The 138,231-nt window shown below is 55.6% G+C and overlaps 2 protein-coding genes across 6 annotated transcripts; both read left to right on the forward strand.

Annotated features, from left to right (window-relative positions):
- Positions 1-2,995: 2,995 nt before the first annotated feature.
- Positions 2,996-63,944, forward strand: MBNL1 (muscleblind like splicing regulator 1). 5 transcript variants are annotated; one of them, XM_054166301.1, is made up of 10 exons: positions 2,996-3,290; positions 35,862-36,032; positions 38,272-38,469; positions 46,917-47,174; positions 48,890-48,943; positions 49,874-50,027; positions 56,728-56,763; positions 57,609-57,703; positions 61,144-61,218; positions 63,646-63,944. In XM_054166301.1, exons 1-9 carry the CDS (start codon positions 3,117-3,119, stop codon positions 61,198-61,200), a joined length of 1,197 nt encoding a protein of 398 aa, XP_054022276.1. In that variant the 5' UTR covers positions 2,996-3,116; the 3' UTR covers positions 61,201-61,218; positions 63,646-63,944. The 5 variants fall into 5 exon arrangements, with proteins under 5 accessions (XP_054022276.1, XP_054022277.1, XP_054022278.1 ...); XM_054166302.1 differs by lacking the exon at positions 56,728-56,763; XM_054166303.1 differs by lacking the exon at positions 48,890-48,943.
- Positions 63,945-107,569: 43,625 nt separating this feature from the next.
- On the forward strand, positions 107,570-111,919 carry P2RY1 (purinergic receptor P2Y1). Its single transcript, XM_054166873.1, has 2 exons — positions 107,570-107,773; positions 108,725-111,919. The coding sequence occupies exon 2, from the start codon at positions 108,793-108,795 to the stop codon at positions 109,882-109,884; it is 1,092 nt and encodes a 363-aa protein (XP_054022848.1). The 5' UTR covers positions 107,570-107,773; positions 108,725-108,792; the 3' UTR covers positions 109,885-111,919.
- Positions 111,920-138,231: the final 26,312 nt, after the last annotated feature.

Below are 138,231 nucleotides of genomic sequence, written 5' to 3' on the forward strand. Positions count from 1 at the left end.
AAAGCATGGTTCTGTGAGTTTTACCAGGAAGGTTGCTCCTGCCTCTACCTGTCAGCACAAAAGACAGCTCTGCCTGGTTTCATTTTGTGTGTTGTCTTGGTGCTCTCTCTTCCTTTTCTCCTTAGGGATGACTACTCAAGCTGTGAGAGTGAAATGGCATGTCTTGCTTCGGAAGCATGTCCTATAACTTGCCTTGCCTGTGGCATGTAGAGTATACCAACTGCTGCTCCAGCCCTTCTAGGGGTTTGGAAAAATCAGTGCTTGGGATGGGTTGTGTTTGTTAGCAAATGATGACCAGATGGTTTGTGTACCAAATGATGAGCAGGATTAAAATCCCAGCTTAGAGCTCTTCCATGGCTTCCAGGGAGAGCTATGCCTGCACCAGCATCACGCTTTCCTGAGGGTCTCACAGGGAACAGAAACCCAGAACAAAATCTCTTCCAAAGTGACTGTTTTGTGGTGTTCAAGGGTGATAGTGGGAGGAAGCAGGTACATCTGTTACCTGTGTCTGTGCAGGACAAGGAGGAGTTGCTGTACACCTCAGCTGGGGTCTGGGTGATGTATTTTGAGGCTGACAGCTCTCTGATGTGGAAAGCAGTCCAGCATAAGGGAACTGGGGGTGCCTGGAGCTTGCCCTGCCAGGGCACCCGCCTGGGCTTGCTGGCATGTGGCATCCTGAGCTCCCAGCTCGTGGTTTTGCACTTCTGGGTCTTGGTACTAACCCTGCACAGCTGGGTAGCATGGCACAGGGCAAGAACCAAACTTGTTTGCTTGAGCACTCATGGAATGAGTTTTTGAGACTCAAGTCTTTGCTGTAGGCCCAGCTGCTGTCTGGGATGAATCCAGCTTCTGAGTTTCAGGCAGCTGAAGCAGATGCATATCTGTGCTCACCAAGAAGACACTTTGCTATTTACTTGTGCTTGAAAGCAATTACACAAAGTTCTCTGCTGCTAGCAGGGATTAAAATGTGGGTATGATTAGAGGGCAAGGAAACCACTGTTGTAATCTCACTACCTGTAGTAGTTGTGCTTTGCTTCTGTAGTTTGTTGTCCTAATTACTTAGTCCATGGTAAAAAAAAAAAAGACAAAGACTCCTTGTAGATTTTTCCCTGTCTCTTGGTTTGCATGCATCCTGAGTAGCACCACTTCCCAAAACGTGTTGCTGGTGGCAGTGTTGGTGATGCTGCTTTGGGTGCAGTGGGAGACAGGCCTGCTCTGGAGCAGTGTCCGTGTAACGACAGGGATGGGGACAGCCCCCCCTCTCACCGCGGGTGAGATGCTGCTGGCAGAAGTGCCGCTGGTGGTGTTGCCTGTGGGCTCTGGTGGGCATTGCCATGGGTGCCTCTCTGCTTTGGGCTGCTCTTTGGAGATCTCCAGGTGGGACGAGAGTTGTATTTGTCATTGTTACTCTATTGGCACGGTGCAGCAGCATGCTGTGGCAAAGCCAGGCACCTGAAACTCCTCTCGGGAAAACACCCGTCCCACCTCGGTCCCAGGAGGGAAGGTTTCCTGGCTGTGGGGCGCCTGGGTGCAGTGCTGCCGCTTTGGGATCAGAAGCGCGCAGCTCAGCCGCGGCTTGGGCTGGGAGGGAGCAGTGCTGGGCGCCCATCCCCATCCTGCGCAGGGGCAGCCCCGCACCAGCCGGCACTGTGCCCGAGCTCCTGGGTGAATCCAGGGCCTGGCACTTCGGCAGTACGTAGCGGGCGGCTTCGCTTAGCTACCAGTGCAGCCCGCAAGCAGCCCTCCGCGGCACCGGGCCGGCCCCGTCCTGGGAATAACCGGCGTTCCCGGGCTGTCATTAGGAGCGGAGGGGCCGAGTCGGTTACCCAGCCGCTAACCACCGCCAGGGCTGGAGGCGCGGGCAGCTCGCTTCCCTGCGGGGCTGCGGGCCGGTAGCTGCGGGCCGGCGGCGGCGGCGGGAGGGGGCCGTGCGGGGCGGAGCGGCGGCGGCGCGCAGGCGGAGGGCGGGGGCCGCGGACGGAACCACTGTCAGCGGCGATGGTGCGGCCCCCTCGCTGCATGCCGGGTAGCGCCCGGGCCCACACGCGTCCTGCGGCGCCCGGCGAGCCCCGGCGGGCGGGCGGGCGCTCGGGGCAGCCTCTGACAGGCGCGACCTTTCATAAGACGGCCCCCGCCATTGGCTCCCCGCCCGGAATATCGCTGCAAGGCTCCCCGCGATTGGCTGGCTGCGCAGCATGCCCGGCGCGGCGCGGGGCAGCGGCCCCTCTCCCGGCTGGCGTGAGTGCGGCCGGGCGGCGGCTGGCGGGAGCCGGGGAGCCGCGGAGCCGCCACTGTAACCTGTCTCTTCTCTCTGCAGGTTGGTACTAAGAAGTGCCTTTCCTGACGTCTCCGCTGCTAGAGCAGCCGCTGCTTTTGCCTTGCTTGCTGCCAGCTAGACCGCGAGGACAGCGCATCGCCGCCACCGGGCCGGGCCCCGCCGAGGGAAGGGCGCTGGCCTTGCCGCAGGCTGCTTTACTGTACAATAAAAGTTTGCCGCCAAGGTCAGATCTCTGCTGCCCGCAAGCCGAGGAGAGGAGAGAAAACAAACCAACCAACCAACCAACCAAATCAAACCGCCCCCACCCCCCGACAGCCCCCATCTCGGTCGCTGCTCTAAACTGCTGCATCTGTCTATGCCAAACTAATCGATCCCGGTTGCACCACAGATTTTCTCCCCCCGCCCGCTGCCTGGAGACCCCCTGCCAGCCCCCTCCCTGCCAGCAGCTCGGACAACCCCCCCGCTCCCGGGTCCATGCTTGCCTTGTGGGCTCCGCTGGGCTCCCAGGATGGGCTGCTGAGCCCCGGCCACACCTTTTAACCTTCACCTCTGCTGGCAGCGCCCGGCCTTGCTGCGAGCGCGGAGGCTGCGCCGGGTAGCGGTGGCACCGCTGTGAGCTCCCGCTGGCACCGCTGCCCCGTGGGAGCCCCGGCCACCCCCTTGTGCACGTACTGTGAAATATAGGGAGCGGGGCAGGGGGGGTGGGGGGGGGAAAGAAAGAAAGAGGAAAAGAAGCGTTCTGGAGGTGGCACTTTCATCATTTCCAGTTCGATCGGTTCAGCGGCTCGTTGGTCCGTTTACCGTTGGAGATTGTAACTACCTGTAAAAGGCTAAAAAGATGGCTGTTAGTGTCACGCCGATTCGGGACACAAAATGGCTAACGCTGGAGGTGTGTAGGGAGTTCCAAAGGGGGACTTGCTCACGACCAGACACGGAATGTAAATTTGCACACCCATCGAAAAGCTGCCAAGTCGAAAACGGACGTGTAATCGCCTGCTTTGATTCATTGAAAGTGAGTAAATGTTCCCTTCTTTCCGAGGCTATACGGTTAATGAGGAGGCAGTTGTGGCAGGAGGAACCCTGCAGCCCGAAAGGGAGCGATTTGCTGGCTGCCGGCGCTGGGCTGTTGTCGCTGCCGTGATGTTGCTGATGCTTGTCGATTTGTTGGTGTGTCGTTTGGTTGGGTTTGGTGGTTTTTGGTTTGGGTGGTTGTTTTTTGCTGCTTTCCTCAGGGGAAAAGGAAGGATCGGAGGAGGGGGTGGGGAATGAAGGGAAAATAACGCCTGGCAGGGCTGAAATGCTCCGGTGTGGCTTACAGCAGCTCCAAATGACTCTCTGCCTGTAGCTGGAATAAAGGGCACTTCATGTAGAAACAGCAAAGTCACTGTGAGGACTCTTTGTTTTTAATAGCACAAACCACGTAAGCAAGATGAGGATTTGTTTTCCATCTCGTAACTCCCAGCGGGTTGTTGTTGGTGTCTCTGGACAGCTGATGGTGAATCTTAGAAGAGTGTTTTCCTCCCTGGGTTATTTGGGTGTCTGTGAGCACCCTGCTTGTATTTCCGTGGCTGGGAGTGCTGTGTTGATCCTGGTCTCCTTTACAAGTGCTCTCCCTTCAGGGAAGGACGCTGCTTAGCAGAGAGCAGGGTGCCTCTGGGCGTGCGAGCAGAGAGGCTGCAGCCTCGGGGGAATTTTAGGAGGCCTGTCTGAGTTTGGGCTGTGCATGCACAGCTGCTGTTTTACCTTGGCTGTTGTTTCAGCAATAGGTGCTAAATGTCTGGATCCCAGCCCCTTTCCCTTCTTTTTTTTTTTCCCCCCAAATGAAGTGATCTTAACATTTCAAATGCTCACAAACAGTACAAAATGAATTCAGTAGTGTCCTAAAATATCAGAAGCTGGGAAAGAAAAACATGCCTGTCAGGTTTGATAAAGTGTTGTTTTCTTCTTCTTGGAACCAAATCCCAGGAAGCAGAGCAGAGGCTGAGTGTGTGGAGCTGGCTCCTGGCAGGGCCATGCCTCCCTCTGGGGACGGAGTTGTATCTGTCACCAGTGGCTGCAGGTTGCTGATGCAGCCGGGCCCCATGCAGCGGCAGCTGGGCAGGCAGTGGGGTGACAAGGGTTTGATATCAGTCCTGCAAGCTTCCTGACTTCAGAAGTGTGTCAGGGTGGAGGGGGAACCTCTAAAATGCTCTTGGGGTTGAAAATGCCCAGCCCCACCACCCCATGCCATGCTTTCACTTACAGAGACTGAAAGGGTTTTGCTTGTGTTCAAATTGATTTCAAGATTACACTAATTCTGATTCATGGGGGGAAGAAAAACTCATTTTAAAGCAAGGAATTAAAATGTTTCCATGCATGAAGGAAGTGTTGGCACCAGGAATGGTGCCAGGGCTGTCAGTGCTGCTGGGAATCCTGGCCCTGAGACATCGCCCTTGGTGGAGGAGTGGCCACCACACCGAGCGGCAAGGGACCCACCTGGCCTCAGAGACCTAAACCAGCCTCTGGTGAGGGGGTGTGGGAGTGAAGATGGATTTACTGGGACAGTAATACCTGCAGCATTCCCTGGGCTAATTCCCACTGCACTGCTGTTGGGTTGCAGCAGCCTTACCCCGCTGGCCTTGCACTTTTCCGAGCCAGCATCCAGAGGAAAAGGTTGAAACAAGACTCCAAGAGTTACTTGGAGGTGAATCTGCTCTGCTGTGGGAGGTGGCATCACCTGAGTTTGCTGTGTGCCAGGGTCCTGCTCTCAGGTTCCTGACGACTGCGATTGCTGTCAGTGCCTCCACATCTCGGTGCTGGAAGAGGAGGCTGGCGGTGACGGAGCTGCAGCAGCAGCCTGGGCTTGTGTCTGGCTGAGGGACGCACACCAGGGCCCAGCCAGTCTTGCCTGTCCCCGTGGCATGGCTGGCTCTTCTGTGGCTGTCAGCAGGGCTCTTCTTTTCCTTTTTTAATGAGGGAGATAATTGCCACCGTTGTGAAGGGCTGCCAGGTCCGTGGGTAACAACTGAAGGTGACATTAGAGCCTTACTGCACTGCTTCAGAGTGTGGAGAGCAGGCTTCTGCTGCCCACACAAAGGCAGCACAGGGGCTAGGCTGTAAACTGGGAAGGAATCTGCTATTTTTTGTAGTGAAGTAGCTTGGATAATGTGGGAGAATAGCTAATAAACAACCTGGAATAGATCCCTTCAGTGAAGCCCTGTCCAATCCAGGCAGCAGAGAAGCAGCTGCCCAGGTTTGGGTTTGTTTCAGATCTTCCTCGGCTCGTGTGTGTAAGCTGAACAGGCGCTTTGGAACCTTTGCTGCAGTACCACAAACCTGAGAGGTTTTGCAGAAGCAGTTTTGGGGAATGGATCAGATTGGTCTGGAACCTGTCAGCTCAGTTATTAGGACATTCAGTAGGAATTTGTGCTGTTTCAGCAGTTCGGTGTTGGATGTGATGTCCTTGCTCTACTAAAATAGCAGTGCCACAAAAAACGGACCTCAATATTGAAGTTTCCTACCTGTGGGCAATGTTAATATTCTCTGAGGAGCTGTTCTTGTGTTGTCTCTTGGACACCACAGAGGTGGTGGTTTTTTTTCTTTGCAAGCTATGACTGCATCTTCCCCCCCTGGTGCTCCCCAAAATCAGTTTGTCTTGCAGAAGATGCCTGCTGTGTGCCGAGGGCAGGCAGGTGTGTGAGTGCTGCAGAGAGCTGCAGCCCAGCAGGAGCTGGCCGGGCAGCTCTGCTATCTTTAGAACGCAAACAAGCAGAGCAGACACTTTGAGGAGCCCCTGTGAAATGGCAGCACCCTCCTGCTCTGCCTGCCCAGGCCTTGGCCTTGGTCCCAGGTGTCCTCCAGGAGCTGCCAGCCCGGAGCAAACACGGCTCACCTGCTCTGCCCCCAGGAGGCAAAAATAGACCTCAGGAGGGGGACTTTCAGCCTCTTTTATGTCCTCCCTGTGAAATGAAAGCAAAGCCTGTCTGTGTATAGGTCTGGAGCAAAAAGAGTGGGGTGTCTGCTCTCCAGATCTCCATGTTGAGGTACCACCTTCTGTACCTTCATGAGGACCACAGAGATGATCAGAGGGCTAAAGCACCTCTCCTACCAGGACATACTGAGAGAATTGGGGCTGCTCAGCCTGGAGAAGAGAAGGGAGACCTAAGAGCTGCATTTCAATATCTGAAAGGGACCTACAGGAAGGCTGAGGAAGGGCTGTTTAGAAGGGCCTGTGGGGATAAGATGAGGGGCAGTGGTCTGAAACTGGAGCAGGGCAGAGTTAGGTTGGACATGGGGAGGAAGTTCTGCACGGTGAGGGTGGTGAAACGCTGGAACAGGTTGCCCAGGGATGTGGTGGAGGCCCCATCCCTGGACCACATGCATTGTCAGGCTTGGTGTGACCCTGAGCAACCTGATCTAGTTGGGGGTGTCCCTTCTGACTGCAGGGGGCTTGTACAGGATGACCTTTGAGGGTCCCTGCCGACCCGATGTGCTCTGCGGATCCGTGCCGGCAGGGGCGGCTTGCGGAGCTGCGGCGCTGCAGCCGGGACCTCTGGGCACGTGTCGCTTGTTGGGACACATGTCCTTGTGTGTGCCCCTTGTGGTCCCCTCTCAGTGCTGAGAGGTGGTTGTTCCATCTTAATTAGGAGAAAAAGGGAGGCAGGAGCAAGGCTGTGACCTCAGCGAGTAGAGCAAGGAGGAGGTCAGGGCCCCGTCAATCAGGGCAAGATTTTTATCATGCCGCCGTTGAATACCCTGCTCCCTAATTAGCCCTAATGAAATCTGCCAGGCTGTCCTTAGGGTAGTGCATTAATCAAGATGAAGGCATGTGGGGCTCAGCCAGCCCTCAGAGAGCAGAGGAGGATTTGAGCCCAGCCTGGATTCAAATTGTGCGCCCAGCCGCTGAGTAAGCTCCAGCCTGGCCTCTGCCTCCTTCCAGCGCCACAGGAATTTTGTCCTAAATTTGGATGCCTGCTCCACTGGCTGCAGCAAAAAAAAAAAGCAAGCCCTCAGCTTCCTAAATCAGGAAGCCCTTCTGCCACAGAAATCTGATTATTTTGTGAGGAGAATTTTAGAACATTTCGGTTGGTTTGGGGTTTTTTTTCCCCTTTCCTTTCGCTTTCTTTCTCTTTCTTGGGAAAACGTTGCCCGAGGAGAAGTCGTTTCTTGAGATGACGTTAGCCCCAGCAGATGCTCCAGAGATGACTCATCTGATGGCTCCTGCAGGATCAAAATGTCTTCATGCAGGGGAGAGGGATGTCAAATGCAGCCCCTGCAGGAGCTGCAGCTGCCCTGGGGATGCCCCCCCGGCCTGCCGTGGCTCCTCCGCTCTGCCGCCTCCCCAGCCGCCACACCACCTTCCCCAGCCGTGGAAAGGATGAAAACAGCCAAGAGGAAAGAGAGGAGAGGGTGAGGAGGACTCAGCATGGTTGTGGTGCTGTTCCAGCAGTGGGCTTTCTGGGCACTCTGACTCAAAATGTGGCAGCTCCACTGATGCAGGCTTCACTTGGCATCAGTGGATGCGGTCAGCACCGCAGGGTTTGATCACAACTTACCCCCTTGGAGCTGGAGCCACTGCCACTTCCAAGGAGATTTTTGCTCTCCTGAGTTACACTGCTGCCTTTGGGCTTGTCATCCCCCTTTGGGTGACACTTCCCTATGGGTGCAGAGTGAGGACTTTATTTCCTTTAACCCCAAGCAAAGCCAATCATGGTGAGCAAATTCCTCCCCAGCGTGGCAGATTGTTGGCTCTGTCTCCTCTTTAGGGAGAGTTAAAACTCCAGGCACACAATGGCAGGTGCCACTTGAGCAGGTGACTCTGTAGTGCTGTTAGCTTTGTGGCATCACTCAGGTGTGAGCTACAGCCTCTGGGGTGCAGAGATTCAGCTCATGGTGGGGGGCAGGTGGACACAGGGCTCATCCCAAGGGAACTTGTGAGGCAGGAATCCCTGGGAAAACAAAACCATGTCAGCAATGTTGAGATTCCTGAGCTGTGTTTTGCTGTTTTAATCCTCTCCCTCTGCTTCCCATCCTGGAGCTCAGCCTTCCTGGCAGAGGCAGGGGCTGGAAAGTGGCAGATCTGTTGGGAAAATGATGCAGTTGTTAGGCTGCCTGGCAAATAATCCATTACAAACCCCAAACCATCAAAGCCATGCATGCTCCTCAGTGGGAACAGAAAGAGCATCCTGAAACCATACCAGATTCCCAGAGAAAGGAGTTAGGGCTCACTGCAGTGTTCAGAATTCATGTTACAGTCTCAGCTCGACATCTGCAGGAAGAAATTAAAGCAGAAGCAAACCTTTACCTTGCAGCTTTTGCACTGTGGTGGTTCAGAGGCTGTGCAAACCCAGAAACCAGCCTCAGTCTCTGCTGCCTGTGGTCAGGAGCTCTGCTGGGTAACTCCAAACCAGAAACATTTTGGGAGTGCTGGTGGGCAGTGAGCAGCCCATGAGCCAGCAATGTGCCCCTGTGGCCCAGAGGACTGATGGCATCCTGGGGTGCATCAAGAAAAGTGTGGCCAGCAGGTCAAGGGAGGCTTTTCTGTCCCTCTGCTCTGCCCTGATGAAGCCACATCTGGAGTATTGTGTCTGGTTCTGGGCTCCCCCAGTTCAGGAAGGCCAGGGACTGGCTGGGGAGGGTACAGCAAAGGGCTGCAAAGATGCTGAGGGACAGGAACATCTCTCTTGTGAGGAAAGGCTGAGAGAATTGGGACTGTTCAGTCTGGAAAAGAGCAGCCTGAGGGGGATCTCATCAGTGTTGATAATACTTCAAGGGTGAGTGGCAGGAGGGTGGGACCAGGCTATTTTTCCCCTGGGCACAGTGCAGGCGAAGGGCACAGGGTAACAGGCACAAGCCGGAATGGAAGAAGTTCCATCTAAACATGAGGAGGAGCTTCTTTAAGGGTGCTGGAGCCCTGGTGCAGGCTGCCCAGAGAGGTGGTGGTGGAGTCTCCATCTCTGGAGACATTCCAAACCCACCTGGATGTGTTCCTGTGTGAGCTTCTCTCAGTGACCCTGCTTTGGCAGGGGGGGTTGGACTCGATGACCTCCAGAGGTGCCTTCCAAGCCCTACCATTCTGTGACTCTGAATTAATTTAAAGAGGAGGGACAATTTAAAGAGGCATAAAATAGGCAAACCTCTTGTTGAGAGCATTCAGCCATTTGTCCTGGCTCCTGGGGGCAGTGGTGAGGAGCAGGCAGTGGTGAGGAGCAGCCCGTGGGGGCTCTCCCCTGCCCGGGGTGACCCTGTGTCACTGTTGCTCTGCATTCTGAGTACGGAGGCTTCATTGCCAAGGCTGGCTCCAAACGCTGCTGGAAGCAGCAAATGACATCCAGGATGGAATGCTCACATCTGGTTTTTGCCTTTGCAGAGGCATGAGTGCCAGATGCAGCAAAACCTGCTAAGAGGAAAGCCAGCCCTGGCTGGGAGGGGGTAGGAGTGGGCAGGTGTCTGAGCCTCGCTCCGTTTTCTTGTGCCTCCTTCCTTGCTGTGTTGTTCTTCCCCATGGATTGGTGATGGATGTGGGAGACTGGGCTGGTGGACAGCCATGTGCCTGCTCTGCCTGTTCCCAGCAGCACTGCTCACCCTGGGAACCAGCCCTCAGCACTGTCCCAGGGCTGGCTGGGGTCTGGACTTGGGGGTAGGATGGTGGTACAGCAGTGCCCTGAGTTCGAGCACAGACTTGGAGTAAGGAAAGCTTTGGTGAGGAGCAATTGAAATGATTCCTGGTGTGTGCCCTGTCCTTGCCCTGCTCTGTGGTGCTTTCAGAGGGAGCAAGCAGAGTCTGGCTGGATGTGTCACAGGAGGAGCACTGCTGCCTGCAGCACCAGGCCAGCTCTGCTGTTTGAGGCCCAGGGTCCCAGCCAGCACTGTGCCAGTGACACTAACTCCCTGGGTTTGTCCACTGCCTCCCTTGCTGTGTCCACCCAGGTGGTGTCACTCTGCCTGGGGGGCATTAAGGGCTGAGCTTCCTGGTCTTTAAAGGGTGTGAAGCCACCTCAGAGTGTCTCTGGGTGGCTGTGCTTATGGCTGTGTGTGCTGGCAGCCTTGATGGGCACAGGCTGGACCCGTGCAGGTGGAGCTGCCCTGGGGCAGCTGCTCCTGCTCCCCTGGCTGTGCCAGCCCCATGCCCTGGCTGGGGGACCCAGGCTTGGAGGTTCTTCCTGCAGAAATGAGTTAATGAGCTTAAATGAGTCCTTGTATAAACTAACAAGAGATGCTTTTATCCTTGCCCCAGAGTTCTGCCTTTCTCCTTCAGGAGGAGGATTACTGCTATTGAAATAAGATTTAGCAGCGAGCTGCCAGGTGCTGAAGCACAGGATTATGCAAATGGAAAACCTATTTGGGGCTTGTGTTTGAGTTTATGGAAATCCTCAGGACTTAGCCCCTTCATTAGGGAACATCTAATTATTGAAGTGATGCAGAACACCCCTTGAGGTGGTTGGAAGCAGAGGCCAATGTTAACACCTGATGAAGCAGATCTTGCAGGAGCAGAAGGAACGCAGCTGCAGGGCGTAGCGAAGCTGCGAGTGCTGCACCCCGGCAGGGGCAAGCTGGGAGCTGCAGCAGCTTCAGGAGCTCCTGCTCAGGGGCTGGCAGTGACAGAGGAGAGCTTGAAGGACCTTTGGTGACTCAGCAGAAGCTGTCCTGGAAGCTGGTTGCTCCCTGGAGAGGTGGTGTCCCAGCTTCAGCCTGAGCAGAGGCATTTCTGGCTGCAGCAGGTCTAGGGGTGTGAGAACCAGGATCTGTTTCCTCAGGGTGCATTCTTTCAATGCAGAGATGTGATTGGGGCCTCATCCCTGGAGACATTGATATGGCCCTGGGCAGCCTGATCTAGCTGGAGGTGTCTCTGCTGACTACAGGGATGTTGAGCAAGATGACCTTTGAGGGTTCCTTCCAGCCTGATGTAGTCTGCGAGTCTGTACCGCCCCAGTCACCGCATGAGCCTCTGAGAGCCAAACCCAGCAGCCTGGTGTATCCCAGTGCACTTCAGCTGCCAGCTCTCAGCCCTGGAGGTCCTGACAAGCTCTCTTGCCTTTCCAAGGTGCACCAGTGCTGCTCTGATGGGAAGTGCTGCTCCCTGAGAAGCTTGCTGAGGAGGAGCAGTGGGGCTTCAGCAGGAGCGTGGAAGGGGCCAGCTGGGGTAGCAGGCTTGGAACGAGCTGCCTCTCCAGAGCACTTAAAGCCCTGTCAGGTTCCTGGAACGACTCTTCTCAGCTCCAGCTTCCTCTGGACCATTCCTAACTTGGCAAAACAGCACAGAGAGCCAGCAGCAGAGGAGAGGAGGCTTTGAGGAGAGGAACATTTCCTCAGGAAGCAGGGTGGTTTGCTTTCTGTCGGCGTGGTTTCAGTGAGCCGGAGTGGGAGCCTTTCCAGGCCTAACCATGAGCATAAGGGACTGAGAGAGTGGGACTGGGAGCTGGGAAAGAGGGCTTGCAAAGCATGGAAGTTGTCCTGCCTGCCGTGCCAGCTGCAGGGGATGGCATGTGTCCTGTGTGCCCAAGAATCAGCTGGCATAAAGAGGGGGCCAGAGGGACGTGGGTGGCTCTGGGGCCACCTTCACTGGGGCATGTGCCTGTGGGACCAGTGGGAACAAGCGCCCTGTTGAAGCTGTGATGGAGCCTGGCAGCTCCTGGCTGGGGCGGGCCGTGGGCCAGGGTTGGCTCAGTTACAAGGGGGTCTGCAGTGTCTCTGGGCAGCAGGGTCGTTGTTGGTGGACACACGGAAATAGACCAGTCCAGGAGCCGTGCAAAGCCAGGGCAGCTGCAGGTGCAGCTGGTGACCACCACTGCTAAGGAAGGGAAAGGCTGTTGCTTTCTGTTCCTCTGAAGTGTCTCCTATCTCCTGGCCTTAGATTGAGTTGCTGTCCAAGGGAGCTACCCACCTGCTGAGCCTCAGGAGCAGCAGAGGGCAGGTGGCTCTCAGAGCAGTAATGCTTCTGTTTCCAGCTCAGGCCTCACTGTGAAACCCCACAGGCAAAGCAGATTCTTGGAGAGGAAGACCCCAAACACGGCAGAGTTGGTGGTGCTCTTGGAGCAGAAGCCAGCCATCAGCCTGCAGCGCTGGATAGTGGAGCCAGGCTGGGCTGGAGCTGGGCAGGCTGCTGGCTCCTCTCTCACTTCCCATTTGCTGCAGTGGAGCTGGGCTGGAGAGCCAGCTTTTGCTGCTAAATTGTGCCTGTAAGTGAGCATTCTGGTGCTGGGGCATGTTCTGCAGGGCATTCACATCAACATACCCTTGCCTGTCCAGCAGCCTGGTGAAGCCTTCCTGCAGGCAGCTGAGTTCGGAGGCACTGAGGTTTGGGCGGCGTTTGGAGCTGAAGGAGAACACAGGGGAGGAAGGAAAGCCTTGCCTGGGCAGCCTGAACGAGCCAGGAGCTCCCCCCGAGCCCGGTGCCCCTCGGGGCAAACAGCAGAGTCCTTTGTTTTGATTGTGGTGGTGTTGATTCCTGTCGGTCCTGAGCGCCGTGCCTGGCCTGGCGTCCTGCGGAGCAGAGCACAAGGCTGCAGAGCAAACACCAGCTGCTCATAACCATCACCAGATTAAGATTCTAGGAGGTCCCCCAGCGGCTCCTGCTAGCTTGCCCTCCCCAGCTCCATTCCAGGGGAGCAGGACCTTGCAGCCCTCTGCTCCAGGCTGGGTGGGAGGGTTCAGGCTTTGGGGATGCTCTAAGCTGCTGTGGCTGGAGAGAGGTCCTGTCAGAGCTGGCAGTTGCCTTTATCTCCAGCTGGTACCACCGCAGGGCATTCATTGCAGTGGCTGTAAAGGGGTAAGGCTTTTGTGTGCCTGCTCCCTTTGGGTAGAGATGGGCACTCCAGAGTGCATGATGGTCTTGATGATCTCCAGAGGTCCCTCCCAACCCCTACCTTCCTGTGGTCCTCTGTTCAAGGACAGGGACTCGCTGGAGAGGAGCAGCAAAGGGCTACAAAGAGCTGAGGGGAGTTGGAACAGCTCTGTGATGAGGAAAGGCTGAGAGAATTGAGGCTGAATAGTCTGGAAACGAGGAGCCTGAGGGGGGATCTCATCAGTACTGATCAATACTTAAAGGGTGGATGTCAGGAGAATGGGAGGCTGTGTTCAGAGGAGCCCAGTGACAGGACAAGGGGCAGTGGGCACAGACTGGAACATCAGAAGTTCTGTCTAAACATGAGGAAGAACTTCTCTAAGGGTGCCAGAGCCCTGGAGCAGGCTGCCCAGAGAGGTGGTGGTGGAGTCTCCATCTCTGGAGACATTCCAAACCCTTCTGGATGTGTTCTTGTATGACCTTCTCTAAGTACTTTGGTCCAGGGGGGTTGGACGCAGCAATCTCCAGAGGTCCCTTCCACCCCCTGCCTTTCTGTGAGTGTGTGCAGGGTTGCTCCTTTGACTTTCAGAGCTAAGTTTTGGCTCATGCAGTTAAGGCCAGGTCTGTTCTCCAGCTTACAGAAATGGAATGTGCAGGGAGGTGATAAAATCCCACAATGATAGAACTGTCAGGGTTGGAAGGGACCCCAAGGCTCAGCCAGTTCCAACCCCCCTGCCATGGGCAGGGACACCTCACACCACAGCAGGTTGCTCACAGCCACCTCCAGCCTGGCTGCAAACACCTCCAGGGATGAGGCTTCCACCACCTCCCTGGGCAACCTGTGCCAGTCTCTCACCACCCTCCTGGGGAATAACTTCTTCCTCACATCCAATCTGAATCTACTCATTTCTGGTTTTGCTCCATCCCTCCCAGCCCTATCCCTCCCTGACACCCTCCAAGTCCCTCCCCTGCCCCATTTTCCCCCTTGTTCCCCTCAAACCCACAGCACCTGGGCTCTGTTGGAGTCTCCTCCCACCCCAGGTGTGGTCACTTTGCCTTCCCCACCCACTCCCCTATTTAATCCCCAGCAGGAAGGGCAGCAGCCCCAAGCTGAGCCCATCTGGGCTGGAGGATCCTCCTCTCATCTCTGGTGAGTGCCCCTGGTGCTCACTGGGTGCTGGTGGTGGTGACTACAAAGGCCGGGGGGCCTGGTGGCCCCCCGGTCGTTAGGGCAATCCTTGATGACTGCTTCAATGTCACCCAGGGGTGCTGGCTGGGCCTCCTTGCTGGGGCTGAGCTCCCCTGGGTGGTATCTTGGCTGGTGGGGGTCTTGCCCCCCAGCTCTGGGATGGGTGCACAAATGGTGGTGGTGGAGCAGGAGCTGTTTAGTGAGATGATATGATGCTAATTACCCCAGCCCCCCATACCACAGCAGGTTGCTCACAGCCACCTCCAGCCTGGCTGCAAACACCTCCCTGGGCAACCTGTGCCAGGCTCTTACCACCCTCATGGGGAACAACTTCTTCCTCACAGCCAATCTCAATTTCCCCATTTCTGGTTTTGCTCCATCCCCCCCAGTCCTATCCCTCCCTGACACCCTCAAAAGTCCCTCCTCAACCCCAACTCCCTCAGTCTGTCCTCACAGCAGAGCAGCTCCAGCCCTCTGCTCATCCTCGTGGCCCTTCTCTGGACACCTTCCAGCCCCTCCAGATCCCTCCTGGCACAGAGGCTCCAGAACTGGCCCCAGAGCTCCAGCTGTGGTCTCAGCAGAGTGGAGCAGAGGGGCAGAATCCCCTCCCTGGCCCTGCTGGCCACACTTCTCTTGCTGCAGCCCAGGCTCTGCTTGGCTCTCTGGGCTGCCAGTGCTCACTGCTGGCTCCTGTTGAGCTTCTCCTCCCCCAGCACCCCCAGGTCCTTTTCTTCAGGGCTGCTCTCCAGCCAGTCCCTGCCCAGCCTGTATCAGTGCCTGGGATTGCCCCAACCCAGCTGCAGGACCTTGCCCTTGGTCTTGTTGAAGCTCATGAGGTTGAGGAAGAAAGAAATGATGAGAGAAGACAGAAGAAAGACAGGAACTTGAAGGAAGTCAGATGCTGCTACACCACCTGAAACACAGCCAAGGAGGAAGGACTTGGTTTGAAAAGTGTGAGCAGACAGAAGGGGAGGAGAAGGAAAGTGTAAGGCAGGAGAGGTGCTGAGCAGTGCAGGGGTTGGATGCAGCAGGCAGAAGGGCTCTGAAATGCCTTGAGAAAATGCAGAGTGCATTTGCTGTGGCTCTGGCAGCTCTGTGCCTCCTTCCAGCCGTGGCTCCTGGTGGGGTTTGGGAGCTGCCTGCTGACAAAGCTGATGCTTGGTGCTGGAGCTGTTGGGATCCAGAGGGAAGCCACCCTGAGTTTGCCTTGCTGGGGGCTTGTAAGGCGATGGCTGGAGGAAGGAGTGAGGCCCTGGGGCTGCCCCCGGGGGTCTCGGGCTGTTAGCTGCTGCTCTTGGGGTTGCCTGCAAGCCTGGGGAGGATTTCTGCACAGTGTTTGCCCCCAGGTGTTGCATGTGTGAGTGCCCAAGTGGTCAGGCACTAGCAGTGTGGAAGGTGGGAGCTGTGAAGCTGAGTGCTTTGCTCCCTGCTGTGCCTTGGGTGCACACACACACGGGGTGCCCTCTGTCCACACTCTGGCCTTACACAAACCCCTCAGCTTAATGACAGAGGATGGCACAAAGCAAGGGGCACTGCAGTCAGGTGAGGAGCAGGAGGGGGAAGAGTTCAGAGCTGTCTTGCTTGGAGGTTGACCATGAGCTGTGGGCAGGCCCTGTGCCAGTGGGAGCAGCTTTCAGGAGAGGCTCAGCTCTCCTCTGGCCAAGGCAGCTGTGTGTGCCCTGGGGCTTCCAGTGCCAGCTGTGCCACGGGGCTGAGCTTCCTGCCTTGCTTACAGCACAGCTCTGGTAGTATGTGTGCAGACCCCTCCTGCAGGCAGGCTGCTTCATCTGAGGGGCCTGGAAGGGTCGTGGGGGTCGAGCAGCTCTGTTGTCAGAGTTGCTGTGAGGTTCCAGCAGTGGCTTTGGACTCTGGCAGCGTCTGGCAGCAGGCACTCAGGAGCTGGCTGCCAGCAGACAGGCTGGCAGTGCTTGGGCATGTGTGTGGGCACCTCAGCAGGGCCAGAGGAGCTCCAGCTGTTAGCTGAGCCCTGCACAGGGCTTTCTCTGCCTTCCTGGGATCACAGAGAGAACCATTTGGGTGGAAAGGGACCCTCCAAGGCCACCCAGTGCAGCTCCCTTGCAGCTGGAGCAGGCTGCCCAGAGCCCCTCTGTCTGTCTGTGTCAGGTACAGGTGTTCTGGTGGGGCTGGGTCTAAAACCTCTCTGCTGCTTGCTTGCTTGCTTTTTGCTGTCATTTGAGCAGTGTGCAGGAAACCAGCAGAGACCTCCCCCGAGGCCGGGGGGTGAAGGCAGGGGAGGTGCTCTGGTGGTGCTCAGCAGGAGCAGGGCTTTGGGCAAGGACAGTTTTGTTCCCTTCAAAGACAGGAGAGAAGCACCAAGTGGCCTGAGCAGGACTAGATAACTGCTGGCTTGGTTTTTATTGCCACTTGAAGACTTGGTAAAGTGCAGGGGATGAGACTGCTGAGCTCTTCATTTAGGTCTTTAACCTCAACTCTCTTCACTTGACCTCTAGGTTGGCAAAAATCTGTGAAGAAAACTGGCAGTGAAGTGTTTGAAGCATAAAAAAAAGGCATCTGGGGAGAGAGTAGAATAGAATTAACCAGGTTGGAAAAGACCTTGGAGATCACCAAGTCCAAGCTATCACCCAACACCATCTGAGCAACTAAACCTTGGCACCAAGTGCCTCATCCAGGCTCTTCCTAAACACCTCCAGGGATGGGGACTTCACCACCTCCCTGGGCAGCACATCCCAGTGGCCAGTCTCTCTTGCTGGGAAGAACTTTCTCCTCACCTCCAGCCTAAACCTCCCCTGGCACAGCTTGAGACTGTGTCCTCTTGTTCTGGTGCTGCTTGCCTGGGAGAAGAGACCAACCCCCACCCTGGCTACAACCTCCCTTCAGGGAGTTGGAGAGAGCAAGGTGGTCTCCCCTGAGCCTCCTCTTCTGCAGGCTAAGCAACCCCAGCTCCCTCAGCCTCTCCTCCCAGGGCTGTGCTCCAGACCCCTCCCCAGCTTTGCTGCCCTTGAACCTTCACCCAAGCTAAGGCTCCTTCAGGGCTGTCCTTCCACACCCCAGTACAAGGCTCCCCCTCCTGCCTTGAGCTGGGGCTGGGGCAGTGTCTGCATCGGGCTGGGGCTGGGCTTGCTGAGCTTGGCTGGTTGGCAGCTCCATGGGCACTGCAGGCCCTGGCAGCCAGCACCTTTGGCCAGCTCAGCAGGGGCTCATTCCTGTCTCTGCTGCCTTTGCTGGTGGGAAGCTCTGATGCAGTGAGCCTGCAGGGCTCCAGGTACATGGGGCTGTGCTCACACCAGCTCCTTGGGCCCTGCTGCTGGGCCAGGCTTTCCTTGCCCTCTGTCTCTAGTGTCTGCTGTTCTTCCAAGGGGAAACCCACCCTGAGAGGCTGCCTTTGAGTCCTGTCTCTGCTCTGCTCCCTTGTTGGCTGTGCTGGCTTGAAAACAGCTGAGTTGGGCATTAGTCTGTTTGATTTTGATAGATCTGATGCAGAGCAACTGAAGGAGCTGGGGATGGTGAGTGTGAAACAGGAGGCTGAGGGGAGACCTCATTGCTGTCTACAGCTACCTGAAAGGACCTTGTGGAGAGGCTGCTGCTGGTCTCTTCTCACAGCTGATTAGTGACAGAACAAGAGGCAATGGCCTCAAGCTGCCACTGGGTAGCTTCAGGCTGGGCAGTAGGAAGAATTTTTCCCCCTCAAGACTGGTCAGGGACTGGAAAGTGCTGCCCAGGGAGGTGGTGGAGTCCCCAAGCCTGGCTGTGTTTCAAGGTGGTTTGGCTGTGGTGCTTGGGGCTGTGGTTTAGGGGTGAGCCTTGCAGAGCAGGGTCCTGGGTTTGACTTGGTGCTCCTGAGGGTCTGCTCCAAGCTGAATGTTTCTGTGGGTCCGTGACTCCCTGTGGCATTTCTTAGCAGCTGAGCTCTACCATGCAGGTGCTGCTGTCAGAGTGACTGCCTCCCTTCCACCTTGCCCTGCTGCTGCTTCCAGAAGGGCTCTGGAGCTGCAGGGTCCCTCTCTGAGTCTCTTCTGTCCCTGTGTGCCCTGGTAGAGCTGGGGGTGGCTGTGGTGGCTTTCCCTGGTGGGCAGAGGAGGGCAGGTCTGGCAGCTGCATCTCTTTTTGCCATGCCCTGTCCTTCACCACCGTGCTTGGAGGTGCCAGGCTGGGCTGGGGGCTGTCCCTCCTCTGCCTTTGCTGTGCTGGGACTCCACCTGGTCTCAGAAACAGAAGTGTGGGGGAGAAGAGGGCACTGCAAGGGAGCTTTAGTCTCCTCCTCGTGCTGAGAGCTGAGCTGTTGGAGATGGCCCAGAGCAGAGCTGAGGCTGCGCGAGCAGCCCCCGGTGTGCCTCGGCTGCCCCAGCCCAGCCCCGAGGCCGCTGCTCTCAGCCCCGGGACCGTGGCTCTGCCTCACACACGCTGAGCAGAGTCGGCGGGGCGGGAAAAGTGCTTCTCAGATGAGCTCATGGTACTCTGCTCTTCCTTCTGACTGTTGCTTTGTGTTTCATCAGCTCTGCTGGCTCCCACACATGGAACATTCTGCCTTTCCCACAGCTCCCCGTGGCGGGAAGGCTTCGAGCGCTGGAGCCGCGGGGCCTGGGCACCGCTGCCCAGCTGCTCTTGGCTCTCTCCCCCTGTGAATGGGAGAGGTGGTGGAGCTCTTCAAGTGTCTTACAGTGGGCTGGAAGTGCCATGAGTACAGTGCTGCTCCCTGCAGAGAGAGTGCTGCTGGGGAACAAACTTCTCACGGCTGCCTTTGGGGGGTTTGGACCTCCCTCCTGCGGAGAAGCCCTTGAGCAGCCCTTGGCACTACCAGGAAGACCCAGAGGGGTCTTGGGGTGAATAGAAACTTGGGCATAGAAGGGTTCACCTCAGCATGAGGAGAAACTGCTTTCACAGCGAGGGTGATGCAGCTCAGGCAGCAGGCTGCCCTGGGAGGTTGTGGGGGCTCTGCTCTGGAGCCTTCCCGGCCCTGCCTGGATGCATTCACAGAATGCCAGGGGCTGGAAGGGACCTTGGCAGCTCATCCAGTCCAACCCCCCTGCCAGAGCAGCATCACCTACACCACCTCACACAGGAACACATCCAGGTGAGTTTTGAATACTTCCAGAGAGGGAGACTCAACACAGCCTCCCTGGGCAGCCTGCTGCTGTGTGCACTACCCTAGGTGAGCCTGCTTTTGGCAGGGGGGTTGGACTCCATGGTCTCTGTGGAGGTCCCTCCCAACCTCTCATGTTCTGTGACCCCACCTTCCACCCAGAGGAAAGCTGCTGCTTCTCCCTGCACAGCTTGGTTTTGTGGCAGGAGGTCTCAGCTGTCAGCTCCTGTCTCACCACAAGCAGTGGAGGGGAGTTCTGACCCCAGAGCAGTGCCTGGCATGTCGTGGGATTGCCTTCAGGACAATGCATCCTGCCAGCTCTGCTTCCCACCACTCTGTGTCCACTGCCCTCCTCTGTTCAACAAGTTAGGATTGAATCACAGAATCAGCCAGGTTGGAAAAGACCTCAGAGGTGATCAAGTCCAACCTATTCCCTAATCCGTCCTGACAGCTAAACCATGGCTCCAAGTGCCACATCCAAGACTTTTGTGAACACCTCCAGGGATGGGGACTCCACCACCTCCCTGGGCAGCACATTCCCATGGCCAAGCTCCCTTGCTGGGAAGAACTTTCTCCTCCCCTCCAGCCTAAACCTTCACTGGCACAGCTTGAGACTGTGTCCTCTTGTTCTGGTGCTAGGTGCCTGGGAGAAGAGACCAGCCCCCAGCTGGCTTCAGGTAGTTGTAGAGGGCAATAAGTTCTATAGAATCAACCTCAGAGATCATCAAGTCCAACCTGCTACCTAATCCCTAACACCTCCTGACAGCTAAACCATGGCTCCAAGTGCCACATCCAATCCCCCCTTGAACACCTCCAGGGACTGTGCCAGGGCAGGTTGAGCTTCACCTCTGGGTTCATCCAGAGCCCTGAGAGCTGGATGATAGGTTGGACTTGATGATCTTGAAGGTCTTTTCCAACCTGGTCTGGTCTGTCCTGTCCTACCCTATCCTCTGTGAAAGAGGCTGAGCAGCAGTTTCTGCTGTTTCTTAGTACTTTCTGCTCCTCTCACACCCTTGGCACCCATCTCAGAAGCTTTTCTGAGCTATCAGTGCAGGTTTTTCTGTCCCCAGGACGTGAGTCTGCCAGGGTTCAGCTTGTCAGGGCTTCGGTCTGGCAGGCTGCTCCTGCAGCCACGTTTCTGAGCCGCACGAGCTCCTGCCTGGGCCCTCTGCAACACGTGTGTCTGCAGAGCGTGACAGGGCTCAGGCCAAGGCCAGCCAGCAGCAACCTGGGCTCGGGCCAGGGACACAGGGCTGTGCCCACAGCCCATGGGGACAGAGGGGCACTGCCCTGGCTGTGCTCGGAGCCCCCAGCCCGCTCACAGGATGTCAGGGGTGGGAAGGGACCTTCGAAGATCATCCGGTCCAAGCCCCCTGCCAGAGCAGGAGCAGAGAACCCAGCACAGGTCACACAGGAACACATCCAGGTGGGGCTGGAAGGCCTCCAGAGCAGGAGACTCCACAACCCCTCTGCTGCAGTGTGTGGTCCCTGGGACCAGCTTTGTGTGGGGCCTTGCAGAGTCCCATCTGCTTGGGTGAGAGCTGCTGGTTGTGAGGGGGCAGATCAGAGAGCCATGGGATGGTAGGGATTGGAAGGGACCTCTGGAGGTAGGAGTCCAACCCCCTTGCCAAAGCAGGGAGACCCAGGGCAGGTCACCCAGGAACACATCCAGGTGGGGTTGGAAGCTCTCCAGAGGAGACTCCCCCAGCTCTCTGGGCAGCCTGCTCCAGGGCACCCTCACAGCAAAGAGGTTTCTCAACCTCTTGCTGAGGTGGAAATTCCTGGGGTGCAGGTTGTGTCCATTGCCCCTGGTACCGTCCCAGGACCCCGCTGAGCAGAGCCTGGTCCCTTCTCCTTGGTCTGTGCAAGGCAGGGAGCTGCAGCAGGGCAGCTGGAGAGCTCCTGAGGGCAAGGGATGTTTCCTCATGGCCTGACTGCTGTTTGCCCTGCTGTGTGCAGGGGGGGCAGGGCCTGGCTTTATCTGCACCCTGCCTCACAGAGGCTCTTTTGTTCTCCCCTTTGGTTGCTCTTTAGCTTCACCTGGAGAGCCAGCAGGGCCGGACCCGCGGGGCGAGGGCAGCAGGGACCCAGCCTGGCCCCGGCAGCGCTGGTGGCAGATGGGGGCTGATCAGTGCCTGCAGCCCACATCCTGCTTTGTCTCTGGGCTGCATTGATCCCAGATACCAGTGGGAGGAGGCCTGCAGAGCACTGAGTGCAGGAAGTGATCCCAGACTGCAGCCAGCTGGGGTTGCTTAGCCTGGAGAAGAGGAGGCTCAGGGGAGACCTCCTTGCTCTCTACAACTCCCTGAAGGGAGGTTGTAGCCAGGTGGGGGTTGGTCTCTTCTCCCAGGCACCCAGCAGCAGAACAGAACAAGAGGACACAGTCTCAGGCTGTGTCAGGGGAGGTTTAGGCTGGAGGTTAGGAGGAAGTTTTACACAGAGAGAGTGATTGCCCACTGGAATGGGCTGCCTGAGGAGGTGGTGGGGTTGCCGTCACTGGGGGTGTTCAGGGCAAGGCTTGACAGGATGCTTGGTTGCATGGTTTAGTTGATTGGGTAGTGTTGGATGATAGGTTGGACATGATGATCTCGAAGGTCTCTTCCAACCTGGTCTATTCTATTCTATTCTATTCTATTCTATTCTATTCTATTCTAACAAGAGGACACAGGCTCAAGCTGTGCCAGGGGAAGTTTAGGCTGGAGGTGAGGAGAAAGTTCTTCCCAGAAAGAGATATTGGCCACTGGAATGTGCTGCCCAGGGAGGTGGTGGAGTCCCCATCCCTGGAGGTGCTCTGGGGGGGGTGGATGTGGCACTTGGAGCCATGGTTTAGTTAGTCAGGAGGTGCTGGGTGACAGCTTGGACTGGATGATCTCTGAGGTCTTTTCCAACCTTATTGATTCTATGAAAAAGCAGTCTGTGAGCAGTCCAGGGCTGCTGAGGCCAGCACTGCTGCCCCGGCAGCAGCATCCTGCCCTGCCCTTTGCTGCAGGTGGTGCAAACAGAGCTCAGAGCAAGAAACTCTGCATCTATACAGGCTGAAAGTCTCCACTGTGATGGCATTTGCATGCCCTGGGGGTGCTGGTTCTTGGATCATCCCATGGCAGTGGTGGAGCCAGGCACTGACCTGAGGGCACAGCAGCTGGACCTTGAGCTGAGCCTCTGCCTCAGGAGCTGTTTTGGGCAGGTGTGAGCCACCACAAACTGGAAATTCAACTAACCTTGACTTGTGGCCACTTCCTCCAGAGCCAGGGAGAAACAGAGCCCAGTGCCACCTGGCCCAGTGCTCAGCCAACCCCTTCATGGTGCTGTGCTGGCATCCCCCTGGCACAGGTGCTGTGCCCTCCAGCCCCCCCCACCGTGCCACACCTGTGCTGTGCACCTTTCTGAGCAGGCCATGCAGCTGAGCTGGGCATCCTGCCTCTGTGTGTAGCTGTTGCACCCCTCCAGGGTTGTGTTTGGCTCTGGTTCTAAGCCAGCAGGCTGAGTGCAGCCCAGAACGTGAGGCAGAGAGCTCTCACATGCTGCCCTGCTGCTCAGGGCCCCTGGCCCAGGCCTCCAGCCCAGGCCCAGTCGGCTTTGCCAGGGCTCTGGGTAGCCTGTGGGCACTGGGAGGTTGTTTATTTGGTCAGGAAGCTTTTATTTGCCTCAGCACACACTCAGGGGGGAGGACAAGCCTGGTGTGCCAGCCTTTGCCCACAACACTTCTCCTTTCCTACCTTGGCCTGCTTGAACTTGTCCTTTGTTACAGACTTTGGAGTGTCTCTCCCTTTTCCTCCTGCTGCAGCAACTGATTATCTTTTTGGCCACTGAGATCTGAATTGCCTTCACTGGGGAGGGGTCTGGAGCACAGCCCTGGGAGCAGAGGCTGAGGGAGCTGGGGTTGCTTAGCCTGGAGAAGAGGAGGCTTAGGGGAGACCTTGCTGTCTGTGACTCCCTGAAGGGAGGTTGTAGCCAGGTGGGGGTTGGTCCAGAGCAGAGCAAGGGCCAGGCCTGCAAACTGAGCTCTGCTCTGCAGGCCAGGCCTGCCCAGCTCAGCTCCCCTCTCCTCCCCTCCCAGCCCTCTCCCAGCTTGGCTGTTTTTGTCCAGAAGTGACTAAGCTTCCTGTTATTCCACTCTGTCAGTTTTTCCCCATTGCTGCTGTCCTGTTGAGCAATGTTTACTTGCCAGCAGCTTCCTCTGCTGCTCTCCTGCTCCCTTCGCTCCCCACCTACGTCTCCCCAGCCCTGCTTTGTTGTTAGCAGCCCCTGTTCAGTCCCTCAGAGCCCTCGTGTCCGGCACTGACCACAGAGGCATGGAATTGTCAGGGCTGGAAGGGACCCCAAGGCTCAGCCAGCTCCAAGCCCCTGCCATGGGCAGGGACACCTCACACCACAGCAGGTTGCTCACAGCCACATCCAGCCTGGCTGCAAACACCTCCAGGCAGGAGGCTTCCACCCCCTCCCTGGGCAACCTGTGCCAGGCTCTCACCACCCTCATGGGGAACAACTTCTTCCTCACAGCCAATCTGATCCAGTCTCTGGTAACTGCAGCCATGCTTCCTGAGGAGCCAGCAATGAGTTCAGCCACTCTGAATGACCAAGGCACCATCATGGAACCATCAGGCACAGACTACTGGCCCTTGCACAGCCCCCCAGGAGACAGCAGCACCCCCATCTCTCAGCTGGTGCTCTGCAGGTGCCACCCCACGCCTTTGATCCCACACAGCAGCAGCTCCTCTCTCTGGAAACGATTCCCCTCCAGAAAATCCCCTGGCTGCACCTGCAGTCCTATCACTCCCCCCAGTCCTATCACTCCCTGACACTCTCAAAAGTCCCTCCCCAGTTTTCTTGGAGCCCCCTTCAGATCCTGGAAGGCCACAATGAGGTCTCCTGGGAGCCTTCTCCTCTCCAGCCTGCACAACCCCAACTCCCTCAGTCTGTCCCCTCAGCAGAGCAGCTCCAGCCCCCTGCTCATCCTCATGGCCCTTCTCTGGACACCTTCCAGCACCTCCAGATCCTTCCTGGCACAGAGGCTCCAGAACTGGCCCCAGAGCTCCAGCTGTGGTCTCAGCAGAGTGGAGCAGAGGGGCAGAATCCCCTCCCTGGCCCTGCTGGCCACACTTCTCTTGCTGCAGCCCAGGAGAAGTGAAGCCCAGAAGAGCTTTAACTGCTCCAGGAGTGCACTGTGAGCCAGCACTTAGCCTGCAGAAGGGACAGCTGCACTTGGGTCCTTCCCCTGAGCAGCACTGTGGCTACAGCCAGGGTGGGCACCACGAGGTTGTCCTCATGGTGAGTGGTGCTGGTGTGTATGAAGGACTGCCTGGCTGGAAACCCTGAGCACTTCGTGGTTTAGAGGGGTGGTTGGAAACCAGGCATTTGAGCAGGGCAGGGAAGCTGGGAAGGGCCTGGGGAATAAATCTGATGCAGAGCAATTGAAGGAGCTGGGGATGGTTAGTTTGAAACAGAGGAGGCTGAGGGGAGACCTCATTGCTGTCTGCAACTACCTGAGAGGACCTTGTGGAGAGGCTGCTGCTGGTCTCTTCTCACAGCTGATTAGTGGCAGAACAAGAGGCAATGGCCTCAAGCTGCCACTGGGTAGGCTTAGATGGACATTAGGAAGAATTTTTCCCCATTAAGAGTGGTCAGGGACTGGAAAGTGCTGCCCAGGGAGGTGGTGGAGTCCCCAAGCCTGGCTGTGTTTGGAGGTGGTTGGGCTGTGGTTTAGGGCTGAGCCTTGTGGAGCAGAGTCCTGGGTTGGACTTGGTGCTCCTGAGGGTCTGCTCCAAGCTGAATGTTTTTGTGGGTCTGTGATCTCCAGCAGCAGCAGCTCAGGTAAAGCTTTTCTTCAAGGCAGCCTGGAGGTGGAGGCTGGAGACCCACAGAGGTGTGGTGGCTGCAGGTGCTTGTTGTAGACAGCCCTGGCACCAGGAGCTCTCCCAGCCCTCTGCAGCACCTGGGACAGCTGGGCTGGAGAGGGACAGTCCTGATCCAGCACCTTGTGCAACTCAAACCCCCTCCAGAGCTGCTGGGGTAAAAATAACACCTCAGGAGGAGCAAACAAGTTATTTTGGTGTGCTAGGGTGGCCACCAGCCACTGAGCCAGGCCAGGGCCTCGCCTTGCTGAGCCACCAAGGGCTCACTGAGGCATCCTGAGCACGCAGGCACAGCTTGAGGCCTTTCCCCTGGTGCTCAGGTGGTGGTATGGGGGCCAGTGGCCTTGGGGGGTGGCACAGCAGGCTTCAGGGGTTGTTGCTGGGCTGTTGCTGCCCCCAGGCTCGGGGCTGTGTGCTGTCTGTGCTCCTGGGTGCAGGGTTCATTAGTCCCTGCTGAGCTACTGAGTAAGGCTGGCACCATGCCCTGGCCCTTTAGAACTCGTCAGGAGTGGCAGTGCCAGGCTCCAGGGCAGCCTGGAGCTGGTGCTTCAGTGAGATGTGCTGACAGCAGCTCCCCACAGCTCCAGCCCTGCAGTACCTAGTGGTGAGATATGGGCCCCTCTGGGCTTGGCTGGGTGTGCAGAGCAGCTCTTGGCTCAGGATCCTTGCTGTGCCCATCCCAGGGCACAGTTCAGCCCCAGGCCTCTCTCCTCACGCTCTTTGTAACTGCCCCCCGGCGCTGTGCTGCTCTGGGCTCTGGCAGGCCCTGCCCACTCTGCTGGGGGGCACAAAACAAGGCTCTCACAAGTGGCTGTGGCCCAGGGCAGTGCTGCCTGCTGTCCTCTGGAGACAGGGCAGGAGGGCCCTGTGCCATGGGGGCTGTGGTGGTGCGGGAGCATGTGCTGGTCCCTGAGCTGGCACCTGTGGGTCGCCCTGCCTGGGGACTTCTTTGCCTTCAGCCCAGGAGGTCCAAGCTGACTGCAGAGGGGCTGGTGGCAGTTTCTTGAAGGTGTGTTTTGTGCCCACCAGCTGTAAGAATGCTGTTAGCTGCTGTAACACCCAGGAGAGCCTCTCCTGTGGTCCCCCTGCCGCCCTCCCCCCCTGCCGCCCTCTCCTCCTGCTCCTCCATGGCTTGCTCTGGCAGTGGGAAGTTTGGATGCTCCTGAAGCAATGTGCTTCCTCTAACGAAGTGTAGCGCACTGTGAAAGGCCTCACAGGTCAGGGTTAGGGACAGGGGAGCTGTCTGCATTCCTGAGTATCAGCTCACTCCTCCATGCCTCCTGCCAGCCACTGTGCCCTGCAGTCAGGGGGCTCCCTGCAAGTGAGGGCTGCTGGCTTTGTGTTCTCTGGTTTGCCTGAAGCTGCCTGGCAAATTGATTCCCAGCTGCACTTAGCATTTGCTGAGAACAAGGGAAAAGCCTCCAAAAGGGACATAGCAAGGTCTCCAGATGCTGTTTGCAAGGCAAGAAAGCAGAGAGCTGTGTGTAAGTGTTGTGTAAGCCACATCAGTAACCTCCCCAGCATGTTCCTCTGCTGGCATCTCCAGGTGCCATGCCAGCCTGGGTGCTGGGGGGGGCTGCAGTTCTCACCAGGGCTTGTAAATCAGCCTCTCAGCCAGCAAATAATGACAGCACTTGACCTTCAGAGAGCTGGCTGGAGGAGGAGGGAGTGTGCCTGGTGAGAAGTGCAGAGCAATTTATTGACAGGGCTTTAATTTTGGTGTTCTTCAGCAGTGACCTTAATGATGCTGAACTGGAGCAGGTTGCTCAGGGAGGTGGTGGAAGCCTCACCCCTGGAGGTTTTGAACCTGGAGTCCTGTGTCCAGTTCTGGGCCCCTCAGGTTAAGAAAGATGTTGAGATGCTGGAAGGTGTCCAGAGAAGGGACAGGAGCTGGAGCACCTCTCCTGTGAGGACAGACTGAGGGAGTTGGGGCTGTGCAGTCTGGAGAGGAGAAGGCTCCCAGGAGACCTAATTGTGGCCTTCCAGGGTCTGCAGGAGGCTCCAAGAAAGCTGGGGAGGGACTTTTGAGGGTGTCAGGGAGGGATAGGGCTGGGGGGGATGGAGCAAAACTAGAAGTGGGGAGATTGAGATTGGATGTGAGGAAGAAGTTGTTCCCCAGGAGGGTGGTGAGAGCCTGGCACAGGCTGCCCAGGGAGGTGGTGGAAGCCTCCTGCCTGGAGGTGTTTGCAGCCAGGCTGGAGGTGGCTGTGAGCAACCTGCTGTGGTGTGAGGTGTCCCTGCCCATGGCAGGGGGTTGGAACTGGCTGAGCCTTGGGGTCCCTTCCAACCCTGACAATTCTATGAAGTTTTAAAGCAGTGCTTCTCACTGCTGCCTGCATCTTCACCTACGATTTCTTAGTCCTAAACACGAAGCTGCTGTCAGTGATGCTGTGCTGCTGGCCTCCAAAGCAGGGGAGGGAAGCAAAGCTGTGGCCTGTGCACAGGGCTGGCACACCATGAGCAGGGCTGGAGGGAAAAGAGTCCTGGGCAGGTGGCACAGCATGAGCTGGAGGGAAGAGGAGTTCTGGGTCCTGGAGCTGGTGAGGCTTTGTCCAGCTCTGCCCTGTGCCCTTGGTGCTGGGTGAGGCTGTCTTGTCTGGGGTTTCTCTTCACCTTGACATAAAGTTGGTCGTTTTGCTCTTCAAGGGCTGGGTTTTACATGCTTGAGTAAGGATCAGAGGGATTACCAGAGATTGCTCTAAAGGGATTTTACGGCTTTAGGAGTCTCTGAAGCCCTGCTGGAAATGTGGCACAGCCTTAATGCTGTTGTGAGCCACCTGCAGCTCCGGGGAGGGCTTTGGGTGACCCTGGGGGGAAGCCTGGGAAACACAGCTCCCTCCTGCCCTGCAGTGCAGTGCTGCTTGGGGAGCAGCTGGGGGCTGCTTTGGGCAGGTATCAGGTGTGGCTCTGGCTCAGTCCACAGAGTTGGAGTGTCCTGGGGCTGGGGTGGTGTAAACAGCAATATTGCTGGGTTGGTGCATGTGTCCATGTGTGGATCCAGACCCAGGGGGCTGGGATGTAGTATAAGAGGGATTATATAAGGATTATAGAAGTTGTTCCCCAGGAGGGTGGTGAGAGCCTGGCACAGGCTGCCCAGGGAGGTGGTGGAAGCCTCCTGCCTGGAGGTGTTTGCAGCCAGGCTGGATGTGGCTGTGAGCAACCTGCTGTGGTGTGAGGTGTCCCTGCCCATGGCAGGGGTTTGGGACTGGCTGAGCCTTGAGCTCCCTTCCAAGCCTGCCAGTTCTGTGAGTCTGTGAGCGCTGAGCTCTCTGCCCTGCAGTCCGGCTCTGATGCTCTGCTCTGGGGCAGGGTTTTTGTTTGGTTTGGGCTCCCGGCCCCGCTCCCCGCCGGGCTCCCGGCCCCTGCACGGCTTAGCGGCGGCAGGCAGCAGGCAGCCAAACTCGGAGCGGAGCACAACAGAAGGGATCCTGCACCTCCCTGCACCTCCCCCTGCCCAGCTGCCGCTCAAGGGCTGGAAACGTTTGTGTTGCCATCAGCTGCTGATGCCTTTGCCTGGGGCTGTTAGGAGACATGCCATGCAGAGGGTGGCAGCCCCGGCTGGACTGATGGGCCTGCAGGTTTGTGCCTCAGCCCAGGGCAGTCAGTCCTGTAGCTCCTGTTAAGTTGCAGGTGCCCCAGAACGCTTTGCTGGCTGGGCAGCTGCTGCAGCAGGGGGGGTGTGCAAACAGTTGGTGTTTGCAGAGCAGCCCCCAGCTTACGTGCAGGGAATGTTCTCCTGTCAGCACACCGCAGGGGCAGCGATAGTTTGCCCATTTACAGGCAGCCTCGGGGTTTCCACTGCAGACATCTTCCTGCCTGGGCTGGAACGTGCTGAGCCTTCTGCTCTGGGAGAGAATTTCTGCTCCCTGGCAGAGGGAGGAGTTTGGTGTTTGGTTTGGATCAGAACCACTGCGTTATCTGACAGCCATCCAGCGCTGGCTGGCGTGGGTGTGAGAGGGGGATGGATGCTTCCTTGCTGGGAACAGGCAGAGCCCCAGGTGAGGGGAGGCAGCAGCAGAGCATCCTCAGCTCTGGCCACAGCCATCTGGTGTTAGAGAACCATAGCATCAGCCAGGTTGGAAAAGACCTCAGAGATCATCCAGTCCAACCTATCACCCAACACCATCTGATCAACTCAACCATGGCACCAAGGGCCTCAGCCAGGCTCTTCTTAAACACCTCTAGGGATGGTGACTCCACCACCTCCCAGCACATTCCAATGGCCAGTCTCTCTATCTGGAAAGAATTTCTTCCTAACATCCAACCTAAACCTCCTCTGGCACAGCTTGAGACTGTGTCCTCTTGTTCTGGTGCTGGGTGCCTGGGAGAAGAGACCAACCCCCACCTGGCTACAACCTCCCTTCAGGGAGTTGGAGAGAGCAAGAAGGTCTCCCCTGAGCCTCCTCTTCTGCAGGCTAAGCAACCCCAGCTCCCTCAGCCTCTCCTCACAGGGCTGTGCTCCAGACCCCTCCCCAGCCTTGTTGCCCTTGTCAGGACACCCTCTAGCATCTCAATGTCCTTCTTAAACTGAGGAGCCCAGAGCTGGATTTATGGCCCAGCTGGAAGTGCCAGAAGTGGTTGGATTAATTAATGGCAGTCGTTAATCCTGGTGACAGAGCAGTGGAGGGGTGGTAAATCCTTGCAGAGTGCAGGTGAGATGTGCAGCTCCTGCAGGAGCAGCTGCTGGTGACCTGTTAAAGAGTGGTGCTGGGTGACATGCCTGAGGGCTGGGATCCATCCAGAGGGTCCTGGACAAGCTCAAGAGCTGGGCCCCTGTGAACCTCATGAGGCCCAACAAAGCCAGGTACAAGGCCCTGCATGTGGATTGGGCCAAACCTTTGGTATCAACACAGGCAGAACAGAGCCAACCCTGTCCTGGGTTGATCGACAGGGATGCTGGGGGGAGAACCAGGGTTTGTTCCAGGGATGCTGGGGGGAGAACCAGGGTTTGTTCCAGGCACGCTTGGGGGCAGAGGGAGTGGTTCATTTCTGGGATACTGGGACAAGAACCAGGGTTTGTTCCAGGGATACTGGGGGGGGGAAGAGCCAGAGTTTGTTTCAAGGACCTCAAGGTAAGAGCTGTGGTCGACGCCAGTAACACCTCCACACGTGGTGAGCTGCATGGTGGTGCTCTGGGTTCTCCTCGGGTTCTGTCTCCGGGCAGGGTGGTGGTGGAGTGATGAAAGCAAGCAGCTCGTCCCCGGCTTGGGGAGCAGTAGCTCTTGTGTAAACAGAGGCAGAGCGGAGCGGCAAGTGCTGGGCAGCTCCCGCAGTGCTGGGAGAGCAGCACAAACAAACGGCCCCGGCAGGGCTCCCGGCGAGGCGCTCCGGGCAGGGCTGCAGCCCAGCTGAACTTCCCCAGGCCACCACCTGCCTTTGGGCCGCTCGTCCCTGCCGGTGTGGTCGCAGTTACCCGACTCCAGCAGCCCAGACTGAAGCCGTCGAGCCGGGCAGGCTGTGCTGGCTGGAGCAGGGGCTGTCCGCGCCGGGTGCCCCCCCCGCCCCGCCGGCTGTGTCTGTGCGGTGCCGCCGCCGCTGCTGCGGGAGGTTGAGCTCGGCCGGCAGCGGCGGGCTGCTGGCGCTCAGCCTGCGCTCCCAGGCCGGCAGCGAGGGAGAGCTTTGCTTGGAGCCTGGCCACGCAGGAGGCCTCTGGGTGGCTGCCGCCTTGTGCCCCACCTGGTGGCTGCCGGGCAGCTCTTCAGCACGGGAGGTTCTCTGTGCAACCTCAGCCGTCCCAGGCTGTGGGTCTGCCCCATCGAGGGCCAAGCGTGGCTGCAAAGGGGGATGCAGGCAGATGGCAGTCGCAGGTTTGGGTGCTGGTACGGGCCAGAACCTGTCCAGCTGACACCAGTTACGCATCACAGAAGAGAATGAATCAGAGAATGGTCCAGGCTGGAAGGGAGCTCCAAAGCTCATCCAGTCCAACCTGCTGCAGTCAGCAGGGACATCCCCAACTGGATCAGGCTGCCCAGGGCCTCGTTGAGCCTCACCTTGAATATCTCCAGGGAGGGAGCCTCAACCACCTCCCTGGGCAACCTGTTCTATCAAGGTGCTGCAGGCAGTCCTGGGCTCCTCAGTTTAAGAGGGACATTGAGACACTTGATTGTGTCCAGAGAAGGGCAAGGAGGCTGGGGAGGGGTCTGGAGCACAGCCCTGGGAGGAGAGGCTGAGGGAGCTGGGGTTGCTTAGCCTGCAGAAGAGGAGGCTCAGGGGAGACCTTCTTGCTCTCTCCAACTCCCTGAAGGGAGGTTGTAGCCAGGAAGGGGTTGGGCCATGGAGGGGGTGCTCTGCATCCCCTGCTTCTCTGCACTGCATGAGGACTCAGTGTGGAAAACCTTCCTCCTGTTCACAGAGCTTCTAAGGGAGCAGCTTGGCTTTGGTGATGGATGCCCCTGCAGGAGGCTGCTCTGGCATGCTGCAGGCCCCTCAGGCAGGCAGGTTCTGCTGGGCTGTGCCTGAGGAGCAGTGATCTGCTGAGAGCAGTTTGCTGGTCAGACCTCAGCCATTGCATCAGCAGGCTCTGCTGTCCAAGCAGAGAGGTAGGCTGGAGCCAAGGCCACCAGGGTGATGAGTTTGGTTCCTGCTCTGTGTGACAGATCAGGCAGGGTGTCTGAGGAGATGCTGGAAAGGATGACTTGGACTTTGAATTGGCTCAGCGTTTCTGGGGGGTGCTGGAAGCTGTTTGTGAGCGCTGAAGCCAGCCTGGCTGCAGCTCCTCAGAGCTGGGGGCAGATCCTGCAGAGTGTGTGTGCACTTTGGCCTGAGCATGCAGGAGGTGGGGGTTCACACTCCCCTTACCAGAGTGGAGCTGGAAACCAGCAGGCTGACAACTGGAGCTGCTGGAGCCACTGCCACACTGAGAGCTCTGCCGTGGCTGGGGGAGGGCAGCTTGGGTGCCACTAACTTGTAACCCCTGGTGTCAGCAGAGAGGGTCTCTGGGTCTCCAGCTGGTGAGGGGAGGCTCAGCCTGGCCTTTGAGGAGCCTTTGGAGAGCACAAAGGGTTTGGCCAAAGCTGTGCCAAGGCCATGGGTGAGTGTGGGGGCTACCGGGGCAGCACAGCACCGTGCCTGGGGGCTGCCAGCAGGTCACAGTTCTCTGCCAGGCAGCAGGGCAGTTGCAGAGGGCTCTGCAGCACACTGAGCTCCAATTATCTTCTTGTTAATGAGGTATTGACTTCTGCTGGTCTTCCATTAACTATCCCTCAAGGGAGAGGTGCCATTTGTTGGTGCCCATGTCCCCAGAGCTGTAACTGCAGCAGCTGCCACTCTCAGGAGTGGATCCCAAGGATATTTCTTCCTTACTGCAGGTGCAGCCAGGGGATTTTCTGGAGGGGAATCGTTTCCAGAGAGAGGAGCTGCTGCTGTGTGGGATCAAAGGCGTGGGGTGGCACCTGCAGAGCACCAGCTGAGAGATGGGGGTGCTGCTGTCTCCTGGGGGGCTGTGCAAGGGCCAGTAGTCTGTGCCTGATGGTTCCATGATGGTGCCTTGGTCATTCAGAGTGGCTGAACTCATTGCTGGCTCCTCAGGAAGCATGGCTGCAGTTACCAGAGACTGGATCAGATTGGCTGTGAGGAAGAAGTTGTTCCCCATGAGGGTGGTGAGAGCCTGGCACAGGTTGCCCAGGGAGGTGGTGGAAGCCTCCTGCCTGGAGGTGTTTGCAGCCAGGCTGGAGGTGGCTGTGAGCAACCTGCTGTGGTGTGAGGTGTCCCTGGCCATGGCAGGGGCTTGGAGCTGGCTGAGCCTTGAGGTCCCTTCCAGCCCTGACAGCTCTGTGATGGGGAAGGCCAAAGGTTGAATGCAGTGCCAGGCTCCAAAGAGAGGGGCAAACAATGGCTAATGGCAGCTCACCACCAGCTCAGGGACTGTGGGATCCTGGCATGTCCTTGGAGGTTTTAGCTCAGACAAAATGGAGCTGGCCTGGTTGTTCTTAGAGGGCTTTTCCAGGCTAAGCAGTTCTGGGATTCCATGCTTTGGAGCTGTGTTATCTGGGTGAGGTTCTTGCAGGTGACCTCAGTGGTCCTTCCTGTGCCTCAGACATACCCAGGACAGCCCCTGGCACCATTCAGTCCAAGGAGCAGGCTCCCATCTGTGCCAAGGGAAGGCAAAGGCTCCCCAGAAGCTCCCCAAGGGCTTGGGGTCCCTTCCATCTGTAGCCACCAGTGAGGATACCAGGGTCTGATGAGTTTCACTGCAGGGAGCATGCTCAGGGGATGAATGGTTGCTCAGGAGGATGGACACCCTTGGCTGTGTGTCCCAGTATGGTCTGCATGGACCTGGGGATCCCTATGGGCTTGGTGTGCAGGCAGGAGATCCACAGAGTCTCCCAGGTGGTTGTGAGGCTCAGGGCTGTCCTCTGGGCACAGCTCACCCAGCTGGCACTTGACTGGCTGTGGACAGGAGGTTTCAAGAGCTTTGCCTGACAGCTGGGGAGGGGGACAGCAGCAGAGCATTTCTCCCAGCCCTGAGGACAGGCCAAGCTCCTGGCCCAGCTGGATTGCTGGCAGATCCTATCAGGAATGGGGGTTAACTCTGGGAGCAAGATTGCAGTATGAGGTGAGACTCTATTGGATTAGTTTGCTTCCTGGTCAAACTGGTTGTGGACCTGATGGAGAGGGTCCAAAGGAGGCCATGGAAATGCTCAGGGGGTTGGAGCAGCTCTGCTATGAGCACAGGCTGAGGGAGCTGGGGGTGTTCAACTGGAGAAGAGAAGGCTCCAGGGAGACCTAATAGCAGCCTGGCAGTGCCTGAAGGGGGCTGCAAGAAGGCTGCAGAGAGACTCTTTGCAGGGGCCTGCAGGGACAGGACCAGGGGCAATGGCTTCAAGCTAGAGCAGAGCAGATTCAGACTGGATGTTAGGAACAAGTTCTGCACCACGAGGGTGGTGGAACACTGGAACAGGTTGCCCTGGGAGGTGGCTGAGGCTCCATCCCTGGAGATACTGAAGGTGAGGCTGGACAGGGCTCTGGGCAACCTGATCTAGTTGGGGATGTCCCTGCTGGCTGCAGGGGGTTGGACTGGATGAGCTTTGGAGCTCCCTTCCAGCCTGGACCATTCTATGATTTATCTCTTAACCTGAGCCTGCCTCTTGCCTTGCTCCTGCTGGCATTTATTGCAAAGATGAATGAGGAAAGGGGGCCAAAGAAAGAAGTGATGTGATGAGTCTGGCTCCATCCAGCACAGGATTCAGTTCTGCCTGGCAGCTGGGGCTTTTGTTGCCATCCTTCCAGTGCAAGTATGGACCCCAGTTGGCAGCCTGGGAAGGGCAATTAGTGTGTGAAGCTTCCACACTAATGAAAGGACAGTTCCTCAGGTCTCATGGTGGGAGACCCCAGCTTACCTGCCATGAGGAGAGAGGACTCTGCCCCAGGGGAGGAGGATTCTCTGCCCCATCAGGGGAGGGTTCTGTTCCCCAGTAAAGGGGATTCTGTTCCCCAGGGGAGGAGGCTTCTCTTCCCCAGGAGAGGGGGATTGTCTTTGCCCCCTCTCTGACTGCCCAGAGAGGTCTCTGAGCAGGGTTGTCCTGTGTGTGAGGCTGCTTTCCTTGGTGACAAGGAGAGCTGCTGTACACAGAAGTCTCTCCTCTTGTTCCTTGGTTGTCAAACTGATGAATGTTCTTTCATCCCAATAAAATCAGTGCCTGGAGTGGGTTGTTTACCCTGTCTGCATTTAATGAAAACCTCAGGAACAAATCAATCCTGAGTTGGCTGGTTTGGTTTACACAGTTGCACCAGAAATGGATCAGACCTCAGAGGTTTCCCTCCGAGGTGCTGTGCTGCAGCTCTGCTCTGCTGGTCTCTGAGCTGCCGCTCAGTGCTGCCCATGCCCCAGCACGGCAGAAACAAAGGCAACTGGAGAGCAGGCAGTGAGGCTCTGCAGGCTCAGGGCTGCAGCCACACCACCTGCCCTTGCCTGCCTTGCTGGCTTCCTGGGGGCAGGTCTGTGGGCAGGAGGAGCCCCGTGGGCACGGCTGGCCTGTGGGCACGCTGGGCTAACAAACCACCTCCAGCTCCTTTGGAAAGCAGCAGTGCTTTGTGCAGGTGGGAAGGCAAAGCCAGCAGCTGCTACCAGGATGGCCCAGGGGCTGTGGGCAGGAGGTGACAGCCTAGAGAAGCAGCTGGAGGTTTGCCTCTGAGGTCTGTGTCATGTTCTGAGTCCTGTGTCCAGTTCTGGGCCCCTCAGTTTAGGACAGATGTTGAGATGCTGGAAGGTGTCCAGAGAAGGGCAATGAGGCTGGGGAGGGGTCTGGAGCACAGCCCTGTGAGGAGAGGCTGAGGGAGCTGGGGTTGCTTAGCCTGCAGAAGAGGAGGCTCAGGGGAGACCTTACTCTCTCCAACTCCCTGCAGGGAGGTTGTAGCCAGGTGGGGGTTGGTCTCGTCTCCCAGGCAGCCAGCACCAGAACAAGAGGACACAGTCTGAAGCTGTGCCAGGGGAGGTTTAGGCTGGAGGTGAGCAGGAAGTTCTTCATAGGAGAGATTGGCCCTTGGGATGTGCTGCCCAGGGAGGTGGTGGAGTCCCCATCCCTGGAGGTGTTTAGTCAGAGCCTGGCTGAAGCCCTTGGTGCCATGGCTTAGTTGCTCAGATGGTGCTGGGTGGGAGATTGGACTCGGTGATCTCTCAGCTCTTTTCCAGCCTGGTTTGTTCTGTGTTTAGCCCTTGCCACAAGGAACAAAGGTGCTGCTCCACCTGCTAAGCCAACCATGTCCCTTCTCTTCCTCAGGGTCGCTGCTCAAGGGAAAACTGCAAATACCTTCACCCTCCCCCACACTTAAAAACCCAGCTGGAGATCAATGGCCGCAATAACCTGATCCAGCAGAAGAACATGGCCATGCTGGCCCAGCAGATGCAGCTTGCCAATGCCATGATGCCTGGTGCCCCCCTGCAGCCTGTGGTAGGTGCTCTGTCTGCCTTCCCTCGGTGGGTACAGAGGGTGGGGGCCGAGGGAAGGGTTAGCCCCAGACTCGCTGGGAAGCGGTTGGGCTCCGTGGGCTTCAAGGGCCTTTTCCAACCCAAGCTATTGCATGAGGCCACATGCTGGGCTTTGGGCTTCACAGCACTGCCAGGGAGAGCAGAAGGCTTTGCCTGAGGGATGTGTGGGGCCTGCCAGGCTGAGCTGCACCACCCCCAGCTCGGGCTTGGCTGGGAGAGGAACAGCAAATAAGCAGGTTTGCCACAAGCAGCCAAGGGAGGGGAAGGAGAGGCAGTCAGACAGCTCTCATCTGGTGACACTCAGCACTGGTTAGGCCACACCTTGAGTCCTGGGTCCAGTTCTGGGCCCCTCAGTTTAGGAAAGATGTTGAGATGCTGGAAGGTGTCCAGAGAAGGGCAACAAAGCTGGGGAGGGGTCTGGAGCACAGCCCTGGGAGGAGAGGCTGAGGGAGCTGGGGTTGCTTAGCCTGGAGAAGAGGAGACTCAGGGGAGACCTCATTGCTCTCTCCAACTTCCTGAAGGGAGGTTGCAGCCAGGTAGGGGTTGGTCTCTTCTCCTAGGCAGCCAGCACCAGAACAAGAGGCCACAGTCTCAAGCTGTGCCAGGGGAGGTTTAGGCTGGAGGTGAGGAAGGCCTCACAAGCAAGGCCTCTCCTGCTTGTGCCAAGTGGTTGGCTGGCTCCCTGCTTGGTGGGGCTGCAGAGCAGCAGGGGATATTCTGTAGCTTATTTCCCTGTGCCTCTTTGCCACTGTTGCTGCCCTGCAGAGCTTTCTGCCTGGCTGCTGCCAGGAGCAGCAGGAACTGCTCTGCCGGGATCCTCACAGGAGAAGTGCAGAGTGTGAGAAGGTAGCACCTTGTGCTTCCTGGCTCTGGGTTGCTCTTCTGGAACTCAAACTGTGTCACCCAGGCGAGGTGGAGCTGAGGCAGCAGCAGCAGCACACAGCCAGGGGGCAGTGGGAGCTTGGGGGTGCCCTGCCCCTTGCCCCCAGCCTGCAGAGCTGGGGCTGCCTGTGGGCTGCTGCTGCTGCTGCCACTGCAGGCTCTCAGATCAGAATTCAGAGCAAAGTGCAGGGTCTGTGCAGCCAGACAGCTGAGAGCAGGCTGTGCTCTACGTGCTGCAACTGCAGAGCGAGCTCAGAGGGACCTTTCAGCCTCAGGAGCTCAGACAGCCCTGTGCACAGGCCACAGCTTTGCTTCCCTCCCCTGCTTTGGAGGCCAGCAGCAGAGCATCACTGACAGCAGCTTCATGTTTAGGACTAAGAAATCCTAGGTCAAGATGCAGGCAGCAGTGAGACTGCTTAAAAACTTCATAGAATTGTCAGGGTTGGAAGGGACCTCAAGGCTCAGCCAGTTCCAACCCCCTGCCATGGGCAGGGACACCTCACACTGCAGCAGGTTGCTCACAGCCACCTCCAGCCTGGCTGCAAACACCTCCAGGCATGAGGCTTCCACCTGGGCACCTCCCTGGGCAACCTGTGCCAGGCTCTCCCCACCCTCATGGGGAACAACTTCTTCCTCACATCCAATCTGAATCTCCCCACTTCTAGTTTTGCTCCATCCCCCGCAGTCCTATCCCTCCCTGACACCCTCAGAAGTCCTTCCCCAGCTTTCTTGTAGCCCCCTTCAGATCCTGGATGGCCACAATGAGGTCTCCTGGGAGCTTTCTCCTCTCCAGTTTAAGAAGGACATTGAGATGCTGGAAGGTGTCCAGAGAAGGGCAACAAAGCTGGGGAGGGGTCTGGAGCCCAGCCCTGGGAGGAGAGGCTGAGGGAGCTGGGGTTGCTTAGCCTGCAGAAGAGGAGGCTCAGGGGAGACCTTTTTGCTCTCTCCCAACTCCCTGAAGGGAGGCTGTAGCCAGGTGGGGTTGGGCTCTTCTCCCAGCACCACAACAAGAGGACTGTGCCAGGGGAGGTTTAAGCTGGAGGTGAGAAGAAAGTTCTTCCTAGAAAGAGTAATTGCCCATTGGGATGTGCTGCCCAGGGAGGTGGTGGAGTCCCCATCCCTGGAGGTGCTCAAGGGGGGATTGGATGTGGCACTCGGAGCCATGGTTTGGTTGTCAGGAGGTGCTGGGGGCCAGGTTGGGCTGGATGATCCCTGGGGTCCCTCCCAGCCTGCCTGCCCCTGCAATCCCGACCCGCTGTGGTGCTTTGCTGCCGCGGCTGCCAGCTGTCTCAAGCCTCTCGCTCCTCCTTGCCTTGCAGCCGATGTTCTCGGTCGCTCCCAGCCTCGCCGCCACCAACGCCTCAGCCGCCTTCAACCCCTACCTGGGGCCGGTGTCCCCGGGCCTGGTGCCGGCGGAGATCCTGCCCACGGCGCCCATGCTGGTGACAGGGAACCCCGGCGTGCCCGTGCCCGCCGCCGCCGCCGCCCAGAAGCTGATGAGGACGGACCGGCTGGAGGTAGGAGCTGCTCTTGGGAGCGGATGTTGGTCAGGCAGAGGGCAGAAAGGCTCTGCAGAGGGACCTCCACCGGCTGGACTGATGGGCAGAGGCCAACAGGATGGCATTCAACAAGTCCAAGTGCCAGGGGCTGCACTTTGGCCACGGCAACCCCAGGCAGAGCTACAGGCTGGGGTCAGAGTGGCTGAGGGCTGCCAAACAGAGATGGACCTGGGGGTACTGATTGACAGCTGCCTAAACATGAGCCAGCAGTGTGCCCAGGTGGCCAAGAAGGCCAATGGCATCCTGGCCTGCATCAGGAACAGTGTGGCCAGCAGGAGCAGGGAAGTCATTGTGCCCCTGGACTCTGCATTGGTTAGACTGCACCTTCAGTCCTGTGTCCAGTTCTGGGCCCCTCAGTTTAGGAAGGACATTGAGACACTTGAAGGTGTCCAGAGAAGGGCAACAAGGCTGGGGAGGGGTCTGGAACACAGCCCTGGGAGGAGAGGCTGAGGGAGCTGGGGTTGTTTAACCTGGAGAAGAGGAGGCTCAGGGGAGACCTCATTGCTCTCTCCAACTCCCTGAAGGGAGGTTGTAGCCAGGTGGGGGTTGGTCTCTTCTCTCTAGCAACCAGCACCAGAACAAGAGGACACAGTCTCAAGCTGTGCCAGGGGAAGTTTCGGCTGGAGGTGAGGAGAAAGTTCTTCCCTGAGTCATTAGTCATTGGGATGTGCTGCCCAGGGAGGTGGTGGAGTCACCGTCCCTGGAGGTGTTGAAGAGGAGATTGGATGTGGCACTTGGTGCCATGGTCTAGTTAATGAGGTCTGTGGTGCCAGGTTGGACTCGATGATCTTTGAGGTCTCTTCCAAACTTGGTGAGACTGTGAGACTGTGATACTGCTCTCCCTCCCTTGCTCCTGCTCTGGCCTCCTTTATGTGTTTCCTGGGTACAAAATGTGGCAGCAAATGGAGCAGGTTTCACTCCAGCTGTTGATAATGTGTGGTGGTTTGAACGGTCACATAATGTCATGTTCAGGGGAGGCCTTCTGGCTCACTACAGCTCCCTCAAAGGGATTTGGAGCCAGGAGAGGGCTGGGCTCAAGTGACAGAGGGCTGGAGCACCCCTCCTGTGAGGACAGACTGAGGGAGTTGGGGCTGTTGAGTCTGGAGAAGAGAAGGCTCAGAAGAGACCTCATTGTGGCCTTCCAGGATCTGCAGGGGGCTGCAAGAAAGCTGGGGAGGGACTTTTGAGGGTGTCAGGGAGGGATAGGACTGGGGGGATGGAGCAAAAGTAGAAGTGGAGAGATTCAGATTGGATGTGAGGAAGAAGTTGTTCCCCATGAGGGTGGTGAGAGCCTGGCACAGGTTGCCCAGGGAGGTGGTGGAAGCCTCCTGCCTGGAGGTGTTTGCAGCCAGGCTGGATGTGGCTGTGAGCAACCTGCTGTGGTGTGAGGTGTCCCTGCCCATGGCAGGGGGCTTGGAACTGGCTGATCCTTGAGGTCCCTTCCAACCCTGACAATTCTATGATGCTATGATAGGACAAGAGGAAACAGCCCCAAGCTGTCCCAGGGGAGGTTCAAGTTAGACACAAGGAACAGTTCTTTCCCCAGAAGGGTTGTCCAGACCTGGCTCAGGTGGAGTCCTCATGCCTGGTGGGGGTTCAAAGCTGTGTAGGTGTGCTGTTGGGGGTCATGCTTTAGTGGTGACCTGGTCATGCTGGGTTAAGGGTTGGACTGAAATGATCTTGAAGGTCTCTTCCAGTCAAAAGATTTCTGTGATTCTGTCTTGGTGCCAGGTAAGGACAGGGCCTGACTGACCACTGACCACTCAGTGCTTGTGGTGCTGCTGCTTCCACTGTGCTGCAGAGTGGAATGGAAGCACTGAGCCCTTTTAGGAGTGACCATGGCAGCAGAAGAGCCCCTTGACAGTTAGTGTGTGCCGAGGAGGTGCTGATGTGGGGGTGCAGGCAGAGGCATCTGTAAGGGCAGAGCTTCAGCTGCCCAGGTAGAAGAGAACCTTCAGCCTCTCTCAGTTCTACTCTGGACAGGTGGTGCCAGCACTCCCCCACTGCCTCCTGCCTTATCATCCCTGCTACAGCCTGACAAGTGTTGGTGCTCTGCAGCTGCTGCTCCCCCGTGCCCTGACTCTTCCTTATCTGAAAGGCCTGACAGGGTTCTCAGCACCTTATCAGCAGTGCAGGCAGGGAGCCAGCGCCGTGCCCCGGCCGGGAGCGGGGCCCAGCGCTCGGCCCCGGCCAGCTCTGCTGCTCACCAGCTGCTGGTGGGAGAGGCTGGGTGACCCTCTGTCACCCTCTGTGCAGTGGACACAGTGTGTTGTGGCACACACACCTGCCAGAGGTCAGCCCTCCCCTCTCCGGTGCCGTGCTGCAGCCAGCAGCAGCCTTGGTGAGTGGCGGTGAGAGCTGAGCTCTGGCTCCTGCCTCAGCCCCTAGCCTGGAGCCAGTGCTCCTGCAGCGCTGGTGCAGTGACAGGGCTTGGAAGTCCCACCTGGGCAACACCTCTGCATGGGGAGGGCCTGAAGGCCTAGGGGTGTGGGAGGTGGATGTTCTCCTCTTGGGTATGGTGCCTGCAATCAAGGAGCACAGTGGAGGAGCCAGAAGGAGCTTTGTGTTCAGATGCAACCAGACATTGTACTGTTGCTGCCTCTGCTGGGACAGGGCTTCAGACAGGGGTTGGGAAACCCTGGGGGTTGGTCTCTTCTGGCAAGAAACAAGTGACAGGACAAGAGGAAACAGCCTCAAGTTGTCCCAGGGGAGGTTTAGGTTGGCCATGAGGAACAATTTCTGCCCCCAGAGGGTTGTCCAGCCCTGGCCCAGGGCAGTGGTGGAGTCTCCATCTCTGGAGGGGCTTCAAAGCTGTGGCGATGTGGTGCTGAGGGCCATGGCTTGGTGGTGAGCTGGCAGTGCTGGGGTAAGGCTTGGACTGGATTACCTCAGAGGTCTCTTCCAAGCAAGTCAAGCCCATGTTTTGAATTGATTCCTTTTCCTCAGCTGCACCTGTGCCTGGTAAGCTGCTGCTCAGAAGGCTGGGAGCAGGGGGGAGCAGGGGGCAGCGGGGAGGGCCCCCGGCAGAGAGTGCTTCCTGCTGCCGCTGTCACTATTCTCAGTGCTGACCTCACCACAGGCTCCCCTCCCGTGGCACCTCAGCATTGCCCTTTTTAGAGCTGTTTGCTCTGATCCCCAAAGCAGGCTCAGGTTACAGGAGAGCAGCTGCACCACGCCAGGAGCCGGCTCCCCGGGGGGCGCTTGGGAATCACCGAGGGAAGCTTTCCCTTGGAGGACTCTGTCGTGATGGACACCTGCCAGAGGTGGAGGAGAAGCAGAGTGTGATCAGATAAATTCCTAAATAAATCAGGCTGGAGTCAGAAATGAGCACAGAGAGGGAGGTGCTGGTGGCAGGGAGCCCTGCAGGTCACAGCACTGGCTTGGCTGCTGTGTTTGACGGAGCTTCCACCCATCCAGAGGCCACAGCACTGGACAGTGGTGCTGGGGACAGGTGAGCTCAGAAGCTTTCTGCTCATAAACAGGAGCAGAAGATGCCCAAAGCCCCAAAGCAGCAGCTCTGGCCATGGCCAGGGAAGCAGCTACATCCCAGGAAGCTCAGGAGAAGCTGCATGGGGACACCTCTTCACATGGTGCTTCTAGGCAGAGCTTGTGCTGGCCAGCAGGCTGAGACCAGAGTGCATGGGGCCCTGAGGGAATTTGGGCCTCAGCCTGCAGGATTTGGTCCTGCAGATGCTTCCTTTCTCTTTGTCATAGAATTACAGAATCACAGTATCACAGTAACTAAGGTTGGAAGAGACCCCAAGGATCATCAAGTCCAACCTGTTCCAACAGACCTCACAACTAGATCATAGCACCAAGCGCCACGTCCAATCTCCCCTTGAACACCTCCAGGGACGGCGACTCCACCACCTCCCTGGGCAGCCCATTCCAATGACGAATGACTCGCTCAGTGAAGAACTTTTTCCTCACCTCGAGTCTAAACCTCCCCTGACACAACTTGAGACTGTGTCCCCTTGTTCTGGTGCTGGTTGCCTGGGAGAAGAGACCAACCCCCACCTGGCTACAACCACCCTTCAGGTAGTTGTAGAGGGCAATGAGGTCGCCTCTGATCCTTCTCTTCTCCAGGCTAAACAATCCCAGCTCCCTCAGCCTCTCCTCATAGGGCTTGTGCTCAAGGTTTTGGCTGGAAGAGACCTTAAAATCAGTGAGTCCAGCCATGGAGCCAGCACTGCCTGGGAACCACAGGTCCCTCAGCACCACATCTCCACAGCTTCCAGCTACTTTGCACAGCTCTTCAGAGAAAAGCTGCCCTGCTGAGCCAACTCCTCTGCTCCAGAGGCAGCTGGCAGAGCGTTCCTGGTCTGGTGAAAGGTGTCTCTGCCCATGGCAGGGGTGTGGGATCTAGGTGGATCTTCAAGGTCCTTCAAGGTTCCTTCCAACCCCAACCATTCTGTGACTCTCTGAAAGGTTTTGCCTGCTCTGGTTCCTGCCTCTCCCAGAAGCCAGCGTGTGGCTACCTGCTCTCTGAGCGAGCTCCTGGCTGTGGGTATTGTCATTTATTGGAACATGATCTGAGAGCTTTGTAAGGCTTAGGTCTCTCTGCCTTGGAATGAACCATCCTGGAGAAGAATAACCTCTGTGATGTTCACATCTAACCCTGGGGTGTGATGCGTCCTGCCCTGAGTTCCCAGCGCCGCTTCCCACGAGCCATGCACCCTGCTGGATGATCATTCACTTGGCACACGGGTCCTGGGGTGCTGAATCAGGCTGTTCCACCACCAGAAGCCCACAGCACAAAGCTGCCAGGCAGGAGCCTGGGCTGCTGCACTGATAAGATAAGGTGGGGATGACTGTTAGGAGCAGCAGGACTGATTTCATCCCTCTTTGGACCATGTTCCCGGTGCAGACAGCATGCAGATGGATGAGTGTCCCCTGCCTTCAACCACTGCCACAAGGAATCTGGAGCTCAGGGTGGACATCCCATGAGTTGAGGCTTTTCCAGTAGCTTTCCTCATGCTGCCAGAGAGATCTTGGGCAAAAGTGTGGCTCTCCCAGTGAGCTAGAAGAGAAGCAAGGAGAGGGAAGCGAGAGGGAGAGGGAAGCAAGAGGGAAAGGAGTTGCCTGAGTGCTGTGTCTCCAGCAGCTGGGATTCCATCAGTTCTGTGGGAAGTGTCCAACAGATAAGAGTCATGGAAGCACAGAATTATCAGGGTTGGAAGGGACCTCAAGGCTCAGCCAGTTCCAATCCCCCTGCCATGGCCAGGGACACCTCACACTAGATCAGGTTGCTCACAGCCACATCCAGCCTGGCCTTCAAAAACTCCAGGCATGAGGCTTCCACCACCTCCCTGGGCAACCTGTGCCAGTCTCTCACCACCCTCATGGGAAAGAACTTCCTCACATCCAATCTGAATTTACCCATTCCTAGGTTTTTTGTCCATCCCCCCAGTCCTATCCCTCCCTGACACCCTAAAAATTCCCTCCCCAGCTTTCTTGTAGCCCCCTTCAGATACTGGAAGGCCACAATAAAGTCTTCTGAGAGCCTTCTCTTCTGCAGACTGACCACAGTCAGAGTGACCACAGCCAGCCTGCTGCTTCCTGTTTCATCCAGATGTGCTTTTTTAGCCAGGAAGAGGCAGCTTAGAGGCTTGGAGGCTTTCAGGTGCTTGGTAGTCAGGAGCTCTGGTGGTTGTGTTGGTTTCAATGCTCAGAATGTGGCCATCAGGATCTGCAGAGGGCTCCAAGAAAGCTGGGGAGGGACTTTTGAGGGTGTCAGGAAGGGATAGGACTGGGGGGGATGGAGCAAAAGTAGAAGTGGGGAGATTGAAATTGGCTGTGAGGAAGAAGTTGTTCCCCAGGAGGGTGGTGAGAGCCTGGCACAGGCTGCCCAGGGAGGTGGTGGAAGCCTCCTGCCTGGAGGTGTTTGCAGCCAGGCTGGATGTGGCTGTGAGCAACCTGCTGTGGTGTGAGGTGTCCCTGCCCATGGCAGAGGGGTTGGAGCTGGCTGAGCTCCCTTCCAGCCCTGACAATTCTGTGATTCTAATGTGCTGGGGAACAATCTGCCCTCTTTGGTCAGCTCTCTTCAGTGCAGAGCAGGAGACAGGAGTGGGGACTCGCTCAGGGCAGGGATCTCAGCTCTGCTGTCCATGGCCCTCCAGCCAAAGCTCTGCCCAGCCTTTGGGTGAGCAGTGTGGAACCTCTGCCTCAGCTGCAGTGAGTTGGTGTTTGTCTCCCCACTATGGTGGGCAACCAAGAATAAACTCAGCCCAAAGTCAGAAGCAGCTGAGTGAATCCCAGCAGCTCAGCATTTCTGCAAGGAGGCTGGAGATGTGCAGGTGCCTCTTTTGGTTCTGTTTCTTAACATCCTGAGTTGAAAGGGGCTGATGCTAATTACAGGGTTATTAATAAGGAGCTGAATCAAAGCTCTGCAGCTCTGCAAGGCCAGACACCACACCACGCTTCTGTGCCTCTCTGCTCTGAATCACACCCTGCTGTGTGCCCCTGCCACAAAGCTGGCACCCTTCCCAGGGCTCCCTTGGAAAGCACCAGCAACTGGAGATGCTGTGGGCTTTGCTTTGTGACCATCACAGCCACTGCTGGGCACACTGCTGGAAAGGACTGGCAGGCTTCTGGTTTGTGTCTGCCCTGCTGCAAAGCATCCTTCAGAGGCCTGTTCAGGAGAGCTGAGAGGGAGCCATTCATTGTCTTATCTCAGCTGGGGCTGACAGCTTGAGAAAAATTACTCTGGCTGTGCTAGGGGTTCTCTGGGGCTGCCCAGCTCATTCAGCTGCCTGGTCATTCTTCTTGGGGCTTTGGCTATGATAAAATCAGCTTATCTCTGTGCTCCTCAGCTTAAGAAGGACATTGAGACACTTGAATGTGTCCAGAGAAGGGCAACGAGGCTGGGGAGGGGTCTGGAGCACAGCCCTGGGAGGAGAGGCTGAGAGAGCTGGGGTTGCTTAGCCTGCAGAAGAGGAGGCTCAGGGGAGACCACCTTGCTCTCTCCAACTCCCTGAGGGGAGGTTGTAGCCAGGTGGGGGTTGGTCTCTTCTCCCAGGCAAGCAGCACCAGAACAAGAGGACAGTCTCAAGCTGTGCCAGGGGAGGTTTAGGCTGGAGGTGAGGAGAAAGTTCTTCCCAGCAAGAGAGATTGGGCATTGGGATGTGCTGCCCAGGGAGGTGGTGGAGTCCCCATCCCTGGAGGTGTTCAAGAGGGGATTGGATGTGGCACTTGGAGCCATGGTTTGGTTGTCAGGAGGTGTTAGGGATTAGGGAATAGGTTGGACTTGATGATCTCTGAGGTCTTTTCCAACCTGGTTGATTCTGTGATTCTACATTTTCTTTGTAGACACTTCTAGATATATATCCTCCTACATGTGATCATGTAGGGATCAGCTCTGTGCCTTTCATAGGCTCCCAGGATGTTAGGGGTTGGAAGAGACCTCTGAAGATCATTGAGTCCAACCCCACTGCCAGAGCAGGACCATAGAATCCAGCACAGGTTGCACAGGAACACATATTGAATGGCTCCAGAGCAGGAGTCTCCACAACCTCTCTGGGCAGCCTGCTCCAGGGCTCTGTGAGCCTCCCAGTGGAGAAGATCCTCCTCATGTTGAGGTGGAACCTCCTGTGCTGGATTTTATATCCATTGCCCCTTGTCCTGTCCCAGGGTGCAGCTGAGCAGAGCCTGCCCCCTCCCTCCTGCCCCCCAGCCCTGAGATACTGAACTTGGTGATCCCGAGGGTCTTTTCATAGAATCATAGAATCAATAAGGTTGGAAAAGACCTCAGAGATCATCCAGTCCAACCTGTCACCCAACACCTCACGACTAACTAAACCATGGCTTCAGGTGCCGCATCCAATCTCCTTTTCAACACCTCCAGGGACAGGGACTCCACCACCTCCCTGGGCAGCACATCCCAATGGCAAATTCCTTTCTGGGAAGAACTTTCTCCTCACCTCCTGCCCAAACCTCCCCTGGCACAGCTGGAGACTGTGTCCTCTTGTTCTGGTGCTGCTTGCCTGGGAGACCAACCCCCACCTGGCTACAGCCTCCCCTCAGGGAGTTGGAGAGAGCAAGGTGGTCTCCCCTGAGCCTCCTCTTCTGCAGGCTAAGCAACCCCAGCTCCCTCAGCCTCTCCTCCCAGGGCTGTGCTCCAGACCCCTCCCCAGCCTCATTGCCCTTCTCTGGACATGTTCAAGTGTCTCAATGTCCTTCTTAAATTGGGGAGCCCAGAACTGGACACAGGACTCCAGGTGTGGCCTGACCTGAATGTTTCTGTGATCTACAGAAGCTGTGTCCTCGCTCTGGGGGAGCTGATCCCGCCCTGTCCCACCACCTCTGCGCTCCTCCTGGGGCCTCACAGCACTCAGAAATGCCCCCCTTCCCCCTTCAGCCCACACCCCACACTAAGTGCCTTTCTCCTGCCCCCCACCCCATGGCAGGTGTGTCGAGAGTACCAGCGTGGCAACTGCAACCGGGGGGAGAACGACTGCCGCTTCGCCCACCCCGCCGACAGCGCCATGATCGACACCAACGACAACACCGTCACCGTCTGCATGGATTACATCAAGGGGAGGTGCTCCCGGGAAAAGTGCAAATACTTCCACCCTCCTGCCCACCTGCAAGCCAAGATCAAGGCTGCCCAGTACCAGGTTAACCAGGCTGCAGCTGCCCAGGCAGCAGCGACTGCAGCTGCCATGGTGAGTGCGCAGCTTTCCCCCTGCCCCGGGCGGCGGCGCTGGCAGCGAGGGGTTAAAAGCTGGGCTGGCTGTGGGGGGGGAGGGTTGCTCGTGGTGGGGGGCCACGGTGCAAGGAGCTTTCTCAGCATGTGGTGCCGGGTGTGCTGTGGGGTGGGGGGCAGTTTGAGAGCCTTGGGGTGTCTCCCTCCTTTGCCTGCTGGCGTGCAGAGTATCTGTATGTACATCTGTGTGTGCATACGTCCGTGCCTGCCTGCGCCTGCAGATCTGCTCCTACAGCTGAGCCTGTCTCTGTGTGCGGCCAGCTGTGCCTCTCTCGAGCTGCACAGACAGGCAAGCCCCCCTTTCAGCCACTCTGCCTTTGTAGGGACTCACTTGGAAGTCCACCTTGCTGTCTAGATGCCACCCCTAGCCTTCTTTCATCCCACCCCGAGGGCTGGCAGCAGCTCCCCGAGGGCACCGGCGCAGCCCTCCCGCAGCTGTAGTAGTTGTAGCAGCCAGATCCGGAACCCCTCGGGGCCTGGTTTGCCAGCAAGGAGAGGCCAGCACCCCGAGGAGGGCTCCGCTGCCATCTTGTCCTGCCCATGTTGAGTCTGGCAAGGCGTGGGAAAGGTGCAGGCACTGGGATGCGGTGGCCAGGAGCAGCGGGAGCGGCACTGCGGGGCGGCGGCCCCCAGCTTCTGGGAAGGCTATGGCGCGGGCGGCGAGCTGCTGGCTGGGTGTGGGGAGCTCTGGTTAACACTGCTGCAGGGCCATGGCGAGCCCCAGTTCCACTCCAGGCCATGAGGAGCCCCAATTCCACTCCCTCAGGGCCATGAGGAGTTCCCAGTTGCACTCCTGCAGGGCAGGGCCACGGGGAACCCTAATTCCACTGCTGCAGGGTCATGAGGAGCCCTAATTGCACTCCTGCAGGGCAGGGCTGTGGAGAACCCCAATTTCACTCCTTTAAGGCCATGAGGAGCCCCAGTTCCCCTCCTGCAGGGCTGTGGGGGAGCCCAAATTGCACTCCTGCAGGGCAGGGCTAAGGGGAACCCCAATTCCACTCCCTCATGGCCATGGGGAGCTCCAATTCCCCTCCTGCAGGGCAGGGCTAAGGGGAGCCCCAATTCCATTCCCTCATGGCCATGGGGAGCTCCAATTCCCCTCCTGCAGGGCAGGGCTAAGGGGAGCCCCAATTCTGCTCCCTTAGGGCCACGGGGAGCCCCAATTCTGCTCCCTTAGGGCCACGGGGAGCCCCAATTCTGCTCCCTTAGGGCCACGGGGAGCCCCAATTCTACTCCCTTAAGGTGAAGGGGAGCCCCAATTCTACTCCCTTAGGGCGAAGAGGAACCCCAATTCCACTCCCTTAGCCCACGGGGAGCCCCAGTTCCCCTCCCGTAGTGCCGTGCGGAGCAGCCTGCGCTGGGCTCGGGAGGGCGGTGCGCCGCGGCCGCAGCCCTGCCCTGCCCTGCCCCAGCCCGGCCCCGGCGGCGTGGGGGGTGGCCCCTGGCCGGCCCCCCGCCCTTCTTGCCCCCGCCCCCGGCCGTTCCCCGGTGCATGCAGAGTCTTGTTCCCGTGGTACTCGGCATCCGGTGATTTGTTTTTTTTTATTTGTTGTTTTTTTTTCTCACCCCCCCAATGCACTGCTGCCCCCATGACGCACCTCTGCTTGCTGTTTATGTTAATGCGCTTGACCCCACTGGCCATTGCCATCATGTGCTCGCTGCCTGCTAATTAAGACTCAGTCGGCTGTCAAATCACTGAAGCGACCCCTCGAGGCAACCTTTGACCTGGTACTATGACCTTTCACCTTTTAGCTTGGCATGTAGCTGTACCGTAGAGTGTTGGGGGTTTCATGTGTAGCCAACGGAATAGCCTGGTCCGTCCCCGTTCCTCCCCCTCCCCCGCCCCCTTCCCGTCCCTGTCCCCTCCCGCCGGTGCTGGGCACGGGGGCAGTGCTCCGCAGCAGGAACCCGCTGCCCCCGCGCCCTGCCGGCCCCTTCCCTTCCTTCCCTTCCCTTCCCACCTTCTTCCCATCCCCCTGCCCCAGGGTGCCGTGGCCGGGCGCAGGGTGCGTTGGCATGGCTTTGGCGGCGCGGAGGCGGCCGGGGGTGCCGGCATGTGGTGTGGCTCTGCATGCCCAGGCAAGGCGCTGGGGCCCGGGGAGTGGGTTGGCACCAGCGGCCCTGCCGTCCGCCCCTGGGCAGTGACTATTAACATGGCTTCTACGTGTGGATGATCCTGGAGCTGGCAGTGCTGCTTCCCCTGCCCCCTGCCCCCGAGAGCCTCGCTGCCAGCGGTGCCCAAAGCTCGGCCCCCGGCGGCGGGGTCTGGGCAGGGCCATGTAACCCATAGCTGCCCCTTAGCTGTGCTCTGTGATGGTAGCTGAAGTGGTGCTCCCTGAGAGCTTCTCCCTGCCTTTGATTTGGTAGTTCAGCCTGCTCTGCTGCTTGCTTGCTCATGGATAAACAAGGTGCTGCCTGGTGGGTTTTGCCTTCTATTGACTTTTCTTTTTCTCTCTCTCTCTCTCTCTTCCTTTTCTTCCCTCTCCCTCCCTTTCCTCCCTTCCCTCCATCCCTCCCTCCTCTCCCATCTCTCCCTCCTCTCCCTCCTCTCCCATCCTCCTCCCCTCCTCCCCCCATCCTCCCTGTATGTTTTTTGTTTTGGTTTGGTTTTATTTTCTTTACTGGCCTTTATTTTTGTCCCCATCCCCCTCCCTTCAGGGAATTCCTCAAGCTGTACTCCCCCCATTACCAAAGAGGCCTGCGCTTGAAAAAACCAATGGTGCCACCGCAGTCTTTAACACTGGTATTTTCCAGTACCAGCAAGCTCTTGCCAACATGCAGTTACAGCAGCATACAGCCTTCCTCCCACCAGGTAAGTGCTGCTCCTTGCCCTTTTTCCTGGGGGGGGGGGGGAAGGAGGGAGGATGCTGAAACAAAACCACCCCGGTGGCAAAGGCAGAGGTATTTGTGTGGTGCCCGCTGCAGGCCCGGTGCAGGCAGCCCCTCCGGCCCGTGGTGTCCGGTGGGCAGAGGAGGTGCTGGCTGCAGGTAGGTTGGCTTCTGGCTGCTTGGCTTGGAAGCTGGGTGGGTGTTTTCCAGTCTAACACAAAACTCAGTGTCGTGCTCTGTCTATCACCCCCAAGTCAGAACTTGCCACCTTCTCTCTCGTCCCTCTGCTCCTTGATTGACTTCCTCTTCCTTACCCATCTCAAGCTGTTTTTCTTTGCTGTAAGACCCCTTTGGCAACTCCTCTTCCTTGCCCATCTCTCCAGCTGTTGGGTTTGTTTCTCTTTGCTGTAAGACCCCTTTGCCTTCGTGTGCTTAGCACCAGTTGCTGAGTCACACCCTGGAAGGTTGAGCTTTCATTGCAGTGCAGTGACCATGGAAGGTGCAGACAGGCTTGGAGGTAGCTAAACCTACCTGAGGAATCACAGCTCATGCCTGCGAAGCCTCAGAGCTGATCTGGGACTCAGCAGAGGCAAGGTGCCCTTGTCCAATACTGATCCAATCCATACCTGTACCTGGTGTAGTCTCTGAGGGATTGATGGTTGTGCTGTTTCCTTCAGCAGAAATCCCTTCAGAGGACACCTAGAGTTGGAACACCTGTTTGGGTTCTGCAGGCAGCACCTCAGGAGCAGGGGTGCACAATCCCACAGCAATTATTCAGGTGGTTCTGTGCCTGTGCTGGAGCCAAGCTGAGTTAGCTTTGACCCCCATCAGAGCAGGGATCTCATTCTAGGAGGTGTGCAGAGCACAGCTGTGCTCAGAGCCTGGAAGGCATCTGCAAGGACCAGCCCTGTGTGATGCAGGCCAGTTGGGAAGAGAAAGGCAAATACATCCATGCAGTCCCAAAAACCTGAGGAGTTGATTCTTGACCAGTTTGGGCTTCCCAGGAATGGATTACGATGTCCTTTCCCATTCTGCCTTGGCCTGGTGCACAACTGACCTGGGGAGTTCAAATGGCACAAAAATCAGTTGTCCAATTCCATAACTTACTTAGGTTCCAAAAACGCACTGCAGGCACTGAGGCCCCTCAGTAAAAGCTCCTTGGAGGCCACAGAAAGCCTGAGCAAGCCTTAGGGTCAGACCTGCAGCCCAGAGCTGCTGCAATTCAGATACAGAGAGCGGTGCAGTCCCAGTCCTGCTGCAGGCATCACAGCTGCCCAGCTCCCTGCAGGCAAAGCCTGGCTGGTGGAGTCAGCAAACCAGGAGCTTCTCCAGCTTCCACAAATTTAGCAAGGGGTTGGGTGATGCCTGGAAGGACTTGGAGCTGCTTTGACTCACACTCAGAAGCTGAGGTGATGGCTCGTGTCCCTCAGGCCTCTTGCACTGCATCACTGACCTAAGGTCTCTCACAGCAGCTCTTGCACAACCCAGCTCAGCTCTTCCTCTGGCAAACCTCCACTGATGCCCCCAGGAGTTTGTGCCGTGGTTCCTGGTGTTTCATTTCACCTCTCCTGGCCAGTCAGTGGATGTGAAACAAGAGAAGGGAAGGAATTTGTAGCATGAGCTGCTGTAATTTCTCTGTTGTTTTAGATAGCAGCAGTTTGAGCTTGCAGGAATCCAGGAGAAGCTTGGAAATGTTGTTTGCCTCCTGTCCCTTTAGAGTTAGCTCACCTCAAGTGAGGCAGTGTCAGCCCTGCTAGTGCTCAGGCACCTGGAGGTGGAGATTCTCCTGCATTCCCTCAGGACCAACAGGAGAGCAGGGAGCCTGGGGGCCCTCAGCTCCACTGCCATGGAGCACAGGCAGGTTAATGCAGTGGGCACTGAACTATACAGGGATGGTTTTCAGCTTCAGGCACCCCAAGTGTGGCCACTGAGATGTGTCCTTAGCTGCTTCAGCCACAGTAGCTGAAAATGCAGCAGGTCTGGAGGGCAGGACACTCACAGAGCCACCAGTTTGTACCCCAGTGGAGGGCCTTGGCAGGACCCTCCACTCTGCAGGGCACTTGAGAGTTTTCCACTCATGTTCCAGACAAACCCAGAGACCTCTTCCAGATGGTAAGGCATAGCCTGGCTGCCTGCCTGCAGGGCATGGGAGAGCAAAAGAAGGGCTTTGCCATGCCAGAGGATGGGCACTGGTGCTCCAGCACACTTTGCATGACCAAACACTCTCACAACCTCATCTCACCACTCCCAGATAATGCTCCCTCTTTGCTTGGCTCCCCTCTGAGGGCTCCCAGAAACCTTGGCTGCTGGAAGACTGAGAGGGGACTCTGAAAGGCGTCACAGGGAAGAGCTGGGCACACTTGTGGCATTGGCTGGAAGGAAGAGGTAGGGTTGGTCTGCTGAGCAAGGAGGCTCTGCATGACTCAGGGGATGCCCACAGCTGGCTGTGGTACTTTGTTGCTGACTGCCAGCTCTGGGCACCCTGTCAGACAGGGGCAAACATTTTGCTGTGGGGCTGTGAACAAGCAGAGCAGCAGTTACTTGGCATCAGCACTTCCAGTGCCCAGGCACCCGGCTGGGGCTGAGTTTGTAGGTGCAGGCAGAGCTCCTGTGTGCACCCCAATGGCATTCCTGCCCTGGTGCTCGTCAGCATCCTGTGCCACTGCCTGCCCAGCTGTGCCATTCTGGGCTGGGCATGTGGGCAGGGCGAACAGGCGATGGCTGAGGAGCAAACTCCTCCAGCAGGAGGGGCTGAGGTTCGCAGGGTCCCCCGGGAACTGCTGTCCTGCTGCAGCCGGCAGGGACAGCAAAGGCTTCAGCCACCTCTGCTGTCCAGCCAACGAATTGCAGTTGGAGTCAGCTCCTGCAGCTTCAGCCCCGGGGAAGGAACCTGCTCAGGACACAGCTGCCTTCCTCCAGAGGTGTCTGTGTGAGCACCTCCTCGGTGGGGCTGCCTAAAACGCTGCTCTCTCAGATTGCTGTGGTTTTGCTCTCCTCCTCCCAAAATGTAAGGGAGGGAAGAGCAGGCAGCACTGCTCACCTCCACATGGTGGTGGTGTTGGGGGGGGAGGGGGATTTTTAATCAGGATTTAGAAGATTGGGCAGAATAAATAACCTGGGGGTAATAATCAGAGAGAAGAGGGGGGGTTAAAAAGACCTGCTTAGAACCCCACTGAACCTGGAATATTTATAGAAGCAGCTTCATTGCAGTGCAGAAGGAATCTTGAGTGTGAATTTAGGATCAGTTAGCTGAGCACACAGCCTTGAATTAGAACTGTGCCTCGTGCTGCAGAGCCAGGGAACATTTCAGCCTGCACATTTATTATTCATGCCTGCTCATTAGTCAGTGAAAGCTTCTGAAGTTCAGGATGATGAGTAAGGTCAGAGGAGAAATGATTTTCATTGCTGGTAAGAGGGTCATACAGCATTATGATGTCTTCCATCTCTTGCCACTTCCTGCACCCCAGCTGGTACCTTCCTCTCTGCCTTGACTTCCATTTGCTTCAGATCCCCTTCCTGAACTGTGTGTGCTGGTTGGAACGTTCACAGTGGCAGCTCAGCCTTTAAGCCTTGGAGCTGAAAAGCTTGCCAGTGGTATTTCAGGGCCATGAAGAGCATCTCCCTCCTCTGTAATGTGGAGGTGTATTCATGGAGTGATGTCACATCCCAGATGCAGTGATGTAAGCCTGGCAGACAGGCCACTTCTGCAGGGGCAGAGCTCAAGGGTTCTTCTCTGGACCCTCCTTAGCACTGCAGAGACAGAAACAGAGAATTCACCAGGTTGGAAAAGACCTTGGAGATCATCCAGTCCAGCCTCTCACCCAACACCATCTGAGCAACTAAACCATGGCACCAAGTGCCTCAGCCAGGCTCTTTTTAAACACTTCCAGGGACAGTGACTCCACCACCTCCCTGGGCAGCACATCCCAAGGGCCAATCTCTCTTGCTGGGAGGAATTTCTTCCTAACATCCAACCTAACCCTCCCCTGGCACAGCTTGAGACTGTGTCCTCTTGTTCTGGTGCTGGTTGTCTGGCAGAAGAAACCAACCCCCACCTGGCTACAGCCTCCCTTCAGGGAGTTGTAGAGAGCAAGAAGGTCTCCCCTGAGCCTCCTCTTCTCCAGGCTAAGCAACCCCAGCTCCCTCAGCCTCTCCTCCCAGGGCTGTGCTCCAGACCCCTTCCTCCAGACCTGGGAGGGCCTTAGGAAGCAGCTTTGTACCTCCAAGCCAAATTTTGCTCCCTTTTTTCAACCCTGCAAGTGGTCCCAGCGACCTCAGCCTTGATTGGTGTGCTTGGGGGAGTCAGCAAAGGCAGGAGCTCCCCTTCTAACCTTCCTTGGCAAATGCCTTCAGCCTCTTCCACGAGGCAGAAACAGCAGAGCAATTAGGAGAGGTGGTTGTGTCCTTTTCTTTGGAGCCTCACAGAGGCAGTGATGACAGAGAAATGTCCTTGGCTGCAGCAGTAATTGCTCTGAGTGACTCTTCCCCTGCTTCCTTAAATGCTCTGGAGCTTGAGAGACCACTGCAGGGCTTGGCACCAGCTGAGACAATTTCCTGTCCCCGTGCTGGTCAAGGAATGTCAGGGGAAGCAGCATTGCAGGGCTCCCACTGGCACTCCTCTGGAAGATGTGTCCCCTTCCACTGCAGTCCCTGCTCCCAGATTTCAGGTGGTTTCAGTGTCTGCTGCCTCCAGGGCAATGAGCAGTGCCAGTCAGTGTTATTTGTTAAGCAGAAAGGTTACCAGGCCATTCCAAATGGCTGTCCTGAAACACCAGGATTGGAAGCAGAAACAGCAGATGCAGAATTCAGTCAGGTGGAAGGCACTTGGCTGTGTCAAGTGAGCAGAATGACCAACTCTGGGATGCTTAAGAGTGATCCCATCCTGTTCCTAACCCCACCAGGCTGCTGCAGGCTCTCTAGATGCAGGGCAGAACTCAGCAGTCACTGTCACTTCAGTTTACCTTTGTGGAGCCTGAAGAGAGTTGTGAGCCCAGACACCAGCAGCTTAAAATAGGCCCCATGATGGAGGGGAAAAAAGTGCTGACCCAGTGTTCTGAGGTGTTGCCTTGAGCTGCTGAGGAGGCTTCAGCTCTTCAGTCACTCCTGGCCTGTGTGAGCAAAGGACCAGGGGAGTGCTAGGATGGCTTCCACTTCACCAGCACCTCCTGGGGCTCATACATCACAAAACCACTGCATGCCCAACTCACAAAATCCCCACATCCCAGCAGGGTGAGGTTGGAAGGAAACTCTGGAGTCCATCCAGTCCAAGACCCCTGCTAAAGCAGGGCACCCACAGCAGCTTGCCCAGCAGCACAGTGTCCAGGTAGTTTTGGAATCTCCAGAGAAGGAGACTCCACAACCTCTCTGGGCAGCCTGCTCCAGGGCTCTGTGAGCCTCCCAGTGAAGAAGTTCCTCCTCATGTTGAGGTGGAACCTCCTGTGCTGGAGTTTATATCCATTGCCCCTTGCCCTATCCCAGGGTGCAGCTGAGCAGAGCCTGTCCCCTCCTTCTTGACCCCCAGCCCTCAGATATTGACAGACATTGATTAAATCCCCTCTCAGTCTCCTCTCCAGACTAAAAAGCCCCAGGTCTCAGCCTCTCCTCACCAGGCAGTGCTGCAGTCCCTTCAGCATCCCTGCAGCCCTCCCTTGGACTCTCTCCAGCAGATCCCTGTCCCTCTTGAACCGGGGAGCCCAGCACTGGCTGCAGTAGTCCAGCTGTGGCCTCACCAGGGCAGACTCAAAGAATAGAATTAGAATAGAATAGAATTAACCAGGTTGGAAGAGACCTCAGAGATCATCCAGTCCAACCTCTCACCCAACACCATCTGATCAACTAAACCATGGCACCAAGCACCCCATCCAGGCTCTTCCTAAACACTTCCAGGGATGGGGACTCTACTGCCTCCCTGGGCAGCACATCCCGGTGGCCAATTACACTTTCTGGGAAGAACTTTCTCCTCACCTCCAGCCTAAACTTCCCCTGGCACAACTGGAGACTGTGTCCTCTTGTTCTGGTGCTGGCTGCCTGGGAGAAGAGACCAACCCCCACCTGGCTACAACCTCCCTTCAGGGAGTTGGAGAGAGCAAGGAGGTCTCCCCTGAGCCTCCTCTTCTCCAGGTTAAGTAACCCCAGCTCCCTCAGCCTCTCCTCCCAGGGCTGTGCTCCAGACCCCTCCCCAGCTTTGTTGCCCTTCTCTGGACACCTTCCAGCAGCTCAACATCTTTCCTAACCTGAGGAGCCCAGAACTGGACACAGGACTCAAGGTGTGGCCTGAGCAGTGCTGAGCACAGGGCACAATGACCTCCCTGCTCCTGCTGGCCACACTGTTCCTGATGCAGGCCAGGATGCCCTTGGCCTTCTTGGCCGCCTGGGCAAACCAAAGCAGCTTTTCCTGGCCAGGCTGCTGCAAAGGCAGACAGGAGACAGCAGCAGCAAGCAGCACACAGTTCCACCAGCTCTGTCCCCTGCCCTCTCCCCGCTGCCTCCCCCCCAGGCCTGGTTCCGGGGGCTCGCTGTGCTGTTGTGTGGTTTGATTGTGCTGACCGTGCCGTGCCGCTGTGCCCGTGATAACAATTGTTCTTCTTTGTTCCAATGACAATTGCTAATGACACGTGTGATGGGTTGTTTTGATTCTTTTCCCTCTCCAAATCCACCTTCCTGTTGCAATGCATGATGGGCAGGCTCAATATTGTGCATGACACCCGCTACAAGTGTTGGTAGGTGCCAGCTTTGTTTCTTGATTCTCTTACAACAAAAACGAACCAAACCTGTGGTGTGCAGCTCAGGACCCCCTCAAAATCCACTGCTAAGATTTGGAGCTCTGGTGGGGCCCTCCCCCTCCCTCCAGCTCTCCCCCCTTGGCCCCTCCTGCACTAAGGAGCCGTCAATGAAATGCAGTTGGTTTAATTGCCAGGCCGCTGGGGGTGGTTTTGGGGCAGCAGGTTTTGGACTTGCACACTCCTCCCTCCCTCCCTCCCTCCCTCGGTGGATTTTGACTGGGCTGTGAGTTCCAGGGCTTTGGAAAAAAATGGGTTTAAGATGTAAAGAGCTTTTGTACTTTGCTATAGACCCTTTGCCTTCAAGGAGGTTAAAAGCTTTCTGTTTGCAGTAACTGGTTTTGTTGTTGGCTTTGGGGTTAAGAACGACTTGGTTTGAATTTCTTTGCATTGGTAAAAGATAATCTAAAGGCTTTTAGAGCTGCTGCTGTGGAGGTTTTTTGGGATTGAAATGGTTAAGCTTGTTTGTGTCCATGTTCTTGATGTGATGGTAACAAGCCTTTTCCCCCCCCTCCCTCCCTTTGTTGTTGTTGTTGTTTTTCTCTCTCACCTCCCCTCCCTCTCCCCTTTCCCCTCACCTCCCCCCACCGGGAATGTCATCCCGCTTCGCACTGTGGTTGCATGTCACTCGCTGGCACTGATGCCCCGGGCTTCCTGCTGTGCCAACCCCCACCCCCCCACCCCCCCCCCACGCTCCACTGCCCCTCCACACGTGGCTCTGGGTTCCATCCTTGCTCCACTCCTCCTGGACCTTTCTGCTTCTCTTGGTTTTTCCTTCGGAAAAGTTCCCATGGTGCACGGTGCTACGCCCGCCACTGTGTCTGCAGCAACAACATCTGCCACAAGTGTTCCCTTCGCTGCAACAGCCACAGCCAACCAGGTTTGCTAATTTACAGCTTTGTTCCTTACAGACAACTCGAGAGGGGTGCTTTTAATCAGCATGGGGGAGTGGATGTACTTTTTTTGTCCCCTCTTGTTGGCCTACACATTGTCCCTGAGCTCTGCGGCGCGGCGCGCTCGGCCCCGCGCCGCGCTCGAGCGGTGCTGCAGCCCCGCTTCTGGGGGCTAAAAATAGTGCACAATAGAGCTTCTGACTCAGTCTTCACATTCAGGGGGCCAGGCAGGCTTATTGCTGCTCCCAGAGGTGTGCAGAGAGAGGGATAACACAGGGAGGCCGTGATTTATGTCTCCCTCTGCGAAGCAGACAGCTCCTCTTAGCGCTCCCTTTTAGCTTCTTCAGAGCTCCATCAAAAGGCAGGAAAACCTTTGTGCAGAGGGCTTGCAGGGTCCCAATTATTACAGCAGCCTGAAGTTAGCAGTCTGAGCATGTTCTGACTCTCCTCTTCCAAGAGCAAAACAAAACCACTTGAGCCCAGGCCCAGGGGAAACTCCTCTGACACTTCTGTTCAGCCTGTGGTGCTGCGTGGGACCGGCTGGGGGCTGGTCACAGTGGGCAGGCTGCAGCTCAGGCAATTCCCATCAGGGCCCGGTTTGATTTCCACGTTGAGGGTGATAGGGTCCAGTTGTGGCCGCGTTGGGATGTATTTCAGGAAGAGAAGAACGATGCTTGCCTTAATGAGCGATTCTGAGCCCTCCCAGCGACGCCAGCAGGGGAGCAGCAGGGGCCGGAGGAGCTGCAGTCCCCACAGGCACCAGCTGGAGCTGCACTGAGAGCAGAACAAGAGCTGGGCTGCGGTTCCTGCCTAGCTGGGCTGTCAAAGTGCAGGTTTCTGTAGCACAGCTGCCTTGAAAGTGACAGTGGAAACGACTTAAAAACCTTCTTGTTCCTCTTCTGGAAACAAATTATTGAGATGTAGGAGGAAGTTAGAGTTGCCTGAATGCCTCAGTTCTGGTCTGATGTGCAGGTCCTGCTCTGGGCTTGGAGGGGCTCACACTTGTGCCTTTAGGAGATGGAACTAACCACGGGCTCCAGCAGTGTGCAGGCTCTGTCCATCCCCATCCAGCCTGGCCTCGAATACCTCCAGGGTGTTAGACTAGAAGAATGCCTTTCCAGTTTGAAAAGGTAGTTTGGAGGCAGGACCATGTCCACAGTTGTGGAGAGAAAGGGCAGGAGTCCAGGCAGCTCACCTAGCACACTCAGCTCCCTGGGGCACCAGAGCCAGCTCCCCGAACAGTGTCCAGATCCCACGGTGAAGCTGTCAGGATGGCAGCTGGACATCAGGCAGCAATGCCTGTGCCCATGTCCCTGTGTGCTCAGGGTGGGTGCAGAGCCCAGATGCCATGGAGAGGGTCAGACTCCCATGGGAATAATTCTGGAGTCTGTGAGCCTTCCCACCTCTGCCTGCTGAGCATTTTGTACCCCAGCAGCTGTACATTCTTGGTTTCCCTCTCTGCTTACTGGGCCCTCAGAAGTACCATTCCAAAACTTACCCTACAGCTGGGAGGGCACATCCTGAGTCTCAGCCAGGGGGGACCTAGATATTTTCATCCCCAAACCATCATTAATTCAGTCCCACAAAACAGTCAGCTCAGTCTGCTTAGCAGCTCACACTGTCTGCTCTGGAGCAGTCTTGGCTGAGTCACCACCTTACATGTGGATTCAATCACAGAGTCCTGGAATGGGTTGGTTGGAAGAGACCCTCAAGATCATCTACTTCCAACCCCCAGCCACAGGCAGGGACACCTTCCCCTAGACCAGGTTGCCCAAGGTCCCATCCAGCCTGGCCTCAAGGGTTTTAGACTAGAAGAAGAATGCCTTTGCAGTTTGAAAAGGTAGTTTGTAGGTAGTCCACATCCATGCCACCTCAGCAAGCAACCTAAAGCATGCCCCAGATGTCTATTTATTGCCCCTTGAAGAGAGCTTCTGCATCCTCCACCAGCCCAGGGAAGTGGTGAGAGCAAGCCAAGCCTCAGGGAAAAATCCCATTCCCAGCTCATCTTAAATAACCCTTCTCCAGCAGACTTGGAGGGCAGCTTGCAGAGCCTGATCATTTCATGCATAGCCTCCCTGGAGCCTCCCAGCAGCACCCAGCGCAGCTCTGCAGCCAAACCTCCCTCCATACATATATGGCACACGTGGCACATATATGTATAAGCTGTGTGAGCAGCTGGAGTGCCTGAATGCAGTCTGCATGCATGCCAAAAGGCTTCAGAGCTGGCCCTCCATCTTCACTGAGCCCTGTTGAAGGTCCTTGGTATGTTCCAACAGCACTATCCCTGATGCTTCTACACAGTTGGGTGCAACAGCCTGGCCTGCAGCAGTAGGCCAACAATGGTATGAGAAGCTTCCTTCTGCTTGCAGCCCATTTCTGTGCCAGTTGGCAGTGTTGTGTGAAGCTGCCAGGGGAGGAGAGGGCACAGGGGGGTTGGAGAAGCCAGCAGCAAGACCTGTAAAGCATTTAGTTAAGGAGAAAGCTCCCCAGGCCCTGTCTTGTGCAGAAGAATAGCTCCAGCCTTTGAGGAGAAGGAGTCTCTGCAAGTGCAGCAGCCACTTGTGGCCGTACAAATCAGTGCTGTGTTGTGTGCCCCAGCATGTCTCCCTGCTCCTGAGCATCACCTGGCTCCCTCCAGCCAGGCTTTGGGTCCTGGCTGTGACACAGGATTGCCCCCAGCTCCTCCACAGCCACGTTGCTCCAGTGCTGGCCCTTCCTCAGGGTCCACTCCTGGGTCTGGGCTCGCTCCTGCAGGCCCCTGTGCACCCAGCAGTGTGAGGCTGTGCTGCTGCTTCTCTGTTCTGCTTCACTACTGGTTTGGAAAGGGGAACCTGAGCTGCTGGGGCACTTCAGGAGAGCCAGGTGATGAGTTCTGTTCTCACAGACAAGCATTTTGAGAGCTGTTTCACTGCTTTTGGGGGGTGGGGGGAATCTGAGCTCTGTAGCTCACCAGGGATGGAGACTGAGCTCAGGGCATCTTAGGTTTGGTGCTCAAAGGCCACCAGAGTGGAAGCAGTGAACAGCTCCCCAAATGAGGCCAAAATGAGGCCGAAACAAGGCCACCATGGAACTGATGGGTCAGGATTTTGTGTAGGCCAACAAAAAGGGCTCTTTCCAATTACTGCACTGCATGACTTGGTAGATTTGTACTCCTCCTCCCTCCCTCCCTGCCTCCCAACCAGCCAACAATCCTGATTTGATGTTTGTCAAAGCAAACTGAGCCTTGTCCAGCTGGAAAGCTGCTCCTGTAGCCCCTGACTTTTAACTTGGGTGATTGCAATGTAAACTCCACCAGCTCACAGCTGCCACCCCCCACCCCCCCAACTTCTCCAGCCTCCTGTTCTGTAGAAGAACACTGTCTGAGGGGCAGCTCCTTGCAGCCCTTGCTCACTGCTTGTGTTTTGCTCTGTTTTTTCCCCACCTGCAGATACCCATAATATCTGCCGAACATCTGACTAGCCACAAGTATGTTACACAGATGTAGACATTCTGACATCAAACAGTAAGTTCCCAGCCTGTTGCTTGCATTTCTCTGTGTGCAGAACTGGTCTTTGTCCAGGGGCAGAGTGGTTTTAGTGTTCCAAAGGAAGCTGAAAAGATTGGAAGGGGAAGAGGCTCTGAGCTCCACCAGGGTGGGGATCTCAGCAGTGACCACCTTAGTGCTGGGGCAGGTGGCAGAACTGTTTGTGCACAGCCACACAGCATGGAGGGGAGGGGAGGGGAGGTGAGTGGGGTGGAATGGAAATGGAAGTGGAGATGGAAGTGGAAGTGGAAATGGAAGTGGAAGTGGAAATAGAATTAACCAGGTTGGAAAAGACCTTTGAGGTCATCCAGTCCAACCTATCACCCAACACCATCTGATCAACTCAACCATGGCACCAAGTGCCTCATCCAGGCTCTTCTTAAACACCTCCAGGGGTGGTGACTCCACCACCTCCCTGGGCAGCACATCCCAAGGGCCAGTCTCTCTTGCTGGGAAGAATTTCTTCCTCACCTCCAGCCTAAACCTCCCCTGGCACAGCTTGAGAAGAATCAGTCTGAAGGGCTCTAGGGGTTTATGGTTTGGTTTAGAGGGGCTAGTGGCTGCAGCAGCACTGATGCATAGATTGCCTTTGATGGTCCCTTCCCACCTGCTGCAATCTCATCCTACCCCCCTGCAGGCAGCAGGGACATCTCCAGCTAGAGCAGTCTGATCTTGAATGTCTCCAGGGCTGGGGCCTCAACCACCTCCCTGGGCAGCCTGTCCCAGTGTCTCACCACCCTCATTGTGCAGAGCTTCCTCCTGAAGTCCAGCCTAACTCCGCCCTGCTCCAGTTTCAAACCTTTGCCCCTTGTCCTGTCCCCACAGGCCCTTCTGAGCAGTCCATCCCCAGCCTTCCTGTAGGTCCTGTTCAGATAGTCAAATGCAGCTTTAAGCTGGAGAAGAGCAGATTGAGATTGGATGTTAGGAACAAGCTCTTTACTATGACAATAGTGGAACACTGGAACAGGTTGCCCAAGGGAGGTGGTTGAGGTCCCATCCCTGGAGGTATTCAAGGTGAGTCTGGACAGGGCCCTGGGCAGTCTGATCTAGTGGAGGATATCCCTGCTGGCTGCAAGGGGTTGGACTGGATGATCTTTGGAGGTCACTTCCAACCCAGACCATTCTGTGCAACCCCATGGTGAGCTGAGAACCTTTATTGCTGCAGAACTGGGGTGTGAGGTGCAGCTCCACCACAGAGCATGGCTGGCCTTGGTCTGGGTGCAGGAGAAGAGGAGACTCAGGGGGGACCTTATCACACTCTACAACTACCTGAAGGGAAGATGTAGTAAGGTGGGGGCCAGGCTCTGCTCCCAGGCAAATTGTGCCAGGATGGGAGGGCATGGCCTGAAGCTGTGCCAGGGGAGGTTTAGGTTGGATGTCAGGAAGCACTTCCCCATGGAAAGGGGAATTGGAGCCTGGAATGGACTGCCCAGGGAGGTGCTGGAGGTGTTGAAGGGAAGATTAGATGTGGCACTCAGTGCCATGGGCTGGTCAGTGTGGTGGTGCTAGGTCATAGGCTGGACTTGAAGATCTCAGAGGTCTGTTCCAGCCTCAATAATTCTGTGATTCTCCCTTGTACCTCAGGTGGTGGTAGAGCACAGAGGATTAGAAGGCCTCATTCTGTAGGACTTTAGAGTCTGAGATAATGAAAAGAAATTACTTTGGATCCACTGTGTTTTCTGCTAGGTGATCTTAAGGTTTTACTGTGCTGGAAGGATAGGACTGGTAAATATAAATGAAGTGTAAGGCCAGAGTGTGTTAAACCTTGGAAAGTACTCCCTTTTGTCTCTGAGATCCTTTGAGAAACAGGCAGCTCTGAACTGGAGCACAGTTGGCTTTACCCCCTGTCTTCCAGAGAAGGGCAATGAGGCTGGGGAGGGGTCTGGAGTACAGTCCTGTGAGAAGATGCTGAGGGAGCTGGGGTTGCTTAGCCTGGAGAGGAGGAGGCTCAGGGGAGACCTTCTTGCTCTCCACAACTCCCTGAAGGGAGGTTGTAGCCAGGTGGGGGTTGGGCTCTTCTCCCAGGCAAGCAGTACCAGAACAAGAGGACACCATCTCAAGATGCACCAGGGGAAGTTTAGGCTGGAGGTGAGGAGAAAGTTCTCCACAGAAAGAGAGATTGGCCACTGGAATGTGCTGCCCAGGGAGGTGGTGGAGTCACCGTCCCTGGAGGTGCTCAAAAAGGGATTGGATGTGGCACTTGGTGCCATGGTTTATTTAGTCATGAGGTGTTGGGTGACAGGTTGAACTTGATCCTTGAGGTCTTTTCCAGCCTCATTGATTCTATGGTCATATGATTCCCGGACTCCCCAGCTGCAGTCCCCCCGCCGGGGGCTGCCCTGCTAGCCGAGAGCCACGAGCATGCCTCAACGCCCCTCTTCTTCTTTATGTTCTTTCCCACTGCAGATCATGAATGAAGAGCAAAGGAACAGTGTGTTTGGGGTGGGGAAGAGGAGGAGCTCATCAGCCATAGTGTATATATACAGCCAGCCACCCCCAGCCTCCCTCAGCAGTAAGCCCTCCACACCTTGCATGTTAAAGCGGGGCCGAGCCCGGAGCGTGGCGGATCCACCACACACTGTTGCCTATCTTGACTTTGTACATTGAATTGATATCTTTGTGCTGAGGTGATTTTGATTTCTTAATTCTTAGTCTGAGGAGTACAGCCTCGTCTCTCTTTTCTAGCAGCAGGGAAGGGGTGGAGGAGGGGGTTTGGTGAAGGGCGGGGGGGGAGCCCTGTCTTTTCCCTCCACAATCGCATCGAGTCGCCCGGGGAAAAGGCAGACGACGCTGTACCCCCGCCCTGCCCCCCGACTCTTCCTGATGGTGTTGGTACGTCTGTGAGACCAAGAGATAATCTTTGGGTTTGTTTGGTTTAGAGTCAAAAAAAAAAAAAAAAAAAAGAAAAGTTTTAGTTCTTCTTTCTTCTTTTTGGTTTTTTTTTTTTTGGTGTTTTTTTTTGGTCTCCAAGGTTTACAAATAACAAGAGAAAAACAAAACCAAAAGGTGCACCTTGTATTTAAAGAAGTTGCCATGAGAGGCGAGAGCCCTGCATGCACAGGAAGGCCTTGGCCTGCTTTCTCTTTTGTTGTTGTTGTTGTTGGTTGTTGTTTCCTTCTTGTTCTTAATGTTGTTTTTTTTCTGTTGAAGAGGACTATTTTTTAATGTTAATGAGATTTAAGGGAAGAGGGAGAGGAGAGAGAGAGAGGGTATCCTGACAGATGAATGTGCCAAGTGGGGAGAAAACACAAACACAAACCACCACAACTGTGTCTGTTTTAAAGCACACCCATGGCTTTAAGTATCACGCTGGGGAAGGGTTTCTCATCAAGTGCCATAGACTGTACACATCCCACCCAGAGTATTACTTTCTGCAGTGTTATTTTGTTCAGAACCACCTCTTTTCTTTGGGTGTTTGTTTTTTTTGGGGGGTGGGGGATGTGTTTTATTTTCACTTGCTTTCTTCCAGTACCAAGCAGTCAAAAGGGCACCCTTCTGTTTCAAACCAAAGCTGTCTCAGAAATGGCCAAGGAATCACAGAATGTTAGGGGCTGGAAGGGGCCTCCACAGCTCATCCAGTCCAAACCCCTCTGCCAGAGCAGCGTCACCTAGAGCAGATCACACAGGAGCGCATCCAGGCAGGTCACGAGTATATCTCCAGAGAGGGAGGCTCCACAGCCTCCCTGGGCAGCCTGTTCCAGTGCTCTGTCACCCTCACAAACTCCTCACAGCAGGCAAGCAAGGAGTGGGGGAAAGAGGTTCCCCAGCCAGGGAGGAGCCCACCCTGGCCGTAGGGCCGAGCTCTCGGGGGGCCGCGCAAGGGCAGAAAAAGCCATTTCTGAGACACGGTGACAAAACCTCTCGAGGAACTTTTTTTTTGGGGGGGAGGGGGGGAATTCTGTTTTTATTCTTTTGTTTGTTTGTTTTTTGGGGGTTTTGTTTTCTCTTATTTATAGCCTCTGTGGCCAGTCAGAAGGACTCTAAAAAGTGAAACGTTCCGCAGAGGTGGGTTCCACTTTCCCCTTCGCCGCAGTCGCGCCGGGAGGCGGCGACTCTAAACAAAACACAAAGAGAGGAGAAGCACTGAACAGCAGCTGCATGGCAAAACCAAAAGATGACTAATGGGAGATGTTTAATTAGCCTAGGAAAAAAGGGGGGGGGGGTGGGGGGTCAATACTGGGGGTGTGTGTAGGGGGGGGTAAGTTTTCTATGTGATTTCTTTTTGTTCTCTGGTTTGTTTTTGGGGGGTGGGGGGTGGTTGTTCAGATTAACTGCTTATAGCCTTAGAAAGCCTTTACAAACTGTAAAGAAAAAAAAGCAAAACATAAAAAAACTTTAAAAAAAGAAAAGCAGACAAAAAAAAATATATATCTCTCAATAGATGTGCATTCAAGTTTTCAGGAGTGGATTCATCCAAAGGAATTGGATGTGGCAGTCAGGAGAGGGTCGTCCTTGCCCAGCGCTGAGGCGGGGGCCAGCTGGGCGGCCGGCAGGGGTAGGAAGAAGCGGGGGTTCGGTTCTAGAACCCTCCATACTTCCCAGTTCCCTGCTCTGGGGGTTTGTTTTTCTTTTTGCAATGCTGGAGGGGAGCTGCTTTGCAGAGGAGCCAGGTGTTGATTTCTGATTGTACTGTACATCTATTAAAGCCTTAGATGATGACATTACGGGTTCCAACCCATACCAATGTAACTTCAGTCGTGTTAAGGAAGCGTAGTGACTTCACATCTTAAGCGTAGTTATTCCAGTAGAGGACATTAAGTTGGTTTCTTTTTCTCCTTGTTTTTAACCTGCTTTCCCTTCCTTACATTTATTAGTTGTTTTTCTTCCCTTTTCTAGTACCAGTTGGATAGCAGTTCAGTTTCTAAGCCTTTGGTGACTTTTCACACACCTAACAAAACCAAACCAATCCTCTCCCAATCCAAAGTCGTTTTCTTCTCCTTCATCACCTCCTCAGCTGGGTCATAGGAGTTGTTGTTCTTCTTGTTTTTAAACCTGAATGATCTCTGTTTTGCTGATCTCAACATGACAATGGAAGAATGTCAGTCATTTGTTAGTTCTTGTCTCTAGTTCTCATAAAAAAAAAACCCAGAAAGAACAAAGACCTTTTTTCTATGGATATCTTAATATAATTCCTATAATCATTGCTGAGTAAAGGCCATTTTTAAGTTGGTTGCTATGGCAACAATCCTGGCAGACAACTGAGTTCATATTTTAGGGATTTATAGATTTTATTCTTTTTTGGTTTTTTTTGGGGGGGGGGGGGTCTTTGCAATTAGTTGTTAAGGAGATTTAAAGGAAAAGAAGTAATAATTGGGAAAAAAAGATGTTTTAAAAAAAAAAACCCAGATGTTAATAAAACCCAGATGTGAAAAACCCAGATGTTAAAAAAAAGAGATGTTAAAAAACCCCAGATGTTAAAAACCCCAGATGTTAAAACAGATGCTAGGAAAAAGATGTTAGAAAAAAGATGCTGAAAAAGATGTTTAAAAAAAAAAAAAAAAAAAAGATGTTCAAAAAAAGATGTTAGGAAAAAGATGTTCAAAAAAAATGATGTTCCAAAAAAGATGTTAGAAAGAAGATGTTCAAAAAATGATGTTAGAAAGAAGATGTTAGGAAAAAGATGTTAAAAAAAAAAATGATGTTCCAAAAAAGATGTTAGAAAGAAGATGTTCAAAAAATGATGTTAGAAAGAAGATGTTAGGAATAAAGATGTTAGAAAAATTATGTTAAAAAATGATGTTAGGGAAAAAAGATGTTAGAAAAAAAGATGTTAAAAAACCCAAAGTTTAAAAAAAAAAAGATGTTTAAAAAAAGGCATTGAAAAAGGTATTAAAAAGTAGATAAAAAATATTTTAAAAAGCAAAATTAGCAAAAATTAGCCAAAAAAGGTATTAAAAATATATTTTAAAATAGGTATTAAATAGATTTTAAAAAGATCTTTCTTAAGGAAAAGGTATTTTAAAAAATAGATTTAAAAAAAATATTAAAAAAGAGGTTCCCCCCCAAAAAAAAAATATTAAAAGAAAGAGATCAAAAAGAGATATTAAAAATATATATATAAAAAGAAGATGTTAAAGAAAGAGGTTAAAAAAATATATATATTAAAAAAAAAATCCCATAAAAAAAGATGTTGGAAAAAGAGATCAAAAAAAGATATCCCCAAAGATCTCCAAAAAAGATATTTAAAAAATATATATCAAACAAAAACTGTTTAAAAAAGAGGTCAAAAAAAGATATTCCCCCCAAAAAAAGAGATCAAAAAAATCCCCCCCCCAAAAAGATCAAAAAAAATATCCCCCCAAAAAAAGATATTAAAAAAAAGATTTCCCCAAAAAAAGAGATTAAAAAAAATATATCCCCCAAAGAAAGATATTAAAAAAAAGATATCCCCCCCAAAAAAGAGATTAAAAAAAAGATATCCCCCAAAAAAAGAGATTAAAAAAAAATATATCCCCCCCAAAAAATATTAAAACAAAGATGTTAAAAAAAGAGATCAAAAAAGATATCCCCCCCAAAAAAGAGGTTAAAAAAGATATTTTAAAAAGTTAAAAAAAGAGATCAAAAAATGATATGTCCCCATAAAAAGAGATCCAAAAAAGATATCCCCCAAAAAAAGAGATCCAAAAAAGAGATAAAAAAAAGAGATTAAAAAACCAAAAAAGGTTAAAAAAAGAGATCCCAAAATAAAAGAGGTCAAAAGAAAAAGATCCTACAAAAGAAGATGGGGGCAAAACCCCCAATCCAGTTTTTTTCTCCTGTCACCATGTCAAATGTTTCGACATTTGGGGGTTTTTGGTTGGGGTGTTGTCGTTTTGGGTGCAAATCCCTGAATATCAAGGCCTTGCTATCTAAATAAGCTGCATTATTAATCGAGTAGATCAAGGGACTTGTATTTTTCTTGTTGTTTTGGGGTTGGGGTTTTTTTGTTGGAGGGGAGGGAGGGGAGGATTTGTTTGTGGGGTTTTTTTGTGTTGTTGATAATCCAAATGCTCCAAAAGTTTACGTACCAAGAATTCTCTAGAGCGTGCGTGCAAACTCCTGAGGGGTTGATTGATTATGCTGCAGTTTAGGCATGTTGAAAGGGGGAGGGGGTGGGGGTGGGGGGGGTGTGGGAGGGGAGGGAAAAGGTCTAGAAGAGAAGGTTGACTTTTTTGCACTTCTGTATATAGTCCAAAAAAAGAAAAAAAGAAAAAAAAAAGAAAAAAAAAGAGTTAAAAAAAGTTAAATAAAACAATGACAAAAAAAAAAAGAAACTGTATCATAGCAAGATCTTATTTTGAATATAAAAACAAATATGTCTATAATTACAAAGGAGTTTTGTTAAGGCTTAATTAATAAATAAAAAGAGATGATACTACTTAAAAAAAAAAAAAGAAAAAAATACTTAAAAAAAAATTAAAATAGTTTTAAAAAAATGAAAAAAAAATAGTTTAAAAGTTTTTAAAATCCTTTAAAAAAAATTAAATGGCTTGGGAAAAAAAAATCAAATTTAAATATAGTTAAAGAAATTTAAAGAGTGTGTCCCCCCCCCAAAAGAAATTAAAATAGTCCTTCCCCCCAAAAGAAATTAAAATAGTCCTCCCCCCAAAAAGAAATTAAAATAGTCCTCCCCCCAAAAAAAAGAATTTAAAATGGTTTAAAGGATTTTAAGTTGGTTTTTTTTTTAAATTAGTTTACAAAAAATAAGTTTGTAAAAAATTTTAGAGTCTAAAAAAAAAGTGAAAGAAAATTTTGAAATGGTTTAAAAAATTCAAAATGGTTTAACTATTTCAAAATAGTTTAAAAATTTCAAAATAGTTTTTTAAAAATTCAAAATAGTTTCCATAAATTTCAAAATAGTTTCCATAAATTTCAAAATAGCTTAATTAAATTTCAAAATAGCTTAATTAAATTTCAGAATAGTTTTAGTTTTTTTCAAAATAGTTTAAATTTCAAAATAGTTTCAATATATTTCAAAATAGTTTCCATAAATTTCAGAATAGTTTTAAATTTTTTCAAAATAGTTTAAATTTCAAAATAATTTCAATACATTTCAAACTAGTTTCAATAAATTTCCAAATAGTTTCAATTTCCAAATTGTTCTAAGTAAATTTCCAAATAGTTCCAATTTCCAAAATAGTTTCTAATAAATTTCCAAAGAGTTCCAAATCAAATTTCCAAAAATAGTTCCAAGTAATGAAAAGATACTTTAAAAAATAATATGGGGGAGGGGGGGAGGGAAATAAAAGGCTTTAAAAAATGTCAAAGGAGTTAAGGAATCAAAAATAACTTTCAAAACCCGAGGGAAAAAAATTAATTGATAAAAGAATTTTTTTAAAAATTAAAAAGAATTTTAAAATATAATTTAAAAATAAGAAGCAGAAATCAAAAGGATTTAAGAAACAAAAGGAATTTAGAAACCAAATGGATTTATGAAACAAAAGGAATTTAGAAACCAAAAGGATTTAAGAAACAAAAGGAATTTAGAAACCAAAAGGATTTAGAAACAAAAGGATTTAGAAACAAAAAGAATTTAGAAATAAAAAGGATTTAGAAACAAAAAGGATTTAGAAATGAAAATAATTTAGACACAAAAAGCATTTAGAAATCAAAATAATTTAGACACAAAAGGAATTTAGACATAAAAAGCCTTTAGAAATGAAAGGAATTTAGACATAAAAAGCATTTAAAAATAAAAAGACTGTAAAAATACTTAAAAAGAGTTTTAAAAATAAAAAGAATGGAAAAATAAATAAATATAATTTTAAAATTAATATTAGTTAAAAGAAAATAAAAGGAAAAAAAAAAAGAAAAGGATTTTATGACAGGCTGAAGAGAGAAAAACTTTTGCTTGCAAAAAGTGGCACAGAGTTTGTTAGCACTCCATACCCCTTGGGAAACAAAAAAAAAAGCTTTGCTTTGTTGTTGGACTGCTTGTAGTTTTTTGCCAGGATTTTTTTCAGCTGGGATAAAAATCACAAAACAAAACAAAAACAAAAACAAAAACAAAAAAAAAAACCCAAAAGCAAAACCAAAAACCACAAAGAAAACAAAAACAAAAGCTGAGGTCTCGTGACTGACTCAAAGGCTCCGCTGGATCAAACCCCAACAGATAGAGGGGAAAGAAAGAAAGAAGCAAACAAAAATCATTAATTACAGAGGAGGAAAACAAATGAAATAATAATTAAAAGGAGGGGGGGAACAAAAAAAAAAAAAGACCAAAACCAAAAGGACAAAAAAAATCAAACAATAAAAAGAGGAAAACAATAAAAAGAGGGGGAAAAAAAAATTGAATCTTCAAGGTACTTCCAAAGGCTGGAGGTGAAATCGTGGCTCAAATCTTGCCTCCGTTGCTCCAAGAACCTTACTGCATGTTTCGAGTATCCCAGGATATAGTCAATGCTGTTATGCTACTCAGAGCAGTTCCTGCCCGGTTCACAGAGGGAGAAGAGAGACAAACATCTGAAAAAACACACAAAAAAAACCCACAACCAAAAAAAATATAATTAAAAAAACAAAATAACAAAGAAAAACACAGTAGAGACAGAGAGAGAGAGAGAGAGAGATCGTAACGCAGAAGCGCTGACTTTCACACGGGAGTTGAATCATGAGCAGGCAAACCAAACAGCACACCATAGCTGTAGTCCTTAGGTGATTCTTTTTGTTATTGCTCTAGTGGGCCTGTGCTTTTAGCAGGTGAAAGGGAAGCCAAGCAAAACCACCCCTGGGGAGTGAGTGGCAGGGCTGGAGCAGCCTTGGTGTGCTCCGTGCTTGGGCTGGAGCAGCTTTGGTGTGCTCCATGCTTGGGCTGGAGCAGCTTTGGTGTGCTCCATGCTTGGGCTGGAGCAGCCTCAGTGTTCTCCATGCCCGAGCTGGAGGAACCTTGGTGTGCTCCATGCTTGAGCTGGAGGAACCCTGGTGTTCTCCATGCCCAAGCTGGAAGAACTTTGGTGTTCTCCATGCCCAAGCTGGAAGAACTTTGGTGTTCTCCCTGCTTCAGCTGGAGCAGCCTTAGTGTTCTCCATGCCAGAGCTGGAGGAACTTTGGTGTTCTCCATGCCAGGGCTGGAGCGGAGCTGTGCCGAGGCCGCCGCCTGGTGCCTCGGGCCTGAGGCTGAATCCCCACCCCAGGTGCACTTATTTGCCCCCCCTGCAGCTTTCACCTGCTGAGAGGACAGCTGGGCTTGGTTTTTAACCAGTATGTACTCACTGACTTTACTTTTTTGCTTGTAGTTGCTCCGAATTATGTACTCTGTCCTGGGCTGCAATTTGTTTTGATGCTTATTTTATTATTACTGCTAGAGTTGACCTTGCTGTATGGAAAGAAAAACAAAAAGACAAAAAAAACCCAACAAAATAAAGTGAAATTGCCCTAAGAAAAGTTCTCTTGCTTGCTCAGCTGTGGTTTTTCTCTTGCCAGGTCACAAATGGCCTCACTTTCTGCTTCAGCTCCTTCTCCAGGTTTGGCTGGAATGGGTTTGTGGGAAGCCTCCCTGCTGGGGATCACAGGATGCCAGGGGTTGGAAGGGATCTCTGGAGCTCATCCAGTCCAACCCCCAACCCTGCCAGAGCAGGATCACCCAGGGCGGTATCACTAAGGTTGGAAGAGACCTCAAAGATCATCGAGTCCAACCTGTCACCACAGACCTCACGACCAAGTGCCACGTCCAGGGCACCCAGGACCACATCCAGGTGGGTTTGGGATCTCTCCAGAGAAGGAGACTCCACAAGCTCCCTGGGCAGCCTGCTCCAGGCCTCCAGCAGCCTCACAGTGAAGAAGTTTCTCCTGGTGTGGAGGTGGAACTTCCTGGGTTGCAGATTGTGTCCTAGCATAGGGCACCGCTGACAAGAGCCTGGCCCCTTCTTCTTGACACCCACCCCTCAGGTACTTATAAGCATTGAGAAGATCTCCTCTCAGTCTTCCCCAGGCTAAACCTCCTTCCCTGGAGGTGCTCAAGACCAGGTCGAATGGAGGCTTGAGCAGCCTGGTTCAGTGGGAGGTGTCCCTGTCCGTGGCATGGGGGCTGGAACTAGGTGACCTTCAAGGTCCCTTCCAACCCAAGCCATTCTATGGAGCTATGAAACAGCCCCAGGGCTCTCAGCCTTTCCTCAGCAGAGAGGTTCCAGTCCTTTCAGCATCCCCACAGCCTCTGGGGGACCCTCTCTAGTAGCTCCCTGCCCTTCTTGAACTGGGGAGCCCAGAACTGGGCTCAATACTCCAGATGCAGTCTCAGCAGGGCAGAGGAGAGGGGCCAGGAGAGCCTCCCTTGACTTGCTGGCCACACTCTTCCTGATGCACCCCAGGAGCCCATTTGGCCTTCCTGGCTCTGAGGGCACACTACTGTCCCATGCATAACCTATTGTCCACCAGGACCCCAGGGTCCTTCCTTCTCCATGGAGCTGCTTTCCAGCCCCTCCCCTGGACTGGGGCACGGTGCTGTGCCTTTCCAGGGGCAGGACTCAACACTTGCCTTTGTTGGACCTCCTGAGGTTCTTCTCCCCCAGCTCTCCAGCCTCTCCAGGACTGCCTGAATGGCAGCACAGCCTGAGGGGGTGTCAGCCACTCCCCCCAGTTGGGCACCATCAGCAAACCGGCTGAGGGCTTCTCCCTCAGCAGCCTGTGGGATGTGGGACACATAGCATGGACCTGGGGAGCTCTGGGCACGCCTGGTGTCAGAGCTGCACCCACCATGGCACAAGCAAGCCCCAGGCCACGCCAGGTCCAGGCTGAGCTGTTGTTGCCCTGCTGTGGCAAGGCTCCCGAGGTGCGGGCAGAGAGAACCACCCCCAGGCTCTGCCCCGTGGGGTGCCCACAGCATGGAGCTGGCTGACGTTAGAGGGAGCCCTGTGCCCACGCCTGCTGTGCTCATCCCTCCCACCAGCCACAGGCCCGCAGACTGCAGCAGGGGGAAGGGACCAGCAAAGGCCATCTTGGCCACCCCCCTGCAGGCAGGAGGGACACCTCCAGCTAGGGCAGGCTGCCCAGGGACACACTGACTCTGAGCTTGAATGTCTCCAGGGATGGAGGCTTAGTCACATCCCTGGGCAACCTGTTCCAGCATTTCACCACCTTCATTGTGCAGAACTTCCTGCTGATGTCCAGCCTAAACCTGCCCTGCTCCAGTTTCAAACCATTGTTCCTTGTCTTGTCCCCACAGGCCCTTCTGAACAGTCCCTCCCCAGCTCTCCTGGAGCCCCTTCAGGTACCAGAAGGCTGCTTTAAGGTCTCCTCTGGAGGCTGAACAGCCCTAACTCTCTCAGCCTGTCCTCATAGGGGAGGTGCTTCAGTCCTCTGATCATCATTGTGGCCCTCTCTGGACCTGCTCCAGCAGCTCCAGCTCCCTCATGTGCTGGGGCCCCAGAGCTGGACACAGTAGTCCAAGTATCATTGATGATCAGAGCTGCTGAGCTGAGGGCCACAGGCTCAGCTGTGGAGGGGGGAGTACATTGAAGGCTGCTTTACCATGAAGACTTCAGGTGGCTGTGTGCTGCTGAGCTGGCAGAGGGGCTGGCCCTTCACAGGGTTTCTTTGCTCATTTCCCAGCTCAGCAGCCCCATTCCTTACCCCGCACACCCAGCTCCTGTGCCCCAAGGTGATGCCAGGTCTGTGGTGTGCAGCCTGCAGCTGGGAGTGAAATCCAAGCTGTGCCCTGTGTGGGCACAAACAGCTCCTCTGGAGTCTCCTCCAAGCAATGAAGGTGGCCAGGGAGGTGCTTCCTTGGAGGAGGCTGAGGGGAGACCTCTCTGCAACTCCCTGAAAGGAAGCTGCAGAGAGGTGGGGCTTGGTCTCTTCTCCCTTGCATCAGGTGAGAGAACCAGAGGCAATGGCCTGAAACTGTGCCAGGGCAGGGTTAGGTTGGAGAGGAGGAACAATTTCTCTCCTGCAAGAGTGGTCAGGGATTGGCACAGGCTGCCCAGGGAGGTGGTGGAGTCCCCAGCCCTGGAGGTGCTCAAGAAGCCTGTGGCCATGGCACTTGGGGCCAGGGTTTGGGGGCCATGGTGGGGTTGGGTTGAAGGCTGCATTCAGTGATCCTGAAGGTCTCTTCCAACCCCATCAGGTCTGTGGTTCTCTGACTCCCATGGCTGAGCAGACAGCTCTGGCACCAGATGCAGTCAGTGCCCCTGGACAGAAGCTGAGCAAGGGGCTGCTCACCCCTGGGTCCCTGTGACACAGACCCTTCACCACAGCTGGGTGGCACCAGGAGGGCTCAGGCTGGAAGCAGGTCCTGAGCAGCAGCAGCTCTGCCCACAGCAGGGCTCTCACCAGAGAGCCAGCAGAAGCAAACCCAGAAGCTGCTGAGGAGAGCCACAAGAAGTAGCTCCTGCCACAGCAGGGTGGGGAACTCCACACTGTGGCACCTGGCTGGGCAGGGCTGGGCACAGCTGCCAGAAGGAGTGAGGACATCTCTGGCAGCTGGGAAAGGCCAGGTGCAAGGATGCTGTGCAAGGGGACCCCCACATGTCTGCAGTTGCAGCCAGGGAAGGGTTCAGCCTTTGGGGAAGGAGGAGCAGAGACCTGCAGAGGGGTTGGAGTGGCCTTCACCTGCGTTGGGATGAGAGCAGGAAGCAGAGGAGCTCTGAGGAGGAGCTTCTTGCATCACACACACAGGAAGGAGCTGTGCTGGGGCTGACCTGAGCTGTGGGGTGCCCTGTGCTGGGTGGTGGAGTCCCCATCCCTGGAGGGGTTCACAAAAGGCTTGGATGTGACACTTGGAGCCATGGTTTAGCTGTCAGGAGGTGCTGGGTATTAGGTAACAGGTTGGACTGGATGATCTCTGAGGTCTTTTCCAACCTGGTTGGTTCTGTGTGGTTCGGTGTGGGTGCTGGCCTCTTCCCACCCACAGCTCCTTCTCCTCTGCTCCAGGGAAAGGTCAGCAGTGGAAGTGGCTGCTTTCTGCTTCCTCTCCAGGGCAGCTGGGTCTTGAGAGCCCTAAACCACACAGTACACAACCCCAGCTGGCTGTACCCTGTCAGCAGCAGTGGGTGCAGGGGCTCAGGGGAAGCTGTCACGACGAGCTGACCCCGGGCTTGGCTTGGTCCCTGGAGACATTCCAAACCCACTTGGACCTCTTCCTGTGTGACCTTCTCTAAGTGGCTCTGCCGTGGCAGAGGGCTGCACTCGATCTCCAGAAGTCCCTTCCGACCCCTACTGTTCTGTGAGGCTGAAAGAGGCTGAAGGAGCTGTGCTGGGGCTGACCTGAGAGCTGTGGGGTGCCCTGTGCTGGGTGGTGGAGTCCCCATCCCTGGGGGGGTTCACAAAAGGCTTGGATGTGGCACTTGGAGCCATGGTTTAGCTCTCAGGAGGTGTTGGGCGTTAGGTACCAGGTTGGACTGGATGATCTTTTCCAACCTGGTTGATTCTGTGTGTCCTACCAGTGGCCCATGGCAGAAAAGCTTCTGCTGTGGCATCTGCCTTGCTGTTTGTGGCAGCTTGGCTAAGCCAGGTGGGCCTGCCCGGGGCTGCACCTTCCTGCAGCATCAGGACATGGAGCCCGGGTGGCTTTGGAGGGGCTTTGTGTCTCCCATCCCCCCCCCCCCCATCCTGCACTCAGCCACCGAGGAGCAGCTGGCAGCAGTGATCTCTCCCCTCACTGTCTGCACCCTGACTCTGCTGCTCCACGGGAGCAGAGCTCAGGAATGTGCCACGCTGGGGGCTGTGGGGCTGGCTTGGCATGGAGCAGTGGCAGCAGTGCCACAGGCTGGGGTGCTGCCAGGACACGTGTGCACAGGACCCGCCTGGGAGCAGCAGGAGTGCTGGATCCTGCCTGGGGAGCAGGATGAGGAGCCTGGCTCAGCCCCAGCTCCAATGCTGGGCACTCCGTGGTGGAACCAAACCAGCGCTGGGCACCAGGAGCCACTGCTCAGCTCAGGCTGGCAGCTGGGGTGGGAATAGATCTGAGCTCTGGCAGTGCCATGAGCTGGGGCAGGAGGTGATGGATGGGCAGCCAGCCACCCACCCTTGCCTCATCCTTTCCATGTGCTGCTGGCATCCTGTGCCTCTGCTGCAGTGCCTGAGGCTGGTTGCTGCTCCTCACATCGTGGCTATGCCAAGAGTCCTGCAGCAGAGCTGAGCTCATGGTGGAGCAGTGCCCTCCTTCCAAGTGCCACCTTGGTAACTGGTACTGGTGCTGAAGGGCTCAGGCTCCCTGCTGTCTGTCTGGGCATACTGCTGGGGACTGGGGCAGTGCCATCCCTCACAGCCCACCTCATGCCGTGCCCAAGCATGGGGATAGAAAGGGTGTAGGAGATGCCAGCACCTGACTGTGAAGGGGTCTGAGTGTGGTCATAGGGCCCACAGCATTGGCAGCCCTAAGTGAAGGGGGACAATAAATGCAGGGTCCCCTCCCCCAGCCTCTGGCAGCTGCTGCTCCTTCCTCTTGTTAGTGGTTGTGGAGCACTGGCACAGGTTGCCCAGGAAGGGAGGTGGCTGAGGCTCCATCCCTGGAGATATTCAAGGTGAGGCTGGACAGGGCTCTGGGCAGCCTGATCTGGTGGCAGGATGTCCCTGCTGAGTGCAGAGGGGATGGGTGAGCTGTGGAGATCCCTTCCAACCCAAACCATTCCATGGTTCTATGATTCCTAGTGCAAAAAGCTCCTTCCTGCCCCAAACCCAGCTCTGAACATCATCGCTGCATTGGAAATGTCAGCCCAGAATAGAAACCCTGAGACACAGCAAGGAAGAGGAGGAGCTCATGGCAGGAGCTTGAAGGGCCTGGCAGGATCTGGCTTGTCCTGTGAAATCACCTGGGGGAGGTCTGAGCACCTTTCCCTGCTCCTTCTGAGCACTGCTTGCTGCTGCACGGCTGGGTGGGCTTCTCCCAGCTCCAGGGGTCAGCCACTTTAGCCCTGTGCCTGGTGGCACTTCACAGGGGATGGATAGTTTAGGTTGGATATGAGGGACAATTCCTAGCCCAGAAGGGTTGGCCAGGCCTGGCCCAGGCTGCCCAGGGCAGTGGTGGAGTCCCCACCCCTGGAGGGGTTTGGAAGCTGTGGAGATGGGGTGCTGGGGGCCGTGGTTCTGTGGTGAGCTGGCAGTGCTGGGCCCCTGGTGGGACTCAGTGATACTAAAGGTCTCCTTCAACCTAAACCATTCTGTGGTTCCATGGTTCCAAGGCACCTGCTGGAACTGGGCAGGGAGACCCTGGGGTGCTTCAGGTCTCATCAGCCCCCATGGCCACAGCCCCCTCTCTGATGGTTCCCTTCCCCAGCGTGGCTGTGCCACTGGGGCAGGCTGTGTCCTGAGGACCACAGGACGAGGATGCTGCTGGCTGAGGCTGTGCCACAGCTCTCCAGCCCTTGCTCCCCAACCAGGACTTGCCCAGCACTGCTGCAGCAGCAGATGCCAGAGCAAGCCCAGCCCCTGCTCTGCCAGCAAGCTGTGGGGCTGGGCTCCCCCTGCGAGGGTCGTTGCTGGCTGTGATGCTGCAGCCCAAGGGAGCTGGTGCCGAGCAGCTGTGCCAGGCTTGCTGCTCTCTGACTCACCGTGGGGGAGTTGGGCAATCTTCTCTTTCCCAATCTCTCTTTTCCCAGGAATTCAGCCCTTGCTCTGCTCTCAGGACAGCAAAGCCTGAGCCAAGCTGCCAGCTCACAGCCACCCCTCACAGCTCCCACAGGAAGGGAGATGGGGCTGTGCCTGACGCCCTGGCAGTGGTGTGCTGGCTGTGACCTCCTCCCCTGTGCTTCTTTCGCACAGCCTGGGGTCCTGCTGACCCGCAGTTACTCCCAGGGTGAATGCTGCAGCTGGGGGCACGAGGTCCCAGTGAGCTGAGGCTGCTGCAAGGATGGGAAAGGATCAGGAGGGATGGGATGGACGGGACAGGATGGGACAGGACAGGGCTGGCCCGGTGCCCCGAGCTGCCCCAACACGCAGGGCGACGTCCCACGGGCAGCAGGCAGCAGCAGGACCTGCCAGAACCCAGCTCTGCTGCTCCCCAGCCTCTCGGTGCCGAAGCCTGGCCCCTGCCGCTCCCCGGGCTGTTCTCCGGCGTTTCGCATCTCTCTCCGCTCCAGAGCCGGCAGCATTCCCCTCCCCCAGCGCCTCACTGCCCGTCAGGACGAGGTCCCTGCAGCCGGCTGCTGGACAGACGGATGGACAGCAGGGAACGGGACACGCTTCCAGTCCTTCCCCTTTCCCCTTTTTCCTCTCCCCTCTCCCCCCAGCTCCAAGCAGTGATTCGTGGTGCTGCAGGCTGCAGGTTCCAGCTCACGACGGGTGGGAATGCGCCTCGCAAACCCTCCCCCAGCAGAGCAGGGATCGATGGCTGCAGGAACCGAGCCGCTGCCGCAGCTTTTGCCTTCCCCAGCGGCGCCACTCCGGGCTGCTCCGGGGCTGGCAGCCTGCTCCGAGCGTGCCCTGGCACAAGCAGGGTTCCGTGCCCGTTCTTAATCCCCACGTCCTGCCCCTGCTGAGCCGAAGGCTCTTTCTGGGAAGAAATCTGCTCCCCGGGCATGTGACTTCCCCGCAGCGCCGCTCGCTGCTCGCTTGGGCTGGCAGCAGGAGGAGCGGTGCCAGCAGCTCCCTGTCTCTTCTTGCCTGGCAAGCGGCATCCCGTGCCAGGCGCTGCCGCCGCTGGGCAAGGAGCAGCTCCTGCCAGCAGCACCCCTGTGCCGCGGGCACCCCGGGATGTGCTCGGAGCCCTGCTCGCCAGCAGCCTGTGGCCCGGAGGGGCGGTGCCGGGGACCTGTCCACCTGCTGCCACCAGCTGGCACCGTGGTTGGCAGGGTTGGCTCCACACGGCTCCCGCACGCTCCGAGGGGGAGGCTGAGTCATCCCCTCGTGGTTTTGCAGCCCGGGGGAGGCTCAGCTGTCTGCCTGCCGGGCGTGGAGCATCTGCTGTCAGCCTCCCCTGGAGCCTGGTGGCTTCAACCTCATCCTTCGGAGCGGCGAGTACCGGCGGGTCCCTCCCCGTGCTGCCCGGGCTGGGCTGCTCCAGGAGGGTGAAAGATGCTCAGCGACAGCACAAGGGGCACTGGGTGGAAGCTGAGGCAGAGGAAGTTCCATGGAAACAAGAGGAAGAATTATTTCCCTGTGAGGGTGACAGAGCCCTGGGACAGGCTGCCCAGGGCGGTTGTGGAGTCTCCCTCTCTGGAGATGTTCCAAACCCACCTGGATGTGTTCCTGTGTGATCTGCTCCAGGTGATGCTGTTCTGGCAGGGGAGCTTGGACTGGATGAGCTTTGGAGGTCCCTTCCAGCCCCTCACATTGTGTGATGCTGTGATGGCTGTGCTCACACCTGCCCTGCAGGCAAAGGAGCAGAGCAGCACCAAAACCGTGGCTCTTGTCCTGCAGGTTGATGGAATGGAATGGAATGGAATGGAATGGAATGGAATGGAATGGAATGGAATGGAATGGAATGGACCAGACCAGACCAGATCAGGTTGGAAAAGACCTTAGAGATCATCCAGTCCAAGCTATCACCCAACACCATCTGATCAACTAAACCATGGCACCAAGTGCCTCTTCTTAAACACCTCCAGGGATGGTGACTCCACCACCTCCCTGGGCAGCACATCCCAAGGGCCAAGCTCTCTGGGAAGGAGAGCCTGAACCTCCCCTGGCACAGCTTGAGACTGTGTCCTCTTGTTCTGGTGCTGCTTGCCTGGGAGAAGAGGCCAACCCCCACCTGGCTACAACCTCCCTTCAGGGAGTTGTAGAGAGCAAGAAGGTCTCCCCTGAGCCTCCTCTTCTCCAGGCTAAGCAACCCCAGCTCCTTCAGCCCTCAGCTGAGGCAAGTTGGCTTCATGCAGCTCTTTTCTTCTCAGGCTTGCTCCAAAGTTGGATCAAGGTGGCTTTGATGAGGATCAAGGTGGCTTTGATGAGGATCAGGGTGGTTTGGGTGAGGATCAGGGTGGTTTGGGTGGGGATCAGGGTGGTTTGGGTGAGGATCAGGGTGATTTGGATGGGGATCAGGGTGGTTTGGGCAAGGGGACCATCTCCTCCTACCAAACCTGACCTGATGTGCTCAGGCTGTGCTGTGGAGCTGCTGACAGCCCCCTCACAGCACTTCATGAAATCATTTTGCTTGGAAGAGACCTTTAAGTCCATCCAGTCCAAGCCTTACCCCAGCACTGCAAGCTCAGCACCAAACCGTGGCCCTCAGCACCACATCTCCAGGGCTTTGAGACCCCTCCAGGGCTGGGGACCCCAGCAGTTCCCTGAGGCAACCTGTTCAGCTGGGGCTGGTTCCTCCAGATGGGTTCTGCTCCTTTGCATGTCTGGGCAGGGTCCAAACCCAAAAGGCAGGAGGAAGGACTCAGCAGTGGAGCAGTGGCTGGGGCCAGCCCTGGCTTTGTGCAATTAATACTCATTGTGGTCTCTTTCTTCCCCTTTTTTTTTGGCAGCAGTGGGCTGTAATTAAGATTGTTTGCAAACCATGTGAGGATTTGTTTTAATTAAGTGCTGCCTTGTCAGACACACGCTGGGTCACAGGCTGCAGAGCCAGGGTTATCTCTTCATTAGCTGAACAGCTTCCCTGCTGGAGGATGCCTGTGGGGGGCCCAGTCCCGGCCACGGTTTGGGTTTCTGGAGAGGGGAGGAGGCCAGCAGCAGCAGCTTGGTTCCCTGCCAGGCAGCCCGAGGAGGAAGTGAGCATCAAAAACAAACAAACAAACAAAAAGCCACTGAACTAAGGCAAAGGGCAGCCCAGCTCCTCAGCCCCGGGCTGAGCTGCGCTCATTGGGGCGCTTCCAGGCAGGGATGGTCCCTGGCAGAGCGATGGAGCTGCACTTGGGTGGTGGGTACCCATCAATGATGCCATGCAGGGCTGCCCAGGCCTTCAGCAGAGCTGCTCCTGGCATCAAACCGCTGCAGAAATTCCTCTGATAAGGTTAAAATGTGTGTGGGGTTTTGGGGGCTGGAGGGCAGGGGAAGAGACCACCCCAGCCACGGGGCTGGGCAGGCTGCTGCTGCTCTTCCTGCTTCATGGAATCACGGAACTGTCAGGGCTGGAAGGGACCTCAAGGCTTAGCCAGCTCCAACCCCCTGCCATGGGCAGGGACACCTCACACTACAGCAGGTTGCTCACAGCCACCTCCAGCCTGGCTGCAAACACCTCCAGGAATGAGGCTTCCACCACCTCCCTGGGCAGCCTGTGCCAGGCTCTCACCACCCTCATGGGGAACAACTTCTTCCTCACAGCCAAGCTGAGTCTCCCCACTTCTAGTTTTGCTTCCACCACCTCCCTGGGCAACCTGGAGGTCTAGGATCAAGGATGGGACTGGGAAGTAGTGGTCCAGCTCCAAGCTGGGCAGTAAGTTACCTCTTTGAGTCACCAGGTTATCATTTGGGTTGGAAAAGACCTTTAAGATCGACTCCAACCCTTAGCCCAACACTGCCAGGTCACCAACTACCAAATCTTGTTCCTCAGCACCACATCTCCATGGCTTTGAAGCCCACCCAGGGCTGGGGACTCCAGCACTGCCCTGGGCAGCCTGTTTGCCTGGGGCTTGTTTCTCCAGCTGGGTTCTGCTCTTTGCCTGTCTGTGAAGGGCCAGAAAAAAAAAGGATAACCAGCCCCAGCCTGGGTGCTCCCCACCCAGGCTGACCCCCAGGCTCAGCACTGCCTGCAGGGCTTGCAAGGAACCAGGGAACAACTGCAGGGAGAGGAAAGCTCCCTGGAACTGCAAAACTGAAAGGGAAAGCAACAAAAAAGCCCTAACAAAACCCCATGGAAACTTTCAAAGGTCTTTCAAAGCCAAGGTTAAAGAAGGAGAGCTTTGGAGATGAGAACTGCAGCACAGAGCTCTCAGCTCTGCTGAGGAGGAGCTGCTTTCCCTGCTGGGTTAATGTTGGCTCTGTGAAGCTGTGTGTGGGGTGCTTGAGGCTTTCCTATTTGGGAGGGAGGCTCTGTGAGCAGCCTGACCCCCTGCCATGCTCTGCCCTTCTTTGGTTTAGCACTATCCAGTGTGTGTGTGGGGAGAAAACAGAAAGAAAAAGGACCCTTTGGACTCCAAGTGCTGAGCAGCAAACGTGGAAGCTGCACAGTTTCACAGCTCGTTTGCAAATGGCTCAGAATTCCCCAGGGAACAGGAATGTTGCTTGGCTTGGCTCTGGGAACCAGCTCCCAGCTTGCTGATGAGCTGTGATGGATCTTTGCAGCAGGACTGTCAGGGAGCAGTGAGAGGTTCCCAGGCCAGAGCCTGGTGAGAGATTCCCAGGGCAGAGCCTGGTGCTGCTGTCCCATGGAATCATTAAGGCTGGCAAAGCTCTCTACCCAACCACTCCATGACCACCAGACCATGTCCCCAAGTGCCATGGCCACACACTTCTTGAACCCCTGCAGGGACAGGGACTCCACCACCCAGCTCATGGTGCCAGGTGTGGGCTCTCTGCAGGGCAGCCAGGACAGGGAGGAAGAGGAGCAGCATCCCTAGGGGCCTCAGGAAGGCAGAGAGGGAGCTGCAGGCTTTGGCTGAGCATGGAAGCCTCTGCAAACAGAGCAGCAGCCTCACCTGGGAGATGCTTTTCAAAGCACAGGAGGTGGTGGAGTCCCTGTCCCTGGAGGTGTTCAAGAAACCTGTGGCCATGGCACTTGGGGGCAGGGTTTGATGGCCATGGTGGTGGTGAGCTGATAGCTGTCCTCAGTCCCAGAGAGCTTTTCCAACTCAAATGATCCTCTGAGGTGGCTCTGGGGCACCTCTGGGGGCATTTCTTGGTCTGGGCTCAAGTCACTGTGGAGTTTCTCAGTTGCTTTTCCTGTGCTTTGAAAAGCATCTTCCAGGTTTGATGGCCATGGTGGCATGAGATTGATGGCTGGCCTTGATAATCCTGAGGGGCTTTTCCAGCCCTAACAATGCTATGAATCTCTAAGGGAAGGAACCTGGGACCAGGTTCCTGGAGCAGGTCCCAGCTGGAGGGAAACACCAGGCAGCCTCCTGCCAGCCACCCTACCTCCCTTTTCCATTAGAAAGGCCCTGGCTGGCCAACCACACTGGGATCCATCCTGGCTTTAAATGAATCATGCTGAAAAATTCATGAGGTGGGAGCAGCAGGATTATTTTCCAGAAGCAGCCTTGCCTCCAGGAAGCTGGCAGAGCAAACCTTGCTCCTTCCTTCTGCAGCAGGCAGAGCAACCCTTGCTCCTTCCTTCTGCAGCAGGCAGAGCAACCCTTGCTCCTTCCTTCTGCAGCAGGCAGAGCAAACCTTGCTCCTTCCTTCTGCAGCAGGCAGAGCAACCCTTGCTCCTTCTGCAGCAGGCAGAGCAACCCTTGCTCCTTCCTTCTGCAGCAGGCAGAGCAACCCTTGCTCCTTCCTTCTGCAGCAGGCAGAGCAACCCTTGCTCCTTCCTTCTGCAGCAGGCAGAGCAACCCTTGCTCCTTCTGCAGCAGGCAGAGCAACCCTTGCTCCTTCTGCAGCAGGCAGAGCAACCCTTGCTCCTTCTGCAGCAGGCAGAGCAACCCTTGCTCCTTCCTTCTGCAGCAGGCAGAGCAACCCTTGCTCCTTCCTTCTGCAGCAGGTAGAGCAAACCTTGCTCCTTCCTTCTGCAGCAGGCAGAGCAAACCTTGCTCCTTCTGCAGCAGGCAGAGCAACCCTTGCTCCTTCCTTCTGCAGCAGGCAGAGCAACCCTTGCTCCTTCTGCAGCAGGCAGAGCAAACCTTGCTCCTTCTGCAGCAGGCAGAGCAAACCTAGCTCCTTCCTTCTGCAGCAGGCAGAGCAAACCTTGCTCCTTCTGCAGCAGGCAGAGCAACCCTTGCTCCTTCCTTCTGCAGCAGGCAGAGCAACCCTTGCTCCTTCTGCAGCAGGCAGAGCAACCCTTGCTCCTTCTGCAGCAGGCAGAGCAAACCTTGCTCCTTCTGCAACAGGCAGAGCAACCCTTGCTCCTTCTGCAGCAGGCAGAGCAAACCTTGCTCCTTCCTTTTGCTTTCGCTTCTGGTCTGAAGTGGTTTCTCCAATCAAGTTATCCTTAAGGGAAAATGAGCAAAGCAACACAAAACAAACCCAACCCCACCCCACCTCTAGAAGCGCCTGAGGGGGTGCAGAGGAGCATGTAGTGGTTTGTTCCCATAGGGAAATCAGCTTTTGTTAGGGGCAGGACTCAAACATGCAGGGACTTTGCCTCGGATCAGCTGCCCAGGAGTTTAGCAACAGCTTTGTGGAACACAGAACCATAGAGCTGTCAGGGGAGGAAGGGACCTCAGGGATCAGCCAGTTCCACCCCCCTGCCATGGGCAGGGACACCTCACACCACAGCAGGTTGCTCACAGCCACATCCAGCCTGGCTGCAAACACCTCCAGGCAGGAGGCTTCCACCACCTCCCTGGGCAGCCTGTGCCAGGCTCTCACCACCCTCGTGGGGAACTTCTTCCTCACATCCAAGCTGAATCTCCCCACTTGGCCCTTCTCTGGACACCTTCCAGCACCTCCAGATCCTTCCTGGCACAGAGGCTCCAGAACTGGCCCCAGAGCTCCAGCTGTGGTCTCAGCAGAGTGGAGCAGAGGGGCAGAATCCCCTCCCTGGCCCTGCTGGCCACACTTCTCTTGCAGCAGCCCAGGCTCTGCTTGGCTCTCTGGGCTGGGAGTGCTCACTGCTGGCTGCTGTTGAGCTTCTCCTCCCCCAGCACCCCCAAGGCCTTTCCTTCAGGGCTGCTCTCCAGCCAGTCCCTGCCCAGCCTGTATCTGTGCCTGGGATTGCCCCGACCCAGCTGCAGGACCTTGCCCTTGGTCTTGTTGAAGCTCATGAGGTTGGCTTTAGGCTCGGCTCTGCAGCCATGCCGGCTGTGCCTCTCCGCCTGGCTTCTGCTGAGCTGCACCTCGGGAAGGGGCCAGAACCGCTGCTGGCAGGGGGTCCCGGGGAGGGGGAAGGCAGCTCCAGCTCTTGGCGCGGTCCTGCCCCCCGCCAGCAGCTCCCTGGTGCGCTGCAGGAGCTTCCACCGGACTGAGAGAGCTGGGCGGGAGCCGCATCAGGGCATGGTCAGCGATGGAAGCGACCTTAAGGCTCAGCCTCTTCCAACCCCCCTGCCGCGGGCAGGGACTCGCACTGCATCTGCAGCGCTGGGAAAATACACTCAGAGGCAGCGCAACCAAACCAGCAGCTTGCCTGCTTGATCGGGGCTTAGTTTAGTTTGGTTCAGTTTAGTTTGGTTTAGCTTAGTTTGGTTTAGCTTCTTTTACTTTATTTTTTCTTTATTTTATTTTTATTCTATGTTATCTCATTTTATTTTACCTTCTTTTTTACTTTATTTTATCTCATTGTATCTTATTTTGATTTGATTTGATCTTATTCGGTTTTGTCTCATTTTCAATTTATTTCCTCTTATTTTACCTTATTTTGATTTGATTTGATTTGACCTTAGTTTGCTTTGCTTTACTTTGTTTTCCTTTAGTTTTTTATCTTATTTTTATTCTATTTTATCTCATTTTTATTTTTGTTTGTCCTTTATTTTCTCTTATTTTATTTTGATTTGATTTGATCTTAATTTGGTTCTATTTTGTCCTGGTTTTTATTTACTTCATCTTATTTGATCTTACTTTGGTTTGCTTTGCAGTTCATTTTATTTTGATTCTATTTTAGTCTTATTTTCATTTCATCTGATTTTTACTTTATTTTATCTTAGTTTTAATTTACTTTATCTTATTTTGTCTTTTGTTTTATTTTTCCTTTATTTTATTTTTAGTTTAGTTTCTCTTATTTTCATTTATTTTATTTTTTTCATTTACTTTATTTTCTCTTATCTTATTTGATTTTTATTTTATATTTTATTTTACTTTATTTTATTTCAGTTTATTTTATTTTCATTTATTTTATTTTTATTTTATTTTCTCGTATTTTACTTTATTTTATTTTATTTTTCACTTATTTTATCTTATTTTATTTTTATTTTATATTTTATTTCACTTTCTTTCCTTTTCTTTCCTTTTCTTTCCTTTTCTTTTCTTCTCTTCTCTTCTCTTCTCTTTTCTTTTCTATTTTCTTTTCATTTATTTTATTTTCTATTTTCTTTTCATTTATTTTATTTTATATTTTCTTTTTTTTTTCTTTTCTTTTTTTTATTTTCATTTATTTTATTCCATTTTATTTCATTTTATTTCATTTTCTCTTTTCTTTTCTCTTTTCTTTTCTTTTCTTTTTTTCTTTTCTTTTCTTTTCTTTTCTTTTCTTTTCTTTTCTTTTCTTTTCTTTTCTTTTCTTTTCTATTTTCTTTTATTTTCTTTTTTATTTTCATTTATTTTATTTTCATTTATTTTACTCCATTTTATTTCATTTTCTCTTTTCTTTTCTTTATTTTGATTTACTTAATTTTAAAATTTTTATTTTCTCTTATTTGATTTTTGTTTTCTCTTATTTGCTTTTTATTTCACCTTCCTTTCTTGTACTTGATTTTATTTATTTTTATTTCCCTTTAAATTCCTTTTGCTTTGCTTTAACATTTTCTTTTACTTTAGTTTCAAATTGATTTCACTTTCTTTTCATTTCAGTTCCTTTTCCTTCAGTGTTTGTTTGTTTGTTTATCTGCATGTTATCCTTAATGCAAAGGCATTTTTATTCCATTTCTTTTATTTCACTTAATCGAATTTGCTTTTAATTGCATTTTCCTTTCTTTCTCAGCTGCCTCTGCAAACTGCCTGTGAGCAGGAAAACCAAATCCCTCCCAGGCAGCACAAGCAGCCCCAAGCCTGTGGTTAGCAGGGGCAGTCGGTGCTGCAGCTTCCTCACATTACAACAATGAAGCAGAAGCCACACAGAGGGAAACAAAAGGGCTGGAAACAAACAGCCAGGGGCTGAGGAAACCACAAACCTCCAGAGCAAACCTGGAGCTGTGAGCACCTTGGCTCCTGCTGCTCCCACACCCCCTGCTGCAAGGCTGCCTGCACCTCCCAGCAGCACTCCAGAAAAGGGGAAAGAGGAGGGGGAAAAGCTTCACGTTTAAGAGTGGTTGGATTGGAAGGGACCTTAGAGATCATCTAGCTCCAACCCCTTCTTAACACACATTCTAAACCTCCCCTCTTTTAGAACCACAGAACTGGCAGGGCTGGGAGTGACCTCAAGGCTCAGCCAGTCCCAGCCCCCTGCCATGGGCAGGTTCACCTCACACTACAGCAGGTTGCTCAAAGCCACCTCCAGCCTGGCTGCAAACACCTCCAGGGATGAGGCTTCCACCACCTCCCTGGGCAACCTGTGCCAGGCTCTCACCACCCTCATGGGGAACAACTTGGTCCCTGGTGTCCATCCCCTCATCCCAAAACGTCCCTGGGGTCCATCCCCTCACCCCAAAAGGTCTCTGGATGCTGTGGACTGTGGGTAGCAGCAGCCCTTGGTCTGGCTCCCCTGGGAAAGCCTCTGCCTCTGAGCAGGAGCTGGAGGCAGCTCTCTGAAGGCAGGTGTGCTGGTTGCTTCAGCACCGACCACACACACACACAGACACACAAACACACGCACACTCACACTCACACACAAGCCCTGGCCCAGGCTAATTGAATCTTCATCTTCTGTGGCTTCTATTAATTGTGCTTTGGTGGCTGGAGAGCGCAGTAATTGCTGGGATTTCCTTTCCAAAGCTGCAGCAAATAACCAAGAGCCTCTCATTTTCCTGGGTGCCTGCACAGCAAGGAAACTCTTCTGCCTGCTGGGCTTAGGGGGTGATCACTGAATGCCAGCTTGGAAGGGACCCCCCCAAGGGTCACCTGTCCCAACCTTTCTGGGTGGTGGTGCAGTTGAGATGAGCTGGCTCAGCACCCTGCCAAGCTGAGTCTTAAAGCTGAGCAGTAGAGGGGACTTCCCCTGGGAGATGCTTCCAGTGCCTGACTGTGCTCATGGGGAAACATTTGCTGCTGTAGTCCACTGGGAATGTCCCCAGCAGTGACCTGTCCCCATCACCCCTTGTCTCCTCCATGGGACTCCTTGTACAAAGGGAGTCTCCATCCTCCTGGCAGCCACCCTTCATGTCCTGCTTCATGGTGCTAAGGTCTACCCTAAGCCTTCTCCAGGCTGAACACTCCCAGCTCTCAGCCTTTCCTCACCTGGCAGCTCCTCCAGGCCTCTGGTCACTCTCCTGGCCCTTCTCTGGACACTTCCCAGCCTGTCCCCATCTCTTTTTGTGCAGCAGGGACCAAAGCTGCAGGCAGTGCTGCAGGTGTGGTCTGACCAGCACTGAGCAGAGTGGGACAGTGACTTCTTTATCCCTCCTGGTGATGCCCTTGGTGATGCCCCCAGCACCCTGCTGGCTTTCTCTGCTGCTGCAGCTCACTGCTGAGAAGAGAAGAGAAGAGAAGAGAAGAGAAGAGAAGAGAAGAGAAGAGAAGAGAAGAGAAGAGAAGAGAAGAGAAGAGAAGAGAAGAGAAGAGAAGAGAAGAGAAGAGAAGAGAAGAGAAGAGAAGAGAAGGAGAAGAGAAGAGAAGGAGAAGAGAAGAGAAGAGAAGAGAAGAGAAGAGAAGAGAAGAGAAGAGAAGAGAAGAGAAGAGAAGAGAAGAGAAGAGAAGAGAAGAGAAGAGAAGAGAAGAGAAGAGAAGAGAAGAGAAGAGAAGAGAAGAGAAGAGAAGAGAAGAGAAGAGAAGGAGAGGAGAGGAGAGGAAGAGGAGAGGTTCGGAGGGGAGGGGAAGGGAAGGGAAGGGAAGGGAAGGGAAGGGAAGGGAAGGGAAGGGAAGGGAAGGGAAGGGAAGGGAAGGGAAGGGAAGGGAAGGGAAGGGAAGGGAAGGGAAGGGAAGGGAAGGGAAGGGAAGGGAAGGGAAGGGAAGGGAAGGGAAGGGATAATTTCAACCAGCCCTCACCAGGTTTTATCCACTGGAGAGCTGCCACAGGACCCCACGGAGGTCCTGCTGTGCTAAGCAGCCCAGGAGGGTGCTGAGGGCACAGGGAAGCTGTGCAGCAGCAGCAGCAGCAGGCAGCCCTGCTCCCTGCCCTGCCCAGCTCCACACACATCTCCTGGCCCCAGCTGGCACAGCATGGCACTGCCAGGGCTCACACGTGGCAGCCTGGCTAAACCAGGGCACTCTGACACCAGGAGGGGACAATCCATTGCCCAGGTCACCTGGCAGCATGGCTGGCATGGCCTGGCACAGCCTGGCACAGGAGGTTTGCTGAGCAAAGCAGCAGCTTGTGTCCTCCAGCCCCCCCAAGTTAAAAGCCCCCAGACCCAGCGTGGGGCAGCCCTGGGAGCCTGTAAGCCAGCCCTGGGAGCCTGCAAGCCAGCCTCAGCCTCACTGGGCTGGAGGAGGTCACAAACCTTCAGTGTGAGCATGCAAGAGCCACGCTCCAGCCCAGTGTCACTGCTCCTCTGGTCCTGCTGTGGACCCCCAGCCAAAGGCATTTGTGTCCCAGGGCAATCTCTGTCTGTGAAGAACTTCTTTCTAAGACCAAGCCTAAACCTCCCTCTGGACTCTGTCCTCTTGTTCTGGTGCCTGGGAGAAGAGACCAACCCCCACCTGGCTGTAACCTCCCCTCAGGGAGCTGTAGAGAGCAAGGTCTCCCCTGAGCCTCCCCTTCTCCAGGCACACGATGTCCTTGTGTCCCCTTCTCACATGGGCTGTTGGGAAGCCAGGCAGAGACTGAGCCATCCCCAGCTCCATGGCTCCTTGGCAGAGCTGCCACCTCCCTGGCTGCAAAGCCAACGCTGGCATCAGTGCAGGGACCCGAGGCAGCTGCTGGCTGAGCAGCCCAGGCTCATGTGCTGGGCAGGAGAGCTGGAAGCAGCTTTTGGGGCTGGCCCAAGGGGGTCCTTGGCAACAAAACATCCTCCTGCTGGCCCTGATGGCAGGAGGCTGCTGCAAAGCTCTTGTGGCAGCAGAAGGTCATTGCCATGAGATGTCTGCAGGGATCATCAGCCAGGAGGCTCAGTGGATGAGCTGCACCTCTATCAAGTTCTGAGGCACAAGGGGTCAAGGTTTGGAGGACCTGCAACCCACTGTGGTCCTGGAGGACCTGCAGCCCCCTGTCTGAGGCAAAAAGGGTCAAGGTTTGGAGGACCTGCAACCCTCTGTGGTCCTGGAGGACCTGCAGCCCCCTGCCTAGCTCTGGAGCCAGCTGCTGGACACCTGGTCCTCAGTTGTTTTCTTTTCCTGCCAATAGGTCCAATAATTAGAGCTGTCAGTGTACACAGGATTAGTCCTGCTCATTTCACCACCAGATGATGAGTTCAGAGCTCCCAGCTTGCTCTCTGGCAGGGAGCTGGGCAGGATGAGTCCTCTCCTCTCCTCTCCTCTCCTCTGATTAGCTTGCAAAAGCACTCAGCCCTTGCCCTGGCTGCTCCTTTCTGCATGGCAGCAGGGGGGAGCCAGGGGCCTTGGCAGCCTTCCTGGGCGAGCAGCTGAAGCCTCGTTAGCACCTGCGGCAGGCAGGCGCCGCTTGCCGCGGGGAGGGCAGGCAGGGAGCCTGCCAGCTGGGCACAGCGGGGCACCCAGCCCTGCTGCCCTTCCCTCGGCGCTCAGCATCGCTCTCAGCTGCCTGCCAGCGCCAGGCAGCTTCTGCTGGGGGAGGTGGTGGATGCCCATCCCCTGGAGGGGTTCAGGGCCGGGCTGGATGAGGCTTTGTGCAACCTGGGCTGCTGGGAGGTGTCCCTGCCCCTGGCAGCGGGGGGTGGGCCAGATGACCTTGAAGGTCCCCTCCGTCCCAGAGCATTCTGTGATGCTACAGTGCTCTGATTCTCTGAGGCTCTGAGCTGGCACCCCAGGGGCAGGGGGGTGGTCTGCAGGCTGTGGGCACAGGGCTGGGTACAGCCTGGCCAGCACAGGGCACAAAACCTCTCAGCTTCTGGTTTACAACAAAGCTGCTGGGCACGGAGGAAGCCTGCTGGGTACCCTCGAGTGACTGGGAATGGCACAAGGGGAAATGGCCTCATCTTGTGCCAGGGGAGGCTTAGGTTGGACATGAGGAGCAATTTCTTCCCCCTCAAAAGGTTGCCAAGGCCTGGCCCAGGCTGCCCAGGGCAGTGGTGGAGTCCCCACCCCTGGAGGGGTTCATAAAACCTGTGGGCACAGCACTTCAGGATGTGGCACAGGCTTAGTGGGCATGGTGGTGTTAGGTTCCCTGTTGGGCTGCATGGTCTGAGAGGTCTTTTCCAAGCTTAACCACTCTGAGAGTCTGTTCTATCACTCCACAAGGCAAAATACCCCACGCAGATGCAGGGCCAGGGCTGGGCCAGGAGCTGGCTGAGGGGTGCTGGCACCCCCGGGAAGGATGAACCACTGCTTCCTTTTAAGCCTTTGCATCAGGACTGCACAAACCTCCTGCAAAGGCTTCTTCTCTCTTAGTTGGTGAAGTTCATCCTGTCTCCTGCTGTCCTTTCTTCCCCTCCCCCCTCTCAGTGACTCAGGCTGCAGGAATGCTTCCCCTCTTTGTCCCCTTGTCCCTTCTCATGTGGAGATAAGGCAGGGAGGGGGAAACCATCCAGCAGCGACACCCAAGCTCCCTGACAGAAAGGGCATGAGCACCAGATGTGTCTCAGTGGTGTTTCCTCTTCCAGGCCCTGGAATTTCAGTGAGTCACCCTCTGTGGTCGTGCAGCAGTGATAAGAGAGCACAGAAAAGGACACCCCCAAGTCCCAGGCAGTTTGTGGCTATGGCTCAGAGCTCCCTGCAGAGCTGTGCAGGCACAGGGAACCTTCCCTCTCTGGATGCTCACAGCTGTGTCAGAACAAGGATCTGGGGGTTCCTCGTGGTGCAGGCAGCTCTGTGCAGCGTGGGGTGCCAGGGGGGGCTCTGCAAGCAGGGGAAGCCTGCCCCTGCTCTTCCCCAGCCAGAGCACAGGCAGCTGGATGTGTGCTCCAAAGAGCAGGAAGGGTCCTCAGCAGGCAGCTGGTGAGGGATGGTGATAGAAGGAGAGGAAATAGCTTCAAATTGTACCAGGGCAGGGTTAGGTTGGAGAGGAGGAACAATTTCTCTCCTGCAAGAGTGGTCAGGGATTGGCACAGGCTGCCCAGGGAGGTGGTGGAGTCCCCAGCCCTGGGGGCTCAAGAAGCCTGTGGCCATGGCACTTGGGGCCAGGGTTTGGGGGCCATGGTGGGGTTGGGTTGAAGGCTGCATTCAGTGATCCTGAAGGTCTCTTCCAACCCTATCAGGTCTGTGGTTCTCTGACTCCCATGGCTGAGCAGACAGCTCTGGCACCAGATGCAGTCAGTGCCCCTGGACAGAAGCTGAGCAAGGGGCTGCTCACCCCTGGGTCCCTGTGACACAGACCCTTCACCACAGCTGGGTGGCACCAGGAGGGCTCAGGCTGGAAGCAGGTCCTGAGCAGCAGCAGCTCTGCCCACAGCAGGGCTCTCACCAGAGAGCCAGCAGAAGCCATGGTGGTTGAAGGTTCATCTTCAGTACTGCCTTCAGTTCTGGGCTCCCCAGTTCAGGAGGGACAGGGATCTGCTGGAGAGGGTCCAGGGGAGGCTACCAGGGTGATTAAGGACTGGAACACTGCCTGGTAAGGAGAGGCTGAGGGACCTGGGGCTGGTTAGTCTGGAGAGAAGACTAAGAGGGGATCTGATCAATGTCTATCAATATCTGAGGGCTGGGGGTCAGGAGGCAGGGGACAGCCTCTGCTCAGCTGCACCCTGGGATAGGACAAGGAGCAATGGATGGAAACTCCAGCACAGGAGGTTCCACCTCAGCATGAGGAGGAACTTCTTCACTGTGAGGGTCACAGAGCCCTGGAGCAGGCTGCCCAGAGAGGTTGTGGAGTCTCCTTCTCTGGAGCCTTCCCAGCCCCATCTGGATGTGTTCCTGTGTGACCTGTGCTGGATTCTCTGTTCCTGCTCTGGGAGGGGGTTTGGACTGGATGCTCTCTTTGGGTCCCTTCCAACCCCTGCCATCCTGTGATCATCCTGTGAAGGGTGGATTAGATTATCTTAGAGGTCTCTTGCAACTGAAATAATTCCTCAGTTCCATGGATTGCAGGGCAGGATGCTGGGGTGATGCTGGGTGCCCAGCAAGGGTGCTCATGGAGCTGCACTGCTGGCACCCTGTCCCCTCTCTCTCCTGGAGAGCAGAGAGAGGAGCTGAAGCAGGTCACAGTCCAACAGCTGCTGGTGTGGACACAACACAGAACAGCAGTGACAGGCCTTGACAGGACAACTGGAGAGCATTTCATCAGCTACATCTTCAGCTGGAGGGAGGTTTGATTAGCTGAGGAACTGGCTGAGCAGCTGCTGGGGAGGAGCTGTGGTTGCTCTGCAGGCTGCTCCAAAAGCCAGCTCCTTCCTGCAGTCACTCTGCAAAATGACTCCTCAGGAGTCCCTATAAAAGCTGCTGAAAGATCCTTTGGGGAAGTCCTGGGGCAGCTGGATTCATGGGATGGCACAGGTCCCCCCCCCCCAGGGGATGTACCACGACTGCCACACCAGCCAGGAGCAGGAGCAGGCTGCCCAGGGAGGCTGTGGACGTCCCATCCATGGAGGTGTTCAGGGCCAGGTTGGGTAAAGCCTTGAGCAACCTGAGAGGTGTCCCAGCCCATGGCAGAGGGCTTGGAACTGGATGATCTTGAAGGTACCTTGCAACCCAAATCAGTCTGTGACTCAAGGCAAGCTCTGAGGATGATTCTGGTCTGTGCATGAAGGAGGTCTGTGGTGCCAGGTTGGACTTGATGATCTTCCAACCTTGGTGATTCTGTGACAGGCTGCTCTTGAGAAACTTCAGCTCAAAGCCAAAGTTGTGTTGGGATTGCTCCTTGTAGACATCTCTGCAGCTTTTCTGCCTGCCCCCATCTAGAACTGCTTTGGATTTCACTGACATCCAGGACAGACTGAGGGAGTTGGGGTTGTGCAGGCTGGAGAAGAGAAGGCTCCAAGGAGACCTCATTGTGGCATTCCAGGATCTGCAGGGGGCTCCAAGAAAGCTGAGGAGGGACTTCTGAGGGTGTCAGGGAGGGATAGGACTGGGGGGTGGGGGGTGGGGGGTGTGGAGCAAAACTAGAAGTGGGGAGATTGAGATTGGCTGTGAGGAAGAAGTTGTTCCCCATGAAGGTGGTGAGAGCCTGGCACAGGTTGCCCAGGGAGGTGGTGGAAGCCTCATCCCTGGAGTTGTTTGCAGCCAGGCTGGAGGTGGCTGTGAGCAACCTGCTGTGGTGTGAAGTGTCCCTGCCCATGGCAGGGGGTTGGGACTGGCTGAGCCTTGAGGTCCCTTCCAGCCCTGACAGTTCTGTGACTATTTGCTGGGCATTTTTGCTTTCTCCTTGGACCCCCAGAGGCTGCCCAAGGCTCTGTGTGCAGCAGGGCTGGGAAGCTGAGTCTTGCTTGGCAGTTCAGGGTCATAACATGCAGAAGAGGTGGATGCATGGACATCAACCATTAGTTGGGCTCATCCCAGCCATTAGTCTTGGGAATGGTTTTCTTTCTTCTTCTGAAGATATTTCTTTCTTCGATGAAGGAATCAGAATTGTCTCTGCTGGTTCAGAGTTGTCTCTGCTGGTTCAGAGTTGTCTCTGCTTCAGGGAGGTGATGGAAGCCTCATCCCTGGAGGTGTTTGCCAGGCTGGCTGTGGCTGTGAGCAACCTGCTGTGGTGTGAGGTGACCCTGCCCATGGCAGGGGGTTGGAACTGATCCTTGAGGTCCTTCCCAACCCTGACAATTCTATGATATTAGAAACCAAAGTGGCAAACAGAGACCCACAGAGGAGTTTTTGCCTTTCTACACTCAGGTCTGGTATGAAGTCAGTGCTGACCTTACCCCCTCCATTAAAAACAAGACATTACAATCAATCCTTAATAGCTTTAAGAGCTTTCCACAACAGCAACTGCCCTCACCCACATTGGCACACCGAGGGAGGTCCTGTCAGAAGAGTTCTGGAGGTGATAACAAAGATTCTCTGTGCCAGGGACTCCATTTCTCTTTCCCACCCCCACCCCTGATACATTTTTAGCCAAGGCTCCTGAAATAAGCTCCAGCCTTCAAACCCAGAGGTTAATCCCTTAAGAGCTGAATAAACAATCATTAGTGGGAATGGAAACTGATTAGTGAGGTGCAAGCAGAGGCTGAAAGGCAGGAGGGGAAGCTGTGCCCACAGTGGGCAGGCACAGCCCTCTGGGTGCTGCCAGTCCCCAGTGGGTGCTGCCAGACCCCCGTGGGTGCAGCCTGGCTGAGCTGCATTGATTTCTAGGTCCCCAAACCAAAGCCAGAATGGGAATAAAAGCCTACAGTTCAGCCAGAGTGAGGGGAAGGAAGGTCTGTGCTGTTTGCCTGCACTCCTGGAGGGGAGCACTCGTGCTCTGGGTGGGCTCCACACCTCCATCCATCTCCCGAGGGAGCTCCGTGGCCAGTGCCTGGCTTCTGTGCACCTCGCCTGCACCAAGGCAGGAGGAGAGCAATGCTGCAGGGAACAGCCCTGCAAAGCACAGGGGGAGGTGGGTGCTGGGATGAATTTTGGCTAAATATGTCCTTGGAGGTGATTCCCTGCTCTGCTCCATGCTGGGGTGACCCCACCTGGAGCTCTGTGTCCAGTTCTGGAGCCTCTGTGCCAGGAAGGATCTGGAGGTGCTGGAAGGTGTCCAGAGAAGGGCCATGAGGAGGAGCAGAGGACTGGAGCTGCTCTGCTGTGAGGACAGACTGAGGGAGTTGGGGTTGTGCAGGCTGGAGAGGAGAAGGCTCCAGGGAGACCTCATTGTGGCCTTCCAGGATCTGCAGGGGGCTCCAAGAAAGCTGGGGAGGGACTTTTGAGGGTGTCAGGGAGGGATAGGGCTGGGGGGGATGGAACAAAACTAGAAGTGGGGAGATTGAGATTGGCTGTGAGGGAGAAGTTGTTCCCCAGGAGGGTGGTGAGAGCCTGGCACAGGCTGCCCAGGGAGGTGGTGGAAGCCTCCAGCCTGGAGGTGTTTGCAGCCAGGCTGGAGGTGGCTGAGAGCAACCTGCTGTGGTGTGAGGTGTCCCTGGCCATGGCAGGGGGGTTGGAACTGGCTGAGCCTTAAGGTCCCTTCCAACTCTGACACTCCCAGGATTTTATGAGGTCATTGGCTTCACTCCAGGGAGGAGCTGAGCCTCTTCTCAGTGGGGTTTGGCTGGAGAGGAGACCACAGCAGCTGGGCAGCAGAAGCATCACTCAGAACCCACCTGGGAGCTCCTGTGCAGGATGCTGCAAACTCAGAGCAGAGACTGCAGGAAACAGGAGCCAAGGTCAGGGGCAGAAGGAATGGGAGCTGAGATTATCCAGGTCTGGTGAGCTGGAATGGGAGCTGAGAGCAACCAGGTCTGGTGAGCTGATGGCCAGGTCTCACCACTCACAGTGGTCTGGTAGACATCAGAGCTGATCCTGGGGTGGTTTGCTGAGTATAAAGGTTTCTGATTGGGGTGAGCAAAGCAGGGCCAACAGTCACAGCTGCCCTGTAAGGCTGCAGGGACTGAGGCAGTCTGTAAGTCCCCATTCAGAGCCACCTGAAGGTTTATCAGCTGACCTGGAACCGGTCCCCAGCTTTCTGGGGGAGAGTAGAACCTCCTCTGCTTGAGCCAAGCCTTCCCACCAGCACTGCCCTGCTCCTTGAGAGCCTTTCAGCCCCATCCACACACCACATCCCCCCCACCCCAGGGCTGCCTTTGCTTGCTGACACCTCAGAACTGATGTCTCTTTATGGCTTTCTTGGGGTTTCTGCACTCAACTCTCTGTGGTCCCCAGTGGCTCAGCACCACACCAGGAGGGTCTGTCTGCCTGGGGGGATTTAAACAAGGGAGCTGGGGCCAGGAGGCTCCCTGCAGCAGGGCTGCTTCTCCCTCCAGGGCTGTAGTGCTTCAGCTTTTGCAGCTCCAAGTGAAGCTGTTGCTTCAGCAACTGCACATTGAATTGGAAATGGCCTTAGCAATGATTGCCAGGGTATTTGTTTCCAGTAAGAGCTGAGCTGGCTGTTTCCTTGTGCTCCACGATTAGCTTTCATTAAGCTTCCTCATGTCAGGTGCTGACGTCTCTCCTCGTTCATCCCTTAGCATCACATCCTTCCTAATTGTCATGGGAGCTGCCCAGTTTTGCCGTGTCAGATGCAGGCTGGGCTGCAGAGGGCTGAGAGGTGCCTGGGTGCCCCGAGGCACAGCCAGGGAAGTGCTGAATTTGCTCCGTTGCAGCCCAGTGGCAGGGCAGAACCCGGCTGGGAGCATCCCAGTAACGAGGTGGCTGCAGCCCCCCCCAGCAGCTCCCACCCAGGATCAGCTCTGGGAGAGAGGAAGAGCTGCAGGGTAAGGAGAAAGGGAGGAGCAGCTGGAGGAGGGAGGAAAGGGCCTGGGCAGGGAGGCACAGCTCAGAGCGCTCCCACCCCAGCCCGCTTCAAACCCACCAGAGGGAAGGGCACAGCAAAGAGGACTCTCAATAGCCTGAACTCCTGGCACTTCTTTGTCATTGCCATCTCCCCAGCCAGCCCCCAAGCAGAAGAAAAGATGCCCTTGGCATCAGGGCAGCTGGAAATCCAGGCTTCACTGTTGGCAGCACAGACTTTCTGTTCCCCTGGAGGTGTTTTCGAGGCCCTTTCTTCCCCTTGGGGCAGGGATGGGAGGGAGGGCAAAGGGAGAGTGGGAAGGCCAAGGTTGGTGCCACGGGCACAGGGCACCACCACCCCTCAGGACTCCTAGAGTTTCCTCCCAGGCAGTGAGACCTGGGTGAGAGTTGCACCTTAGCTATTCTGGTGGTGAAATCAGTGCCAGAGTAGATCCCTAGCACCCAGCAGCAAAACCACTGACTGGCTCTTGCTGGTAGCTTTGGAGCCTCGAATTAAGAACAAGTAAAGTACAGCCAGGCTTTAAAGTGCACCCCCCAGAGTTAAACAGACCCTGGCAGGCACCTGGTGAAGGAGCTAAGTGGTGCTGACAGCCTTTGAAACCTCAGCTCTGGGGTTAGATGCTCAGAGTGTCCCTGCTGGAGCAGGCTCACCGCTGCTGCCCAGCACAGCACCTGGGGGCTGGGGCTTATCCATGGGGGAAGTAGCAGCCCAGCAGGGTCCAGGAGTTAAATATTTCCCAGTGACCTAACAAGGAATAGTTCCACTTGGAGCAGGTCCAGAGGAGGGCCACTAAGATAATCAGAGGGCTGGAGCACCTCTTCTACAAGGACAGGCTGGGAGAGGTGGAGCTGCTCAGTCTGCAGAGGAGAAGGCTCCAGGGAGACCTTAGGGCTGCATTTGAAGCCTGCAGGCAGGCTGGGGAGGGACTGTGCAGAAGGGGCTGTGGGGACAGGATGAGGAGCAATGGTTTGAAACTGGAGCAGGGCAGAGTTAGGTTGGATAAGTGGAACAACAGTAGAAACATGTGGGTTCAGATTGGATGTGAGGAAGAAGTTGTTCCCCAGGAGGGTGGTGAGAGCCTGGCACAGGTGGTGGAAGCCTCCTGCCTGGAGGTGTTTGCAGCCAGGCTGGATGTGGCTGTGAGCAACCTGCTGTGGTGTGAGGTGTCCCTGCCCATGGCAGGGGTTTGGGACTGGATCATCCTTGAGGTCCCTTCCAACCCTGCCAGTTCTGTGATTCTCTGACTTCAGGAGGAAGCTCTGCACAGGGAGGGTGGGGAGACACTGGGACAGGCTGCCCAGGGAGGTGGTTGAGGCCCCATCCCTGGAGACATTCAAGACCAGACTTACTGTGGCCCTGGACAGCCTGCTCTAGCTGGAGATGTCCCTGCTGCATGCAGGAGGCTTGGGCAAGATGACCTTGGAGGGTCCCTTCCAAACAGATTCACATCCTGCAAGTCTGAGCAAGGTGAAGGCTCCAGCCCTGGGCACAGCAGCCTAGACTGGGGAGCATCCAGACAAGCTGCTGCTGCAGGAGGATGCTGACCCTTGGGCACAGCCCTCCTGGAGGGAATCATAGAACCACAGAACTGTCAGGGTTGGAAGGGACCTCAAGGCTCAGCCAGTCCCAACCCCCCTGCCATGGGCAGGGACACCTCACACCACAGCAGGTTGCTCACAGCCACATCCAGCCTGGCCTTCAAAACCTCCAGGGATGAGGCTTCCACCACCTCCCTGGGCAACCAGCACTGAGCCCTGAGGGGCAGCAAGGTCCTGTGGGCCCTGGTGGCCCAGGTGCTCCAGGAGGCCATGGGAGCTCTGCAGGGCAGCCACTGCCTGGGGAAGGATGAGCCACCTGCTCCAGCTCCTGCTCCAGCTCCAGCTCTTGTTCCTGCTCTTGCTCCTGCTCCTGCTCCAGCTCCAGCAGGAGAACAGCAGAGGGTGAGATTTCTGCAGGAAATATCATCCCATGCGTGGGTATGTGGCATGTGCCTCCTGTTAGCTAGAGCAGCTCCTGCAGCACCGACAGGGAAGGGAAGAAAGAGGAGCAGGAGGAGAAGAGCAGAGGAAGGGGCAGCAGAGAGGCTCTGGGCCCTCTGCTCCATAGAAGCAGGGTTCTGGAGCACAGCCCTGTGAGGAGAGGCTGAGGGAGCTGGGGTTGCTTAGCCTGGAGAAGAGGAGGCTCAGGGGAGACCTTCTTGCTCTCTCCAACTCCCTGAAGGGAGGTTGTAGCCAGGTGGGGGTTGGTCTCTTCTCCCAGGCACCCAGCACCAGAACAAGAGGACACAGTCTCAAGCTGCACCAGGGGAGGTTTAGGCTGGATGTTAGGCTGAAATTCTTCCCAGTAAGAGAGACTGGCCCTTGGGATGTGCTGCCCAGGGAGGTGGTGGAGTCACCATCCCTGGAGGTGTTTAAGAGGGGACTGGATGAGGCTCTTGCTGCCATGGTTCAATTGATCAGATGGTGCTGGGTGATAGGTTGGACTTGATGATCTCAATGGCCTTTTCCAGCCTGGTGAATTCTGTGTTCTGGAAGGCAAAGCTCTGGGCTTCCAGCTCTCACTGCATCACTCTTCTCTGACTCCTGCACTTCAGATCATTCCTGGCAGCTTTTGCCAGGGTTTCCTACACAGCAGGCACCTCCAGCACCTGCAAAAGGCTCTGATTTCAGCTTCCCCTCTGCTGTTTAGTGTGGACAACATTCATTTGTTCTCCCAAAGAGATTCTCCCCACCCCACCCCCTGCCCAGGATCAAATTCAATACTCAAATGTCAAATGACAATTCCACCCACATTGAAACCTCTTTATAAATACCAGGAGGGGGAATTGGATTAAAAAAAACCCAAAGCCAATATTGCCACATTGCTGCTTCCTGCAGCTGCTGCCTGGGGATGGGAACCTGACAGAGATGCCACTGCAGGGAGTGTTGGAGTTGCCCAGTGGCAGAGCTGGGCACTGCCTGCAGCTGGGCTCACAGCAGGACCAGCTCTGGGCACTGGCTGCAAGCAATTCCCCCTTGCAAGGCAGCAGGAAGTGGAGGTCCAGTGCTGGAGGCTGGCTGCAAAGTGCCTGGGATCTGATTCACAGAATTGTCAGGGCTGGGGAAAGCTGGGGACCAGTTCCAGGTCAGCTGATAAACCTTCAGGTGGCTCTGAATGGGGACTTACAGACTGCCTCAGTCCCTGCAGCCTTACAGGACAGCTGTGGCTGTTGGCCCTGCTTTGCTCACCCCATTCAGGAACCTTTATACTCAGCAAACCACCCCAGGATCAGCTCTGATGTCTATCAGACCATGCTAGGTGGTGAGACCTGGCCATCAGCTCACCAGACCTGGCTGATCTCAGCTTCCATTCCAGCTCACCAGACCTGGTTGATCTCAGCTTCCACTCCAGCTCACCAGACCTGGTTGATCTCAGCTTCCACTCCAGCTCATCAGACCTGGCTGATCTCAGCTTCCATTGCAGCTCACCAGACCTGGCTGATCTCAGCTTCCATTGCAGGAATGCTTTATCCTGCCTGCCTTGGTGCCTGATCCTGGCTGCTTCCTGCCTGTTTGTCTTGGCCACTCGAGGGAAGTGTGTGAGTGTTGAGGCACTGGGAAGCCTGCTCAGTAGAGTTGTCTGTCCAGGCTGGTAGCTGCACAAGAGCTCTCCTCTGCTGAGGACAGTGATTGCAATTGGAAATGGCAAGGGAGGAAGGAGGCAAGCTGCTCCCTGCTGTAATTAGAACAAGTTTGCCTGTGTTCTGCATTGGCTTTATGCTCTGGCAGTACAGTTGCTCTCCTAGGATTAATAAGTCACCTCCCTTACCTCTTCTTACTGCTGTGGTGCTATCACAGGGGGGGACAGTGCCAGTGCTGATCAGAAACCACCTGCATGTTCTGAGATCCCAGAATCCCAGCAGGGTTAGGCTGGAAGGGACCTCTGGAGCTCACCCAGCCCAAACCCTGCTCCAGCAGGGCACCCCCAGCAGCTTGCTCAGCAGCACAGTGCCCAGGGGGGGTTGGAAGCTCTCCACACCAGGAGACTCCACAACCTCTCTGGGCAGCCTGCTCCAGGCCTCCAGCACCCTCACACCAAACAACTTTCTCCTGCCAGTTTGTGCCCATTGCCTCTTGGCCTGTCCCTGGGCACCACTGAGCAGAGCCTGGCCCCAGCCTCTTGCCCCCAGCCTTTAGCTCTTGCTGAGCATTGCTCAGCTCCCCTCTGGGGCTGCTCTTCTGCAGGCTCTCAGCCCCAGGGCTCTCAGCCTTTGCTGCTCCCAGAGCTGCTCCAGGCCCCTCAGCAGCTCTGCAGCCTCCCCTGGACTCTCTCCAGCAGGTCTCTGTCCCTCTTGAGCTGGGGAGCCCAGAACTGGCCCCAGGACTGCAGCTGTGGCCTCACTGGGGCAGAGTAGAGAGGGAGGAGAACCTCCCTTTCCCACCCCAGGAGACCAGCAGAGCCATCAGCAGGGTAGGATCTGCAAGGACAGCAAGCACAGGAGGGGAGAGTGTGGGGAAGCAGAGGCTTGGCTGGCAGTAGCACCAGCAGAGCCCTGGCACATATCCTGCTGGCTGGGAGAAGGCTGGGACCCCAGTCAGGACTTGCTGCCAGGCAGCAGCACATCCTCTCTGCCACCACCACAGCTCCTGAGCCTGGGCAGCTCCTCAGCCCTCCGTGCCCAGGTTTGTTTACCTGTGAAAGGCAAGGGGAGGCAGCCAGAGCTTGCAGCACCGAGCAGCTGTGCCAGGGTCAGGGTTCCAGCATCAGGGTGCCAGAGCTGCCGTGCTGGAGTCAGGGTGCCACAATTATTGTGCTGGGCTCGGGTGCCAGGGCTCCTGTGCCAGGGCCAGGATGCCAGAGCAGCTGTGCCCAGGATTGCTGTGTCAGGGTCGAGGTGCCAGGATTGGGGTGCCAGGGCTGCCATGACAGGGTTGCTGTGCCAGAATGGGGGGTGCCAGGGCTGCTGTGATGGGGTCAGGATGGCAGGGTTGCCGTGCCAGAATGGGGGGTGCCAGGGCTGCTGTGATGGGGTCAGGATGGCAGGGTTGCCACGCTGGTGCCCTGCTCCCCACACCTCTCCTTGCCCCCTCCCCACTCCCCAGCTGCTTCCTGCAGCCACTGCCTGTGCTGTGGGACCCCTGGGGCTGGGGCAGGGCCAGAAGCTCCCTCACCAGTCCATCACAAAGGGGAGAAGGGACCACTGGGCACCTCCTGGGTGGGCATCTGCACACACCTTCCTGCTTTGCTTTCCCCTTAGAGACATTTTTTGGTCTGGCACCTGGCTTCCAGCTTCCAACACCTCCACTCTGCAGGTGGCAGAAAGTGCTCATGGCATAAAAGCAACTTTCCACCTCCCTCTCTGCTCACCCTGGCATTCCCCAGCTAGATTCTCCCCACAACTCAGGGCATTTCCCGCTGGAAAGTGGATGGAAGGACACCAGCCCCGGGGTACACAGCCCTGGCTGTCTGCTGTGTGCTGTGAGCTGGTTTTAGATAGGCAAGGCTGAGCTTTGGGGTCATTTTTTGTGCACAAATAGGTGTTTGCTCAAGCCCTTTAAGCCACAGCTCTCCTCACCCAGGTGCAGGTGGCTGTTGGAGGTCCAGCTGGGGGACCTCTTAGAGCCTCAGAGATGGGCAGTGTTTGAAATGCTGCAGGCAGCAGTGTTTTTAAATCAAATAGATGAGTGTTGCAGGCTGGCCATGGGAAGTCTGCAGACTGTGGAAGGGCCGCTGGGAAGGGATGTGACAACTGAAGAAGGAAGGTATGAAGCTGCAGAGGCTGGAGGCAAAACAAATCCTCCCCCACAGTGCAATCAGGCATTATTTGACCTGAAATATTTCCCAGTGAAAAGGGGAATGAAGCTCCCCAGAAGCCATCAGGCAGGTCAAGTGATGTGAGATGAGCAGGTTTTGGAGCACAGAAGATGTCCTGCAGCGGAGGCTTGAGAGCAGCTCCCAGCTCTCTGCTCAGCCCTTCCTGCAGCACACCCCAGGGGAGAAGCAGAGTGCCTGATACAGGTCTGTGTGGATATATGGAATGGTCACAGAGACACAGAATGGGTTGGGTTGGAAGGCAGCTCAAAGATCATCCAGTTCCAGGCCCCTGCCACGGGCAAGGACACGTCCCACCAGCCCAGGTTGCTCAAGGCCTCATCTAACCTCACCTTGAACACCTCCATAGCTCCGCTGGGGAATCTGTCTCCTCACCCTCACTGTAAAGAATTACTTCCTAACATCCAGTCTAAAACTACCCTCTGATCTAAATCCACTCTAAATCCTTCTCTGGAGACTTTCAAGACCCATCTGGACTGTGCTACAGTCCTGCTCTGGCAGGGGGATTGGACTTGATGATCTTCAGAGATCCCTTCCAACCCCTAACATTCTGTCAGCCTGGAATCCTGTGATGATCTTTAAGGTCCCTTCCAATCCCTAACATCCTGTGATACTGTGATGATCATTAAGGTCCCTTCCAACCCCTAACATCCTGTGATCCTGTGATGATCTTTAAGGTCCCTTCCAACCCCTAACATCCTGTGATCCTGTGATGATCTTTAAGGTCCCTTCCAACCCCTAACATCCTGTGATCCTGTGATGATCTTTAAGGTCCCTTCCAGCCCCTATGATGATCTTTAAGGTCCCTTCCAGCTCCTATGATGATCTTTAAGGTCCCTTTCAACCTCTTAGATTCTGTGATCCTCTGATGATCTTTAAGGTCCCTTCCAAACCCTAACATTCTGTGAGCCTGGGATCCTGTGGTGATCTTTAAGGTCCCTTCCAACCCATTCGTCTATGCTTCTGAGGGTCCTTTCCGGCAGCCTCTAAGCCTGCAGCCCATCTGGGCCCCCCAGCACAACCTGAAACACTGACACCTGGCCCCCAGGTCTTGCCTGATAACCGAAGCCAACAGGTAGGAGCAGCTGGATTTCTGTCCCGGCCGTTGCCTCTGCACACCCACACTCTGCCACAGCTCAGCACTAATTGGGCTGACTGGGAATTTCCACTTGCTCCCCCCCACCCCCACCACCCCCCAGCAGCACGCTTTCTCCTCTCATTAGGGATATATCATCATCCCTGCGAGTGAAATCAGCTGTTAACAGAACAAAACATTCAGTTTAATGGAAATCAGTGGCAGAAAAGCCCAGATTTTGCAGAAAAGAGGAGGGGGGGAAAAAGTGCATTAAAAGGCAAAGCTGGAAGGAATTCAGCTTTACCAGACAAACCCAGTCAGCTCCAAGGCATATGCTGGAGCTCTGGAGGAGAAGGTGCTAATGCAACATGCTTGATGGTGGTGCTCCAAAATAAGAACAGCTCAGCCTTGCAGGCAGGAAGGCACTCATTTGCTGGCTGTCTATGAAGGCATCTAACAGCATGGCTGCTGAACAAAAAATAAACCTCCTCTCCGTGCCTGGACCTTTCTCTGCAGCTGAAGCACTGCAGTCAGAAGGCAGGAGCCTGTGCCATTCCCAGCGCTGGCAGGGGCACGCTGCTGGTGAAGCCACAGGGGTGGAGCAGCCACCAGCTGAGATGGGCAGGTTCCCTTGGCTGGTCCAAGGTGCCAAGTGAGGAGTGAGGGGTCCAGGCATCCACACACACCTCTGCCCTGCCTTCTCTCCAGTCTGCATCTCCTTCTTTTCAGTCCAAACCACCTGGCACAACAGGCCTTGCTCACAGGTCTCTCCCCACCTTTCTCAGCAGCTCCTGAAAGGCCACCAGAAGGTCTCCCTGCAGCCTTCTCTTCTCCAGGCTGAACAACCCCAACTCTCTCAGCCTGGCCTCGCAGCATTGCTGTGGCCTCCTCTGGCCCTGCTCCACCAGGTCTCTGTCTGTGCTGAAGACTCCAGAGCTGCCCCAGCACTGCAGGGGATGGGGTTCTCAGCAGAGGGGCAGAATCCCCTCCCTGCCCTTGCTGCCCACTCTGGAGGGGATCAGCCCAGGACAGGGCTGGCTCTGGGTTGGGAGCGCTCAGTGCCAGCTCATCACCAGCTTTGCACCCCCCAGCACCTTTGCACTCTCCAGGCTCACCATGGAAAGCCTGCAGACTGTGGAAGAGGTGCTGGGAAGGGATGTGGCGACTGAGAAAGGAAGAGAGGAAACTGCAGAGACCGGAGAAAGAAAACACAGTGCAATAAAGCACTATTTGACCTAAAATGTTTCTGAGTGAAAAGGGGAATGAAGGTCCCCAGAAGCCAATAATAGGTCAGCCAACAGCCAAGTGAGGTAAGGTGTGAAACAGGCCCTTCATCCAGCCTGGACTGATACCAAGGATTGTTCCAATCCATGCTCAGGACCTTGCACTTGCAGCTCATGAGATTCCCACTGCCTCACTTCTTGAGTTTGCTCAGGTGCCCCTGGATGGATCCCTTTGGATCTCATTCTTCTCCCAGTCCCACACTAACGAACACAACTCACTCTGGGCTGTTTCAGAGACGGCTGTGAAGTGTCTGCAGCCTGTCCACACCTCAGCCTGACCCAGGCACAAAGCCTGAAGAAGTGGCTCCTTCACCCCCGCGGGGGGCAGCCATGGGCTCCCGGAATTCCTGCTGCGACCTTTCGTCTCCGCGGCTGGGATCGACGGCGCTGCTTAGGTAACCGAAGCAAACAGGCTGCAGGGCAGAGAGCATATTTACTGATGGTATCTGCTGCTGCTGCTGCTTCGGCATGACTCAAAATTTGCTCAAGACAGGCAACTGAAGGAAGCTGCCAGGAGAAGCTACGTGTGAGCAGTGGGACCGAGGAGAATCGCGAGCGAAATAACCATTATAAACGGGGAGGGGAAACGAACTAAAAAGGCTTCTTGGATCACCGAGGGGAGTGTTTATTCTTATTCTTTTGTCTGTTTGTTTGTTTGTTTGTTTTAGACAGTAATCCAAGCGCTGCATTAAAATAACCTCTGGTTTGGGCCACGGAGCTGATTCTACCGGGAGCAAGATGGCTTTTGCAGAAGGCAGCACGGTGGGGTTGGTATTTGGGCAGCGTTCACCGCACGTCTGGTCTGTGGGCTGGGTGTTTTCTGCTGTGGGAACGCTGAGGCTAAGGAAGATTTTTTTTCCTCTAGACTCCAAAATCCTTAGAGGGCACCAGTGAAACGTCTCTGGAAACCCGGCTGGCTCCCTGCACAAGACCTTACAGGTGCTGCTTTGGTCTCTTTCCTTTCTCTCCACGTTCAATTCGTATTATAATCGGGGCTTCAAAGCAGCGAACAGGCAGCTAGGGGGGGGGCGGGGGGGTGAGGACGAAAAAGGAAAAAAAGAAAAAAAAAAAAACCACCACCGAGCCCACAACTTAATATTTCAGACCTTTTCTTCTTGCATATTTACAAAATTTAAGCTGTTGCTTCGAAGTGGTAGTCGGTGTGACTTGCCCCAGAAGAGGAACCAGGCTGGCAGCTCCATCTGCATCCACTTGCATGTTCCTACAATATGCAGCTGATTTCCCAATTAAGCTTTCCCGACAAAGTAGTTTTTTATAATTTAGACAGCCTCAAAAGTTTGAAAAATGAATGCATATTCATGAGGTGCTAATAACCCTCCGTCTAGAGCGCAGCTTCGCGCCGGGAGCGGCGCTGACTGCCTCACGTCTCACTCACCGCCCAGCCCGAGATGCCAGCCGGGGAGAAATGGTTGAAACCAGCAGACTGGGGATTTGCTAAGCCGAAAAATCCCCACCAAAAAAAACCCAAACCCCATCCAAAACCCCACAACTCAGCCCCGGCTCCAGCGTCAAACGTGTAACGCTAAAGCGCAGGGGGTCAGCAGAGCCTGCTCTGCTCCGCCGGGCCAGCGGCAGCAGCAAACGGCTTTGGTGGCTTCAGATGGGTGGTGGAAGAGATTCCAAAGCGCCGGGTGAAGGCAAAATCATCCCAGCAGCTCGGGAGCACCTGGCACCGCGTTGCAGGGAGGGGATCGGCTTGCTCCGTGCTCCCCACCCCTCCATCGCTGCACGGGGCTGGCAGAGGCTCGCATGGGGTGGTCCCGGTGGGGTTATCCGGGTGGGGTTCGAGGGTGGCGGCTGTCGCCGGGGAGCACAGGGTGTGCCAGGCTAGGAGGAGGGAGGACGGTGGTCACCGGCACCGCGTCGCCGCCCGCAGCCCCCAGCCCGGCCTCGCCGCCATGTGCCGCGGGCGGGGAGCGCTGCGCACCGAGCGCCGCCCGCCAGCGAGGGCGGTGCGGGGGGCGGGCGGCTCGCCCCTGGGCCCGAGTCCCGCCTCGTCCCGCCCGCCCTCAGTCCGCTCGGGGCCGCCGCGCTGCCTCTCGCTTCAGAGGGGCCGCGGCCGCTCTGCCCGCGGCGGCCGGCCCGCTATGGAGGGGCGACCGTAGGGGCGCTGCCCCCAGTCCTGAAACCCCTCCCCGGGCCGCCCTGCCCTGCCCTGGCCGGCGATGGGAGCCGGGGCGGCTGCAGGCGGGACGCCGTCCCCCGCCGGGCGGACGCTGCCGGCGGCGAGGAGAGGCGAGAGCGGCGGGCTGAGGAGGGCAGGTGGGGGCGGCTCCGGAGCTGCTGGGAGCCGGGCTGGGGCGCGGCGGGGAGCGGGGAGCGGGGCCGGGCGGGTGGAGGTGACTTGGAGAACCTGGAGGGCGGAGGTGACTGGAAGAACCGGGGGTGCTGAAGGGATCGGGGCCGGGCGGGCGGAGGTGACTGGAAGAACCGGGGGTGCTGAAGGGATCGGGGCCGGGCGGGCGGAGGTGACTGGGAGAACCGGGGGTGCTGAAGGGATCCGGGCCGGGCGGGCTAGGTGACTTCGGGAACCAGGCAGGCGAAGGGCAGGGCGTCCAGGCGGGCTGAGGGGTGCGGGGAGAGCCGCGGGGAGCGAAGCCGAGCCGAGAGGTAGGAGGTAACCCTGGAGGAACCGAGCGGGCTGAGCCGAGACAGGAGGAGCCGGGCGGGCGGAGGGCACCTCAGGGAATCGCGGACTGACTGAGGGAGACGGAGAGAAGCGAGAGGGCGGACGGGCGGAGGGAAGCGGCGGCGAACGGGGTGTGGGACGGCGCCGGCAGCCGCGGAGGGGCCGAGGCGGCAGTGCCTGAGGAGCGCGGCTGGCCCCGCTGCCCCTTCGCTCTTCCCGCTGCCCCTTCGCTCGCCGTCGCTCTCCCTTCGCTGCCCCTTCATTCGCCGCGTTGCTCCTTCGCTCGCCCCACTGCCCCTTCCCCTGCCGGTCCGGCCCATGCCACTGCCTCTGTCGCCGCCCTCCCGCCTGCCCTGCCCTGTTCTGCCGTGTCCCCGTGGCGGCGGAAGGCAGCGCTCGCCGAGATGTCCCCTGGCTCCGGGGCTCGGTGCTGCAGGGGGCCAGCCCCGCACCCCAGGCTGGACCGCCCAGCCGAGCAGAGCTGCTTGGAGACCCACTGAGGAAAAGCTGGGCAGGTCTTACCTTCTAGTTAGGTTTTTTATTTTTTTTCCCTCTTTTGTTGTTTTTGTGATTTTTTTTTCCAGATGTGTTCCTTGCCCTGTAGAGACTTGGTTGGTTCACCTCAGACCTATGTGACTCTGGGGGAAGGATCATGACTGAAGTCCTCTTCTCTGCTGCTTTGAATGGAACTGAACCCAACCTGCTCTCCAGCAGCGGCTGGTCTGTGGGGAACGCCACCACCAAGTGTTCCCTGACCAAAACTGGCTTCCAGTTCTATTACCTGCCCACCGTCTACATTCTGGTCTTCATCACTGGGTTTCTGGGCAACAGCGTGGCCATCTGGATGTTTGTCTTCCACATGAGGCCGTGGAGCGGCATCTCGGTTTACATGTTCAACTTGGCCCTGGCTGACTTCCTGTACGTCTTGACTCTGCCTGCCCTCATCTTTTACTACTTCAATAAGACGGACTGGATCTTTGGAGACATCATGTGCAAGCTGCAGAGGTTCATCTTCCACGTCAACCTGTACGGCAGCATTCTGTTCCTCACGTGCATCAGCGTGCACAGGTACACGGGGGTGGTGCACCCCCTGAAGTCGCTGGGGAGGCTGAAGAAGAAGAACGCCGTCTACATCAGCACCCTGGTGTGGGTGGTGGTGGTGGCTGTGATTTCTCCCATCCTCTTCTACTCGGGGACGGGGATAAGGAAAAACAAAACCACCACCTGCTACGACACCACCGCCGACGACTACCTGAGAAGTTACTTCATCTACAGCATGTGCACCACCGTCTTCATGTTCTGCATCCCCTTCATCCTGATCCTCGGCTGCTACGGGCTGATCGTGAAGGCTCTGATCAACAAGGATTTGGACAATTCCCCCCTCAGGAGAAAGTCGATTTACCTGGTGATTATCGTGCTGACGGTCTTTGCCGTCTCCTACCTTCCCTTCCACGTGATGAAGACCTTAAACCTAAGAGCCAGGGTGGATTTTCAGACTCCACAAATGTGTGCCTTCAACGATAAGGTTTATGCCACTTACCAAGTGACGAGGGGCCTGGCCAGCCTCAACAGCTGCGTCGACCCCATCCTTTACTTCCTGGCAGGAGACACCTTCCGCAGGAGGCTTTCCAGGGCCACCAGGAAGTCGTCCCGGAGGAGCGAACACAACGTGCAGTCCAAAAGTGAGGAGATGACCCTCAATATTTTGTCAGAGTATAAGCAGAACGGAGATACCAGTTTGTGAGCAAGGACTTGGGAGCAGTGGGGTGAAACCCTCCACAGCGAGGAGGTGACTCTCAGTGTTTTGTCTGAGCATAAGCAGAAGGGAGATACCAGTTTGTGAGCAAGGACTTGGGAGCAGTGGGGTGAAACCCTCCGCAGCGAGGAGGTGACTCTCAGTGTTTTGTCTGAGTATAAGCAGAAGGGAGATACCAGTTTGTGAGCATGGATTTGGGAGCAGTTGGGTGAAACCCTCCACAAGGAGATGACTCTCAGTGTTTTCTCAAAGCAGAAGGGAGATACCAGTCTGAGAGCAAGGATTTGGGAGCAGTTGGGTGAAACCCTCCACGAGGAGATGACCCTCGATGTTTTGTCAGAGCATAAGCAGAATGGAGATACCAGTTTGTGAGCATGGATTTGGGAGCCATTGGGTGAAACCCTCCACGAGGAAATGACTCTCAGTGTTTTGTCAGAGCAGAATGGAGATACCAGTTTGTGAGCGCGGATTTGGGAGCCGTTGGGTGAAACCCTCCACGAGGAGATTGGGTGAAACCCACCACGAGGAAATGACTCTCAGTGTTTTGTCAGAGCAGAATGGAGATACCAGTTTGAGAGCAAGGATTTGGGAGCCACTGGGTGAAACGCTCCACAAGGAGATGACTCTCAGTGTTTTATCAAAGCAGAAGGGAGATACCAGTTTGTGAGCACGGATTTGGGAGCCGTTGGGTGAAGCCCTCCGCGGCGAGCCGGCAGGACGCTGTAGTGCTACAGGTGTGCGAGGAGAATCCAACCACTCTCCGAGTCCTCCTTTTCTGCTCTTGGAGAAAGCTGAAGGCAGCCAAGTGGAAGGATTTGAATGGAAAAGGAAAAAAAATCACCTGTTAAAGTGCAGCTTTCCCTTCTCCCTCACAACAATCCTCATTTCCTTCTGACTGGTGTCAGGCAAAATAAAATGAAGTCAATCCCCTGAAGGAAGAAAGCAATCCAAGTGCTTCTCTTTTAATGGCTCAGTCTCCCACGTTCAAAAGGGGGGGGGGGGAGGGGCAGAAAAAAAAAGTCCTCAAATCATCTTCTCTTTAAAAATAGGAAATCAAAAAGAACCTGAGGGCAAAGCAGCGTCTGCTGAGGCCCAGGCCGCAGGAGGCTGGCCCGGGGCTGGTGATGGGTGTTGAGATCAAAGTCACGCTGCTGTTATCTCACCTCTGCAGTTTTGTCCTTTCCTCATCCTCTTCTCGGTGTTGGTAGTTGTTTGGTAGTTTGGGTAGCAAGTGGTGATGCAGTCTGCTCGGAGTGCCGGTGTCGTACGCAAGGTAGGCTTACCCCCCTCTGCATGATCTACGCTTTCGGAGTGCAAATGGTTTGTTCATGGAAAAAACACAAAAATCTGGATTCCCAACACCCCCCCCTCCCCCTTCGCGGCAGCTTGGCTTGCAGGGGAGCTGGCCCCCCTCAGCCAGCCCCCGGCAGACGGATCAGCAGGTCCCCAGGAGCAGGTGGAGCTGCCTCGGTGAGCGATGTGGTTCTGATCGTCCCACCCTGCCTTCCGCGCCGGGCAGCCGGGACGGGGCTGAGCACCCAGCTGGCTTGCTGGAGGTGCTGACTGCCCCTTCCCTAGGGCTGGCCACCGTCCTGCTGCAGCACCAACAGGAGCCTGGCTGGAGCTCTCTGTGGGTTAAAAGGAGAAAGGCGTGCGCTGAAGTGACCTCCGCCGTTCAGACGAGCGCCAGGGGACCCGCGCTTTCCTTCGGTGCCGGACCGGATCTGCTCCTGGCCTTCTTTCCAGAGGGATAACCTGATTTTGAAATGGATTACATAGAAAATAACTGGGGGGGGGGAATTCATTACTTTATTTTTTCTGGGCACTGTGACAAATAGATTCCTGACTTTATGGAGCTGTTGCAATCCGGGGACTAAACCTCAGCCCTCCTCCAACTGTGGGAAGAGGGTACCCGGACCGAGCCAAACCGCAGCGTTGTGCCGGAGGAGAGCTGCTGCTCGGAGCACAGATGAAACAGTCCATGGGCTCACAGGGTTTTCTTTTCCTTTTTGGTTTGTTGGGGTGGTTTTTGTTTGGTTTTTTTTTTTTTTGTTCCTTTCCCATGTCTTCAGAAATAAGTGGTTGAGAAACAAATCAGTGGTGTTTGTGCTAACACAAAAACCAACCCCCCACCCCCACCCCCCAGGGAGGCAAGCATGCTCTAAACGATGCCTTCGCTGTGCAAAACGGACTTCTGTGTGATCCTAAGGGTGATTTTAAACAGCTCTTTGTGTGTTCCTCACAGTCTTCATAGTAAAGAGTAAACCAGTGATGTTTTACTTCCTGATTTATGGGTGGTTTTTTTCCCCCCCAGTGAGTGGGTCTTTAATTTTTAGGGGGGGGGGTTGTTTGTTTGTGTGGGGATTTTTTTTGGGGGGAGGGTGGTGGTGATGGTGGTTGTTGTTGTTGTTCCTGCTAAAGCAGCTTCTGTTCCCACGTGTTGCAGCTTCTTAACCTGCAGGATTCCCCCCCCCCCCCCCCCTTTATTTATTGAACTTATTTATTAGAAAGCTTAAATGTACAGAGAAAAACAAAAAGAAATTAAAAATTAGGAAGCTTAAATGTACAGAAAAAACCCCAAACCCAACCCCCCACAGCTCAGAAGTGTGGTTTCTCCATGGTGGGATGTGGGCATTAATGGCAAAACTGAACAGCATGTTTGGGGTCCCCTGTAACACCCTTGTCTTCTAACACCGCCTCTTTGTAATAAACTCAGTTCCACCCTGGCTCTCTGTGTGCTGTGTGACCTCGGGATGAAATGCCACAGCTGATCACAGGATGTCAGGGGTTGGAAGGGACCCAAAGAGATCATCCAGTCCAACCTCCCCCCACCCTGCAAGAGCAGGACCATAGAATCCAGCTCAGGTCACAGAGGAACGCATCCAGGATCACAGGGTATTAGGGGTTGGAAGGGACCCAAAGAGATCATCCAGTGCAACCCCCCTGCCAGAGCAGGAGCAGAGAATCCAGCACAGGTCACAGAGGAATGCTTCCAGACAGGGCCTTGAAAGTCTCCAGAGAAGGAGACTCCACAGCCTCTCTGGGCAGCCTGCTCCAGTGCTCTGTGAGCCTTACAGTAACAAAGTTCCCCCTTGTGTTGAGGTAGAACCTCCTGTGCTTACAGCCATTGCTCCTTGGCCTATCCCAGGGAGCAAATGAGCAGAGCCTGTCCCCTTCCTCCTGACCCCCAGCCCACAGATACTTACAAACATTGATTAAATCCCCTCTCAGTCTTTTCTTCTCCCAACTAAAGAGCCCCAGGTCCCACAGCCTCTCCTCACCAGGCAGTGCTCAGTCCCCTGATCATCCTGGTAGCCCTCTGCTGAACCTTCTCCTTGTCGAGAAGCCCAGAGATAAACTGGCTGATTGGGAGGAAGAGCTACTCCAAGCCACTGGGTAGGATCTCATTAAGCCTCCAGAAGACTGGGGGTGGGGGTGGGGGAAAGAAAATGTAGAGGTAGCAAAGAAATCCCAACCGAGGGTCAATTGCTAATTAATCCCCCTGCTGACAAAAGCCTGTGTGGAACAGCAGGGCCTATTTATAGCCCCAGGAGAAGGAGCCTGATTCCCAATAACTGACTTTCTGCTATTATGTGATTATTTGAGACTTCATTCAGCTGAGGCACGTCGTGGTTGGCATGGCAGATGAATTAAAGGGGAGAGCACAAAAATAGGATGTTCTCTGAATCTGCTGCTCCGGGCTCTGCAGATCCTATTCATTCTTCCTCAGCGCTTCGTGCTCTGTTTCCTCTCTTTTTTGGGTAGGGAAGAAAAATGTTCCACTAATTCAGGGCTGAGAATAAAAAAGCCTCCTGAGCAGCAACATGGCAGAACGGGAGGCTGCACAGCCGGGTTGGTCCTTCTGTAGCTGCTCACAGGCTTTTGGCAGTGACGGCTCTGGAACCCGGCAAAGTTGGCCAACTCCTCCCGTGTGTGAGATCCGAGCACCACATGGCTCCCCAGGCCCTGCTCTAGCAGCCTGGGCGTGCTGCAGCAGAGCCCCACGGCCCCCATGGATACCCTGCCCAGGAGAGCTGGGAGTTTGGGATGGGCATCTTTCTGTTTTGTCTTCCCTGGGGTCTTCTGGACCTTGGAACACCTGCAGTGGTTTAATGCTGCCCTCGGGAGCCCGTTGGGAGCTCGCTCTGGTTCATCCTGCCTCGCTGAGGAGGATGGTGCAGTGGCCAGGTGCTTCAGCCTGAGGTCTGGCCAGATGCCTCTTCCTGATGCTCTCTCTTCCTGATGCTGATGCTCTCTTTCTCATGCTCTCTCTTCCTGATGTTCCCTCTTCCTGATGCTCTCTCTTCCTGATGCTGATGCTCTCTTTCTCATGCTCTCTCTTCCTGATGTTCCCTCTTCCTGATGCTCTCTCTTCCTGATGCTGATGCTCTCTTTCTCATGCTCTCTCTTCCTGATGTTCCCTCTTCCTGATGCTCTCTCTTCCTGATGCCTCTTCTGGATGATCTCTCTTTCTGATGCTGATGCTCTCTCTTTCTGATGCTGATGCTCTCTTTTTCTGATGCTCTCTCTTCCTGATGTTCCCTTTTCCTGATGCTCTCTCTTCCTGATGCTCTCTCTTCCTGATGCCTCTTCCTGATTCTCCCTCTTCCTGATGCTCCCTCTTTATGATGGTCAGCCATGGCAGGCAGCAGCACTCGGTGTCTTCACCTGACTGCAGTGTCTGGGAGCACCCTGCCACGCACCAGGAAGGGTCTTTGCACACACTCTGCACACAGTCTGCTCTTCATCTTTCAGGTCCTGTGGCCTGCAGAGGTGACACCTCAAACTGCATACCCCTGCTCTGATGTGTCTCCTTGTCTCCTCACATCAAGATGTCACAGCCTCCTCCAAATCCAGCTGGAGCTTGAGGCTGAGCCACACAATCTCTTGCAGAGTTCCTGCACTAGTTGAGGTGGGGATGGTGGGGACCACTGCAAGCCCCCACTGAATGGCCATCTCCTTCCACACAGTGGCTTTTGACCTGCACCAGGATGGAACCATGTCTGCTGGGCCATCCCATCAGAGAGGAAGCTGGTCAGGCATGGGGGGATTGGGCACCACCAAATCAGAAACCAAGCAGACCACCTCCAGGCAGCGCGATGGCTCCTGGGGAGCTTGGCAAGCCTGGTGTTCATTATCTGCCTTTTGGCTCTTGTCCTCACTGCAGTGTTGGTGGAGGACAAGCAGTCTGCCAGCCTTAGAGGCCCAGAGTGAGCCCTGTGTTTATCCATTGACCTCTGTGATGGATGTGGTTGAGGATGCCTTTCCCTCCACGACTCCACTGGAGCTTCTGTATGATCCATCCAGAGTTCAAGGAGGATGTGCTCTCAGCCTTTGGGCTGTTAATTAATGGTGGGTTATGATGATGATGATGATGATTTTCTGTGTTTACTAGGGAAGAGATTCATCTCCTCATCCCCCCCTCCCCACTACAAGACCACCTAAAAGTTCCACCTTCCCATCTTGTGCTGGATTAGCCTTTGACTAGTGAATGAGATGAAACCCTTGATGATGTTGTGGTCATGCTTTTAACCTCTTTTTTTCCCTCTGAGTCTGTCTGGGAGCCTTTTAAGACGCTCACTAAGGACACCAGAAGGTTTGAAGTACATCATTAGAGCTTCAGTTTTGCTCAGGCAGTCTCCACTGGTGCCCACCAAACCAAACTGTTGTCCATTAGCTGTATTTTGCCTGCTCCAGATCACAGGTTTAATTTTTTTCCCCCCTCATTTATGCCCATTAACTCTTACCTAAAGTGATGAAATTGGTGTGAAGTGGTGAAGCCTTCCCATGGTCTGCTGTTGATTTGTACACTGTCAGATGGTTTGGTTTCATCTGGCTCCTGTGACACCAAGGTGATGAAATCACGATCAGACAGAGGCAACCAGAAGCATCTTGCCTGATCCTGCTCTCAGCAGGAGATTGATGCCCTGGTGAGCTGTTCCCACCCCAAATTCCCAGGATCCTGTGTGGGGAAGCTGTGGGAAGCTGCAGGGCTCTTTCTGTGGGTGATGGCCAATGAGTGACTGCTGCAGAGCATCCTCTGCCTCTGCTTGTGCCCAGGACAGGAGATGGAGATTTATTCTTCTAGCGTGGGCCCATGGACTGAATGCTGTATGAGCCCAAAGAGGAGCCACCTGGGCACCCTCCTCCTCCTTGATGAGGAAGGACAAGGAGGGGAGATAGGAGCAGGAGCCCTGGGGAGCAGGAGCTGCTGCTGTGGCTGCCCCACATAGAACCCCAGAACTGTTGAGACTGGGAGAGACCTTGAAGATCACCAGGTCCAACAGCTCACCTGGAGCTCTCAACCCCACCACCACCACTGCCAGGCCACTGCCACTAAACCACATCCCCTGAGCCACCTGGAGGGCAGGAGCTGAGCAGAACATCCTTGTCCTGCTGGCTCTGGTGCCACCAAGAGCTGGGGCAGAACATGGTGTGGGAAAAACTCCTTCTCCCCCCTGCCACCCAGACAGTGTCCAACCTGGCAGCTAATCCTGCTGCCCCCAGGGCTGCCAGGAGACAAAACCCCTCCTGACTGCCCTGCTGGGATTGTTTTCTTTCCCTGTTAGTAGTTTTTGTCTTCAGATTGATCTAGGACAGACCCCATCACTAAAGGGTGATCTGTCTGAACACAGCCTTGCCGATTTCTGGGGCTGGCTCGTGGTTTTGGGGTTTGCTCCCTGCAGTGCTTAGTCTGCACCCCAGGAATATTCCTGAAGGACTCTGGAGACCTGAAGTTGAATTTGAATATGAAAATACATTCCAAGCTCCTGAGCAGTGGTGGTCAACAACTGCTGTTTGCAGGGTGGGGGTGGTGAGAGCATGGTGGCAGTGGGTGGAAAGTGGGTCCAGACAGACACAAAAGCTCTTCTGGGTTTGTTTTCTTTCCTGGCTAGCAGGTTGTGTCTTCAGATTGATCTAGAACAAACTCCTTGGTGTGCAATGGGTGGAAAGTGGCTCAGACAGACACTACACCCTTCGCTTTTGGAAGCCCTCACAATGACAGCAGCTGGAGTGGGGCTGTCTCACCCTGCTCACATCTGCTGCACCATCCAGGGAGGTTCTCCTCCCCCTCGACTCTGACCTGGTGAGACCACACCTGGAATATTGCAGCCAGCTCTGGGCTCCCCAGTTCAGGAGGGACAGGGATCTGCTGGAGAGAGTCCAACAGAGAGCTACCAGGATGACTGAGGGAATGGAGCACTGCCTGGTGAGGAGAGGCTGAGAGCCCTGAGGCTGTTTAATCTGGAGAAGAGAAGACTTAGAGGAGATTTAATCAATGTCTATCAATATCTGAGGGCTGGGGGTCAAGAGGGAGGGGACAGCCTCTGCTCACTTGCTCCTTGGGATAGGACAAGGAGCAATGGATATAAACTCCAGCACAGGAGGTTCCACCTCAACAAGAGGAGGAACTTCTTCACTGGGAGGCTCACAGAATACTGGAACAGGCTGCCCAGGGGGGTTGTGGAGTCTTCTTCTCTGGAGACTTTCAAGACTCCTCTGGATGCATTCCTGTGTGACCTGTGCTGGATTCTCTGCTCCTGCTCTGGCAGGGGGGTTGGACTGGATGATCTCTGGAGGTCCCTTCCAACCCCTGACACCCTGTGAGCCTGTGCTGCTGCTGTTTGCAGAGTGGGGGTTGTGAGGACATGGTGGCAATGGATGGAACCTGGCTCAGACCAGACACTAAACCCTTCTCTTCTGAACCCCCTCACGATGCTAGCAGCTGGAGTGGGGCTGTCTCACCCTGCTCACATCTGCTGCTCCCTCTCTCCCTTCAGGTCCTGTGCACTGAGTCAGACTCTCCCACAGAGTGATCTCTCTGAGCCCAGCTCTGTTGGCACAACACTTTGCAGTCCTCTGAAGGCACACAACTTGAACACCCCCTGCTTGTTCCAAGGCTCTGAGTTGCAGTGTGGTTGCAGGAGAGCTGTGAAGAAAAAAAGAACCAAAAAAACCCCCAAATGTTTCTTTCCTCCCCCCCCCCCCCCCCCATTGTGCTGTGATTTTAATAGTGTTGGCTTCAACTTTTGTGTAAACAGTGGTGGAGTTTGACTGCAGGAGCTGCAGGAGCTGCTTGGTAACTAAGCTCAGGTTGTGTTAGCTGCTTTAATTAAGTAGTAGTTGGGGGGGGTGGGGGGGGGAGAGAATATCTCTTTCTTTGTCACTAATTCTAAGGAATAAAAGGATTTTGCTTCTAAACAAAAATGTTTGCATGCACCTCTGCTGCTGGGCATGGCTTCAGGAGCTGGAACTCTTTATAGGGGCAGCAGACCTGCAGCACTGCACCTCCCAACCTCCCTTTGAACCCCTGCCAATAAAAGGATGAAACTCACCCCACCACCACCCCCTTTTTTTCCCCCTCCCCTCTTCTCCTTTTGCTGCCTTTTGTGTTCTTGCAATTAATTCCTGTTTCCAGGTGATTCTCCAGGCAGTGAGCCCTCCTCAGAAGCAGGCAATGAAAGCTTTGCAAATGACAACATGGAAAACCTCGAGGAGAATCAGGTGGAGCAAGTGAGGAGCAGAACAAGGGGGTGAATGAATGAATGAATGAATGAATGATGATGCATCTTCCAGGGATTTAAGGGGGGCAGGGGTTGGAACAAGCTGCCCAGGGAGCTGGTGGAGTCAAGAAGGGTTCAAGAAACCTGTGGCCATGGCACTTGGGGACATGGTTTGATGGCCATGGTGGTGTTGGGTTGGTGGTTGGACTGGATGATCTCAGAGGGCTTTCCCAGCTCAAACAGTTCTCTGGTTCAGGGGTGTCAGGGGAATGAGCCCTCTGGCACAACTCCACTGCAGTTCTGTGGGCACAGGCTGCCCAGTCCTTGCCTGTCAACATAGGAAGGACAAGGACCTGATGGAGAAGGTCCAGAGGAGGCCACAAAAATGATCAGGGGGTTGGAGCAGCTCTGCTATGAGACAGGCTGAAGGAGCTGGGGGTGTTCAGCCTGGAGAAGAGAAGGCTCCAGGGAGGCCTAATAGCAGCTTGGCAGTGCCTGAAGGGGGCTGCAAGAAGGCTGCAGAGAGACTGTTTGCAAAGGCCTGCAGGGACAGGACCAGGAGCAATGGCTTCAAAGTAGAGCAGAGCAGATTTAGATTGGATGTTAGGAACAAGTTCATCACCATGAGAGTGGGGGAACACTGGAACAGGTTGCCCAGGGAGGTGGTGGAAGCCTCATCCCTGGAGATACTGAAGGTGAGGCTGGATGAGGCTCTGGGCAACCTGATCTGGTTGGGGATGTCCCTGCTGACTGCAGGGGGTTGGACTGGATGAGCTTTGGAGCTCCCTTCCAGCCTGGACCAATCTATGAGTCTAAGCCCTTCCAGCATCCCAGAGGCAAAAACTGCTGCCAGTTCCTCTGTGCTTTTCCCCCAGCAGCTTGCCTTTAGAATTGCCTTTGGGATTTTATTCCTCAGATCCCTGCCCAGCATGTGCAGCCCTAACCCTCCCCCACACCCCCACACCCTCCCAGCCTGGAGGGCATCTCCTGGGCTGTTCCCATCCAAAGCTAAATCTGTCCTTACAGAAGCCTCCCTGTTTGCTCCCTGGCAGTGGCTGCTGCCTGCTGCTTTTGTTGCAGGATGCTGAGTGACCCTTCCCTAACAGCTTAACATTTAACAACCATTTAAAATATTTACCCTCCCTTTTTTTTTTACCCACCAGGGACAGGGAGCCAGCAGGGTCTGCTGGCAGCACTATCAATACCCCAGGCTTTGTGAGCTGTGCAGCAGCTGAGAGTGGGTGGCACAAAACCTGGCAGCGCCTCCCTGTGAATTACCAAGGGCACAGAGAGCCATTGGTGTATTTACAGCCCCTGGGGCACACACAACAGCTCCTTTGGGGGGGTGGTGTCGCCCCTCTGGGAAGTGGCAGTGGCCCAGCACCCTCTCCAGGCTCACAACATGCTCTGGAAGGTGGCCAGAGAAGGGCCACGAGGATGAGCAGAGAGCTGGAGCTGCTCTGCTGTGAGGACAGACTGAGGGAGTTGGGGTTGTGCAGGCTGGAGAGGAGAAGGCTCCCAGGAGACCTGATTGTGGCCTTCCAGGATCTGCAGGGGGCTGCAAGAAAGCTGGGGAGGGACTTTTGAGCGTGTCAGGGAGGGATAGGACTGGGGGGGATGGAGCACAACTAGAAATGGGTAGATTGAGATTGGCTGTGAGGAAGTTGTTCCCCATGAGGGTGGTGAGAGACTGGCACAGGTTGCCCAGGGAGGTGGTGGAAGCCTCATCCCTGGAGGTGTTTGCAGCCAGGCTGGATATGGCTGTGAGCAACCTGATCTAGTAGGAGGGGCTGGAACTGGCTGATCCTTGAGGTCCTTTCCAACCCTAACAATTCTGTGATTCCAGCAGGAGCAGGGTGCTGAGGTGGCCACCCTCCTGCTCACTTGGCCGCCAGCCCTGGGCTGCATGAGCAGCTCTGGCAGGACAGGAGCAGATGTGCACGAGCTGGCTGTGCTCTCTGCACCTACAACCCCTTGACTCCCTTCAGGGCTCTGGTTCCTCAGCCAGGGTCACAGCAGCTGGCACAGGGCAGCAGCCCCATGCCCTGAAGCCTGGGCACATGCCAGACTTCCCAGCTGGGAAGCAGGAAGCAGTTCCCATGGGGAAAGCTATTAGCAGGGTCCTGAGCAGCGTGTCCTGTGGGGCTGCAGCCTGCCCACAGCAGCATCCTCCTGTCCTTGGGTGACCACCACTCATTTAAAGTGCTCAAAGCACCATTCACCCTTCCTGGCATTCCTGGGTAGCCAAGGAACAGCAAAGCTATTTATGTAAATAATTCATAGAAGTCTTCTCCACTCAGTTTCTGGCTCTGCCACCAGCAGCTGCCCTGCACACTCCTCCCAGAGACTGTGGCAACGAGCCAGGAGCAGACTGAAACTCATCAGCAAGAGCCCTGCTGCTCCCGTGGACCTTACCCAGCTCCCCTCAAGTGACTTTGAGAGCCCAAGCCAGGTCCTAGCAGCAGCATTGGGCATCCCCCAGCACAGCCAGAAGCTGCTCCTGCACCACAGGCACCGGGGCTGTGGCTCTCTTGCCCCTCTGCTCATTCTGTTCCCCTCCAAGAGGGCTTTGGCAGCAGAGACAAAGCCCTCCTGGAGCAGGAGGTGCTTTCAGCAACCTCAGTCAAAGCCAAATGAAGTCAAATGGCTTTTGTCTCGACGTGCAGCCAGACCAGAACATCCTCTGGAACCAGTAAGAGCAGGAGGTGGTGTGGATTTTGTTCCTGCTGCAGCTGGGCTGGGAAGCAGTGGTGCTGCCACATCCCGGGGGGACAGGCGGCAGCAGCGGGAGCCCTGGGACCATCCCTGGCAGAGACTCTGGAATCCAGGTTAAAAAATAACCAAGCACCTTGCCAGAGGGAAGGGACTGCCCCTCTGAATGGTACTGTGCAGCCAGCCAAGGGCTGGGGCTGGGCTGATGAGGGGCGGGAGCCAGGATGGGGCTGGGATGCAGCCAGGGCATTATTTTTTTAACCTGGCAACTCCCAGTTGCCTGATGTCTATCACAGTCATCCCAGAACCTGAGATGTCCTGCCCCATGTGCATCCATGGCTGCTGATGGGGCTGGTAGGGACCACTGGCTGGAGACTCGCTGCTGAACCAGCCCTTCCTCATCCCCATCTCCACCCCTGTTCCTGTCCCTATCCTCATCCCCATCCTCATACCTATGCCCATACCATGCCCTGTCCTCATCTCATCTTCATCCCCATCCCCACCCCTGTCCTCACCCCCATCCCTGTTCCTGTCCCTATCCTCATCCCCATCCTCATACCTATGCCCATACCATGCCATGTCCTCATCCCATCTTCATCCCCATCCCTGTCCCCATCCCCATCCCTGTCCCCATCCTCATCCCTGTCCCCATCCCCATCCTCCTCCCCATTCCATCCCTGTCTCCATCCCCACCCTCAGCCCTGTCCCCATTTTCATCCTCAGCCCCATCAGCGTCCCAGTCCTCATTCCCATCCCCTCCCCATTCCCGTCCCCATGCCATGCCAAGCCCAGGCCCCATGCAGCTCCCAGGGCAGCCTGGGCACACAGAGGACGATTTTTCCTCTCCCTGCTCACAGCTGCCCTGGACAAAAGCCCCGTGGGCAGTGGCCCTGCCAGGGCTTCTCAGCGATTGCCCAGGTGGTGCCAAGCCCGGGCTGGGTCCAAGCGGTGTGCCCAGGCTCTGCCCACGCTCTCTGCTGAGCTGAGCTTCCCTGTGCCTCAGCAATGTGTCAAGACACGTTTGGCACCGAGCAGAGAGTGGAAGTTGTTGTTGAAGGCTCTGGTGCCTTGCTGAGAGGTGGCAGCGACGCTTCCTGCGAGCTCACAGCTGCCAGGTGGTGAAGCTGCCTCAGCTCCCAGCAGCCACTGCCCCTGCCCCTGTCCCTCTCCCTGTCCCTGTCCCTGTCCCCACAGCCCAGCTCCCCATTAAAATTCCTCCTGATGCTCTCACACAAAGCCCAGCCTTGGCAGGAGCCTGGCTTGCCCTAGATTTGTAAAAGCCTGCTTGTTTGAAAACAAAGTCCTGTGGGCAAGGCAGAGAGCTGGGAGGAAGGCTGCTTCCTCTCCCTGCCTGCCCCAGGCCCACAGCAGCCCATCACCCCCCAGCCCATCACCCCTGCATCCCACCATCCTCTTACACCTACTGGCCCAATCACACACAACCCATCCATCAGCATCTGTCCCATCACCTCCTGACACCCTGCATCCCATCACCCTCTGACATCCACTGGCCCCATCACCTGCCCCATCCCTTCACCTGCCCCATCCCATCACCTGCCCCAGCCTTCACCTGCCCCATCCCATCACCTCCTGGCCTGTCATCCCCCAGTCCCTACCCTATCACCCCTTGACCTCATCAACCCCCAGCCCCATCACCCCCATCCCATCACCTCTCATCCCCCCAGGCTCCACCCTTTCAAGCCCTGCCCCCACCATCTCCCATCCCATCACCCCCATCCCACAGCGGGGATAGGTCCCATCCATAGATGGGTTCACAATCCTCCTTTGCCCCCACTGGAAGGGTTCCCAGCCCATGGAGGGGAGCTGGGGGGGAGTAGGAGCTTTGGGCATGGAGCAGGAGAAGGCTGAAGGACTGCTGCTCACCCTGACATGGAGCCAACAACCAAGTCTCCAGGGCTACACACTTTGAAACCAAAGGTGCTGATACTCAGGCACCCCTTAAGGGACTCGATTCCAAGTAGAAGCTCTGGGTCCAGGAGCCAGATCCTGCTGCCATCAGAGCAGCTTTGCACCAGCATAATCCTTCAGTTCTCAATTATCTGCTCTCCTTCAGCCCTTGGGTAAAACCCCACCTGAGGGTGCTGAGGGCATAGAATTGTCAGGGTTGGAAGGGACCTCAAGGCTCAGCCAGTCCCAACCCCCCTGCCATGGGCAGGGACACCTCACACCACAGCAGGTTGCCAGATTCTCACCACCCTGGCACTGAAGAACTTCTTCCTCAGCTCCAGTCTGATCCTGGGTGAGAGGTTGGACTGGATGATCTCGAAGATCTTTTCCAACCTGGTTCATTCCATTCCATTCCATTCCATTCCATTCCATTCCATTCCATTCCATTCCATTCCATTCCATTCCATTCCATTCTGTCTCAGCCTGGCTGCAAAGTCCTCTAGGGATGAGGCTTCCTCCACCTCCCTGGGCAACCTGTGCCAGGCTCTCACCACCCTCAAAGAACTTCTTCCTAACATCCAATCTCAATCTCCCCACTTCTGCTTCATCCCCCCAGTCCTATCCCTCCCTGACACCCTCAAAAGTCCCTCCCCAGCTTTCCTGTAGCCCCCTGCAGACACTGGAAGGCCACATCACAAAGCAGAGGAGAAATGACCTGCAGGTGCTCAAGGTAACACCGCAGAGAACAGGTCCAGAGGGCCCCATGGAGGCAAAGCAGCAAGGGAAGCAGATGGAGAAGCTGAATTGGCTGCTTGGATGAAAGTCAATGGAAATGTTCTCCAGCCTTCCCTTTCTGCACAGAGAGAAATCTGCAAAGGAAAACATCTCTGTGGTGTTTGCTGGCAGGACTGCAGGCACCCCAGCAGCCATGTGAGGGGCAATGGCTTCAACATGGAAGAAGCTTGCTTGAGACAGGAGGAAGAAGCTTGCTTGAGACATGAGAGGAGAGGCTGAGGGAGCTGGGGTTGCTTAGCCTGGAGAAGAGGAGGCTCAGGGGAGACCTCATTGCTCTCTACAACTCCCTGAAGGGAGGTTGTAGCCAGGTGGGGGTTGGTCTCTTCTCCCAGGCACCCAGCACCAGAACAAGAGGACACAGTCTCAAGCTGTGCCAGGGGAGGCTTAGGTTGGATGTTAGGAAGAAGTTCTTCCCAGAAAGAGAGAGTGGCCATTGGGATGTGCTGGGCAGGAAGAAAGGACCGAGAGCTGGTACCCATGGGCCAGATCCATAGCTGCTGATGGAGACCCTCCAGGTCAGCTCTGAGGTCCCAGGTCTTCTCCAGCAGGTTTGGTCACCCAAAGCTTGTTGACTCTCCCCTGAAGCTGATCCTGGAAGGGATGAGTCAGCCCTAAGTATAGTCATGGGCACTGAAATAGAGAGGCCCTGCTGCAGCTGCCTCCCTGCCCAGCCTGGGCAGCTGAAGAGGGGAGGCAGGGCTGCAGCTCTTCACCTGCTGAAGAAAAGCCTCCAGCTGCCCAGGAGAGGAGCTGGAGTCAGCCCTGGGGAAGGACTCCACCTTCCTGCCCAGCTCTGCAGGGCTGCTCCGGGTTTGCACAGCACTCCGCGGGAGCTGGTGGCTGTTTTCCTCGCTCAGACCCTGCTCAGGAGCGAGCTGATGGATCGGTTTACACCCAGGCTAAAAATACCCCTCCCAGATCCATGCAGAGAGCTCTCCGAGGGGGTGTGCACCGCCACGGGGGTGTGCATCTCAGCCTGGAGCACTGGCATCCAACTGCCATTGATCCTGGGGGGGAGATTTTTCCTCTCTCTCACACACACACACTTCAAATGACACCTTTGGAGTTGCTTACCCAGCCTGGCAGGGAGAGAAGGCTCACAGCTTCTGTCTGAGATGGGGCTGAAGAAGCAGGACTGCAGCACATTCCTGTGCTGCTTGGAGCCACACAGAACCACCCAGAAATCCCAGGGGACACTGGGATGAACTGTCACAGCTGTGCATCCCTAGAAATCCTTGGGATGTTGAGGCTGATCCGGGCTGTGCAACCCTAGAAATCCCAGGGGACAATGGGCTGCTTCAGGCTGTGCACCCCAGAAATCCCAGGGGACAATGGGCTGCTTCAGGCTGTGCACCCCAGAAATCCCAGGGGACAATGGGCTGCTTCAGGCTGTGCACCCCAGAATCCCGGGGGACAATGGGCTGCTTCAGGCTGTGCACCCCAGAATCCCAGGGGACAATGGGCTGCTTCAGGCTGTGCACCCCAGAAATCCCAGGGGACAATGGGCTGCTTCAGGCTGTGCACCCCAGAATCCCAGGGGACAATGGGCTGCTTCAGGCTGTGCACCCCAGAAATCCCAGGGGACAATGGGCTGCTTCAGGCTGTGCACCCCAGAATCCCAGGGGACAATGGGCTGCTTCAGGCTGTGCACCCCAGAATCCCGGGGGACAATGGGCTGCTTCAGGCTGTGCACCCCAGAATCCCGGGGGACAATGGGCTGCTTCAGGCTGTGCACCCCAGAATCCCGGGGGACAATGGGCTGCTTCAGGCTGTGCACCCCAGAATCCCGGGGGACAATGGGCTGCTTCAGGCTGTGCACCCCAGAATCCCAGGGGACAATGGGCTGCTTCAGGCTGTGCACCCCAGAAATCCCAGGGGACAATGGGCTGCTTCAGGCTGTGCACCCCAGAAATCCCAGGGGACAATGGGCTGCTTCAGGCTGTGCACCCCAGAATCCCAGGGGACAATGGGCTGCTTCAGGCTGTGCACCCCAGAATCCCGGGGGACAATGGGCTGCTTCAGGCTGTGCACCCCAGAATCCCAGGGGACAATGGGCTGCTTCAGGCTGTGCACCCCAGAAATCCCAGGGGACAATGGGCTGCTTCAGGCTGTGCACCCCAGAATCCCAGGGGACAATGGGATGCTTCAGGCTGTGCACCCCAGAAACCCCTCAGGACACCACCAGGGCTGACCCAGGCTGTGCATCCCCAGAACTGCCCAGCCAGGAGTTGCCCACAGCAGCTCCTGGAGAAGCTTCTGCTCTGCTCTCCTGGTAACCCTTTCAGGTGAGAGCACACAGCCATGAGCTCACTCCAGATGAGTCACATTCCAGTGCCATCTAATCATGAGCCATGGCACATGAGAGCTGCCAGCTCACACTGCAAACAGGCCCTGCAGACAGCACGTGGAGCAGTGTGCCAGGCTGCCAGGGGCCTCCACAGCAGCCAGAGCTGAGGGTGATGCTGGTGCTCACCAGCTCCCACCTGCAAAGCTGTTAACGCAGTTGCAGCCACCTTGTGAGGTGAGGTGGAGATGCAGCTGGCAGAAAACCTTCTGCACTGCCCTCTGAGCAGGAATCCATCACAGAATTGTTTCAGTTGGGAAAGAGCTCTAAAACATCCAGTTCAAACATCAGCTCAGCACCACTGTGGCCATCAAACCCTGGCCCCAGGTGCCATGGCCACAGGTTTCTGGAACACCTCCAGGGCTGGGGACTCCACCACCTCCCTGGGCAGCCTGTGCCAACCTCTGACCACTCTTGCAGCAAAGAAATTGTTCCTCCTGCCCAACCTGACCCTCCCCTGGCACAACTTCAGGCCATTGCCTCTGATTCTCTCACCTGATACTAAGAGAAGAGACCAACCCCCACCTCACTCCAACCTCCTTTCAGGGAGCTGGAGAGAGCAATGAGGTCTCCCTCAGCCTTCTCTTCTCCAGGCTAAACCACCCCAGGTCCCTCAGCTGCTCCTCCCCAGCAACCAAAGGACTTCAGCTCACTGCCACGGGTGGGCTGGGCAGGAGCAAGCCCAGCAGAGAGGCACTGCTGGGGTGGGCACCCCCCAGGTGAACTGGGCACCTGCAGCCCTGGGCACATGGCTCCTGCAAGTGGCTCTGCTCAGCAGCTGCTCTTGGCTGGCAGGGGATTGTCCTGAGCCACAGAGAAGAAAGCAGCCTTGTTTGAGGGGAGAGCTGGGCTGCCTGCTGGGGCTTTGTCCCCTTTCACACTTGTGCTGGCAGAGGAGGCTGGCCAGCTTGGGGCCCTGCCAGCCACAGCATGCTGAGCTCTGTCAGCAGGGCTGATGGCCATGAGGGGTGAAATGGGGTAGTGAAAGAGGCTTTGGCATGGCTGTGGGAGAGCTCACAGCCTCACAGGGTGGTTTGGGTTGGAAGGGACCTCTGGAGCTCATCCAGTCCAACACCCCCCTGCTAAAGCAGGGCACCCACAGCAGCTTGCCCAGCAGCACAATGGCTGGGGGGAGGGGGTTGGAATCTCTCCAGAGGAGATTCCCCAACCTCTGATGCTTATGGCTCCCTCCAGCTTGACACATTCTGTGATTCTGTGAGAAGCAGGAGCCACCAGCATGCCCTGGGCGAGCTGGTGGAGAAGCAGCCCTGTGCCAGGCCGCATCCCACTGCCCCTTCCCAGCTTTGTTATCTACAACCCCCACTCCCCGAGGCTGCCAGTCAGGGGCAGGACCTGCTGGAGCCCACTGCCAGCAGTGGAGGAGCTGCATTGTCTTCCCTGGCTGCACCTTCAGCTCAGGCAGCCAGGCATGAGCCAGCAGATTCCCCCTCCCCTCTCCATCCCTCCCCAGTTTCCCAGCCTCCCTTCCAAGCATCTCCCCAGCCCTGCTGCTGCCACCCCTCCAGAGCTATATTTAGCTGCTGCGGATCTCTCTCCTCCTTTCTGGGTTCAAACACTCCCTGAGATGTCAGAGCTGGCGTTCAAACATTCGCCTTGTCCCTTCCGCCGGCCCCGGCGGCAGCGATGCCCCCGGCGGTGCCGGGGGCCGGTCCCTGCGTGCCCTGCTCTGCCCTCCAACAGCACCCAGGTTCTCCTTCCCCCTACCCCGGGCTCGCCCTGCTGCGGGAGGCAGCTCCTTGGCTGAGTTGGGGGAAAGGGAAGAGTTGTGAGGGTCTTCGGGGGGCTCGGTGCTGGGTGGGAGAGCTCCGCAGGGCTGCAAACCGGCCAGGGCAGCTCCCCAGTCGAAGCTGCTTTGTCTGAGAGACTCTTGAGACGGCGAAGCCTGCGCCGGGGGAAGGCAGAGCTCCCTCTGCAGCTCCAAGACATTCCTCCTCAGCAGCATCTCCCTCGCACCTCCATCGCCGTGCTCCAGCAGAACCAGGCTCCCGCTGGAGGGCTGTGCAGCCGGAGCCACGGTGCAGCTCGTTGGTAGCCTGCCCCGAAGCTCCCTTCTCCTGCCACTGGGCAGAAAAAGGCAGGAAATGGCAGGATTCTTCCTCGTGTCCAACCTGACCCTCCCCTGCTGCAGCCTGAGGCTGTTTCCTCTTCTCCTGTCACTTGGGAGAAGAAGAGTCCCACCTGGCTCAAAACTCCTTTCAGGGAGCTGCAGAGCGCCACAAGGTCTCCCCTCGGCCTCCTTTTCTCCAGGCTGAACGACCCCAGGTGTCCTCATCCCTCTGCAGAGCTGTGCCCTCGCTGTAGGAAGCTCTCCTCACCCAACAAGCTGGCAGTGCCCAGCCCAGGGCTGAGCAGTGGGGTTGGGCAGTGGAGGTGGGTGGCAGCTTTCCTGGCAGCAGGCAGGAGGAAGCCTGGGGTGCCCTGGGGACAAGAGGATTCTGAGCAGACAGGGAAGGGCCAGCAGAGATGCCTGGGTGAGAGGGGAGTGCTGGAGCTGGCAGTGTTTGTGCAGCCCTCAGCCACACGGCGAGAGCACGACCCTGGCAGCAGCCGCGGCACGCCGAGCGCCGCGCACGGGGCTGGAGCAAAACAAGGTGGGTGGGAGGAGGAGGAGGAGGAGAACAGAGTCGTGATGTTTTGGTGGAATGCAGAGCAGAGCAGCCTGCTCAGCCAGCCTGACACGGAAGCAAAGGTGTTCAGGATGGAACTGGGCTGAGGGAGTCTCCTCCTCACCCCGCAGCGGGGGCGGGGGCAGGAGGAGAGCTCCGAGGTCCATTCGGTAGCAAGAGGTCACATTAAAAGCATGAGGAAAGGCTGAGAGCTGGGAGTGCTCAGCCTGGAGAAGAGAAGGCTTGGTGGGGACCTTAGCACCATGGAGCAGGACATGAAGGGTGGCTACCAGGAGGGTGGAGACTCCCTTTGTACAAGGAGTCCCATGGAGGAGCCAAGGGGTGATGGGGACAGGTTACTGCTGGGGAGGTTCCCAGTGGATTGCAGAAGGAAATGTTTCCCCATGAGAAGAGTCAGGCACTGGAATCACCTCCCAGGGGAAGTGGTGTGAGTCCCCTCCATTGTCCAGCTGCAAGACTCAGCTTGGCAGGCTGCTGGGCCAGCTCATTTCAGCTCTACTGTCACCCAGAAGGGCTGGACCAGATGATCCTTGGGGTCCCTTCCAAGCTGGGGTTCTGTGAGTTATTTTACCCTTATTTTTTTATGCTTTGTTTTGGGAAGGATGTTGTATTTCTCCTCCTGAGCTCAGCAGTGTCCTAAGCCCAGCAAAAGAACTGCTGTGAGCTCCTCAGTAATGTATTAGGTCAGGTTAGGAACACAGCAGGCAGCATCCTTAGCACTGAGGGGTTTGCATTCCTCTAGGTGTGGTGAGCTAGGGAGCTGAATCCCAGCTCCCTAGGTACTGCCAGGGTCTGGGTGCCTCTGCCCACCACACACAGAGGCTGCTGGCACCACTTGGGGCTGCTGTCTGTCCCTCAGCCTTGCTGCTCTGTCCCTCTGCAGTGTGTGACTTGCATCCTGCAAGCACCAGCTGGGCTCTGGTGCTTCACAGCCAGGAGCAGCCAGGAGCAGCTCAGCGCCGCGCTGGGCACTTGGAGGAAGGGTTCTCTCTCCCCCAAGGGATGGGCAGGGGAACACGGAGAGGTTTCAGGGCTGCTGGGAGCTGGTCTCATCCTGACCCAGATTTTAGCTGTGTTTAGCAAAGTAAAGACTTGTTTATTCTCCTCCTGGATCCACCATGGTGAGGCATCAGGTTGGTGGGTGTCATGGTTCTGGATGAACTCTCCCTCCTTGAAGTGCCCTGAAGCGGGTCATAGAATTAAGGCTGGAAAAGATCTCCAAGCTCATTGAGTCAAACCTTCTACCCAGCACCTCCATGACCACTAGACCCTGTCCTGAAGTGCCACATCTGTTTGTCCTTTGAACACCTCCAGGGATGGTGACTCCACCACCTCCTTGGGCAGCCTGTTCCAATGCCTCACCAGTCCTGTAGCAAAGAAACTTTTCCTACTGCCCAACCCAAACCTCCTCTGGTGCAACTTGAGGCCATCTCCCTTTGGCCTGTCATGAGTTACTTGGGAGAAGAGGCCAGCAGCAGCCTCACCACAAAGTCAGTGCAGGTGGGCATGTTGGCAGAGCCTGCAGAACCCTTTCCAGAGAATGACTGCTGTGAAACCTCTTTGAAGAGATTCAGCACTTCATGGGCACCACAAACTCATTCGGTGCTCATGGAGAAGCTCCTGCCAGACTCAGCCACTTTGCTTCCCTGAGCAGCCCCAAGATGCTTCATGTTCCCCCTCACAGCCACAGTTCACACTCACTTCTGGTGGGATACCTGTGAGGGACCAGGGCTGGGCAGAGCTGCCTTGGAGGGGGCAAGCAGGGCCTGAATCTTAGAATCACAGAATTGTCAGGGTTGGAAGGGACCTCAAGGCTCAGCCAGTCCCAACCCCCCTGCCATGGGCAGGGACACCTCACACCACAGCAGGTTGCTCACAGCCACCTCCAGCCTGGCTGCAAACACCTCCAGGCAGGAGGCTTCCACCACCTCCCTGGGCAACCTGTGCCAGGCTCTCACCACCCTCCTGGGGAACAACTTCTTCCTCACATCCAGTCTGAATCTCCCCTTTGCTCCATTCCCCCTGGTCCTGCCATCACCTGAGGGCCAGGACACAGCAGAGATGCTCTTGCCACGGGCACAGGCTGGCCGCCAGTGCCAAGGGTCTGCAGTGGGCAGAGCAGCCAGGCTCTTGCAGACCCTGAGTGAGCCAAGCCCTGGCATGGCCATTCAGGGATGCCTGTGAAAAGCAAGCAGGGGACAAGTGCAGCTAAAAATGTGCTCTCCTCCGAGGCAGCTTTGCCTGCCTCCGCACAGCCACCGGGGGACGGACCCCAGCCTCCAGCATCTCCATGGTTACTGCTCGGCGCAGGCTCAGGGGGTGCTCAGGCAGCACCCACAGCTCAGCTGGGCTCAGGGTGGGGGCAGGAGGGTTGGGGTGACAGTCAGTGGCGGGCTGGTGGCTGCCTCGGGGCCCAGGGCCGGGCAGGGGCATGGCCTCAGCGCCCAGGAGGGCTCAGGCGGCTTTGGCGCTGGTGTTGCACAGGCCCGTGGGGATGGGCGGCGCTCTGCCCCCGCTGTGGTGACCACATCCACAGCCCCTCTGGGTGCTGCTGGCAGGGCTGCAGGCTGGGTCACTCCTATGTTCAAATCCATGAGGTTGTCTCTGCCTTGGCTGAAAATACCCAGGCAAAGGCGCCAGGGCACGTGGCGAGGGACACCTGGCCAGGAGCCACCACAAAGCAGGGGCTGAGGAAGCTGCAGCCCTGGTGCAAGGGAAGGAGATGAAAAACACCCAACCTGTTGCTTCTCATCCCCTGGAAGGACAGAAAGGGCAGCACCCAGGAGTAAGCAGGCACCACAGTGCAGTGGGGATGGGGAGATGTGCTCAGTACCCCATGCAGGAGCAGCTCTGCAGGGATGTTCTGGAGCCTCTGTGCCAGGAAGGCTCTGGAGGGGCTGGAAGGTGTCCAGAGCAGGGCCACGAGGAGGAGCAGAGGGCTGGAGCTGCTCTGCTGTGAGGACAGACTGAGGGAGTTGGGGTTGTGCAGGCTGGAGAGGAGGAGGCTCCAAGGAGACCTCATTGTGGCCTTCCAGGATGTGCAGGGGGCCGCAGGAAAGCTGGGGAGGGACTTTTGAGGGTGTCAGGGAGGGATAGGACTGGGGGGGATGGAGCAAAACTAGAAATGGGGAAATTGAGATTGGCTGTGAGGAAGAAGTTGTTCCCCATGAGGGTGGTGAGAGCCTGGCACAGGCTGCCCAGGGAGGTGGTGGAAGCCTCCTGCCTGGAGGTGTTTGCAGCCAGGCTGGAGGTGGCTGTGAGCAACCTGCTGTGGTGTGAGGTGTCCCTGCCCATGGCACAGGGCTTGGGACTGGCTGAGCCTTGAGGTCCCTTCCACCCCTGACAATTCTGTGATGCTGTAGGGGGGCACACATGGGCTGTGTGGGTGTCTGTGTGCTGGCACAGGTGGCTCCACAAGGCTGCTTGGAGTGGTGCTTGGTACTGACTGTGTCACCATGACCCTGCCACCCCCATGGGAGCTGTGTTGTCCTGCCCATAGACTGCCCACTCTGCTGCCCCAAAACCCAGCCCCACTCCCCCAGGAGAAGCTGCCCAGGGGCTGGTGGGCACCACCTGGTTCCCCTGGGGAGCCTCAGCTGCCCCATGCTGCTCACACCTATCACTCCACCTCTGCAGTGTTTGCCAGACAATTAACACTGATTATGCAGAGCCCTCCATCTGCCACCAGCAGAGCCCAAACCCCACTTCCCAGCTCCCTCTCCAGAGGGTGGCCAGTCACCCACGTTGGATCTGGGAGCCCAGCACCTGCACCCCCTTCTTGGCACCTTCTACCCTCTGCTCAGTACCCTGAACCCTCTGCCTGGCACCTTCTACCCTCTACCAAGAACCCAAACCCTCAGCTTGGCACCTTCTACCCTTTGCCCAGTACCTTGCACCCTTTACCTTCTGCCAACGACCTTGCCCCCTCTGCCTGGCACCTTCTACCCTCTGCTCGGTACCCTGCACCCTCTGCCTGGCACCTTTTACCCTCTGTGCCCGGCTGTGCCTCCTGTCCTGTCCGTGCCCGGCAGCGCCCCTGTGCCCCGCAGCGCTCCTGTGCCCGGCAGCGCCCCTGTGCCCCGCAGCGCCCCTGTGCCCCGCAGCGCCCCTGTGCCCGGCAGCGCCCCCGTGCCGGGCTGTGCCCCTGTGCCAGGCTGTGCCCGGGCGCGCAGCAGCAGCAGGTGGCGCCCGCGGAGCCCGGATGCCGCTCGGATGCCGCTCGGATGCCGCTCGGATGCCGCTCGGAGGCCGCCGGAGCCGGGAGCAGCCGCGGGGCCGGCAGCCGGCGGCTGGCGGGGAGCGGGCTTGGGGTTCCCCCTGCAGCGGGACGGGGAGCTGGGCAATCACACCCGGCGCGACCTGTGCCTTGTCTGCTCAGCACCCTTCCTGCACCCTTCCTTTCTGCACTGCCAGCGGAGCAGGAAGCAGCAGGACAGGGGGCCTGGGGATGGGTGGGTGCCAGCACACAGCCTGGCTGCTGTGCTGCCCGGGACGGGCATCCTCCAGGGGCCAGCACCATAGAATCACATAACGGGTTGGGTTGAAGGGCTCCTCACAAGGTCAGCGAGACCAACTGCCCTGCAAGTCAGCAGGGACAACTTCAACTAGATCAGGTTGCTCAGAGCCCTGTTCCACTTGACCTGGAATGGTTCTAGGGATGAGGCATCTCCCACCCAGCTCTCTGGGTGCCTACATGCAAATAAATCAGAGAACAATGGAGTTGTCAGGCTTGGAAGGGACCCTAAGGCTCAGCCAGTTCCAACCCCCCTGCCATGGGCAAGGACACCTCACACCACAGCAGGCTGCTCACAGCCACCTCCAGCCTGGCTGCAAACACCTCCAGGGATGAGGCTTCCACCACCTCCCTGGGCAGCCTGTGCCAGTCCCTGACCACTCTTGCAGGAGAGAAATTGTTCCTCATGTCCAACCTAAACCTTCCCTGGCACAATTCAGGCCATTTCCTCTTGTCCTATCACTAACTACTAGGAAGAAGAGACCAGCTTCCCCTCACCCCTGCCTCCTCTCAGGGAGCTGTAGAGAGCAGGAAGGTCTCCTCTCAGCCTTCTCTTCTCCAGACTAAACAGCCCCAGGTCCCTCAGCTGCTCCTTCACGGCCTCCAAACCCCTCCCCAGCCTCATTGCTCTTCTCTGGACATGCTCCAGGACCTCAGTGTCTTTCCTATCCTGTGGTGCCCAGAACTGAACCCAGTGCAGCAGCTCAGCTTAGACTTCCCAGGAGGCAAAGAGAGGCTCTGTGCAGGAACAGGAGGGACCCCTCAGAGCCTGCCCTTGCCCCTTCTTTCTTCACATGGCAACTGGTGAAGAAAAATCCTGCTTCTAACCACCAACCTGGGCACCAAGGCAACCCTGCACCTACTGCTGGCTGTAAAATATCTCCAAGGCAACAGTGCACAGAAGAAGCTGCCTGGTATCCAGAGATGGTGGTGGAGGTGTGGGTCACTGGCAGGATGCTCTCTGGCCAGTCAGCTCTAACAGCCCCCCTGCAGCCTGCTCAATGTGCTCAGCACCATGCTGTTCTGAGGGTGTTTGTGTTGATTTTACACATCTCTGCCTTTCTCACCTCTGGGGTGGGGTTGGAACTGTTCATGGACTCATAGAATAGTTGGGTTGGAAGGGACCTCAAAGATCAGCCACTTCCAACCCCCCTGACATGGGCAGGGACACCTCACACCACAGCAGGTTGCTCACAGCCACATCCAGCCTGACCTTCAACACCTCCAGGGAGGGGACAGCCACAACCTCCATGGTTCCAAGGTCTCCCCACCCTCACTGTTCTTAGAGCCACTTAAGACTGACAAAGGAAAGCAAGGCAGAGCTGGAAGCTGGTGCACCCAAAGTGAAGGTCCAGCTTGGAAGCACAGCAAAGAGCTGAGTCTGGCAGGAGGAGAATGACAGGGAGCTGATTGCAGGCTGTGAGCACTGATGGAGAATGGCAGTGTGCTGGGCTGGGGCTCTCCAGCCTAGCTGATGTGTTTTAAGCTCTGGTGCCCACAGGGTGAAGCTCTGCCCTGGCAGAGAGGGGCAGATGTGGAGATCCAGGATAACCACAGCTGGGAATCACAGTTTCTTGAGAACTAGGCAGATCCTCCCACCCCAGGGGGGCCCTTAAACCAGGACAGGGTGATTCTCCCAGCTGGGATGCTGCAGGCAGGAGTGAGTCTAGGACAGGGCTGCAGTTCATGGTCTGGAGAAGGTCCCACTGGAAAACTGCAGTGGGTTTGGCTTCTTTGAATGCAGGCCGTAGGAGCCTCTCCTAAAGCCCCTCAGCAGCTCCATACTCTCCATCTGAGTCCATCCCATAGCTGTGGCTGCTCTCAACCCAGACTTTGCCTCAGAGGTTGGAAGGTTTTTAGTGCACAGCTCCAGATGTGAAGGTACAGAGGCCTGGGCTCACCTCTCTGGTTGTTCTCCAGCCTGAATGTTTAACATCATCTTTGTGTTTGACCAACTGCTTACCCACCCCTAGCAGAAGCCTAATCCTGGAGCAGCCTGGCCTTGAACACCTCCAGGGAGGGGACATCTATTGCCAGCGTGTCTGAGGAGCACCTGCCTCAGCAGCGAGCTGTCCAAGTGATCAGCACACACACAGCACATGCACTTGCGTGTTTCCACGATGCTAGAGGAGAGAGGGAAATCAAACTCCCCCTCCTCTTGCCTCCTAATTACTCATTTCCTGCTGGAAGACAGCAAGTGCCATGAGGCTGCTGCGGGATGGCTAAGTGAGAGGGGCTTCCCCGTGCTCCATTAAGAGGGCAGTGCTTTGATTAGCTGCTCCAGGAGGGAAGTGAGAAGCTCAGCATTAGGAAAACAAGGCAGAGGCAGCCTGTGATTTTTTGTAAGCAGCTAATAAATGCAAATGATTCCTTCCAAATGCACCGAGGTCCCAGAGTCACAGAACGTGGCACTAATTGAGTCGATTCCTGCTTGCTGCCTGCTGAGCAGATGGCTTTGTGCTCCTGCTTCACGCCGGAGCCTGAGGAACTAAGTGGATAAAAGCTCTGGCCTCTCACCCCTCTGCTTTGGCAGCAACGTGGGGCTTGTCCCGCTCGGCAGCTCTCCTTAGGCGTGGAGGTGCATCCTTGCCTTAGCTCCCTTTCATCCAGGCTTAATCCCCTTTAACAGTTCTGGACAGTCTTCCCGGGTTGGTTAAATGCCTGAGGTTTGGGATCAGAGCACTTGGGAAAATCTTATCAAGGTGGTGTTCACACGGAGGGGTGATCTTGGGGTGGGGGTGGGTCGGTGGTGCCAAGCTATCTCCAGGTGAGAATTGTGTCTGAGAGCCTGCTGCTAAGCCTGGGCTAACCCTGCCCCGGGTGCCCTGCTCGGCAGAGGGAAGCGCTCTGGACGCAGCTCAGCAAATTGCCTCAAGCAAGGTTACCTGCTGAGGGGGCAGGAAAGCCCAAGGCAGGCTGAGGTCTGACAGGCTGAAGGTGGGGAGGTCCAGTCTGACACAGCAGCTTGGAACAATGGGGAACGCCGAGGCTCCACAACCCCCCAGGAGGTTTCAAGCACCATTTGCTGCTCTTGTTTGCAGTCTTGTCTGCTCTCAAATCAGTGCTCTTAGCCAAACAAGGTGACAAAAGCAGCCAGATTAGCAAACAGGATTAGGCTTCTGCTAGGGGTGGGTAAGCAGTTGGTCAAACACAAAGAAGATGTTAAACATTCAGGCTGGAGAACAACCAGAGAGGTGAGCCCAGGCCTCTGTACCTTCACATCTGGAGCTGTGCACTAAAAACCTTCCAACCTCTGAGGCAAAGTCTGGGTTGAGAGCAGCCACAGCTATGGGATGGACTCAGATGGAGAGTATGGAGCTGCTGAGGGGCTTTAGGAGAGGCTCCTACGGCCTGCATTCAAAGAAGCCAAACCCACTGCAGTTTTCCAGTGGGACCTTCTCCAGACCATGAACTGCAGCCCTGTCCCAGACTCACTCCTGCCTGCAGCATCCCAGCTGGGAGAATCACCCTGTGCTGGTTTAAGGGCCCCCCTGGGGTGGGAGGATCTGCCTAGTTCTCAAGAAACTGTGATTTCCAGCTGTGGTTATCCTGGATCTCCACATCTGCCCCTCTCGGCCAGGGCAGAGCTTCACCCTGTGGGCACCAGAGCTTAAAACACATCAGCTAGGCTGGAGAGCCCCAGCCCAGCACACTGCCATTCTCCATCAGTGCTCACAGCCTGCAATCAGCTCCCTGTCATTCTCCTCCTGCCAGACTCAGCTCTTTGCTGTGCTTCCAAGCTCGACCTTCACTTTGGGTGCACCAGCTTCCAGCTCTGCCTTGCTTTCCTTTGTCAGTCTTAAGTGGCTCTAAGAACAGTGAGGGTGGGGAGACCCTGGAACCATGGAGGTTGTGGCTGTCCCCTCCCTGGAGGTGTTCAAGGCCAGGCTGGATGAGGCCTTGAGCAACCTGGGCCGGTGTGAGGTGTCCCTGCCCATGGCAGGGGGGTTGGAAGTGGCTGATCCTTGAGGTCCCTTGCAACCCACCCCATTCTGTGAATCAATGCTGGTGGCCAGGTGCTGGGCAAGAAAAGAAAGTGAGGTCTCTTGTTTTCAAAGATGACATGAGAGTGATGGCAAACTATGGAAGCCCAAGTTTTACATTCCCCTTCCATAATGCCTTGAAAAGAAAGAGTTGGTGGTAACCCCACTGCTCTGAAAAAACACACCTGGAATATCTTGATCCTGGCCAGTGTGGATATGAACTTTTATGTCAGGAGCTATGGGCAATGGCGAAGCTTTCCCTCTTGGCCACAGGAAGGCTTCCTTAGAATCATAGAATCAGAATTGTCAGGGCTGGAAGGGACCTCAAGGCTCAGCCAGTTCCAACCCCCCTGCCATGGGCAAGGACACCTCACACCACAGCAGGTTGCCCACAGCCACCTCCAGCCTGGCTGCAAATACCTCCAGGCAGGTGGCTTCCACCACCTCCCTGGGCAACCTGTGCCAGGCTCTCACCACCCTCATGGGGAACAACTTCTTCCTCACATCCAGTCTCCAGGCTATTATGAACCTCACTGGTATGTGGTGAACATGAACCTTGTGGACCACTTCATAGCTGCAGTTACAACACATGAGGCACTTGAGAAGTGCTTTGCATGTCCTCAAGTATGAAACAACAGTAACACCCCCCCCCACCACACACAAAAATCAGTGACAGTCACCTGGGACATTAAGAAACTCCAATAAACTGAGGTGGTGTAGATCTCCTTGCTTTATTTGGGGTTCCTGAGCACTGGAACAGGCTCCCCAGGGAGGTGGTTGCATGAGAGTGTCCTGCACACAGGCTGTGCCTTCCCTCCCCCTGCGCTGTCAGCACACACAAAAGGGCTTCGGCTGCTCCTGGTGGAGCTGGGTGAGTCACAGGGCTGGTCACAGCCTTGGAGCATTGGTTCAGGACCAGTTCAGGACC

Source organism: Dryobates pubescens, chromosome 13, assembly GCF_014839835.1.
Source record: "Dryobates pubescens isolate bDryPub1 chromosome 13, bDryPub1.pri, whole genome shotgun sequence".
NCBI lineage: Eukaryota > Metazoa > Chordata > Aves > Piciformes > Picidae > Dryobates > Dryobates pubescens.

Excerpts from the sequence above, each read along its gene's own strand:
- P2RY1 (XM_054166873.1), top strand. The coding sequence starts at position 108,793 with ATGACTGAAGTCCTCTTCTCTGCTGCTTTGAATGGAACTGAACCCAAC.
- MBNL1 (XM_054166301.1), top strand. The coding sequence starts at position 3,117 with ATGGCTGTTAGTGTCACGCCGATTCGGGACACAAAATGGCTAACGCTG. Across the intron at positions 38,470-46,916 it reads TGAGGACGGACCGGCTGGAG|GTGTGTCGAGAGTACCAGCG; the intron begins GTAGGAGCTGCT and ends ACCCCATGGCAG. Across the intron at positions 48,944-49,873 it reads TCGAGGCAACCTTTGACCTG|GGAATTCCTCAAGCTGTACT; the intron begins GTACTATGACCT and ends CCCTCCCTTCAG.